The sequence below is a fragment of the Acomys minous genome (assembly GCF_964271855.1).
Source record: "Acomys minous genome assembly, chromosome: 19".
Lineage (NCBI taxonomy): Eukaryota > Metazoa > Chordata > Mammalia > Rodentia > Muridae > Acomys > Acomys minous.
Window position 1 is genome coordinate 22,963,454 of NC_140499.1, and position 144,179 is coordinate 23,107,632.

Consider the following 144,179-nt stretch of genomic DNA (forward strand, 5'->3'; position numbering starts at 1 on the left):
ACTTACAGTCATGAAAAACATTTATGTACATAACATAAAGATATATTGAATCTTCAGATCCATTACAGGGTTAAGTATCTCTGGCAGGTTATATGTTATAAGAAAGAGGCAGAAAGAACTCATGACTATTATACATCATAACATAGATAATCATATGTTTAAATACATGGCAATTCATAAATACGTCACCAACTGGTGAACAGACAGCAATGTTACTGTAGAATATGCCTGTGCATGCATGTCTGTGTGTGCACCCACACATACACATACACATAAACTCAAAAGTTCCAAGTGTGGGACTCTATAATGCAGTGTTGTTGTACATGTCACAATATACTCATTGGTTAATCTAGTTGGAATAAAATAAACTATACTTATTGATCTATTGGTATTATATATTTGGATGGAATATATATCTTTGTGTCTCAAGCCAGAGCTGTTACACAGAGAAACACTGTCTTGAAAAACCAAAACAAACAAACAAAAACTCCAACCATACAAACAGAAGTGTGGTGTCATACACATGTGTCATATAGTGTATTGAATACTTAGTCTTTAAAATGTTTCAGGCATGTTTATATATGAAATATATGTTACCAAACAAAGAAAATCAGCACTTATCACGATTTTAGTGAAAACACATTTATAGGTATATATTAAAGTTGCTGGTAAAATAAAAATTATTTTATACAACAGCTTAATGCAACGTTTTACATGGGGATGATATACACATTATGAAATTATTAAAATTATGCATGGAAGAATTAAAAAGCCTCATACAGATATTGACTTTATGTTGAATAAATGACCAAATATCAATGGATCGCCTCTAAATATACATGTACACACATCAAGTAAGGAACACACACACACACACACACACACACACACACACACACACATATATATTTTAATATTTGTTGCAGTATGATAATTTATTTAAACACATTTGGATTCAACACTGATGAAATATATGGGGATAATTTTAGAGTTTAGAGAATGTGTGTGATCCTGTTCTAGTTCATTGAAGAATTGCTCCAAAAACATTAATTACAGCATATTCTAAGCAAATCTACCAAGAAAAAGGGTATATTTAAAGGTATATATTTTTTATTAATTTATTCTTGTTATATCTCAATGGTTATCCCATCCCTTGTATCCTCCCATTCTTCCCTCCCTCCCATTTTCCCCTTATTCCCCTCCCCTATATGACATACAAACATATTCTAAAACTTCTGTAATATATTTCAGATGAGTAAACTTTTAAAATGTGAAGAATTCAATAATTGAATCTAAAATGTTTTCTTTTAATTGTTAAGAATCAGAGAAAGACAGAAAAAGGATAGGATTTACAGTGTGAGCTTGTATTTTTTCATGTGAATAAATCTAATCATTCTTTTGACTATTTCCCTGGAAATGTTAAAGCTCATCCATATATCTGATCAAAATATCTCAAACTGTCAATAGGATGATTCTTAGATGTGTAAGCCCAGGCTTTTTCAACATAAGCTCTGATTAGGTCTCTAGCATGTGATCAGACTGGATACATAAAGCAGAATATATTTTGATGCAATGCAATTTCAAGACTTAACAGCCATGGAAACTAAAATATTAGTGATATGAAACTAATGTACATTTCAGACATAATAGGAAGTCTGCAAAGTCAGATTTCCAGTTCAATAAAACTTTTACGGATTTTATTTAAAAATGGAGCTTTAAAATTGATTCATTGCCTTTTAAGAGACAATATGCAGGCTTTGATCTTTTACAAATATAATCTATTTGTGGTTCTTCAATGCCTATACCTCCTTTCCATCCCACCTACCCCAGATAGGAGAGAAAAAAGGTTAATGGGAACAGAAGTAGACCTTTTGAGGCTCAGTTCCTTGGCTGGATTCTGGTCTTTGTCATCAGGATTCCAGAAGACCCATTAAACAGCAAAGAGGAAATTCAGCAGCTGGAACTCAGAGCAGCAGCTGCAATCCAGAAATTAGGAGTATTCTCTGGAGCTTTCCTCTCTATGAGCGTCCTGAAGCAAAGGGAGGAACAACAAAGCAATGTGAAGTGATGCCAAAAGCCAAGCCTCTGGTTTTGGATATGTATATATATCCTGAACTTTTTATTCACATATATTATATATGCTATATTCATATATTTGAACTTTCCTGCAATGTTAGTACGAATTTCTACAAATTTGTTTTTCATATATGTAGATGCATATATATTTACTTATAATTTATTATGGACTTTGAGATGACTCAGAAGGTGTGGTATTTGAAAACTTGAGGTATAGGGTTTTAATGTCTTAACAGGAAGTATATTGCTCTAATTTAATAATAAACCATGGTTATTTCATCTACATTATGGTTATTTGATAATTAAAACAATGTTGAATATCTGTTTGAGGAGACTAATGAACTGCAGAAAACTAAGTATTTGGAATAGGAAAGATTAAGACTAAGAAATCTGGCTGCACTGACATAGAGTCTGGATTCAGGTCCAAGGATTCGTGTGGTAACTTATAAATATCTGTAAATACAGTTTCACATGATCTGATGAGTTTTTCTGACCCCAACCGGTATTAGTCATGTACATAACATACATCTTTATATGAAGGCCAAATAATTATACAATAAAATGAAGAGTAAAAAACTAAATGCTTAATTACATTAGCAAGCGGAGTACCATTAAACATGTCATAAAATATATCGTAAAAATAAAACATCTCTCCCAATACTCTCTCACTCTGTCTGCCCCATGCCTGCCTGAACCCTGATAATCCCATCCCTACTGCCCTGAATCCACTCACAAAATCTATTCTGTTTCTCCTCCCAGAGGGATTGATCCACCTTCCCCAGAGGTGCTCCTTGTAACTTATACTCTCTGGCTGTGGCTTCTAGCACAATGATCCTGTACTTTACAGCTAATGTTCACCTATAAGGGATTGCATACAGCATTTGTCTTTCTGTGTCTGATTACCTCACCTATGATGTTTTTTCTAGTTCTAGCCATTTGCTTCTACATTTCATGATGTCATTTTTTAAACACATGCGTGTCACTGCTTAAATGTAGCATATATTTCTTATTCATTCGTCATTTGAAGGACATCTAGGTTGTTTCCAGGTTCTGGATAATATTAATAAAGAAACGATGAACATACCTGAGCAAACGTCCTGGTGCTAGAGCGGAGAGTCCTTTAGGTATATGCCCAATAGTAGGATAGCTGTGTCGTGGGGTAGGTTGATTACCAGTTTTCTGAGCAACAGTCATATTGGTTTGCATAGTGGCTGTATAATTTTGCATTCCTCCCAGCAATGGAAAATATAGAGTAGTGGGAAAGAAAACTGGATTTGGGGAGCATACAGGGGGTAGAAACCTAGAGCGGTGAAAACTCTATATAATCTATCAGAATGACTCTAGTGAGTTCTCCTGGCAATGGAGGATATAGAGCCAGAAATGACCATGTTCTGCTTCCAGACAAACCTCCAAATGGGACTGGGACATCAACCCAGCAATAAAAATCTTCCACCTATCATCTGATTTACCTGCCTGATGTGCTCTGTCAATGGTGATGCAGAACTTGTGGGAATCACCAGCAAATGACTGCTGCAATTTGAGGTCCATAACACAAGAGGGAGCTATACTTGTTTGGGAGGCCTTTGGAAGGGAAACAGTGGAGGAGTGGATTTGGGGGTACCGGGGAGGGGCAGGGAGGAGTGGGGAAACTGCAGGAGAAATATAATGTGTGATAGAAAAATAAAATAAAAGGTAAAAACAAAAGAAAACATTCAATAAAAGGAACATGTCTAATAACCCTAAGCTATTCTTTGAATTGTACTTATGTTTTATTTTTTGTAACATTAATATCAGTGTAAACATGGAGAATTGCAAATACGTTATTTGCTTGAATTTTAAAATACATGAAGGAAAACCAGCGTACTGTGAGCTGAACATGTGAGATTTGTTTTATGTATGTTACTTAGTCATGTTAGTAAGTTTTTCATTTTTCTGTGGTTGTGTTGGTAAATTTTGAAAATGGGTCACAAAGATCTGTGAACACAGAAAGAGAATGATAATTTCCTCACAGTGTCATGAAGTGGGGTGGTTAATGTGGGGGACCACAAAGGATCTTGGGAAGGAATCAAACTATACTACATGTAAATTTTGAAATTAGTGAAAATAAAGAACGTCAGACATCTAACAAGAAATTTAGGAATACCAAGAATACTCGAGTCAAAGTTCAATAAATACTGCTTTCCTAAAATAGTACAGCCAACTTTTTTTCTTCAGAATTACCATAATTAATCTGAAACCGAATTAAGCAATGTTGCATTATTATCTCCTATTCACAAATTAAAGGTTAATATTACATAAATGCTTCACAAAAATACAAGAAAATCATTTTAACTCTAACAACTGAAATGTATCAAAGTTAACAAAAGAAACAAGCAACACGTCATAAGACATCGTGAGTGCATTCAACAGTGGTGAGCACACATGAATGTCTGGCTGTTTGACATATCATTCACAGTAAAGAGATTTCCCCAGAAAAAAAAAAAGTAAAACAAATTGAATGCACTTCTGTGCAAAAAAAAATTGTAAGCTATACATTCGTGCTTAAATTAAGAAGCAAGAGTATTAAGAAATACTTCTTGTGGGCACTAAAATGGATGTTTAAATAAGTGTGTGTGTTTGTGTGTGTGTATGCTTGTGTGTTTGTGTGTGTGTGTACATTGTGTTTGGAATAGCTATAGACATTATGCAATGTGTAGAAATAAAACATCATAAATAGTTCATTGATTATTATATATATATTTCATGTACTATATAATGATCAAAATACATTTCAGTGACAAATGCAGGTTATATGCAAATTCAAAACTATGTATGATTTTATTTTTATATAAAACACTTGTTATTAAGGATTGTAACCTGGGGAGGGAATAAGAAAGTACATATCTAACCTACCAACTAAACATACAAATGAAATGAAAAGAAAGAAAAAAAATCACTAAAATATGATTAAACTTGGAGCATGTATTTGAATATTCTTTTCATTTATTTTAATTGTTTTTCCTTTTTTACAATTCTGGTTCCTCAGTGGTTATGTTTGCATTTTTAATAAGCGAGAATATATAATCTCAGAAGTGTCACTTCACCTTGAATACTAGCCACCTGAAATACCCACCCAACAACTAGGACAACCAGATAGCTAACGGCCAACATGAGAACACAACCAACAAGACCCACGGCAGTATGGCAGCACCAGAACCTAGCTATACAGCTACAGCAAGCCCTGGATATTCTAACACAGCTTAAAAACAAAGCACATATTGTTGTACTTATAACATTAGTAACCTTATCTGTAGAAAAGCCCTGATTTGGGTTTAGCAACACCTTACATATCCAAGAGAAACCCTGAGTCAAATAAGTATTTTTTTAATATTCATAAGAAGCTAGAAATGTTCATAAAATATTTTATAGTTAATATTTTTGAACTATTTTAGTGTTTAGAGTATAAGTGAAACTGTCTACAATTATTTTTTAAATTGGATATATCTGTTGCTAATTATCAAGTATGTGACTAATTGCCTGGTAGCAGCAATGTTAAAAACATATAAAACGTGGTAGTGCATGCCTGTAATCCCAGCACTCAAGAGAGGCAGAGCCAAGCCAACCCCAGTGAGTTTGAGGCTAACCTTATCTACAAAGTGAATCCAGGACTACCAAGGCTACACAGAGAAATCTCATTTCTGTATATGAATTCAGCAGTCCAAATGGTTCGTGATATTTTAAAATTTACAGTTATGATTACAAAGAGTTCTTTTTCTTCAGATCCACTGTGTGAAAGCTGTGTGTTGGCATTCTTTTTTCCCAAGCTGAAATACTGAGTTGAAGATTTTCATTCCACTATTACAATGATGAATGCATTTGCGACAGTGTATCTTTGAGTATGTACGTGGTAAAGTATCTTTGAGTATGTACGTGGTAAATCATTTCAGAAAAAAAGATTTTTTATTGACAGCCATTTACATGAGGTTTTACTTGTTTGGAGAACAAGATAATATGTTGACATCTATTGATCAAATGAAGTGAAGCAATAATTAATATACTAAAAAGTAATGATTAAATAGATGCCGACATCTGTCTATAGGATTCTGCAATGAACAACAGATCATGGCCTTTGACAACTGACCTGTTTATTCTTTGATACTTCTAAGAGGACAAAAACTAAATAAATACTTCTTGAGAAAAAGGCTTATATCAGGTGTCAAAATATCAAAACAGGAAATAGTGATGCATTGTCCACAGGTATGAGCAGTCCATAAGTGCAAATTCCTATAGATAATGAGGGTATATTTTCTTGAAAATTTCCCAGAAATACTGCAGAAAATGTGAGCCATAATTATAGCCCAATTTTTCTAAAGATGATGTGGTGAATTCTGTGAGTAACTTATATAGGGTTAACTTGTAGATAACCCAATATTCTTCAGAATTATAGACTAGATAGTCTGAGTTGATATCGAAAATGATAGAAGATCAGGAGTACATTTGCCAGCAAGAAAGTGCCAAGTTAAAATAAGTGATAAGCAGACACTGATTGTAATCACATGTAACCTGTCAACAAAGCCCGGAAGCTGTCAAGTATATGACACTTAGCAAGACAGCTCAGGACAACCACCATTGCATTTTAGCAACACTGTATTTTATTGCATTAAATACAATTATAGTTTCCTGGCCTGTAGAACAATAATAAAAAAAAACACTAAAAGTTTTGTTATATTAAATAAAATTATAGTTTTCTGGCTTGTGGAACACTGGTGGCTCATGCTTTTAATCCTAGTACTCGGGAGGCAGAGGCAGGCAAATCGCTGTGAGTTTGAGGCAAGTCTGGTCTGAAAAGTGAGTCCAAGACAGACAAGGCTCCACAGTGAAACCCTGTCTTGAAAATATATAAAAAAATTCTGTTTACATAGATGATATGAAATTTAGGCTTCTTTTTCATTTAAAGTTTAGTGTTATAAAACAACATGTCAAATGAAAGAAGCTAAGAATTTTATGTGTTCTCAGCTCTAAGAAATGCAAAAGCACATGTTCCTAGATGATTCCTAGAAAATATTTAATACAGTATGTTCTGTCAAATAAAAAATCAATGAGTCACAAATAATTTTCAAGTCTATAATATATGCTTGATAACAATTTATCAATTAGAAGTTCTCAGCCGAGGAGAACTTAAACTGACAAAAATTTCCTATGGCTGAGGCTGTAAAAGTGGCTTCTGGCTAGAAACTGCACGGGGGTAGTAAAAGGAGGCTCTTTGATCTGTAGATAGGCATCTTGGCAGAGATCTCCAATAAGTTAATGGAAACTTAGGCTGGGCAAAAGGCCCTGAGTCTGCTAACTTATTTGTGAATCTGCAGCAAAGTAAGAAATAAGAGAGAGAGAGAAAATAAAGCACTCACACACATACATTCAAGAGAAAAGGTAGACGGAATTAGCCATCTTGACTTAAACTGAGGTCAGGTTTCCCAGTTTTCAGCACATACATTCAAGAGAAAAGATCAAGAGAAGAGGTGAATGAAATCAGGCATCTTAATACCAACTGAAGTTAAGCTTCTCAATTCTCCCAGCGCCATTTATTGTAGAAGACCATACTTATACTTCTGAGAAAAGGGAATTACCTCATAGTCAAAAGTGTACAATTAATCACAAAAACAGATGAATTCTTTTTTATTATTATTAATTTATTCTTGTTACATCTCAATGGTTATCCCATCCCTTGTATCCTCCCATTCTTCCCTCCCTCCCATTTCCCCCTTATTCCCCTCCCCTATGACTGTTCCTGAGGGGGAATTCCTCCCCCTGTATATGCTCATAGGGTATCAAGTTTCTATTGGGACTCTAGATGAGAGAAGCATAGGAGAATAGCAAAGTAGAAGGATCCAGAGGGTCCTAGAAACCTACAAGGAGAACATTATGATAGGCAGATTTGGGCCCAGGGGTCCTGCTCAAACTAAGGCACCAGCCAAGGACAATACAGGCGGGAAACTTTAAACCCCTACTCAGATTTAGCCAATGGTCAGAACATTCTCCATAGTTGAGTGGAGAGTGGGATATGACTTTCTCACATACTCTGGTGCCTCATATTTGACCATGTCCCCTGGAGGGGGAGACCTGGTGGCACTCAGAGGAAGGATAGCAAGTTACCAAGAAGAGGCCAGATGAATTCTAAAATACAACAGGTTACATGTTTTAAAGCTAAACATTTCGTATCTATGTATCCGTTACATAAGTTCATAGTGCATCAGAATGATGAAGGTTGACAGGGTTTAAGTTTAATAAGGTCTGAAATTTACAAGAGTATACAATTTATCAATTAGAATGGACCTAACTATACATTATCCAGCTATCTCTTAGTTTATTATGAGTTCAGAACAATAAGTTTATCTGTCTTTCATTCTAAAGAAACAGAGTAAATTCAGATATCTCTAGGTAACTTCATTCCACTTAGGTCATGAGAAGTTTAAACAAACTTGCTCATATTATGGTGAAAATACCAGGATTCGTGGTGCCATCTGCAGTGGAGGCTTATCTGAAGCCACAAATCTGCTATCAGGCTATCCTTAGTGAGGCATCTGGAGGTCCATAAAGGTATTTATTGCAGCCATAAACTAACTTTAACTTTTAAAACTATTTGAGTCAAATCAAGAATTCATCTGAATAACAAAAAGTACATCTTCAATAAGATCCTGAAAGAAGTTTGCTCAATCAGAGATGGTCAGTGCCCAGAAACTAACAATTCACATCAATGCCAGATGTATTTACTTTTGGTTTCTCAAGACAGGGTTTCTCTGTGTAATCTTGACTATCCTGGACTTGCTTTGTAGACCAGGCTGGCCATAAATGTAGTCTGGCTGTTCTGGACTCACTTTGTAGACCAAGCTGGCCTTAGACTCACAGTGATCCACCTGCCTCTGCCTCCTTGGGAGCTGGTATTAAAGGCATGAGCCACCATGCCTGGCTCTAATGCCAGATTTTAGAGAGATGCACCGGTGCACAATTGACAGGATAGTCAGAGGTTGGAAGAAATTCTGGCGTGCATAATGATACAGACCTTGCAAATTACTGATCACCTGCAGAGATCTCTCATGCCTACTGGACTTCCCCAAATCAATGGCTCCTGACAGCATGTCAGAGACTGGAAGCAGTTTGGAGGTGCATCGTGGTGCATGACCTTGCAAACATCAGATCACTTCCTAGACAGCCCACATGCCTAGTGAGCTCTCTTTACAGGGTGGCTCTTAACAGTAGGGGACTATGATTGGGATGTAAAGTGAATAAATAATAAATTAATTCTTAAAAAATGAGTCGTAGCAGATCTTGTCAGAGAAATAGTCACAAAAGGGATGTGAGTCTCAGGCATGGTAATCTCTACTCAGAGGGCCTGCCACATCTTGGTATTAATTACCCATCTCCGTTGTACTGCTAATATATGTTTTCAGCCTTAGCTTTATGCCCAGAACACTGCCATTCCAACCTGGGACAAAGTAAGCCACAAAATATAGAAGACTCCCTTCAGAGTAACTATCCAATAATTGCATTATGAGCTATGTGAAGGCTGTCACTTACTCAAGGCCTAGGGCAACACGAGTTAAAAAAAAAATTGCTTCTTGCTTTTTTTATACATTTATTTTATTACACATGTATAAAACAAACTCCATACAGCAGGGCGAACCATGTGACAATCATGAGAATAATGAGTTCTATACATGGTACATTCATAGTGAGTTAACCATCTGCATTCATCCCATTTGAAGTAAGCGTCTTTCCTGTTTGTTGGATCTAAGTTTCCAAATGAAATTCAATATATCTCTTATCTCAACTCTAATAGCTTAACTTCTTTATCTAGGTCTAAAACAATCTTATCCCCTAACCAACTAAACTTGGTTGTAAAACTATACTATCTTGTCTTCAATGCTCCTCAGAGACTTGAGAAGGAATAAAACTTAAATTCCTGAGTGAACCACAAAAAAAAAAAAAAAAAAAAAAAAAAAGGAAAGAAAGAAAGAAGGAAAAAAATATTTCCCTACACAGCTCTATTTACAGAGCACCCTGAAACAAATCATCTGGTATTGCCATTAAAAACGATTTTTGATATATGAGATGTTTCATTGTAACTAAATATATGAATTCTAAGACTCTGGAGCAAATAACAGTTAAATAAAGAAAAACTAGTTTAAATGTGCTGCCTTGCATTTGACCATGTCCCCTGGAGGGGGAGACCTGGTGGCACTCAGAGGAAGGACAGCAGGTTACCAAGAAGAGACTTGATACCCTATGAGCATATACAGGGGGAGGTAATCCCCCTCAGGAACAGTCATAGGGGAGGGGAATAAGGGGAAAATGGGAGGGAGGGAAGAATGCGAGGATACAAGGGATGGGATAACAATTGAGATGTAACAAGGATAAATTAATAATTATATATATATATATATATAAACAAGACAGAAGTTTAAAAATGATCTAGAACTTTCCTCAACTTTCTGTTACCGATCAACAATCCATTTGTCCCAATGCACTTGTTTGTGGTAATAGTCTATCTGCAGTTGTAATGGTGACATTGTCTCAATAGTGACTTCAATTATGAACCTTTATCTAGTCTTTCTTCTTACTTGGTTCAATCCACTATTTCTTAAATCCTGTTTTAGGAGATCATATAAAAATAGAACTAAAGATAAGTTATTTTATCACTTTTTAATCTTCATAACAAATAGATATTGTAATAGCAAGTACACCATTTTTGTATAATTTTGTGTGTGATTTTATGTGGAGAATGCAAAGTTATCAAAAGAACAGATAACACCCAACACCGGATTATGGCTAGTTAAAGGATACAATGAAAGACTGGATTTCTGAATATTTTTTAACTCTTGAAATAAGTTCAGGTATAATTTAAAAATTTAGGCTTAAATAATTTCAGGGCATTGAACAAAGTTGGAGAACCCAATATTTCTGCTATTAATATTTGCCAACAGTTCCAAAGATGCTAACGAAGAAGTTAAGGGCCCTCTAAGGATGCATTTAAAGATGCTTTTAGCTTCTGTAGTGTGGGGAAGCAATAGATGAAAATTAGTTCATCTTCAGTAGACATAACAGGAATTTGAATTCAATACATGCTGAATCCAAATCTCACTAAGGGTTCCTTCAAAATTAAGTTGTGTGCATGCGTGTGTGCGTGCGTGCGTGTGTGTGTGTGTGTGTGTGTGTGTGTGTGTGTGTGTGTGTGATGAATTTAACTGGCTAAAGGGATCATGATAAAAATAGTTAATTTGTACTGTTGAAAAAATAGAAGGGATATATCTATATATACCTATATAGATATAAATTCCTTCTCTCTATATATATTATTTTTACATTTATTTTGTTATGTAGTATGTTAAATCAATAAAAATTTAATGGATATACTTAAAAATAAAAAGAATATGCAGAGAATATCTTAAACACCTGAAAACAATAAGCAGGTTTCTAAGGAACAGTAATCATATTTACATTTTAAATATAATATTTATTTTCACATTATCCTACTATATATGGTATATATGCACTCTTAGCTTGGGTGGTGTGGGTGAAACTGACCTGATTTCTGCTGGCTCATTCAGTGGGTACGAAGTTTGTCCCGACTAACATTTCCAGCTGACGGGTTAGCCATACATGAGGAACAGCGCTTTAAATTTGAATTTCTTGGATGCATTCATTTATAAAATTCATAGCATCTAACCACAAGCATATGCATTCATGAAATTGGAGCAAGCTTATGACATATTCACTTACCTTGGCTCACTTTGAAAGTCACATCACACATACATTTTTCAAGCTTTCTTAGTTATTGTTTTCACTAAGGTCCATCTAGATTCAAGGAGAGATGTGTCTATTCCAGCTCTTAATAGTAAAGCATTAATTCCCAGAATGAGGGTTTGAAATATATGTTGCTTTAATTTTAGGAAAGACGAATTTTTTTGAACGATACTATGACATTTCGCATAGCTAACACACATATAATAAAACCCTTTCTTCCACAAAGTGCTCTTTTTTTCAGAGTGTTATCCAATTATGATTTCAGGCTTTGGTAAAAAATCTGGATCTCTCTATTCAGACTGGTTTTTTTACTGTGCTAAAGAGAAAAGTAGGCAATGAACCTTTACCTCACTATCAAAATTGCCAAACTCAAGGAAAGATGCAGTCACTGTCCAAAAATTCACAAAATAAGTTAAATTGGACACATGGACTTGAGTAAAAGTGTGATAGTAGACATATAAATGTATGGTATGCTTTTTGGGTTTTAGTTTACTTTGGCTTTTCCATATTATGATCCGTAATAATGGAGAAAACATGGCAGAGTCTTGAGCAGCTAGTCTTAAAACGTTGGCAGGCCTGCTCCACTTCTCTCAGCTAGCTTTCTCTACTCTTAGAGTATGAGGACCAGCCCACAAACTAGTGCCACCCACGGTCAGGATGTGTCTCATCACCTCAATTAATAATCAAGATACTCCATCATGGGCTTATTCAAAAGCTAACCTGTTATAGATAATTACTTTACTGAGACTTTTCTTTCAGGTTATCACAGGTTATGTCAAATTGACAATTGAAAAAAAACCAACACAGCACTTTTCCTAACTTTTGACTAAATCTACTGTGTCCCATTAATAGCTCCTTTTGGTAAGAAACCTTAAAAACATGGCCCTTTCATGAGTATTTAAAATCTAAAGTACAGTACTAAATAAGGAGATTTTACACTTATCTCAATTAGTGCTGCCATTTTTTTTTAATGTGTTTACTATATCCTTGTGAAATGAAGTGGTTTTTTTGGTCAGTCCTCAACTCCAAGATCTTTGTCACTGCTCTTTGCTTTCATCTGGTGGGCACTGCAATCTTTTTCCTCCTTCTGAAAGTTTTAATTCCATAAAATGGTGAAACAAAGCAAAGGTTTTAATAAACTTGTTTCTTTAAAAAGAGGCAATGATCTTTTTGTCCTCTACTGTTTCCTGACACTTTAAGAGAGTGGTGTAGATTTTCCTTTAGGGCCAAGGAATCTATAGTCACATATTCTTATGTGACTACAGAGAAATGGGTTTCTCTAAATTTAGTTCTTTTTGTTACGAAAAGAACTTCTCTGCTCAAGGCTAAATAGCAATCCTAATCTTTGTCTCTACAGAAAATTAAGAATATGTAAGGACATTACACCTGGACTGGCCTGATATCTTATTTCAAACTGTCAATATTTTAAACAGTATTTTATTTTGTAATATAAGTAAAATATTATAAATTAAATTCCCAATTCCACTAAGGATAAACTATGACTATTTTCAGATTATCAGGATTTATGAGACTATATGTTACACTATTAATTGGAAACATGTTGTATGTTTTCTTCTGTTTCTCCAACATAAATATTTCAATTCACACATGGTCAAATCATAGTACAACATGTTGGTGATCTGATCTTTATCTAAGGATCACCTTTTATGGTCACAACCTTTGTTATAGGACAAAACTATATCTACAATCTTCAATTTCTAGATATTAAGGAAATTCATATTTATTTTATCTCATTTTTCTTTTCAAACCAGTAGGGCACATTAGCAATAAACATTAGTTTTAACTTTTAATAAAATTAATAAAAATTGTTTTATGTGACAAATGTTTTACCTAAGGTATCCTGAGTTGATTAGATGAATCTTATTTTCTTTTAAGCATATCTGGTTTAATTATGAACTGGTTAAATATGTCATGTGCTTTCAATTATGTGTGGGGGTTTCATATGATATTTAGGCATTGCTTTGAATTTGGAAATTAATCACAATGTAAGAGGATATGATTTTGTTGCATGTTGATCAGGGGAGGACTTGTGATGGCTAATTTCAGTTGTCAACTTGACTACATCTGCAATTAACACTTGTGACAGATTTTTCTGTTTAAGATGAAGTAGGAAAATCAAATTCTAACTTAGTTCTTTGACATAGTAAGACACATCTTTTCTTTTTTTTTAAATTTTACTGTTTTTTTAAATTGAAAGATAAAATCATTCATATTACATCTCAATTGCTATCCCATCCCATGCATTCTCCCATTTCTCCCTCTCTCTCGCTTTCACCCCCTTCTCCTTCCCTATGATTGTGACTGAGGGGGATCTCCTCCCCCTGAATAGCCTGATGGCACTCAGAGGAAGGATAGCAGACTTCCAACAAGAGAGTGGATACCCTGACCCATCTTTTCTTAAACTTTAAGTCCTGCGGCCAAAACTTTAATCTGGATTGTGAGGTGCAAATACAAACCTCTAACCTGGACCACAGCTTCTGCTAAAAACTTATATAGGATCATGGATGGAGGGGGAGAAGAGAGAGAGAAAGAAAGAGAGAGAGAGAGAGAGAGAGAGAGAGAGAGAGAGAGAGAGACAGACAGACAGACAGACAGACAGACAGATAGACAGACAGACAGACAGACAGACAGACAGAGACAGAGACAGAGAGACAGAGAGAAACAGAGAGATGGAGAGCTTCATTCTGTAACTTCTGTTATTCTATCCTAAACTGTAGATTTTCCCAGTACTTCATCAAAAGAGCATGCAATGTACTAGTTCCTATATTTCCCCTCTTCCTACTTCCTAACCTTTAAATCAAGAATACTATTTTAAATCAGGCATATATGGTACACACATGTGGTCCCAGAGCTTGTTTGGGATCAGGTGGAACTTATGTGGACGACTCTCTGACTTTGAGGCCAGGTAGGTCTACAGAGCAAGTTACAGCCAGAGATACCCAGAAAAAAAAATCACTCTGAAAAAACAAAAACAAAAAGAAACCTCACAAAATAATACTATTTTAGAGTTTGTAAAGATTTAAACATTTCTGTGACAATTATAACAATTACAGAATGGTGTGCTGGATAGTTTTAATCAAATTAACACAGGCCAGATGAGCTGGGAAGAGGAAACTTCAACTGAGAAAATGTTTCCATAGAAATAGTCCTGTAGGCAAATCTGTGGGGCATTTTCTCACTTGATGATAGATATGAGTGTGTCCCACTGTATGTGATGACATCTCTGTGTTGCTGGTCCTGGGTTTATAAGAAATCAAGCTGAACAACGCATGGAAAGCAAGCCTCTGCTGTCACAAGGTGCTGGCAATTAAACCCGCTTTGCTGCAGAAGTAAAAAGTGCATTTAATCACTGATCTTTCTCTCCAGTCTATTTCTAACTATTGAGCATATGGCCAGCACAGTTTCTTAAGTCTCAAGATCAGCCTTTCGAGTTGCCACTTTTAATTCTGGCCTTTCTATATTCTATATTCATAAAATTTATATTCTACACGATACCATTAATTATGAACAATCAAAGAGTTAAATTCATGTGCAGACTAGGTATTTTCCCTGGCTATTGTCAGGCAAAATGGTTTGAATAAATGTATGAAAAATACACCCCCAAATTTAGATTTCCTTGCTTTCGTTTTTTTTTCTTTTTTTTTTTTAGTTTCCAACAGTTTAGAAAAAATAGTTTGTTTTAAAAATATTTCAGCAATAGCATGGTCATAAGACATGTAGGGTCAGTAAATTTACTGAGGCTTCATGCTTCTTCAGATTCACATCTATTTATTTCTCCATCCTATATGGAGGAATGACAAGTTCATGAAAAAAGTAAATATTTTTTGACAACTAAATAAATCTGACCTAAGGGTCTCTGTGAAGGAATGAGTACCATAGAGGTCTTCCATCATGTCTCTTAAAAAGGAAAGGGCACTTTTAGCTCTCCGCTCAGTAAAAACTTTCACAATTCTATAGTCTAACATCATCCAAGTATCAATGAAATAAATATAGTTTTCATACTTATACTATAGATAAAACAGATCTGGTAAGAAAAAATTTTTGTTTAATAACAATGAATTTTACGTTATCAACCACATTGTTGTCATTGCCGATTTTCTCAGTGATAATTATTTTATTATGATTCAAGCATCTGATAGGATAGTCTTCTGAGTGAAAGCATTAGTGCTACATTTTTAATGTTTTATTAATTTATTCTCTCATGTATTACAACACAACCACTTTTTCCCCTCCAAGCCCCTTCCTGACTTACATACTTCCCCACATTCACTGCTCCTCCATTTCCTTCAAAAAAGTGCAACACTCCCATGGGTAGCAACCAAACATGGCATAACAAACTGCAATGACTGGCCACCTACCCTAATATTGAGCCTGGACAAGGCAACTCATGATGAGCCGAAGGATGTCAAATGCAGACTAAAGCATTAGCTGCTGTCCCCTCTGATAGGAGCCCCACAAGAAGACCAAGGTACATAAATGTAACATGTGAAGAGGGCCAAGGTCAGTCCCATAGAGAATCCCTGGTTTTAGCTTTATTTGAGTTTCTGTGAACCACTATGAGCTCAGGTTAGTTGATTCTACTAGAATTTTTGTGGTTCCCTTGACCCCTCTGGCTCCTATTTCCTTTCTCACCCTTTTCCTCGGGATTTGCAAAGGCTTGCATAATGTTTGGCCGTGAGTCTCTGCGTGTTTCCATCAGTTGTTGGATGAAGCCTCTCTGATGACAATTGGGTTGGGCACAAATCTATGATACAGCAGACTATCATTATCATTATGCATCCTGTTATTGACCTTCCATCTTTTCCAGTTGTGTTTGGTTCTATCCTATGTTCCTGAGCCAGCCAGCCTTTGGTTTCTTGTCCTCCAGGTAGTGTCCGTGGTTCAATCTCTCTAGCAACATGGATATCAAATTTGACCAGTTATTGTTCAGCCACTATCATAATCCCTGTATCATCTTAACCCAGAACAGAATACTGGTAGAACAAATTATAGATCCAAAGTTTTGCGGCTGGCTTAGGATTGCTATTCCTCCACTGGAAGCCATGCTCTGTGGCTAGCGTTACCGTCTCGCCAGCAAGAACGACGCTGCACACACACACACAGGATCCTTCTGCAGTAAAGCTTTAATGCATCTTGAGAGGGAGAGCATAAGCTTACAACAAGTAAAATGGAGACAGAGAGACCAAACAGCAGAAACCCATCCCTTATATAGGAAACTGTCCTCCGCTTAGGATGTGTCAGTCCCTGATTGGCTGTGGCTCATCGGGCGAGATGACGCCACAGGAGAGGCAGAGCACAACAAGTGGAAAATCCCTTCGCACATGCGCAGATTAGTTGTTTGTCAGCATGGGACACAGGATGTCAGCGCCATCTTGTAATGGCGAATGTGAGCGCGGCTTCCCACAATGCTCAGTAATGGGAGATGACCATTTCAGGCTCTCTATTGTAGGCATAAGTTTATTGTGTAGTAAATGCTGATTTCTGGGCCCCTAATGTCTTGTTGCAAACTTTGTTCCAAGAATTTGCTTTCAGAATGTTGTGTAAACTCTGCTCAACAATTTTCCCCCTTATATGTCAATAAAGCAGCTTACAGTCCATCAACAAGCAGGGGAGGGAACAGGGCTGGATTTCCTGCCAGCCAAGGGATGAGGAATTAGAGGAGGAAGCCAGGGAGTTCAGCCATGGGTAAAGGTCCAAGGAAGATCAGGAGGAAGGAGCTGGAGCCCAGGAAAGCTACAAAGTGCAGGTATTGCTGGGATGTTTTCCTGGAGTAAGGCAAAATGGCATAGAGGGTTAAGAACAGACGTAAAGTGCTCAAGCTTGTCTTTTAAAGCCTTGTATTATAAAAAGAATCTCAATTATTTTTGTAATAGCCAGATTAAGAAATAATCTAAGAGAAATAAAAATGTTTTGCATAAATAAATTCAACACTGTATCCCACATTGGTAAGAATCTTACCTAGGGTCACTCTATTAGAAACCTGGGAGTTTACATTGCACTGGGTTTCTATGTTGCTCCTATATTGCCCCCCAAGTCTTGTTGTCTGTCCCAATACCCTTTCCATTCACCTATATTTCAAGTTTCTGTCCATACCTGTCCCCATTTCATCCACAGTATCTATTGTATTTTTCCTTCCCAGGGAGATCCATGCTTGTTACTTAGCTCCACTGGTTCTGTAGATTTTAGCATTATTATCTTTTACCTTACAGTTAATACTTTCTTATAAGTGAGAACATACTGTGTTTGTCTTTCTAGGTTTGGGTTCCCTCACTCAGAATATTTTTTCCATCCGTTTGCCTGCTATTTTCATCATGTCATTGTTTTTAACAGCCAAGAAAGAATTCATTGTGTAAATGTGTGTGTGTGTGTGTGTGTGTGTGTGTGTGTGTGTGTATTGTTTTTAACTGATATATCTATTTCTTCCATTGTATCTTCAGTGCCTGAGATTCTCTCTTCCTTCTCTTGTATTCCATTTGTATTGTTCTTATTCACATATGTAGATTTTCCATTTCCAGAATTCCCCCAGTTTGCGTTTTCTTCATTGTTTCTGCTTTTACTTTCAGGTCTTGCACAGTTTTACTCAATTCCTTCAGTAATTTGTCCTTCCTTGCCCTTTGTTTTTTTAAAAGCTATGTATTAATTTCTCCCATTGTTTGTGTTTTTCAGAATTTTCCAAGTTGGATTCATTATTTTTTCATTAGGAACTTCAATCATCTTCATAAAGTTGTTTTAAGTTCGTTTTGTTGTGCTTCTGTGTGTTAGCATATTCAGGGCTTCCTGTAGTAGGGTATGTGGGTTCTGGTGGTGACATTATGCTTTGGTTATTATTTCTTGCATTCCTATGCTGGCTTCTAAACATCTGACTTTGGCATGGTTATAGGTCTAGGTATGGATTTCTGGGGTTGTCTTTGTTGGGTGGGTTGTTGTTTTTCTTAGTTTCAATATTTTCTCTGGTCTTCTGGTCTACGTGGTCTGGCTGTTACCAGTCATTGTAGTCCCGGGTAGAGTAGGAAGTGCCAGTTGAAGGCTGAGAAAAGGCAAGGGAAATGACAGGTGACAAGTTGTGGGACACCAAGATAGTGAGAGAATGGGGGAGTTGGGAAGGCATGCAGCTACATGAACTTCTTTCTGTGTGCAAGGTCTCTAGTAGACTAATGTTATTTCTTACTTCACATAGAAACTCAATACTTGCATTTTGATTTGATCTCTCTCTCCTCTCTCTCTCTCCTCTCTCTCTCTCTCTCTCTCTCTCTCTCTCTCTCTCTCTATATATATATATATATATATATATATATATATATATATATATATATATATATATATTTTGGGAGGGGGGATAGGTTTCTTTCTATGTAGTACTGGATGTCCTTGAACTCACTATGTATACCAGGCTAGCATCAAACTCACAGAGATCCACTTGCTTCTGCCTCCCAAGGGCTTTTATTGAGGGTGTCCTTCACAGTTTTTTAAAAATCTTTCCATGTTTAGTTATTTGTTAATTTCACACATTTGTACACTTGTTAAATATAGTTTATCTTAACTACGTGCTTTGTTTAACTAAAATCGCATCTCCTATTACATGTATTATATTGCAAACAAAGATTTTATTTGAGGAATGCAATGGTAAAAAGAAGTTAGTAGTTGTTTATGTATTTGCTTTGGCATTTATCTTAGCAAAAGAAGATATTATATTTTTAAACTGATCATCAATACACTCATACTTTAAGACATGCATAATTACTATAAGTGGGTAAATATAGTGTTATCTTTAATATAATTTTAATATATGAAATATATTATATACATGGAATTAGACCACACTTTTAAAACCAACCTAAGATGTGATAAATATGTAAATTCCCATGAAAATATTTGAATTTTTGATTTATTTTTCTCTATATTAAACTTAATTTCCCTTAAAAACATTATTACCTTTTTCTTCATTGGTATTCTGTTTCTGTCTTGCTCAGTTTCAGGATACTTGGCCTCCCTGTATGTAAACAATCTGTCCATTTCCAATTCTTGCTCCCAATATTGCCATCTAATACTAAATATCTCTTTGAAGATATGTTTTGCTCCTCATCTATATTTAGAGAGCACAAACTTTCATGCATCTGCATAATCAAAGCTTTGAAACCATTCTATTCCTCTTATGAGATTACATGCTCACATCCCAAGTGTTTTTTCAACACTGTTCCATCTTCTGGAGTCTGATAATCTCTATTAAAAGGAAGTGATCATATCAAGGCTGCCAATATCCTTTTACTCTTTAAGACTCCCCAAGTTTTTCTAGTGAGTTTAGAACCAGGAGTGAAAGAATTTCTTTGTATCTCAGTTTAGCTGGGAAAATTGTTTCTGATTCTTTGTGCTGTTCCATGTCCTCAACTATGACCATTGCATCTCATACATGGTATTGGATTATGTGCATTCTCAATCAATAGATTTATGTAAAAAAAGTTCCAAAATACCCTGCACACTTCAAGGCAAAGTTCATTTCTCTTTCCTAAGAATCTTTGTCTGAATATCTGGGGATAAAAGTGGACTCTCTTATATTTATTGTTCTGAGCCTAGCCTTGAAAGGCTGAGCAATCTCTCCAGAACTCTGGTGCCTCATATTTGACCATGTCCCCTGGAGGAGGAGACCTGGTGGCACTCAGAGGAAGGATAGCATGATACCAAGAAGAGACTTGATACCCTATGAATATATACAGGGGGAGGAAGTCCCCCTCAGTCACAGTCATAGGGGAGGGGAATAAGGGGAAAATGGGAGGGAGGGAAGAATGGGAGGATACAAGGGATGGGATAACCATTGAGATATAACAAGAATAAATTAATAAAAAAAATTTTAAAAAGTAGACTCTCCAGAGTCCTCTCATTTCCTTCTTGTTTGTCAATGTCTCAAGACTAACCAAATTTTCTATGTCACAGCTAGCCTCCCATTTTTATTTCAGAATAATATAAATGACTTTATATACCTCTCTATCCCACTGTTATAGGAAAACGTTTCTATTATGCTAATGAATTATAACCCTTTAGAGTTACATAAATAAAAATTTTATTTTATTTATATGTATAGAAATCTGTGTGAGAGTGTGTGTGTGTGTGAGTGAAAGAGAGAGAGAGAAAGAGAGAGAGAGAGAGAGAGAGAGAGAGAGAGAGAGAAAGAGAGAGAGAGAGAGAAAGAGAGAGAGACAGCACATTTATTAAGGTACTCAATAAATCATAAAGAGGAAATCAAGTTTCCTTTAGATGGAGTTACCAGAAGTTGTGAACAACTTGGCAATGTCCACTGCAGGAACAGTATGAGTTACTAACCACTGAGCCATCTTTCAGCCCCAGATTACATCTTTCAAACCTTTCCCACTTGCCTTCTTCACATGTTGTACTCAAAGACTTCTCTTTCTTGAGAAGTGCTGTGGCCTTTAGAGCAAGCCTGAGACTAGTAAAACATCATTGAGAAAGTCACGCTGTTGACAAGTACCAATGCTGCTACATTGTTCAGTCATTGGATCCCTGTTTGCTCTTACTAGATCATGTTTAGACAATTTGGAGTGACAGTTTTGTACATTGTTTTTCCACTCAAAATTTAAAATATGCTAAGAAATTATAAAGTGAAAAGAATAGCTGACAACACACAGAGCCAAATTCTCCTTGTTTCAACTAAACAGCATTTGCAGAGATTTTAAACAATTACCACATATTTTTGTACATATACCCCATGCTCCCAATTCATAATATTCCTTAAGCTGTGCATGAATTTAATTTACATGAAACCATTTCCTCTAAGGCATCCTTGTGGTAATGTGTTCCAAATGGCATTTAATCACAGATGCCAAGAACGAATCCATCCAGGGCTGCGTGTGCAGACCGTTAATCATCGACTAATGAGCTATCCCAGTTCTAACTACTTAAGTAGCTCTGTAAATAAGAACTTAAGTAGGAAAAATAATGGGACCTTTCTTTAATTCAAGAGAATAGGTCAAAGATGTGGAGATTAATGAAATTAAGGGAATATTTACTATGTTCACTTCAGAAACTATTATACATATGATGCTGTTAGAGAAGAAAATTCACTGTTTTCACATGTACAATATAAATATATTCCTATAATTTTAGGGCTTGGAATATTCAAAATGTCCATCTTCAAAAAGCACTAAACTACAGGAAAAAACAAAAGAACAAATGCACACATATGATTTCCGGAATGATAGATATGACAAACATTTTTACATTTGCACATTAATATACTACATAAGAGGTGCTAAGCATATTAAAGTTGAGATATATGAGATACATATATGAGATACATAGCTGCATGCATATATTTACAGTGTTTTATATCATATATACTGCTATTGTTGTTATGTGATGTGATATAATATCATAGTCATATAACTTTGTCTAGGTTCAGTCTGTAATGCTCAGGAATAAAACAATCTCCTAATAACACATATTTTAAAATTTATACCCATATTCAAATATTACATGACTCTCTGCATATGTGTTGATATGTATGTGCATGTATATATTGTTACATTATAGACCAACATACATGCCTTTGTATATATACAATGCTTTGTAATTTATAATGGGTTGCATTATCAGAACCCAACTTTAAATTATAAATATTATGAGTAAAAGAATTGTTTGTTGAGCTGATGATGTTCTTGGAAGACAGAATGTGTGCTAAACATACATGATATCTTAGTGTTTGTTTCAGGCAGAAAATAAAGCCAAGTGTTTGGCATATGCCTGTAATCTCAGGATTTGGGGGGGGAGTTATGAGAATTACATATTTCATATCATCTTTGAATACTTGTTTAATACAAAGCCAGCTTTGTTTACAAGACTCCTTTTTTAAAAAAATACCCCTGCATTTATCAATATTGGGATTACACATGGTCAAAATCCTCTATGCCAAAGCCTGTGTATAATATTCTGTGTACTATAATGGCCATCTGTGCTTAAAGAACATACACCCTAGGACACTACTCTGTGACTTTACAGCCATGGAGATTTGATGAACGCCAGAACCATGGAACATTGTAACACAGCATAATTAGCCAGTCCAAGACATTCTCAATCTTAACATTTTAAACTGAAATTTTCATAGAATTCAATCTCCATTAATCACCAAGTCAGAAATTATTGATCTGTCAAAACTTTTTAAAATCCTTGTAAATTCGTGTGTGTGTGTGTGTGTGTGTGTGTGTGTGTGTGTGTGTGTGTGTGCCTTTATGGGTCTGAGTCACCTCATTCAGGTTGATATTTCTGTTAGGAAACTACAAATGAAAATCTGTGATCAATAACTACTAAGAATGAAGAACTCTAGTGTTTTAGTCTAAATTCAGTTTGCAGGAATATTATATATAGGTGCTGTCAGCGTATAAAATATTATAGAACCACTCCTCTGTACACACATATTGAAAGACACGGGAAACGCAGGTCAATTTATTACGAAATGCATATTCGTAAGCATTTTCTTTATAGAGCTTCTATTTTCTGATCCAAAATTTTTGCATTTTTTTATATCATGTCATTGTTCTTGTTTCTAGTTAGAACCCTTAAGTGTAGTTGTAGCCCAATACCTAAATTCCTCTTTTAAAGCATTTCAAAATTTAAATATTTACTTCTATTTTAAATGCTAATTTTGACTTCTTATTGAAGATTCATAAAGCAGTAGGGTATTCTAAACTGTTTTCTGCATGCTCATATGCACAGGAGAGCTGTTCTGAATTCACTGCACAAAGGCATGGTACAAATGTCCAGCTTACCTTGTTATCATCAGCTCAGTTATGTAAGATTTTATGCATATACTCCTTAGACGTCATCATCATCATGTACACACAGGCTGAAGGACACAGAAAATGCAGGTAATACTAACTAGGAAGTGCATATCTGTAAGCACATTTTTATATATGAAAAGAAAGGGAGATTTAACTCTATAAGATTCTCTTGTGGTTCTGCAAGGAATGACTTCATTAATGCTAAAAGGAGAAAGAATAACGTTATATTTTAATAATACTGCACCTATTCATGTTGATTGTGAAAACAGTGTTCTTTTATAAATTCAGATATGCAAAATAGTTTATCAAATGTGCAATACCAATTTATTCTGATTTAGAGTACTCAGTCAGTAATAAAATAATGTGTATTTTCTGTGAGCAAATGTATCCTTGTGTGAAAAAGACTTTATTTTCTCTTAAACATCATAAAGAATATTCATAACGTTTTGTTTTTTGGTGGCATATGTTTGGCAAAGAACAATAGGGCTTTGAAGTGGCAGCATCGGTTTTCTGAGAGGAACCTTCACAGGTGTTGAAGCTATATGGGCCTCAGATGTTCTTAAAGATCTAAGACAACAGAATTTCTCTCCAAAACATTAATGTTTGAAGAACAACTAAGCAGATGTTCATTCTTTCATTTAATATTTCAGACAGCTGCATAATGGCACTGTGTTGGTTTTTTTTCACTTTTTAAAAATAACATTTAAAAACTAAACTCGGTTTAAGGTCACTTCTGATGACAGTCTGAACTGGTATGACAGCTGTTTAAATGTTTTTGACATCTGCCTAAGAAGTTGGAATTCCTGTCTTCTTCATCCTGAATTGATGTTACATAGATTTAAAAATAAACTCAGTTCTTTAACAAAACTCAGAAAAAGCACATACCGAGTATAATGTGTTCAGACGTACTATAGTTAGGTATGGGTGCCTACATTTCTTGCCTTTGTCTTTGCTTTTCATTCCCCAAAGACGCATTTAGCTATTTCCCCAAGAACTGTCATAATTTGACTATCTCAAACATAATTAAAATTAAAAGGATTTACTTCATTCCTATTTTATGAACCATAAAACATTATTGCTTATGAAAAAAGTATTCCCAAATGTTCCGTGCCTCTTCCCTGAGAGGTTCAGCAGATGGCAGGCACAGGTATATTAAAGGCAATCTGCATAACAACCTTAAATATACTGGCAATTATTAGAGCTTACTCTGGGTATTTGCCGGAAAGAACTGTGGGATGCCAAGAGCAAGCCCAGCTGCAGCTGGTTTGTACAGTGCTGTGGGTTTTATCTGGGAAAGTTGATGGCTTGCTGGGGGTGCTTTCTGTTTTGTAGAGTCACATTACAAACTACCTACAAGACACGTATGTTACCATATGACAAACAGTAATTGATAATAAAAATTTCTTATTTCTGACATTGCTTTGAGAGTCTTTTCCCAGTATGACTTACATTCTTTTCTGTTTCATAAATTTTATATTTTTTCTAAATAATCTTCCAGTTTATAATTTAAAAAAAAATATAAACATTTGAACATAAAAAGGAAGTTTTTTAAATTTTTTTTATTAATTTATTCTTGTTACATCTCAATGGTTATCCCATCCCTTGTATCCTCCCATTCTTCCCTCCCTCCCATTTTCCCCTTATTCCCCTCCCTAATGACTGTTCCTGAGGGGGATTACCTCCCCCTGTATATGCTCATAGGGTATCAAATCTCTTCTTGGTAACCAGCTGTCCTTCCTCTGAGTGCCACCAGGTCTTCCCCTCCAGGGGACATGGTCAAAGGTGAGGCACCAGAGTACAAGAGAAAGTCATATCCCACTCAAGAGGGAAGTTTTAATTTTGTGATAATAGCAATCTATTTAAAAAAGTGGGCTACACATTTGGACTGACTTACTTCGAAAGATGTCAAATGGAAAGTAATCCACATTGACATCAGTCATATAGGAAAATAAAGAAATGTACCCATCCCATTACTCACCTATAAGATGGCTGAAAAGAAAACTAGTAAAAATCCAGAACGAGGCATTCTCCCCTTGCTGATGGGACATAAACACACATCACTCCATGTGAAAATATAGGAAGACATATTCTATTTGCACAACTTTTCGGAGCTCCTTATAAATTAATTTCTTTAATTTTACGGTTTGAACATATCCTTCTTCCCTCCTTTCCTCCTAGTCACACTTTCACACCTCTAAAACTTTATTTATGTGGAAATTAATTTTCTTCCAGTTGATCAAATAACTTGAATTCACACTCATGTTTTATATACAAATCATGAATATTTATGAGTTCTCATGATAAGGAAAACCTGAACATAAAAGCTTAGAGTATTGTTAGTGACAAGATGTGGAGAACTGAGATACCTCTTAAATGGTAGTAGTAGCAGTAGTAGTTGTAGTAATAATAATATCATCTTATACATCCAGTAAAGAATGACAACGGCACAGGAGGAAAGGGTCTCAAGTGCAAAAGACAAGAGAAAGTCCGGATTTAGCAAAGCCATGGTTAACTATCCTACTTTCTTGAGACTCTGGAAAAGACAAAAATGGAGAATATCATATGAATATTCAGCTGTTTCCTCAGGCATGAGCTTCATGGTTTTCCGAACTACTCAGAAGCACAGCGGAACCAATCATACACCAAACAAGTTAATTTTCAAATGTAAAATAAAACAAAAATACGAATCAACAAGTATTCTATACTGCGTGCATTAGATCTCATAGACTAACATTATGAGTATTATATTAATGATAACACTTATTTATCTGTACCTAGAATATTTTATAAAATAACAACAACACTTTAATGTCATTGGTAACATAAATAGTATGCTGTAATTTATGTGTTGTTGACTTAGATTAAGGATCATTTGACAGCCAGGCATGGTGGCACACGCCTTTATTACCAGCACTCAGGAGGCAGAGGCAGGTGGAGTGCTGTTAGTTCGAGGCCAGCCTGGTCTACAAAGGAAGTCCTGGACAGCCAAGGCTACACAGAGAGACCCTTTCTAAGAAAACAAAAATAAAAACAAAATAAAAAGTCAGTTGGGTGATATTTCATGCTTTTAATCTTACTCATCAGTAGAGTACGTATTTATTCCTTACTGTATTTTATCTACATTCTTTGTCTAGTTAAGTGTCTCTTTACATTTGAGATCATTTTCTCACCAACACTGTAGAAAATATTTTGAAACCTCATAGTAATGGAAGAGACAGTGGATAATAGAAGTCTTCTTCATCTAATAGTGGCCAAATCAATGTCAGTTCGGGTCACCACAGTCAATAATAAAAGCTGATTCAGAAAGACAGCCACTTACTACTGCAGGTAGATTTCTGAGACTGGTGTCAAGATTCTAAAGAAGGCTAAGCCATGTGTAGCACTTGTATTCACACCTTTAAATGAGAAAAATGAACCACACAACCTGTGGTTTCAACCATTATAGGGAGAGAATTTGAAGTTTTAACTCTTGATTTAAAAGGGAAAAAAATGAAAGCAAAACTGGAGTAAATATTTTAAATACGTTGTTCCAATTTTCTTAAAATGATCAATATGTTTTATATTTTGCATATATAGTCTACATTTATTTGAACAAATCTATTTTAGGTTTGATTATAAATAAATAATGATTGACCAATTGCTTCTTTATACTTAATAATTTAAATCCAATGGCTAACTTTTTTAAAATAAAAATATTTGAAGAGCAACACAATTCAAAATTCCTTTTCTTCCATTGATGTCCTCTGGAGGTTTCATTACATTTAGGGCACTTTTATTATTTCTGCTATTTGACTAACACCTTGGCTTCACCAAACTATGGAGGAGTATTTTTGAGAAAGAAATCCAGGTTACCAAGAAGAGACTTGATACCCTATGAACATATACAGGTGGAGGTAATCCCCCTCAGGAACAGTCATAGGGGAGGGGAATAAGGGGAAAATGGGAGGGAGGGAAGAATGGGAGGATACAAGGGATGGGATAACCATTGAGATGTAAACAAGAATAAATTTATATATATATAAAGAAATCCAAAGCTACTTCTCTCTTCTCATTTTCACAAGAACCATGGTGAGATGATATTTAAATTGTTTTAATGATAACTGTGTAGCACTTTAATATATCAAGAGAGTAGTATGAAGTTACATTTGTAATATGCCATATTTTAGTAATTCTTGAAGAAAATAATCAGACCCACATACTACTTGTGGGTGACAACCTCTAGATGACTCTCTGAGGTGACCTTCACAACAATAAATCAAGTCACAGTTGTGATGTTGAAAATCAAATAAGTTGAGAAATACAAGCCTTTCCTTTAGACATTTTACAAAACATATAACTTGTTCTAAAGTTTTCTTTATATTGAATTTTTAAAACATATGGGAAGCCAGACAATTTGTAACAAATTCTAATGATTTCTAACAAAAGGAAAATATTGCTGATCTGTACACTTGTATCCCATTACACTTTTATTAACATTGAATATAAACAATAAGCTGTTTCCATGTTTTCATGAGCACATTCTCGGCTTCTATCTAAAAATCAAGCATACTATCCTAAGTATTATATAATATTCTACATTAGTAACCCAACATTAAAACCTGGGTATATTATTTTGTACTTTTAAGAGACAAAATGGTACTTGCAGTCAGAATACCGTTCTGATCTTCATAAAATCTAAGCATCTGTAATGCCATAAGGGGAATTTAGGAGCAAACAGCATCTTAAATATTTAAATGTGCATATGGACTTTATTTGATATTCCCTTAAATGTACAGCAGCAGAAGGGTAGCTGTGGCAAAATTAGGTACAGATCTCGATGATGAATAAGAGCAGAATGTGCCTGGGCCCCACAGCCTGTGCCTGCTGAGAGAGCCGTCTTGGCTTCCACACACCCCTCAACGGAAGTTTTGAAGTGATCACACACCACTGCTCATGCACGGAGCTCCAAGGATGCTTGCAGACAACTGCGCACGGTTTATCTTTGCCTCAGGAAGGAAATGATTCATTTTGTTAACACTTGCAACACACAGTACATCCATCTGAGCAGTAGCTAGAACTGGCTGTGTATAATTTCGGCATATGTAAAATAGAATATGACTATCTGCTTTACGTCTCCAAATAATAAACAAGTTAAAAAAAATAAAGAACACTGTATGATAAAAATATAGGAAGGCTAAGACCATGCCTCAGTGCTTAAGAGTACTGGATGCTTTTACAAATGATCTGAGTTCAGTTCCTAGCACCCATATGGTAGCTCAAAGCTGTCTGTAACTACAGTCCTAGCAGCCTGATGCCTTTTTTTTTTTTTGCACTCGGTGAGTAATGCGTCCATGAGGTGTACAGACATGCTTTCTGCAAAGTACCCAATACACACAATATAAGAATAAGCTTTAAGAAATATTACTCAAAATGGTCTTGCTATCACATATAGAGGAGAAATTTCTATCATTGAGCATACCCACTGATGGTAAAGTTTTGTCATTTTGAAGAAGAAATGGAAGCCGTGTGAAGACTGTTGCTGTGTTCTCTGGAATGTAACATTTGGCATTTGGTGTGTGCATGACAAGTTCCTGTGATTTTCTTCCTGGATATGGACAATAAGCAATTATTTCCTGATTAATATCAGATACTTGGACTATATAATCAAAAAGATTTCTTGGGCTGGAGAGATAGCTCAGAGGTTAAGAGCACTGTCTGTTCTTCTAAAATGTCCTCAGTTCAAATCCTAGCAACCACATGGTAGTTTACAACCATCTATAATGAGATCTAGTGAAATCTTCCGGTGTGTAGATATACATGCAAGGAGAACACTGTATGCATAATAATAAATAAATAAATACTTTAAAAAGAAAGAAAAGACTTCTTGGGCCTTTTAAGAGTACTTTTATCAGAGGTACACGAAGACACGGGTCCAGAGTTAAGCATGTTTTTTTTTTTGTTGGTTTTGTTTTGTTTTGTTTTGTTTTTGTTTTTTGCTTTTCCTGTGGAACTCAGTTCAGTTCAAGTACTAGGGTGATGGTGCACAGTACGACTTCAAGTCTATCTTTGGGGGATTCAACACCTCTTTCTGTCATCCACAGGTATATATACCCATGTGTCCACACAGACGTTTATATACACACATACATATTAAAATTTCTTAAAATTTCTAACCATACTTATTCTTAGCACAGAATATACACAATACTTTATTGATAGGTGTCTGGTAAAGTAACTGAAGCATCATATGAAACAATATTTTAAATTTCCTAGAGATTAAGCTGTTAGTACTATATTGGGGCAGATTGGTTCTCAGTTTTTAACAGACTAGTCGATGTTGCACTGCTCTTCAGTATTAAGAGTAAAACGTATTTAGAGGCCTAACAAATGAAGCTTATTTGCTCTGATGTTCTTCAACATCATCAAAACCATTATCTCATCTGTTCATGAAGGGTCCGTGTTCACGTATCTCTTGAAACATGCTGGTGCTGAGTGGCATGAATTAGAATTAGCCATCCTTTTATTTTATGGAAGGTATATTTATTAAGCCACTGTTGTAAATATATCAACATGAATCAGGCACTTGTGGAGGAGTTCACTGTGAGTTAGAATTCCCAAGGGATCAAAGGCCATCATACCAGGGAAGCATAGCAGCAAGACACAGGCTTGGAGGCAGGACAAGGGAGCTAAGGCTTTACACCTTTAATGCAAGTGCTAAGAAGAATGAGCAGATTAGACCTTGAGAGGGGCTGTGAAGCCTCAGAACCTGCTGAGAAGTGATGTGCTACCCCCTTTAGGATGTACCACCTCCCCAAACAGCACCACCATCTGAGAATTGAGTATTTAGAAACTTGAGACCATGGAAAAAAGTAACTTTGCAGAGCACTGGACAAAGGGAATACAAAGAGGAAATATTTTTTATAGTTCTCCCTTCTTTAGCAATTATTTCTGATCATTTTAAAACACTTAGAACAATATTTACACCTTACATTCCATATAGTCTTACATCCTCTATTTATGTTGTTTTATTCTGAGACAGGATTTCTCTGTATAAACCTGGCAGTCCTGGACTTTGCTATTTCATTCATTCTTGCTTCAAATTCAGAGATCGACCTGCCTCCGCCCCCTGAATGCTGAGAATACAGGTGTGCGCTACCACTTCCCAGCATATTCTTATAATCTTACACCTACATAATAGATGATTTCTGGGTGATTTATATATGTTAGTTAGAAATCAAAACAAAAATATATTTACTTCATTTTCTACACTTTCATAATTAAACATAGTATTTTGATTAATATCAGTTTAAGCACATATATAAACAAACAGAAGATTATTGGAGAACTAACTGATGGGGATATATAATATCAAATGAATATAAATATATTAATTTCAAATTAATAGAAATAATGGAAATTTGTTTAATTAACTTGGTATCAGCCCTAAAATTCTTGTTTAACCTCTCTCTCTCTCTCTCTCTCTCTCTCTCTCTCTCTCTCTCTCTATGTATATATATATATAATTTGACAGCAGATGCCTTTTAATTGAGAGGAGGATAACATAAAAAGGTTGTGAAAAATAAAGATATAAACTAGCTAAATAATTAATTAAGCAATGTAGGCAAAACAGTTTTTATATTATAATTACATTACTACTACTACTACTTCTGTTTCATATTGAAGTAGGGAATTACAAGGTTACAATATCCAACCAGAGAGGTAATAAGGTACCTTTAGATTGACTAAGAAAAAACTAAAATTAGTAAAACTCATACTTTCACTGTATGGTTGGGAAGAACCTTTAGACGAGCTAGCATATCTGTTAAGTTCAACATAACCAGTTCTTGCCATAAAGCCTATTGACCTAAGTTTGATCAGTGGAATTGACATGATGAAAGTAGAAGTCTGACCTCCAAATGTGTTTCTTTAAAATAGAAAGTGCTGGCAATGCTCTGGTATTATTAGTAAACACACACACACACACACACACACACACACACACACACACACACACACAAATACAGAGAGAGAGAAAGAGAGAGAGAGAGAGAGAGAGAGAGAGAGAGAGAGAAGAGAGAGAGAGAGAGAGAGAGAGAGAGAGAGAGAGAGAGAGAGAGAGAGAGAGAGAGAGAGAGAGAGAGAGAGCGAAACAAAGACAGAGAGAGCTGAGAGACAGAGAGACTCAGAGACACAGAGACTCAGAGAGAGAGAGACACACACACAAAGAGACAAATAGAGACAGAGACCCAGAAAGACAGAGAAAGACAGACAGGCAGAAAGAGACAGAGACTGAAAGACAGAGAGAGGATTGGACAGACAGAAGATGGGAGAGAGAGCCTGGAAGCACAGACTGTGGCTAAGAGCACTGGTTGCTTTAACAGAAGATCCAAATTTGATCATGCTCACTCACAAACATTTGTAGCTGTAGTCCCAGGTTAACCATTGCCTTTCTCTGACATCCAAGGCATTTGCTTGTGCCTGATGCATAAACATGTATGAAGGGAACACACTCATGCATAAAAAATAAAATAAAACATAAATAAAAGTGTTAAAAGTAGATGTAAAAATAATTTAGTCTTAGATATTTTCGTTTAGGGGTGGAAAAATACACCAAAAGAAGACCTACAAAGTAATCTAACTTGGGGCTTACAGTGACTGAATCACCAACCAAAGAGCATGCATGGGCTGGACCTAGGCCACCTACAAATATGTAGCAGATCTACAGGTTGGTCATGATGTGGGTCCCCTAACAGAGAAGGGGAAGAGGGCATGGGTTGAGGGAGACGTGAGGGTGGGATGGGGAGGAGAGGAGAACAGGTGGTAGGATCAGGCTGTAAAGTGATTGAATAAATTAATGAAGAAAAAATAAGTAACTTGAAAGTAGAATTTTTAGTTTGGTGCACAATTAGATGGCAGTGTTTCAACACTGTGGGGAGTCATGGGTGTAGGAGAAAGAGGTGGCTGAGTATATTGCAGCTGCTCTCAGGAAAAAGGGAAAAGTGAATCCTAGTATAAGTTGACTTTCTCCTTTTATTCAGTATAACACTCAAGTGAAATAGAACACTACCTCATTAAGGAGAGTCTTTCTCACTATCTGGACATAATTTAGATGATCATTGCCAGCCTTATCTAAACTATTCTGTTAGTTGATTTCAGATGCTCATAGTTAAAATTAACTATCACACAGCGATACTTCATTTGTACCTCAACATTTCAAGTCAGGATTGATTGACCCTGTGTTTAAAACTCCACTTCCAATCTTCGTATACCATATAAATTCTAATTATAGTTTCTGAACCATATTTCAGTGTGATACAGGCTCTTTATTCAAACATACAGCAATCTTTTCTTAATTTCGGTGCTTTTTCAATATACAGATTACATACCCAACTCTTCCATCTGAACTTTTTCTTTGGTACATTTTATTTATAGTATAGGTGCATGTCTGTGAAGAGGAGAACACTGAATGGAAAAGAATGCGATGCAATGACTCAGAATGGAGATTGTTTTGTTTTGTTTTTAATATTAAGATTTTTTTCTTCCCTTTTCATTTGTATCAGAATATTGCAGCAGAGGAACATACATCTATAACTTGATGTAATTCTGTACTTTCAGCAGATGTAAAACATTTAAAGGATGGACATTCTGGAGTGCTTGCCAACAGTCATGGGAAACACACATGTCAAATTGTCATAGATTTGAGGACTCTTTCCTGAGACCAAATAAGATAGGGAAATGGGGGTAAATCAGGTACTATCACTCTGCTAAAGGAACGTACAATAAAATGGGTAGATGTATGCCTTGATCAGCCATCATTAGAAAAGCTTCCCCACTCTGCAGATGAAGATGAATTTCAAGACCCACAGCCAGACGTTAGAATAAGAGACCTTGAAACTCAACCCTGAAAGGGAATTTCTATCCAGTCCTTACTCTCAGGACTCAGGGAACTCTGCAGAAGAGGGGGCAAAAATGGTGGAAGAGTCATAGGGGATGGAGGACACCAAGGAGTCAAAGCAGGTGAACAGGTGAACTTGTGAACTCAGAGACTGGCAGAATGCAGAGGTGTTCCTTGGTCGGTGGCAGAGAGGGCTGAGTGAAAAAGTGAATGCTGAGTGAAAAAGTGAACGCATGTGCTAAGACAAATGTTTAGTTTTGACAGAAAGGGACCTCCTCTCCCACCATAAGGTCACAGCCTATTAAGTCTCATCTTGGTAGCCTGGGGGAGGGAGGAAAGGGGGAATACAAGTGATGGGAAGACAATTGAGATGTAATCTGAATAAATTAATAAAGAAAATACATAAAAGGGTACAAATGCATATGTGCATGTAAATGAGGAAGTACAAAACTAATAAAATAGAATAAGGCTAAAAAATGTTTACTTGAAGCCGGGCATGGTGGCGCACGCCTTTAATCCCAGCACTCGGGAGGCAGAGGCAGGCGGATTGCTGTGAGTTCAAGGCCAGCCTGGTCTACAAAGTGAGTCTAGGACAGCTAAGGGTACACAGAGAAACCCTGTCTCGAAAAACCAAAAAAAAAAAAAAAAAAAAAAAAAAGTTTACTTGTGTTTATTCAAATTTCAATGTTGAATGGAAACAAAATGACATAGTTATATTCTGTTATATGGTAATGTCTGCTATCATAATATTAATCGTTTTTAGAAATTCAACTAGACAAAAGTAGAAAGTGAATATAGGAGACAAAATTTTGATATACAAAAATAATAAATCAAATTGAGACTTTATGACACATTGAATATACACATTCGTATAATATTATACGAAATAATACAAATAATGCAATATTTATGCATTTTTGTTTATTTCAGTTTTATCTATTCTCAATGTAACTTATTTTATGGGCTTTCTCATATATTTACATATATATATGTTAAATATAATAAATATGTATTTGGCAATGCTGACATATATTAAATTTAGTAACTTCTAATACTCTTTATCAAAACACACATCATAATGGCATTGTATACTCTGTATTTCTCTATTAGCAAGCTACATTATGTTTGGAGTCAAACACCTTGCCTTCAATACTCAGGGTTTTGGGAATAGTACCAATTACCTATTTTAAAACGTGACATGGTAATCCTTGGGCCAAAGTAACATAAAATATAAATTCAGTGTATGAGTATATTTCCTTTTTCTGTGATTATATGGAAAATATTTGCATAGTATTAAAATTAATTTATTTCCTGTATTGTATTTAGTCTATATTGAATGTATTCATGCCATTTTTGGAGGTTAATAACTTGTAGATTCATTTCAATAAAATGATTTAATAGTTACACATGCATTATGTAATGCTAATTAGAAGGCATGAGCTTTTACTGTAGTCATTTTTCTTTTAACAAAAAATTATATTTCACAGTACATTAATTTCTATTTTATATATTTGAACTTTGTCATTAACACACTTTCATAATTTTCATAAATAAAACTAAACAAGTTGTTAGCTGTTTGGCTATGTGCTCCATTGATTTCACCACACAGTTGGAAGGGAAAAAGACAGCTCTGATAAACTACTGTTTTAACTATATTTATTGATTATAGTGTCTTTATATTCTTATTATTTTTAAACAATATGGTGTTTAGGGCTATAAATTGATTAATTGATTATAATCTTAATCATGAAATAATGGCAACCACAGCCAGCTGCCTAAATAATGTGTTCTGTTTAAAAAATTACTTAAATTACAGATGTCAAAAACACTACTTTCCCCACTTAACAGGAGCAATAGCTTGCCAAGAATCATTAAAGATTCTTGATAATAATACAGTTGTTGGATATGTAGTTTCCATTTCAAATAAATCACATGGTAAGATGCAAGTTCAGGATATGTAATATTTTGACAATAACATTACAAATTTGAAGCTATGTATAGTCTCAAATATTCTTTCACTTATAATATTAGAACATACTAATAACTAATAATATGCATACAGTTTATTCTACTCACATGGAAAATTAGAATTGAACAGTAAATGAATATAAGAGATAACTAATGATTTTAATTTGTGAGCATTTAATAAATTCCAATATTGAGGATATAAGTTAAATAAGCTTACATTCCAAAATCATGCCTTTTTATTGTGACCTAATACTCTGTGGATATTTTATATCATTATATTCATATTTTATTTTCCTATATTTTGATATAATAATTCTAATTAATAAAGCTGTCTGGGCTTCATGTCATTTTTTTTAAATTTTAAAAACACATTGACTTTTTCTCTTGCAGCAAAAATTAAGGGACAGGATAACATCAATTAATTTTTGGTTTTCGTATTTCACGTACTAATATGTATTCACACATACATACAGATAAATTTAATTTTTACAATGCAGAAATTTTGAAAAAATCTTTAATGATTTATCAAAGATAGAGTGTGGGTTTGGCAGTGACATTTCTGACATAGAATACATATAATTGTATTTTATTTACAAAACATATATAGAAAATGAACCATAAATTAGCGATTTTTAAATAAAATTTTACAATCTTTTTAAAATTTTTTTATTAATTTATTCTTGTTACATCTCAATGGTTATCCCATCCCTTGTATCTTCCCATTCTTCCCTCCCTCCCATTTTCCCCTTATTCCCTCCCCTCTGACTGTGCCTGAGGGGGACCTCCTCTCCCTTTATATACAATCTTTATTAGAAGGTTTTTTTTTTTTTTAAATTTTTGAGACAAAGTTTCTCTGTGTAGACCTGGCTGTCCTGGACTCACTTTGTAGAGCAGGGTAGCCTCGAACTTAGAGATCAATTTGCTCCTGCTTCCTCAGTTCTGTGATTAAAGGTATGTGTCACCATATCCACCTAAGTGATTTTTTAAATTAGGGATTTCCTTGGATGAAAATAATCTTTTGTTCTGAAAACACATAATTTCTAACAAGCATTGTACAGTCCTAAAATCATAAGTGTATAAGGTGTGCATGATGCACAGAACAATTAAGGCTGGATTTCTGCTCTTTGTATGAACAGGAAAAGAAGACATCTGTAAATCTTCATTCGTGTCATATGAAGAACGGCATCTAAGAGCAATTCATAGGGGTTCTGTAGTCAACAAGAAGCATTGTCTATGCCTAGAAATTCACGTTTCAGCCAGTCTCAGAGCTAGTCCTATATGGTGGGATTAGCAATATAAATTATTTGTTTGTTCTGCAGTTTAAATTCTTCACATCCTGATTGTAGCCCCCTCCCTCATTCCCTCCCAATGCCCCCTCCCTCCACCATCCCTTCTCCCTCCCTCCCTTAGTACTCGGACAGAAAAGCCCACTTCTCTTAATATCTGACCTCAGCCTACCAAGTCTCATCTGTATTAGCTGTATCCTCTTCCTCTGTAGCCCAGCAAGGCCATCTTGCCAGGGGGAAGTGATGTAAATTCAGTGGACAGTGTGCATGTCTAAAGTAATCCCTACTCTCCACATGTAGGATTCACAAGGAGACTGTGCTACTACATCCGAGCAGTGGGTCTCAATCCACATCATACGTGGTCCTTGGGTGATGTTTCTGACTCTATTTTGTAGTATAGTTTCCTGTAGCATGTGGGTATTGTCCCATTATGAGTGAGTATATCCCATGCGTGTCTTTCTGGGTCTGGGTTACCTCACTTGGGATGATCTTTTCCAGTTCCATCCATTTGCCTGCAAATTTCAAGATTTCCTTGTTTTTAATAGCTGAGTAGTATTCCACTGTGTAGATGTACCAGAGTTTCTTTATGCATTCTCCAGTTGAGGGACAACTAGGTTGTTTCCAGATTCTGGAGAGTAGGGGTTACTTCTGACATGGACTCTGGTCTCCCAATGTGGATCACTTCCCCTGGGCTGGGTGGACTTTCAAAACCACAGAAGAAGAGGACAGAGGTAGTACCAATGAGACTGGATGAGCTGAAATCAGGTATTAGGGGAGGAGAGGCCCCTTTCTGATCTCTAGGGGAAGGAGGAAGAGGGGATAATGGAGGAAGGGAGAGGGAAAGAGGGAGGGAGGGGACTACAATCCAGAAGTAAATAAAACATTTAAACTGCAGAACAACAATTTATATTCCTACTCCCACTACATAGGAATAGCTCTGAGACAGGCTGAGACAAGAATGTCTATGCATAGTCCATGCTTCTTATTGCTTACAGAACACATGTGACTTAGGACCAGATGCCATTCCTCATACGGCATCACTGAAGATTTTCAGATTTCTTTCTTCTGCTGCTCATGCAAAGAGCAGAGAACTAGCCTTAATTGCTATGTGCACCTTGTACACTTCATACACATATTTTTATAATGGTCTAATGCTTGTGAGAAATTATATGTTTTCTGAACAAAGGACTTTGAAGTGGGATCAGACCAGACAAGATTCATGTCTCTCAGCATGCTGGCTGCGGATATCCTAAGTCCTTTGTGTTCCAGCACCAAGTGCTTCAGTTGCTGTTCTCCATCAGAATGGGACAGCTCCCAAGACAGCTGCAAAGAAAGCTTCTGGTCCCAATTGGTACAGCATTTCAGACTGCCACTCACAAGACTGTTATTAAGCTTGGGATTTCTCAACATTTAGAAACTGGACCCCAAATGTTATTCATAGCTTGTTGAACTATTTCCCCCAGTTTTATTTTGGCACCTACAAAGGTATTATTCATCCCAAATCAGCTGGGGAAAAAAACCCTAGGAGAAGAACACACCACTTCCCTTAAGGGGGTGGGTAAGTTTTTTGGTTGCTTTCCTGATCTTCAGATGTTTATTTTCATTGGGAGTTGGTTATAAGTTACTATTGATCTTATCCAGGGAGAAAACAGGATTGAATTAATGGATGTCTCTCTTTTCCTTCACTGATTTTTAAGTAGATAAACCAACATTATAAATACTCAGAATATTTTATGAAAATATTTTAAATTCTGTAATTTTTAAATGCCTACAGTTAGAATAATCATTCTATGAACACAACAATTCAAGGTGACTACAGAAAACATCTTTTTTTTAAATTTTGGATACTAAAGTTGAAAAGTTGGTAACATATAATACATTTAACATAATAATTATCAAGAATGAAGTAATTAAATTATATATGGGTAATGGTAGGTATCAATATGGCTGGATAGGAAAACAAAGATTTTTCCTACTAAAGATCTAGTACATGTTTCATATATAGCATTACATCCCCCATTACACACTTCCCCTTTTCCCTGAATAAAATATTTTCCTACTTTTTATAGTCAAATTTGTATAAAAAAACAAAAGGTTGATTTTTTTTCCTAGGGTGTGTTGAGCTGGATTTGGCCATTGAACAATAAATGAGCTTCCTCTGAGGTGATACTTATACATGCAAATGCTAATATTTCTCATATGGAATGACATATTCACAGGGTCCAGAAATGAGAAAAAGGACAATGAAGGGGGTCATTACTTTATCCACAGGAGAGAAATTTTAAAATGAACACAAAGATATAATTTTCAGTTTACTTCCTGAAGTTTCACTTTTCCCTTGTGTAACATGAGAATCATTCCTTGTTTTTCCAAGTAGTGTGAACTTTAGACCCTGAAGCCTAGTTTCTTTAGAAGTTAAGAGAAAAATAACTATGTGCTGGCAACATTATCCCACCTGCATGTGTGTTGTTCTTCAGTACATTTCTTTACTCTGTTCATTAGCAAACTACTACGAATCTGGAGAAAAGAGTTCAGGAAACAATTGCAGCAACATGTAAGATAAAGATATTAAATGTATCTCAATGTAAAACTTCAATGTAATATTGTTAAAATATAAAGAATGAATGTGCTTTTGACTGAAAAATATAACTAAATAAAAGAGGAGTTAGGAGGGCAGACAAAGGAAACAGCTGTTTACATTTCTGTTAGCGATTTCATATTTGATCTGAAAAGGGGGGAGACAAGAATTATGTCTATTTAACTTGCTCCTTCTGCCAAAAGGGTTAGTGTTACATGCAACTACTGTATTCAAAATATCTTACATAAAAAGGAAAGCAAAGTTTAAACACAGAAAATGCTTCGACATTTAAAATTAAAATCAGCAGAATCACTGTTCCTTCGTTGTTTTTTTCCCCCTGCTGCACAATACAAAACACAAAGTGTCATTCAAAGTGATATTCAAAATGATGTAAATTGAATCCAATTGAATAGCAACAGTACTAGCAAAAGCCTTTTATAGCTGCAGACCTTGGGCTTCTTCCCCAGGCGGGTTGCTTGTTTGTTCTGTGATTTATAAAAAAGCCCTACTACAGGCTTAGAAAAGAAACTGTTCTCATTAGGTTAAGAACAAGCTACTCCTTTACTTACAGGCTCACATCTGTGGAAAGAAGAACAATGTGTTTAAGAACTTGTTTTCATAAAATTTTCTCAGTCTCGGGTATGAAAATGGGACTAGTTTTTCATTTATGTAATAACACTTGACATCTAACTTTCCATTTTCTAAACCTGAGGCTTCTATTTAACAGGATATATTCTTAATTGTAATGTTTACTATGATGGTGATTGAATACTATTGTCATACAATTGTATTGTCATACAATTGTCATACAATTGTCATACAATTGAGCTTTGGACAGAAAACCAGTGGATTGCCCTTAGAAAACATGACATATTAATTAAATCTAAACCCATTAACTCTTACTGCACCAAGACATAATTCAGGCTGAATCACTTTCAAAGTTGTGGACACTAGTGATAAAAACTTACTTGCTCTGTCAGGAAAAATTTTAAATTTAATTCCTTTATCTGTTTTACGTTTTCTGGCTTATGATATTTCTAATAGCTTTCTACAATAAAATGTTTTAAATTATACTATCTGGATGATCCTAATCAACTCCAATCTAATATAATTTATAAAATTATGGCATAGTATAAGAATGTTTTATGTTCCTAGATTTTAATGTGAACTTGGCTAAAAAAGAAATCTTGCTATCGTTAGCTCTATGACACTTTGAAATACTGTATAGCAAATTCTCTAGAAACTATTCCTTTTTATCTATAAAAATTACACTCAGAACAAATAGGTAAGGTGACACGGGAGCAGACAGTAGCACTAACCATATAAACATATAGGTCTAAGTGAGGAAAGCAAATTCATAGATGCAATGAAACAGGGAAGGATGATAGTTCTGATGGCTGTGTAACACGGAAAGAGAAAGAAGCATGTGCTTAGCACACAAAGTCTAACCAATAATAAAGTGATTTTTAAAAAAGGAAGGAAGCCTCTGGTGATAGACACACCTCTAATCTCACCACTCAGGGATGCAGAGGCTGGTACATCTCTATGAGTTTAGACTGGGCTGGTCCACAGAGTGAGTTCTAGGAAAATCAAGGCTAAAGAGAGAAACCCTGTCTCACAAAAGAAGGAAGGAAGGAAAGAAGGAAGGAAGGAAGGAAGGAAGGAAGGAAGGGTAAGGACACAAATATCCTAAGCAAGAATTCATCTTATGTAGTAAGCAACTTGAATTCGTATTGTTGTTGTTTCTTTATATGCCTGCGCATGTTTCTGTGGGTATAGTTGGAGCTCTGTGTGTACTTGTAACAAGTGAGTCCATAATCATACGAACATGAAGGTGAGTTCTACTGTCTTATTAAATTGATTTCAAGTTTATTAATTGAAATAGCGTCTTTTTGAGTGACCATGGAGCTAACTGGCTCACCATAGTGTCCTTGGCCTCCTTCTGTCCACACAGGCATTACATGCATGCACAAGGTTGCTGGGTGTGTGCTTGTTTGTTTGTTTTGACACAAGTGTTCAGATTCCAAACTCAGGTGCTCATTCTTATGCTACGAGAAGTTCACACGCTGAGCCGTCTTCACCTCGCCTCTATCTTAATCTCATTTGTTTGCCTTTAGCTGAATCTGTAATTTTTATAATTTTCCTCATATTTTCAAATTTATCTTTTTATAACTATCTATCCTGGAATAAATGTTCTAATCCCAGTATCTAAATTACAAGGAACTATCAGTGTTCTATACGTGTACACGTATTTCTTCCCCAATTATCTGTAAACTGTTTGTATTTAATCTTTTTGGTATTACTTATAGCAAATGTCCATATATAATTTATAACTTCACGCATTTTTAAGTATATCTACCCTCTTAAGTATCTTCTTTTTTGTGTATTAATTAACTTTATTTTTATAAAATATATTTTGAACAAGTTATTTCCTCTCCCTCTGTTTCTGCTAGATCCTGCGAACCCCCATGACATTTCTAATTCATGTGCTACTATCTTTCTAAAAAATCGAAATAAAGTAAGAATAAAAATCAAAATAAAAAATAACAAAAACTACCATAGGGAACAGTAAGAGAAACATATACACAGAGAGAACGAGAGAATTAAAAATTCCATTATTTTTTTCTTTTTGCCAACTACTCCTAAGCATAGTCCTGGAGTGCAGTAATATAAACAGAGGCAGAGTTGCTCTACTCTCTCCCAGTAGTAATCAATGCAAACAGCTTCTTCAGCAAATATGATAATTTTTACTCACATTCTTTGTTTCATGCTGAGATTTTTGTCTCACTTGAACCTGTGCGCGTCTTAACGACGCTTTCAAGACTTATTTTATATGTGCATTAGCCATATGTGTCTGGAGACACTGTTTCTTGGTGCCATTCATCACCTCTGCATCCGATAATCTTGAGAGCTCTGACAAAGACATCCCATTACAGGCTGAATGCTCTAAAGTCTTTCACCCTACCCACAGGATCTAACTTGTGTTATTTACCATTTGCTGCAAGACACTTCTCTGATGACGATTGAGCAAGGTTCTGATATATGGGCATAGCAGAATTTCACTAAGGTCACTTTATTGTTATGTTCATTTAGCATTATAATAGCAGTAGGGTTCCTATTTGCAGTGGCCAATGACCTTAGGTTCTTGACCTCATGAACCATGCTGGTTGAGGGTTACACCCATCTACCCATTGAGATGATTTTGCTCTTAAATCCAAAAATAAAAAGCAAATATAAAGTAGTTGGCTACTCAGATATTTGACCCACTTCCACAAGTATTATTGGCAGATAATTCACTACTGTAGGTCTCAGAGTTTGTAGCTGGATAATACTTATATTCAATTTTCTTCTCCTGCAGTCTGCATAGTATATCTTACCTCCCTAAGTACTACTAATTATGGATGAAGCTTAAAGTTGGATAACATGTCTAATTTAACCATGTTCATTGAAATCAGTATGTGGTATCTTCAGTAAAAGGTCAGGGTCTTCAAGATTTGTAGTGTAACCCATAGTATTGCCAAGACCGGTGATGATTAGATGTTCTGAAAAGTTATATGGACTTATGTCTGGGTCTTCAGTTCAATGATATTTTGGTGGGGGGGGCTTTCTTTGAAAATATAGATTGCTTTTGGTAACTTTTTTACTATAAAATTCTTACCAAACTCTTAGCTTGGGATATCATTTCATCTTCTGATGTCTTTTTCAATTTCATTTTTCAGAGCTTTCGATTTTTATTCTATGTATTTTGCTTGCTTGGTTAGTTATCCCAAGATATTTTATCCTAAATTCTTTATCATCCTGTTATTTTTATATAACAAGGCTACTGATCTTTTGTTATAATATAGTATCCTGCTACACTGCTAAAAGTGCTTATCAGTTATAGAGGATACCTACTGGTATCACTGGGGTATTTTATGTATAAAATCCTATTATCTGCAAATAAGGATACTTTGACTAATTCCCTTCCTATTTGTATCCCCTTTATCTCATTCAGTTTTCATATTGCTCTGGCTAAGACTTCAAGTACATATTGATTACGTATTGCAAAAGTGGACAGTCTTGTCCTGTTCCTAAATTTTGTGGAAAATTCTTAGAGTTTCTCATTATTTATGATAGGTTCAATGTAGGCTTGCTCTAAATGCCTTTATTTTGTTGATATATGTTGCTTTCGTCATTAGACCTTTATTTTATTTTTTTTCAATTTTTTTCTCCTTTATTAATTTATTCTTGTTATAATACTTTTAAGGGCTAGTAGAGACACACTTTTTCTTACACAGTAAAACACAAGTTTTCTGTGACCACTGTTACCACTTATGAATACAACGAAATATTGTAAATTTGCATCCTTTTATATTTACTATGTCTGTATTCGGTGACAATGAATTTCTATTCAGATATTATAGATAATGATAATTACAATAAAAAGAATATGCATTAGTAACATTTTGTCACTGACAAGTTTCAGTAGAACTAACATTCTCAAATATATTTTTACTTACTTTCCATTATTTCTCAATTTAGAAGATAAAGTTAAATGTAATAATTTTATTACTGGCATAGCATTTTGTATGAATTTTTAAGAGAAATTTTTTGCATTGTATAAAAAAAACGATGTCCAGAATTGTTTCTTTAGGTTAACAAAAGTGTTGCCTTATTTATGATAAACATAATAATAATAAAATCACCTCCCCCAATCCCTGATATTTGGTACCTTTAAGGCAGGTACAAGCTGGAGGGTCAGTATCAGAATCTAGTTCTTACAGTATGGCTGTTCTTTTGTATTAGTTTCCTACGACTTTTGATAGTAAGATAACAAAACTTAAAGAATAAATATTGTCTATCTATCTCCCCCTCTCACTACATTATTATTATATTTATTTATATGTATAGAATTATTAGAATGACTTACATGCTAAGATACATGTCTTAGACCGGGTTTTATTGCTGTGAAGAGACACCATGACCAAGGCAACTTCTATAAAGGAAAACATTTACGTGAAGCTGGCTACAGGTTTCAGAGGTTCAGTCTGCTTTCATCATGGTTGGAATCATGGAAGCATCCAGCAGATATGGTGCTAAAGGAGGAGCTGAGAGTTCTGCATCTTAATCCACAGACAGCAGAAGGGGACTGTGTACCATACCAGAGAGAAATTGAGTACATATATCCTCAGAGCCCACCTCCACAGTGACACAATTTTTCAACGACCTACTCCAATAAGTCCACAGTTCCTAATAGTACCAATCCTTATGGGCCAAACATTCAAACACACAAGTCTCTGGGTGCCATACCTATTCAAACCACCACAGTACTGGTAATTAAACAACAGATGTCTGTGGATAAAAAATTTAAGAATGCGGAAGTTGTTCTTATCTGGTCTTCAGTAGATATTAGACTCACAGAGAAGTAGGCTCTAATGCCAGTGAAGGGATGGACTTGCTAACAAGGTGAGAACAAGCAGGCAAAAAACAAAAGGTTCCTTTTTTTCCATGGCCTTATATAGGCTTCAAGCAGAAAGTGTGGCCTCTATTGATGTCTTCCTCCCATTACACCTGTCCACACTTATTAACATTTGACTCCAGTCTGCCTACCTGTGATGTCATTGCTTACCTGCCACAGGGGCGTGGCCCTGCCCAGGGCTATATAAAAAACACTAACCGTCCTTTTGGTCTCTTTCTACTCTTCCTAGCATTTCCTCTCTCTCCCTTCTTTTACTCTCTCTTCCTCTGTCTTCGTCTCTATCTCTGTCTCTGGGGTACACTTCCCCCTTTTCCTTCTCCCCTGATGCTCACTTAATAAACCTCATATGATCTAATATCAGGTATCTGGTACCTTATTATCTTATATATTATTGCCTGACATCTTATTATCACTATCATTCTCTTTATCTTAAACATAAAACTTCTTAGTTCTCATGAATAGCTCTGATTCCAATTCCAACATACTGTCGACCAATCCCACATGTCCTAGCAATTCTATCTACCTCCTAAAGTTCACCAAAACAGGTAGACATCTCACATTGGCAAAGAGTGTGTTTGAGTGTCACTCACTGTATTCTTCTCACCCTATAACATACAGATAAGCTGTGAATGGTGGCACTCTATGTCAGCTTTAGGAAAACCATCTTACAGGTTATAGACCAGGCCAACAACTCCCAAAATAATAACTTAGTCAGGTAGATGAAATAAACAGGTAAGTTGATTGCAACTAAACAAATTCACTTAGAAGCATTCACCATTCAACCATAATCCTATTATCTATCTGCCCACATCACAATGCAGGGGTCCCTTTATCCTTTAAAGGAATAAATTTATCACCAAATAACAAAACCTATGGGAAATGCATTGAGCTGCACTGAAAATAAAGTTTGTATCATGAAGTAGCAACATAAAGAGAGTAGAAACATTTCAAAGTAAAATAAAAAACACGGTAGTAATACATCAAAGAAGCACAAACCAATTTAAAATTTGCACGAGAAAATAAATAGTCAATAAAAAAGAAGTATTAGCAGTTAAGGATAAATATTTCAAAATGTGTGAGAATTTTAAGAACTATACAGGGACAAATTTGAATTTTATGCAATAAATTGACAAATTTTTGGTGCATTTCATTAACGAAATAGGAATTAGGTTGAAATTAAATTATATGAACTAATGGGAAATTACTTCAGAAATTTAATCATTAAAACAAAATGAACTAACAAACAGAATTTTCAAACAATGGTTTTCACAGATGAGTTTTGTAAAGTATTTAGTAAATTTACCAATAATTGATTTCAAATTATTCAGAAAAAATTTTCTCATAAATGTAAATGGGTAGAAGTAGATAATATAAAAAATAAAATGCTATTTTTTTCATTCTTCCTAAAAGCAATGTTGAAAATCATTGGCAGAGCAACAGATAAGATAATGAGATAAAGAAATTTCAAATAAGAAAAACAAAATAAACGTTGGTCTTTTAAATGTTACTTGATGTTACAGTGCTAAAGCCACCTTCAAAAAACTTTAAAGATTGAAAAGAGAATTCAACAAAAATTATCATAAAATGTAAGCTTAGAAATGTGACCCTCTCTCTTCCTGGGATATGCGACTGAAAAAGGTACAGGAGGGTAAAGGGAATAGCTTTATATATAAAAATAATTTAATGATAGATACAAGGTAACAGATATTATGTTATATGGAGTTTATTAAATGAGCATGGGGGAATGGGAAGGGGGAGGAGAGAGAGAGAGAGAGAGAGAGAGAGAGAGAGAGAGAGAGAGAGAGAGAGGAGAGAGAGAGAAAGAGAGAGGGGGGGGAGGACAGGGGTAGAGAGGAAGAGTAAGAGGAAGTAGAGAGGGTGGTCACATAAATGGTTTGTCCTTTTATGTGGCCCTGGTCAGGGCCACGCCCCCATGGCAAGTAAGCAATGACATTATAGATAGATGGAATGAAGCAGAATCCTAACATTCCTACCTTTTCCTATAATAAAAAAGTGAGATTATTTTTATATAAGGTAGGTAAAAGTATATAAATGTAGGCAAAGGGGGAAAGAAATGGAAAAAAAAGAAAAAAATATCAGCAAAATTCCAAATTATATGGTGAAGAGGAAGGAAAAGTTCTTCCCTGAAAGTTCAAGGTAGAGGGCTGGCTATTTTAGCCATGTCCTGCAGCAGATAGGGATGGAAGAGTGCTAGGGGAACCGGGAACTGTTCGTCCTGAGTCTGGAGCACACCATTTCAGCCTTTTGCAAATGGATAAGGGGTACAGTAATCTTCTTAACTACTTCCTGATGACAGGAGGGCAAGGGCTGCTATGGGGGGTTTAAAGGGATGAAATGTTGGCCAGGTTCCCGAGGAACAGGCTGTTGCATTCGTTGTCCAAGGCTGGGAAGGGCATCTGCAGCTGGGAAGGTCAATACAAAGTTAGTAGGTTAGGGAGAAAATTCCCTTTAGGTGTGCATTTGAAACTATCAGGAAAGCAAAGAGAAAAGGTAAGAGACAATAGTGACAATGTTTGAAAATTTTGGAAGAGCAAAGAAAAGGTCTGGAAATGGGAAATTACTTCTATTTTAACCTAGGAAAGGCTTAATATGGGAGAGCAAAGAAAAAGGTTTGAACATGGGGAACTTCCTTACAGTTTGCCCGATTGTTGGCAGTAATTTAAATGGTTTAGTTTTGGACCTGTCCAAGTTTGGTTGTAGTGGCATGTAAGCTTAGAAGCCCTTAATGGGGGAGTAGGGATTTGAAATTCTCAGAAGGCAACCTACAGGAGCCTGGAGAAGCAGCAAATGGACTGTTCCTCATGGGGAGATGAGGGCCCTTGTCTTCAGGCAGAGTAGAGGCTCTCTCCTGGCCGGATATATGTGAGTTGACCCCCATGGTGATAACAACCCACCAGACCCAAATGTGTTAAAAAGAGTTCCTTGTAGATCCTAACCCATAAAAAAGGTGTCAAAAGCAGGCTCTTTGAAGAAAAAATATATCAAAGGTACCCTGGAGACAAGCCCAAGGAAGTGTCCTGGGAGTGTCTCCTGCTATTCAAGTACACCTTAGTTTAAAAACTCAGAGACTGCAAGGTTTGGGAGTGCACTCCCCATTACTTCTCATAGCTCTCTCTGCTTGTCTTTCTTTTATCATTATGCTAGTGAATTAAAATTCAGTTGTTTGACTCATGACTGTCTTTATTTTAATCAAATGTGGCCCGGTCTTTCACAAGCCAGAGGCTTCCTTCCCCCTCTGGAAGAGATGAAGATTTCTGTCATCTCAACCTGTCTAAGCATGGTTGCCCTGCACTCCCTCTCTGTCCGGAAGGCCTTCCTCTGACCAGCTCTCAGAACAGAGCCTTCTTCAGCTAGCCTCCAGAAGGCTGATGAAAACTCTGTAGCTAGATTCTGAGTCAAGGCTCCTGGAGAAAGGAACCCACAGGGAGAGTAGAAATTAGTGACCTGACAGTGTGTCCCCTGAACAAGTGTTACCTTGATGAGATTGGTATAACTGTTTCAGTAGCTTGTCAGTTCTGGTCAGAGACCAAGGTCATGGCCTGAGAGCACACACAGTTACCTGGTGCTAGGGTTTCTAACAAGAATGGGGGGGGGGGGGCAAACAATGCTGGTAGAGGGAGATCTAAAACAAGGGAGAAGATCCTAGATAAAGAGTTGCTAAAAATGACAAGAACCACTTACATCAACCAGAAGGGAAGACTGAGCAATCAGTAGATGATGGATGTAAGAATACACATTTTTGGAAGTTTTAAGACATAGATGAAATTGTAAGTAGTCACTGTCCTTTAGCTAAAAGATTGGGGAGGTATCTGAAGCTTGTTTATCTTTAACCTGAGGCCTGTGAGTAAGGTGAACCTGTTTGCATTTTTAAATAAGAGATCTAGTATTAGTAGTCTTAACTAGTTAATGAGTTGACTAACTATCAAGGTAACGTCAGTTTAGCCATCAATGTGATCAGAGACCTGAGAAGGATAAATTGTCTATGTATTAATAAAACTGACAGCGATGACTAATTAAGTCATATCCCAGTAAATACATAGCATCCTTGTTGTCTCCTGTGGCAGCATGGCACCATGGGCAGAGACAGTCTTGCTTCAGGCACAAAGGACAAGAGGAAGTTTCTTTCTGTGGAAGGTGAACATGGAAGAGATTAACCTCACCTTGTGTTCAGCAATGTGAGACAATGACTCTCTGGGTGTCCAGTTTGTCCTCAGTCTGATCCATAGCAGACATTGGGAGCCATTTTGCTCCATGCCAGAAACCACAATCCAGGTTTGAAGTCACCTGCCCTTGCTTGTGTCCAAGTCTTCTGAGACCTGACTGTAATGATCTGGGAATCTCTGTTTTTACAATAAATGTATACACATTAAATGCCATATTCAGCGGATCTCTGACAAGTTTGAGGGTTGGCATATTTGCATTAAGCGATATTTACATCTTGTTATCTGCTCTAAACTGTACTTTGTAAACATAAAATAGAATCTTGTGATCTCATTCTATGCTTAACCTTGAAAATATAATTAATTACATTGCTTTTACTATGACGAAAATACATTTTTGAACATGTTAAATGACTTGATAATTTATAAGACCTTAATTAAAGCTATGTAAATTAGGAACAATTAAGTGAATCAACTGATAATAACACCTACAAAATTTCTATCAATAAATTTTACTCAAAAAATAAAATTACCTATACTTAAAACTACTGAGTATGAATTAACAGATGGGAAGATACCCCAAGTCAACAACTAGATTGATTCATAATGTACAAAACGTATAATATGTCAAGAAATGTATAGATTCAGTATAAATCATATTAAAATATCAAAATATTGCAGATATATAAAAACAACCATTAAATTGGCATAGAACAATTAAATAAGGAAATTTCACAGTAAATGAAAAAAATCATTGATACTGAGGCATTGTATAATAATTCCTCAAGTTTAAATCTTTAGTGATGAAAAAGCATTGCAAGCAATAAAAATAGACTCATAGACCAATTACGCAGAAAAACAAGAAGTGAGTCTCTGCATCTTTGTCAACTGATCTTACAAAAAAGTTCTAGGGCAACTCACTGTGATCAGATGTGGTACAAAAAATTTGATGTACAGTGCCCCATCACTGAAGCTGAGTGTGTACCTCTCAATATATTTATAAATCCAAAATTCATCAAGAGCTTAAATATAAATGATGAAACTGACATAAAAAACAAAAGAGGAATGGTCCCTGACACTTTTTTCTAGCCTTTCTTTGTGTTACCATCCTTCAAAGAAAAAAAGAAAAGAAAAAAGAAAACAATTCTCTAAATGAGTTTCATTGATTAGTTTGTAAAAAAAAAAAATGAGTTTTCTGGTTTTAGGGCAAAACAGAAGACTCATTTGTTAAATTAGGCATTTGCCTAATGGTTACAGGAGGATCAGCAAGATTAAGATCATGGATCTTTTTGTGTTGTCAGATAACGTGGTAAATAAAATCAAAGGAACGATAAACAAGGGTAATTGCAAAGAAAAGCAGTCCCTTGGGGGTCAATCTAAACATCTTCTAAATTGCAAATTTTCAGAATGGACAATTAAAATCTTCTTTAAAAATAAAGATAAATCAGAGAATCATTTTTTCTATGTATAAGAAAAGGATCGAAATCTTTTATGAAAACAAATAGCTATGGATACATTTAGATGTGTCTTTTGAAGTTATTTGTGCTAACAGTAAGTGTCTTTCACGGAAGCAGAAACCCAGTCTGACCAGTAGTTCTATTAGAAAACAGACATAAGTAACCCCAAGTCTAACAATTTAATAAAATAAGGAAAATAGAAGAAAAGAGAGCCTAACTTACCAAATTTAAGCAATACATGTAATGTGGAATAGGATTCCGGAAGTATTTGGAATTTCATAGGTTTTTAAAGTGGTAACAAAAGAAAGCAGTGTCATCAGGACGAGTGTTAAAGTCATTTGTAAGTGTCACAAGAATGATTTGCTTTATAATAAGAATTCTGAAGCTAAACTTGATTCTCTATTTAATTCCTGTATTTATTTTCTTGGGGTGAGGTCTTGTGTTTCTTGGTCTATATTTGAACTGGCTATGAACTCAGTGCTGGCCTTTAAACATTTATCTTCTGCCCCGACTTCTCATGTGATGGAATTTCAGACATCCATTTCCGTTCCTAGCATTGCTGAACTGTTTCAGTGGGCATTTAGGTGTAAGGAATGCCTACTTTCACATGAAAGCTGTTATTATATACGTTAGTTTTTTCCTGTTGTGTAGTAATATGCAATGATAGACATCAGTTTATAGAAGAGTGTGTTTATTTTGGCTTACATGTGCATGCGACAGCCAAGCATAGCTACAAAGTCAGTACAAAAGGTAGCCAGAGCATGATGCTGAGAAATCACATTGTGTTAACTGCAAACATTAATTTGAAATGGGTTGAATATATGAACTGGAAATAAGCACACATACCCTCAACAGTGATGTTGTTCTGGAAAGGATCTAACAGCTAAAAGTTACACAACAATGGGATATTTCCCATTACAACCAGCAAATGTAATTTAAGTAAGCATTCATGTAAATACAGTTTAATCCAGATGACATCTATCATACAAATTTTAATTACTATGTTTTAGTGTATTAGTGGCTACATGCAAGCACAGAATAAATGCACATGTGTGATGAATACATATACACATTTACAACCACATTTAATAACTTCTGAGTTATAGAATGTCTGCCAAATTAATAACACATCATTAATTAACTCTACAAACTTCATTTGGACATAAATAATGCAATTATCATCTATAAAAAAAACTTGTATAACATACACTTGCTCCTAGGGAAAGTCTATTTATTCTGTTCATTTTACAGTTTTACAGAAACACTGGGCATTACTTTCTGAACTAACTGCTTGTATTCTCTCTGACCATCACAGAATAAAAATGGATATCAACAACAACAGAAACAAGGTAAAGCCAACAAACTCATAGAAACTGAACAAATCACCATTGAGTGAAAATATAGGTCAAGACAGAAGTTAAAGTATAAAAGGAAAAAAATGGAATTGAATGAAAATGAAAACACAACATACCAAAATTTATGAGAAAATAAATGCAGCTCTAAGAAGTAATTTAGTAGCACCAAGTAACTATATAAAAATGAGAAATTTTCTATATTGGTAGCTTAAAGGCACACCTGAAAGCTTTTTTTTAAAAAATAAGAAATGATACCTAAGAGGAATAAATGATAAGAACTTATAAAATTCATGCCTGACATCAATAAAATAGAAACAAACAAACAAACAAAATACAGAGAATCAATGAAACAAACAGTTGGTACTTTGTAAAAATCAGTAAGGTTGACAAATCTTTAATAAAATTAACTAAAAAGCAGAAAGATAAGATGCTATTTAACAAAGTTAGATAAATGCCAAGAAATTTTTTCAACAAAATATGGAATAAACATATTATATGTTATATGTTATTAGAAGAAATATGACTTAAATGGACCTAACAGATATTTGCAGATCATTTCACTCAAGCACAAAAGGATTTGCCTTCTTTATTGGCCACTTATGAAACCTTCTCCAAAATTGACAACATATTTACTCACAAGACGAGTCTCAACAGATACATAAAAATTGAAATATTTCCCTGTATCCTAACAGACTACTGTGGAATAAAGCTGGACCTCAACAACAACAAAAACAACAGAAAGCCTACAAATTCATGGAAACTGAACAGCTCTACACTGAATGCCTACAGGATCAAGGCAAGAAATAAGGAAGGAAAGTAAAGACTTTCTATAATTCAATGAAATTAATGCACAACATTCCCAAATGTAGTGGACACCATGGAAGTGATGATAAGAGGAAATTTCAATGTAATAAGTGCCTATATGAGTATATTGGAGAGATATCATACTCCCAATTAACAATACACCTGAAAGCTCTAGAACCAGAAGAAGCAAGCTCATCCAAGAGAAGTAGACTGCAGCAGCAGCAACAACAACAACAACACCAAACAAGGTCGAAGTCAATATAATAGAACAAAAAGAACAATACAAAGAACTGATATAAAAAAATGTGAACATGCCCTTATTTAAACTAAATAAAAGACACATAGATGTTATCTCAAAAACAAAAAAGAAAACAAAAGGGGTGACATAATAACAGACAAGGAAAAAAATCCAAAGAATCATTAGGTCATACTTTAAAATCCTTTACTCCACAAAATTGGAAAATATAAATGAAATGAATATATCTTCATAGGTGCCACTTACTGTGATTATATAAAAATCAGAAAAAAAAAAGAACATTAGTAGACCTTTAACCCCTAATGATAAAAGGGACACATCTAAACAGAATAAAGACACTTTACAGCAAGCCCATAGACAGTGTTAACCAAAATAGAAACAAACTCAAAAGTATTTCCACTAAAATCAGGGGCAAGTCAAAATTGTCCACTCTCTTTATACTGATTTACTACAGTACTTGAATTCTTAACTGGTAATATAAGGCAACTGAAAGAGATTAAGGTAAGACAACTTGGAAGAAGTTAAAGTATGATTATTTGCAGATAATACAATAGTATATATAAATGACCCAAAAAGTCTACTAGGAAACTTCTACAGGTGAAGTACTACCGCAAAGTAGCAGGATACAAAATTAACACAGAAAAAGCAGTAGCTTTCCTATATACAAATTACAAACAGTATGAGAAAGAAATCACAACTGCCTTTAAAAAAAACTTGTAAAATCGCCTTGGCGCAATTGTGACCAAGCAAGTGAAAGAGTTCTATGATTAAACAACAACAGCAACAGTAACAATAACAACAACAACAACAACAACAACAACAGCAACAGCAGCAACAATACCTTAAGGATTGATGAGGTAATTTAAGAAAGATATCAGAAGATGGAAAGACCTCCCCTTCTCATGAATCAGTAGGATTAATGTAATGAAACTGGCCACCACATAGAACCACTAAAAATTTCCAAGATGGTGTCTTCTGTCAGATCTATCTACAGACAAAATTGAAAAAAAAAAAAAACCCAAAATATGTGTTTTTGAACAATGTGGTCATACAATTTAGCTTAATTTAAGATAACTTTCTTTTGACTATATGTGAAGATTAAAATATGATTAATAACTATTTGGGTTTTGTGTCTCTTATTGCCAAAAAAGCATGGTTACAGGAAGCAAAAAAAAAAACAAAAACAAAAACAAAAACAAACAAACAAACAAAAAACCAAGGACACTCTGTTCTGGTATTTATATTGGCATAAAAAGATTATTTCATTCTTGTCCATTCATTAAGTTGATATTAATAAAATTGACCCATGAAAACACAGTTACTCAAGAAGATACATAAATAGCATATGGTGAAAAGACTTTGATGATATGTTTCATGTACTTCAACAATAAAGAATTCTTTTCCCAGAAAACAGAGACCAATTAAATGAAATGTATTTGCAATGTGTGAAATTAACATTTTAAATTTACACTTATTTAAAAATAAGTGGAATTATGATTTTAAAAGAGACAGAAAAATTGAAGAGCATGCTTTTCACCAGTTCAACACGAGTAAATTCTAGGTAACTCTGTAACAGGACCATGTGTGTTTGCTGTAGAATTACTATCTGATCAACTTGGTATTTTTTGATGCTAATGAGATTGCTCCAACATTTACCCTATCTTGCCCTAAACAAAACAGAAGGCTCTTGAGGATGAAGCCCAAATTTTGCAAATGTTAATGGAATAAAGCATCTGTGAGATATTTTACATAACCATCCTAGAACATATCCCTGGAGGCATTGTTGGAAAGCACCAAAAGGTTTGTTAATCACATCCAACTGAATAACATACAGGACATTTGGGGAAGCTAAGCATCCCACATTGTCACCTTCCTGTATGCCCTAGATTCTCTTTTGAAGGGAACTATCGTTTTCATGGGTCAACTGCTATTTTGTACCTCTACATATTGTTTCTATTTATAAATCAATATATCTACTTCTCAGTTCAAGAAAGTCATTTTATTTAAATTTTCATGAGATTATTTTCAAGATGGCGTGTTAGGACATAAATACAAAAGCAAATTCACTTTTACTAAATTAAACCTTCTTCTTGGTAAGTAAATGCTCTTAAATATAGTTTCAGGAGAGGTAATATTTAACTAGTGTTACTCTAAACAATGCCAACTTGTCAACTGACAGACAAGATCTTTACGAAGAAAGTAATTTCGGATATTATCTAGGATGCTTTGATATCTGTCACTGTAACAGTAGAACACACACATCTTATCATTTTATATTTCAGAAGGAGCATTTTGTGTTTTTCAAGTGTGTGTTAACAAAATACAGTTTTACAATATTATTATGAAATGTTAATACTTTTGCTTTTTATTTATTTTAAATTATTTATTTACTTTACATCCCACTTGTAGGCCCCTCTGCCATCTCCTTCTAGTTCCTCCTTCCCTCCCTCTTTTTCCATTCTCCCTTCCCTATTCCTCAGCAAAGGGAATTCCCTCTCACCCACCAACCAAGCTCATCAAGTTGCATCAAGGCCAAGCACATCCTCTTCTGCTATGGTCTGCAAAGGCTGTCCTGCCAAGGACTATTGGTAAAAAAATTTAAATAAATAAATAAAAATAAGGCATGCAAATGAATCCATGCCAGAGGCAGCCCCCACTCCCGTCACTAGGGGACCCACATGAAGCCTATAGTGCACAACTGCCTCATCTGTATAGAAGTCCTAGGTTCAGTCTATTCATGGTCCTTGGAAGGTTCGTCAGTCTTCACAAATCATACTGGGGCCTGGTTAGTTGACTCTGTTGGTCTTCTTGTAGAGCTACTACCACCTTCAGGTTCTTCTCTCCATACCCCCACTTTTCCAAAAGGTTTCCTATGCTTTGCCCAATGTTTATCTGAGTGTCTCCCCGCCCCACCTGCTCTTTTAATCTAATGCTGGGTATAGCCTTTCAGAGGACAGATATGCTAGGCTTCTGTCTGTAAGAATAGCAAAGTATCTTTATTAGTATCATGGGTTGCCTCTCTCCTATGGGGTGGGTCTCAGATTGGTCCATGCATTGGTTGGATATTTGCTCAAACTCTGTTCTAACTTTATCCATGCCCAATTTGTACGCAGTATAAATTTTGGGTTAAAGTTTTTGTGGGTGGATTGGTGTTCTCCTCTTTCTACTACAAGTCCTGTTTTGCTAGAGGGTGGCCACTGCAGTCTCTATGATTCCTGTTACTAGGAATCTCAGCTAGAGTCACTCCCATATCCTTCTAGAAGCCTATCCTGTCCTTTGTCTTCAGGTTTGCACAGATATCATCCCACCAGCAGTTTCTCTTCTCTCTTCAGGCCCTCTGTCCTACATCCACCACTCTCCCCAGGTCTCATGTCCACCTTCATTTCCATCTGCATTCCCTCTTCTACTTTCTTCCCTCTCTTCAACGACTTTGTCTATTCAACTTCCCCTTCTATAATGAGATTTAATCATCCTCCTTTGGGTTTTCTTTGCTACTCATTTTATTTGGGTATGTGAATTTTTAGTATGTATGTCCTGTAAGTATAGCTAAAATATGCTTATAAGTGTGTATATACCTTGTGTGTCTTTCTGAGTTTGGGTTATCTCACTCAGGATGATCTTCTCTAGTTACATTCACTTGCTTGAATAATTTATGATTTCAAAGTTTTTAATAGCTGAGTTGTATTCCATTGTGTAAATGTACCACAAGTCATTTTTTTTTTCACTCCTTAGTTGAGGGACATCTAGGTTGTTTTCATATTTTGACTATAGCAAATAAAGGTGCTATGAAAATAGCTGAGCAAGTGTCCATCTGTGGTGGAACATGTTTGGGGTATATACCCAGGAGTGGTGTAGCTAGATCTTGAGGACACTATTCCCAGTTTTCTGAGAAAGCACCACATTGATTTCCAAAGTGGTGGTATAAGTTGGTCCTCCCACCAGCAATGTCCTTGCCAGAATGTGCTGTCACTAGAGTTTTTTATCTTAGCCATTCTGAACAGTGTAAGATGAAATGTCAGAGTCCTTTTCATTTGAATTTCCATAAACACAAAGGACCTTGAGCATTTCTTTATGTGCTTCTTGGCTATTCAAGATTCCTCTGTTGAGAATTTTTCGTTCAGTTATAGACCCCATTTTTTAATTGTATTATTTGGGATTTTGGTGTTTACATTTTTATTTTGAGTTCTTTATATATTTTAGATAAGATCCATATGTCAGATGTGGATTGGTGAGGATCTTTTCCCAATCTATATGGTGCCATTTATTTCTGTTAACAGTGTCCTTTGCCTTACAGAAAGTTTTCAGTCTGAAGCGGTCCCATTTATGAATTGTTGATCTTAGAAGCTGAGCTGCTGGTGTTTTGTACAGGAAGTTTTCTCTGGTGCCAATGAGTTCAAGATTCTTCTCAATTTTCTCTTCCAATATATTTTGTTTATCTGGATTTATACTGAGACCTTAGATCCTCTCATACTTAAATTTTTCAGGCTGATAAGCATGGATCTATTTGCATTTTTCTACATGTAAACATCCAGTTGAACTGGCACCATTTATTGAAGATTCTTTCCTTTTTCCATTTTATGTTTTGTCTTCTTTGTCAAAAATCAACTGTCCATAAGTGTGTGGGTTCATTTCTGTATCTTTGATTCTATTCCATTGATCCATTGATCAACCAGTGTATTTCTATGGCTGTAACATTCAGTTTTTATTAGTATTGCTCTATAGTATAGCTTGAAATAAGGGATGTTACTACCTGAAGAAATTCTTTTATTGTCCAGATTTGTTTTAGGTATTCTGAGATTTTGGTTTTTCATATGAAGTTTAGAATTCTTCTTTCAAGTTCTGTAAAATACTGTGTTGGTATTTTGATAGGAACTGCACTGAATATGTAGATTGATTTTGGTAAGGTGGCCTTTTTTCACTATGATAATCCTATGGATATATGAGTATGAGATATCTTTCAATCTTCTGATATCTTCTTCAATTTCTTTCTTCAGAGACTTGAAGTTCTTGTTATATAAATCTTTGATTTGCTTAGTTAGAGTAACACTAAGATGCTTTATACTATTTGTGGCTAATATGAAGCAAGTATATCTTAAAATATCCATGAATAAAGGGCCACAGTCTTGTATTATGGTATAGCAAGCACAGGGACACTATTTAAAAGCAATATGGTAAACTTCAAACCTCCATCACTTTTTCTAGGGAAATTCAGTGAACTTTATTATTTAAATAAAAGTGAAATCAGATATAAAAGGCATATATCTTAAAATCTGGAAAATAGAGAAGTATATGCTATAGAACATATAAGTGATTTATATTAAGTTAAGGTACTACAAATGATACACTGTAATATAAAAAAAATGGAATACATTTAAAAGCTAATTATTAGTCCACATTCTCAGTTACTACCACATATTATTGAGTATACAGAAAATAATTCACACTCCACGAGCCTCACACAGATATTTAAATAATATTCCAAATAGTAAACAGAATAATATGTTAACACAAAAATTGCAGACTGATTTCAGTAATAGCAGTATTTTAGATGTAGTGCTTAAAGCAGTACTATCCCTTAAAACTCTGGTCAGGAGCTCATTCTTTCCTCTATATTTAAGAATTATGATGCGTGTATGAGAAGGAGGGGGTGTTTTTCTAATTGATAAAACAGGATATATATATTTTTTCTTCTACATTATTTTTCTATTAAATCTTGTAAATTTTAAATTTAATTATGTTTAGGATGCCATTTATTCCATCAAACCAACTACATAGGAAAGAAGTTGTGGAAAACTGTGCTTTCAACACCCATCTTTAATTAATTATTGGGGAAGGATTTTGTCACCTTATACCATGTAATTGATCAAAACTAAAGTTGTTATGGAAGTTTACAGAAGAAATTTTAAAAAGTGAGAATTAATAGTGAAATTATGAAAGCCTGAAATATTGAGTCTATTCAGAATTAATTGAAGAGGTAAAATTTTATCTCAGAAAAAGCATATCAGTATTAATAGAGGGACTCATTCATTGTGAGAAATGGACAGCAGGTTACCAAGAAGAGACGTGATACCCTATGAGCATATACAGGGGGAGATAATCCCCCTCAGGAACAGTCATAGGGGAGGGGAATAAGGGGAAAATAGAAGGGAGGGAAGAATGGGAGGATACAAGGGATGGGATAACCATTGAGATGTAACAAGAATAAATTAATAAAAGAGGAAAAAAAGATTAAAAAAAAAAAAGAATAAGGATAGCATGTTTGAAGGCCCAGAGTATCTGTAATAGTTCTTAGATATTTTTACTCAATATGAACCCTCTGAAAGAACAGATATATAAACAAATCCATACATATACATATAAACATGTGAATAAGTATATATACTTATAAATAAATAAATAAATAAATAAATTAATAAATAAATAATAAATGTATATCCTCACAATTTATTTGCCTCAAGTAAACTTTAAATTGAAAGACAGATTGAATTTCATGAAGCAATTATCTCTGTGTAATTATTCTAGTCTTTTTAACTCAATTATCTAATGGTGAATAAAAAAATCTGTTATCTTCCATGTTCATTGATCAAAAACTCAGTCTGATAAACATATGTAGAATATACACGAATAAAGCAAACTCTGTTATAAATAAAGTAGCAATTAAAATCAACCTTAAATGTTAACCAAATTAGCTTTATTGTCTTTATCAAAATGATGTTTGGAGAATTTATTATATAATTCTGTAGATCATCTGTCTTTATTATGTTTACTCAATGTAAAACAAAAGAATCTTGGTGTTACAGAAGCAATTACTGATTCATGCAAATTAAGTCGTATTATTTCAGAAAAGCTTACTTTATTTTAAAGAACTTTTGACTACTGGAAATATACAGCTATTTAAAATTTAACATTTCATTCTGGCTCCCTTGAGATAACAAAAGCAACAAACTTCAAGACACAGTGACCAAAATTTATGGGTTTTCACACACACGCGCGCGCGCGCACACACACACACACACACACACACACACACACACACACACACACACAAACAAAAAACATCATTCACTTTTTAACACAATACATTTCATGCTGAAACAAATATTCAATTTTAGAATTAGAATTATTAGTTCAAATAGGATCATTCATCTAAGCTAGGCCACTATCGTGAGTGAAATAACCTAATATAAAGTATGGAACTTACTCTATCTACCCATGAGGGTGTTAATTATAGAGAATGGCATAGGATATGGAAGATCAATAGAACTGATTATGTAACAAAGGAAGAGGGCGCTATAGAAACATGTCTGCAATATCCAACATGTTCAGGTAAAAAAAAAAATGTCATCGAATTGACATATATTGAATTGATAAACAGAAAATAATGAAATAAAATAATTGAAAAATAAAAATTATAATCATATTTAAATTGTTATATAATATATATTTAAAATATCTCAATAACAGACAAATATAGATTCTCAAACACTTCTCTCTGGTTTCTTTCATGTCTTCTCATCATTGCAATAGACAACCGGTCTTATACATATATAGCACTTTAACTTTAATGATGTAGTTTTTACATAGAGTTATAAAATTTATTCAAAGTGTTATCTTCTTAATGCTAAATAGCTTGGCAATTTAAAAATCAGTCATGTATTTATCCATTCATAGTATCATTCTTTTCTCTCTATTTTTCTGTATGTTTACCAGCATGGCTTATCTAAAATGACAGTTCTGTCTGGGCATTAAGGAAAAGTAGGGGTAGCCGCCCAGTGCGTTCTGTTTCAAACTGGCGTTGGGTCGTAAGTACGCTTTTCTGTTCTATAGATTCTTGACTTTATTGATTTTAACACTTCATAGATGTGTAATGAAAGAAATGGAAGATACAAAAAATAAAGGAAAAAAGAGGACATGTTGACAATTTAGTTTTGCCATGCTAAAGATATGAATGAATAACATTGATTCTTTTGATCTGTACACATCAGACTCAACTGAAACTTGCTACTATCCTGGTTAATATTTCTGAGATTTATGAATTGCTGGTTTGACTTTTATAATGAGTTAGAAATGTTTCAACCTTAAAATATTTTGTCCATATTGGTTTTACTTCTCTGCAATTGATAAAGGGTCTAGTCTTATTCTACTCTTTGAAGTCTTCAAAAACACTGAAAAAATAAATTCTTTTACATTCTGAAATTAAAATATAACTACAGTGTTATTTCTTATCTTTATTCACTCCAAAGCCAAACAAACCCCTCCTTGTTCTCTGCAAAATTAATGCCTCTTTTTCATTAATTATAGTTGTTTAAAGTCCTCTCTTCTTTCTTGACATTTTGTTATTTCTCATAGTCCATTCCTATTCTAAAATTATGAATCGGACCATGTATACTGCATTCACCTTCATTATAGTATTGAACCTTCTTATTTTCATTAAAATATGCTTTCTGATAGTTGCATCATCTATATACATCTATATTGTATAAAAATATATTTTAACAAAAGAAAAATTTCTCTATATAGTTTATTTACTAAAATATGTATATAGAATATAATGTCAGCAATTTTATAAGGTAGTTATCACAAGTCATTTTGATGAACAACAACTGAATATACTATTCATTGAGTGGTATTATCAAATCAAAAAGAATATAAATTTGTAATATTTTCTATAAAATGCTTTCTCATAAGTGACTGTTAATTTGAAAACTGTACATTAGTAAAATTCTTTATCATATTTATTAGTTAAGTGAATGATATAATTTGTAATTTCAGTGAAATAATGATTTTTAGCAAAAATATAGTACTAATAATATATTAAAATTGCATCTGTTAAACTGACTATAGGGCATAATGAGACTTGTGAATATTTTTAGATTAAGTTTATAAACTTCAAATACTGAAAATATTGACCATTATTGCAAATATACTTAAAAATTGCCTAAGTTCTAAGTATGTACGTTCACAATTAGAGAGTTCTCTATATAAACTCGAAAAATAAAATTAAAGTCAATATAAAATGACCTGAATAACAAGTTTCTTTACATGCCTGTTTTTTCATGAAGATGTCTTTGGATTTTTCCATTAGTGTACCTCTTCATAAAATATAAAGTTATTTCACTGCCTGACACACTATTATAAAGAGACAAGTTATAAGAAAGAAGAAAGAAGAAAATAAAGAAGGAAAGAAGGAAGGAGACAGAAAAATGACCTAACCCTGCCAGCACACTTTCCTTTAGAAAGTGGTCTTCCTTACTTTGCATAAGTATTCTACTTCAGTAGCTGTTCAAACACTAGAAAGGATGGTTTGTGTTTAACACAAGGAACATAATCTGCAAGTATTTAAAGTTTGAGGTTTTCTCTTAAGCTGAGTGGGTTTTAGCACCTTAAGAGAATTAAATGGCTTTTGAGAATGATTTTTATATCAACATGCTCCAAAGCTTTCATAGGTTTCAAGCAACCATTTTAAAGATATTTTTGTTCAAATAATGGATTTGTTTTATTCTCAGATAAGTCATTCAGTAATCCCTTGCATTGCAGCTTATTGCTGCTGTAGCCAAAGTTAATTAATTAGAAATATTAAAGCTTGGATTAACACTTGGACCTGATTCACAAATCATTTACTTGAAAGTATCTAAGTTGCCCAGTAAATTTACTTTTAAATGTAATGCTACACTAGAGAAACACAAGTTTAAAAAGAAACTTTTAAAGGAAATGAAGTCCACACAAAAATATGGGTTCTATGGATTCTATCTGGTTTGCTTCTAGGCAAACTGACTCAAGCTGTGAGTACTTGTATTTATTCTGGAAGTTGTTATCATATTTTTCCTTATATATGCCATACTTTCAGTAAGAAAATAATATCTGAAAGGGAAGTGTTTTTATGTAAGGCGTTAGATTGAAAAGCAGCCCATATGAACTCCTCAATATTTAAAATGGTTTGAATCTAAGACAATGATTGGAAAGATGCTGACAAAGTTTCTTGGAAGCCTTTATTTTTTTCGGTAAATAAAAATCTAGATATTATTTGAAAAAAATCAGGAAAAAGTCAAAATATAATGCACTTCCAAGGCAGTGCTTGCATATCAGTTTCTCTACGTTGTAATCTAAACAAACCCAATGGTCAACTGCAAAGGACAATAGTTTGTACAAAAATCCAGCATCAACAATTAAAAATAGATTCCGGAGCTTTCTGTAAGGGACAGCAGCATAACTATTTTTAAATTGCACACTCGAATGTTTTTGTAAAATCACTCAAATTTTCTATCGGTATTTCTCAAATTTACTATCGATATTTTTTAAAACCCGTTGGGGCATGAGATGCAGAAAGAAATTAATTCAGGTGTGATCCAGAAAAGCTTTGTGTATGAGTATTATTATTTAAATAGTACTTAATTTCACATGTGATGATGGTGTCCTGGGCTTCATGAGATGACCTTTGTTTCACAGAGGACCCATGTTTGATTCCTAGCATCCCCATTTGGGTTTTGGTCTCTTGCTATGCACTCTAACGCTAATGACTGGTCCCTAGGATCTGCTTACACCATAGAGGAGCAGATTCTCAGGATACCCAGCAACTCTGTATAACTTTGATTCCCCAATTGGCTAGTAAAGTTGCAGACAGCCTGACTGGTAGAGCTGAGATAGGCAGAGTTGAGGCTCCTGGGCTGGCAGTCAGAGAAGGACCATTATCAGTAAAGAGGAGAGAGGAGGAAGGAAGTATCAGATCTCCATGGCATAACCAGGAGACAGGGACAGACAAGATCAGCTGGCTCTGAGAAGTGGTTTGATGAAGCAGAAGCAGCCCAAATGAACATGCACAGGAATTTGTGGACATTTTGACTGGAAAGCAGACACATAGTTTCAGAGGGTTGCTGTCTGCTCACCTCCTGTGCTTTAAGGCTTACTATAAGTCTATGTAGTATTTGTGCCTTCTATTTATATAACAGGCTAAGGCATAACTAATGCTGTATTAACAACCAGCATTAATTAACATTAGTAGAATAATAAATTCCACAACACAAAACCTTTCTAATAACATCAGCTAGAGGGAATACAGCACATTCTTTTGGCATGTACTAGTACCTCTGTTCAGGTGCACACACCACAGCAACCCTACACACCCACACACATATGCAATCAATGTTTTCTAAATATAACTTTTCCTGTTCACTTGTTTTCAACTACTTAAGCATGTTAAAACAACTCTTTGCTCCAATTCCGTAGAGACTTGATACCCTATGAGCATATACAGGGGGAGATAATCCCCCTCAGGAACAGTCATAGGGGAGGGGAATAAGGGAAAATGGGAGGGAGGGAAGAATGGGAGGATACAAGGGATGGGATAACCATTGAGATGTAACAAGAATAAATTAATAAAGGAAAAAAATGTGAAAAAAAAAGCATCTTGAAAACTTAATGTCTCTCTACATATCCCAAAGACTGCAATGCAGATGGCTTAGCAAGGCCAGGTACACACACTCACAAGTCCTAACTTTTCCTGGCACATCTTGCCTGGCAGGTCAGTGCATCAGCAAGCAGGGTTTAGTGTTTTGTTAATCATTGGTGTCTTTTCATCTCCAACATGCTTAGGATTTATTCATCAATGTCTTCAGGCTAAGTGTGTATCCTCTTCATGGGCAGGGGCATACTTTGTATTTGTAATAGCAACAAAGGGCAACGACAAGACCTTATGGTTTGTGGAGGCTTCTTCTGGGTATGTCCTGACTAATAGCTTATAGAGACGTATCCCAGGCCTTTTACTGCAATGGTCTTCAATAAATTTTATTTTCTGGAACATCACTGTCCATCCATACATAGTAATTTTGTTATAAACCTTTACTCTTTAAAAGGTTACTAACTAATAGATTAGCCTACAATTTTATTTATAAAGCCTTACTTTTGATTAGCATACCCACTACTTTCCCTTCTTTCCCATTCCTTTATCCCATCCCTTCTTAGTCATTTAATGGCTCAATAGTATCTGCATCTTCCATCATTTAATCTGTTCTTGTATCATTCCACCTGTTTTAAGTTGAATTATGGAATAGTAGCCTTCCATATGACTTTTCATACCCACTTACTTGGGTAAACTTTCCCCTTCACCTTCTTCCTGCTTAAGATATTCCATTCTGTTTCCCAACTCTCTATTTTTTTCTGTAACCTTCTCTCCGTGCTCTTCTAGCATGTCCCATGAAAGGCTTTTCTGCTTTCTTAGTTTCCTGGATTCCTCTTGTCTTCAAGTTAAACACACAAAACAAAAGACATGAACGCATTTTCTGTGCCTATGAGACTGAACATACAGTGTTTGTTCACCTTTGAGCTGAGTAGAGTAGATCAAGAGTTGCAGCTCATTCTTCTATTGGGGAGTAAAATGTGCCACTAGTAAAATCCTGATTCTTTACTGTGTCAGTTAAGTTATCTACCACTGACTTACTGACTCAATTTCCATAATCTTTTCTTAGCATCTTTGAAAGATCCAGGAAGATAATTCAGATGGTGCCTCCATTGCAGATTAGGCTATTAATTGCAATGGTTTTACTGTCAATAGGAATGTATAATACCATATACTTCATAACTACACTGCAATGTGCCTTGCTTCCATTCACAGCTACGGACCATACATAGTTTTTGTTTTGTTTGTTCTCCATCTGTAAGACATCTAATAAAATGTATTGGGACAAATGGGATCAGAGAATGTCACTCTGAAAGTATTCACACACTTTGAAAATTGCATAGTGCATGGAACAGATTTCATTGCCAAAAATTTTCATTCCTTTAGATGCAGTGAGAAAAAAAGTAGCATTAATTAAAAATGAAGAGATATTTTGAAATCCATGTTTACACATATTATAGATGATCCCAATGAACAGTTTCATCTCAGTAATATTCTTGTTTATCAAACAGAAAAGGAAACTGTCTTGTTTTAATGGTAGTAGGACACAAAGATAAAAACCACTTAGCTACCAATTTTTCACTACTTTCATGTCAAAAAAATTAAAAAGGCATAATAAGAAAACAAAACAAAACATAACTATCCTTCCCCCTGGCTTCACTCCACTTGAAAGTGTTCATAGAAGCACAGTTAATTCCAGATTGCCTCTTTCAATTTCTGTTTTCATCAGAAGGACACAAGGTTATATTCTCTCATAAAGTAATTTACATAATGATTCAAATGAACATTTCCAGGCTAAATTTTTGGTCACCAAGATAATCAGAAAAATGTTCTAAGGGGATTAAGTAGGTGCTTGAATAGCTATTTGCTGATGACATCAGGAAATTAAAAGTTATAATAAGGGAAGCAACTTCTTACCCTGCCTACTTCTGCTCAAGTTTTAAAATCCATACTTCCTCTAGGAGAGAAATTGGCTTTTTAAAGGTACATGATATTAAAGAGATTTAAAGTTTTAAAAGTCATTTTTCTAAATTACTGAGAATAAGAAAGAAATATTTCTTCAGAAACATAGGAATAAATCTCTTGTCAAAATTTTCAAAACCTTTATTTTTAACACTTTATTTTTCCTTAACTGATATTGCCACCTACCTATGAACTTTGATTTGGGAAAATGAGCCAATGTCTTATTTTCATGGCTATATCTTCATTAGGAGAGAGGGTGACTTATACTCAAATACAATTAAAAATATAAAATGTTGCCATCTGATGTCAGAAATGCATTTTTACATATAATAGGATAATTAATGTCTATTTACACACTTAGTTATCTGAGTAAATGCCTGTATTGACTAGAAAGATAGATAAATAAACAGATTCAATAAACAAACTTTTGGTGTTGGATATTATGGGAAAATAGGCACTATTTTTATTTTGGAAATACTACCAAATTCCAAAAAAAAAAAAAAAAAAAAGTCAGCAGCCATCTTGTATACAAATGACAAATGGGTTGAGAAAGACATTAGGGAAATTGCACTTTACAGTAACCACAAATAATATAGTGTCTTGATGACACTATAAGCAAGTAATAGAAACACTTGTATGAAAAAAAAAACCTTCAAATCTCTGAAAAAAGAAATTAAAGAATTCATAGGACAGAAAGATTTCCCATGCTTGTGGATCTGAAGGAACAACCTAGTAAAATGACCAACCTACCAAGAGCAATCTACAGATTCAATTCTGTCTCTATCCAAATACCTACACAACTCTTTACAGTGCTTGAAAGATCAATTCTCAACTGCATTCAGGAAAAAAAACCAGAATAGCAGGAACAGTCCTCTACAATAAAAGATCTTCTGGAAGAGAATCCATCTTTGATCTCAAGATGCACAACATATTGATGATGAGCTACAGCTAAAAGAAATGGTAGGTACTAGCATAGAAATGGGCTGATTGATCACTACAATCAAGTTGATGACCCAGAATTATATCCACACACCTACACACTTAATTTTTAAAAAATATTTACTTATTTATTTATTTATTTATTATGTATACAGTGCTCTGACTTCTTGTACACCTGCAGGCCAGAACAGGGCACATATCACATTATAGATGGTTGAGAGCCACCATGTGGTTGCTGGGAATCGAACTCAGGACCTCAGGAAGAGCAGTTAGTGTTCTTAACCATGGAGCCATCTCTCCAGCCCTGAACACTTGATTTTTAACAAAGATGATAAAACCACACAGTGGAAAAAAGATAACATCTTCACCAAATGGTGATGATATAACTGAATGTCTACATATATAAAAATCCAAGTAGACCCATATTTATCACCCTGCACAAAACTAAAGTCCAAGTGGATTAAAGACCTCAACATAAAACCAGACACACTGAATCTGTTAGAAGAGTAAATGGGAAAGTGCCTTGCATTCATTGGCATAGGAGACAACTTTTTGGTTTTTGTTTGTTTGTTTATTTGTTTGTTTGTTTGTTTTTGAGACAGGGTTTCTCTGTGTAGTTCCTGGCTGTCCTAGACTCTTTTTGTAAACCAGGCTGGCCTCAAACTCATAGTGATTCGCCTGCCTCTGCCTTTTCGGTGCTGGGATTAAAGGTATGTTCCAACATGCCTGGCTTGGGGACAACTTCTTTAAAAGAACATCAATAGTTCAGGGTCTATGAAAAACAGTTAATAAATGGGACTTCATGAAACTGAAAACTTTCTGTAAGGCAAAGGACACTGTCAACAGAAAAAAGCAATAGCCTACAGACTGGGAAACGTTCTTCACCAATCCTACCTCCAACAAAGGGGGGTTGGAAGAACCTGGAAGGTACAGGAGACTATCAAGGCCTGCGGATCTGGAACCAGGGGTCATGCACAAACTGATGCACCAACCAAGAATAATATATGCAGAGAACCTAGATGCCCTATTCAGATGTAGCCTTAGAACAGCTCATTTCCCCTGCCTCTACCATGAACTCTGATGCCTTCTATTTGATCATATCTCCTTGGTGAGGTGACTTTGAGGGCACACAGAGGAAGGGGATGCAGGCTAGTCTGATGAAACTTGATAGGCTATGGTCAGATGATAGGGGAGGAGCTACCCCACTCAGAGGACTAGGGGAGGGGAAGAGAGGGAAGGAAGGAAGAAGGGAAGGAGAGGAGGGAAGCTGGGACTGGGAATATATGAGCAAAGGGGTAACAATCAGGATGTAATATGAATAAATTATAATAAAATAAAAATTATTTTAAAAATCCGAAAAGAAAGAGAGAAAGAAAGAAAGAGTCATAAGAAAAAAAGCCTCATTATCAAGTCCTGGTAGTCTAGAATCCTTTTCTTATACTTTCCACTTTAAACAGAAAGATAGCCACCTGCGTTGGTCTCCCAATTATTCATATATTTAAAAACAGAATATTTCACTTGGTTGTTATTGTTTTGCTTTGTAGTATTCATAAGATATGTACTGCTCAAAATTTGAATGCACTATAGTTTTCATTTCACGTCTATTTTTAAAAATGCTGTCCTGAAGCAAGTGTCGCAGAGAATGACTAAGTCACTAGAGGTTCTGTAATATATTGTTTCTTTTTGGTTTCTGTATTTTACTTATTTGAATATTTTGTTATTTTATATATATATATATATATATATATATATAAATAACACACTTGTTTCTTGAAGACATTGATTGGATTAGTTTTTGTAAGTAAATAGTTGCATCTTTCTTATAGTATGTGTTAGTTTTCTAAATTAGCAAGGTACAGCTCTTTGTAGGAATGTTTGGTTCCATAATGAAAGTAAAAGTTCAAAAGACTAACAAACTGTAGAGGTGCTCTCAAAGCTCATTCAACAGGCATAAACTGCCACCCACCCCTTAGGCTCCACTTTCTTTTTCTTTTAAAAACCTTTGTATTTAAGTAGTTTATTCAGATTACATCTCAATTGTCATCCCCTCACTTGTACCTTCCCATCCCCTCTCCCTCCTTCTTCCACCCCATTCCCCTCCCCTAGGTCTGTGACAGAAGGGGACCTCCTCCTACGCCACAATATGAACACAGCCTATCAGGTCTCATCTGCATAGCCTGCCTACCCTTCCTCTGAGTGCTACCTGGCCTCCAAACCAAGGGGATGTGGTCAACCAGGGGGCACCAGAGTTCATGTCAGAGTCAATCCCTGCTCTTTACACAACTGTAGAGAATGGGTTGTCCATTGGCTAGATCTGAATAAGGGTTCTAGTTTTACTGTATTCATTGTCCTTGTTTGGTACATTAGTTTGAGCAGATGGGTCCAGATCCATCAGCCTTGATGGTCTTCTTGTACCTTTCTAGGACCCTCTGGATCTTTCTATTTCCCCATTCTCCCATACCTCTTTCACTTGTAGTCCCATCAGGAAAACTCAGCATCTGTCTCAATCCACTTTCTAGCCCAAGACTTTTCCTGCTTTCTAAGTGGCCACTCTTGCACAAAGGAACCATTGTAAGACCCTGTGCCCACCAACTCACCTTAAAGCACACCCAACTTCCTTATATTGTACCCTATATGCTGGACTCCATTTTTTAGCTCACAACTTTGGGAGGAGACTTCTTTCCCAGAGGAAAATATTACACTGGATCTAGGGATGCTAGAGGCAACATTACCACCCCAAAACCCAGAGGTCATGCATACCACAAGAACTCCATCAGAGATACCCTACTGAGCCTGATCATTCACTGGTGACAAGAACCAGAGGCCACTCAGGTCAGAATACTAGCAGAGAGGAGACAGGAACAAAATAGAAAAATATTCTGGGTGATGCTTGCATCTGCTCTTCCAGTTGTTTTCCTTTCATTTTCTAACTCTGGAATTCCCTCAGATTTTGTTTTCCTTATAGTTTCTACTTCCGTTTGCAAAACTTATTCTATTAGGCCACAATCAACTTTATACCTAAACCACACAAAGACTTAGCAAAGGAAGAACATTTCATAGCAATTTCCCTCATGAATATTGATGCAAAATATTCAATAAAATACTTGCAAACTGAATTCACAAACACATCAAAATGGTATCCACCATGATAAAGTAGGATTTATTCTAGAATGCATGGACAGTTTGATATGTGAAATTCCATCAATGTAATATAAACTTATATGATACATATAAACAAACTGAAAGAAAAAATAACATGATAATCTCATTAGATGCTAAAAAAGCCTTTGACAAAATCTATCACCCCTTCATGTTAAAAGTATTGGTGTGGTCAGGGATAAAAAGCATATAAGTAAAGAAAATAAAGATACTATAAAGCAAGACAACAGCCAACATCAAATTAAGTATGGAGAAACTCAAAGCAATTCCACTAAAATCAGGAATAAGACAAGGCTTCCTACTCTCTCCATATAGATAGAGCAATAAGGCAACTAAAGGATATCAAGCACATAGAAATTGAAAGAAAGAAGCCAAAGTATCACTCTTCACATATAATACGATAGTATACCGAAGTGACTACCAAAATTCTACCAGGGAACTCCTACAGCTCATAACCATTTCCAGTAAATTGGCTAGATACAAAATTAACGCAAAAATTGGTTGTCCTCCTGTATACAAATAATAAGTGTGCTAAGAAAGAAATTAGGGAAACAACAACCTTCACAATAGCCACAAATAATATAAAATATCTTGGTTTAACACTAACCAAGCAAGTGAAAGTCTTGTATGACAAATACTGCATGCCTCTGAAGAAAGAAATTGAAAAAATTAGAAGATATAAAGATCTCCTATGCTTATGCATCTGTGGGATTATTATAGTAAAATTGACAGTCTTAACAAAACAATCTATAGATTTAATGAAATTCCCTCAAAATTCTGATGCAGTGCTTTACTGACTTGAAAATAGCACTTCTCAATTTCATATGCAAAAATATAAAACTCAGAATAGCTAAAATAATTTTGTATAATAAAATAACATCTGAAAATACCAGCATCTCTGGTCTCAAGCTGTAATTCATAGTAAAAATAACAAAACCTACATAGTATTGCCATAAAAATAAAAAAACTGAATCAATGAAGTAGAAGTGCCATAAATAAATCCACACACCTACAAACACTTGATGTTTGAAAAAGAAGTCAAGAAGATAAAATATAAAACAGAAAGTATTTTTGACAAATTGTTGTGGTCTAACTGGATGTCTGCATGTAGAAGAATGTAAATAGAATAATTTCTATCACCCTGCAAAAACTCAAGTCCAAGTGGATTAAAGACCTCACATAAAGCCAGATACACTAAATCTAATAGAAGAGAAAGTGGGAGATACTCTTGAATTCATTGGTACAGGAGACCACTTCTTGAAAAGAACACCAACAGCTCTGGAACTAAGATAAAAATTAATAAAAGGACCTTCTGAAGCTGAAAATTCACTAGACATGGGACCTTGTGAAAAGGCAAAAAGACACTGTTAATAAGTACAAAACGGCATCCTACAGAATGGGAAAAGGTCTTCACTATCACTACATTCGTCAGAGTGTTAATATCCAAAGTATATAAAGAACTCAAGAAATTAAATACAAAAATCCAAATATAATTGAAAAAAGGGGTACAGAACTAAACAGAGATTTCTCCACAGATAATTTCTAATGTCCAAGAAGCACTTAAAGGAATGCTCAATGTCTTTAGTCGTCAGGGAAACAAATCAACATGACTCTGAGATTCCATCTTATACCCATCAGAATGTCTAAGATAAAAAAAATCCTCCTGTAACTGCACACGCTGGCAAGGGTGTGGAGCAAGGAGAATTCCCCTCTGTAGTAGATGTAAACCTGTTTTTGTTTTGACCCCAAGTGTGGGATGTGAAAGAGACTTCTTTGAGGGGGATTCCCCCAACCTCCCCCCACCCCCTGTTGGAAACAGACTTGTGAGAGAACGAATAGGTGAGGTTTGTTCACTAACTGCCTCTTGTGGGGGCATGGTCTTCGCCAACTGATAAGCATCCTAGTATGGAGTCTGAGAGGAGATATATACATGAGCCCCAAAACAAGAGACTTGGCTTTTGTGGCTGTTTGGTGTTGGTTTCGTTTGCTATTGCTTAGCCATCATTGTTCCACTTCGAGAGGCTTCTAGAAAGCCTCCTCTTCAGAGAATGCTTCAATGTTCCCACTACTGCTCCAGGTTCTGGCTGCTGCGGTAGCAATCGCCTCTGTTGAATTGCTGGTTTGCTGTTTAATGAGTCTGCTGAAATCCTGCCAACTGTGCCAGTGGAATCAGACCAAGGAACTTAGTCTAAAAGGGTCTACCTCTTCAGTTCCCATTAACCTCTTTCCACTCCTATCTAGGACAGGTGGGTTGAAAGTGAGGTTTAAGTCTCTTCTTGGTAACCTGCTGTCCTTCCTCTGAGTGCCCTATGAGCATATAAAGGGTGAGGAAATCCCCCTCAGGAACAGTCATAGAGGAGGGGAATAAGGGGAAAATGGGAGGGAGGGAAGAATGGGAGGATACAAGGGATGGGATAACCATTGAGATGTAACAAGAATAAATTAATAAAGGGAAAAAAAGAAAAAAAAAAGAAACCGGAACACACACACACACACACACACACACACACACACACACACACACACAGAGTAAATTAATAAAAAAATTTAAAAAAAGGAAGTGAGGTTTAATCATTAAAGAATCATAGATAAAATAGGTTTGAGAAAGTTCAAATCCTACAGGCCTCCACTACTGGGCAGAGAGAAAACTAGTACAGCCACTGTGGAAACCAATCTGGTGGTTTCTCAGAAAATGGGGAATAGTTGTACCTCAACATTCAGCTCTACCACTCCTAGGCACATACCCAAAAGAAGTGCCTATGCCACAAGGACACTTGCTCAGCTATGATCATAGCAGCTTTATTTGTAATAGCCAGAAACTATAAACAACCTAGATGTACTTCAAGCAAAGGGTTGATAATGAAAACATGGTACACCTACACAATGGAATATTACTCATCTATTAAAAATAAAAAAATAATGAAATTTTCAGATAAATTGATTGAACTAGAAAATATCTCCCTGGGTAACATAACCTAGACCCAGAAAGAGGTACACAGTATGTATTAACTTATAAGTTGATATTAGCCATAAAGTGGAGGGTAACCATGTTATAATCCACAGACTAATAAAATGCGAAGTAACAAGGAGGGTCCAAAGGAGGGTGTTTGAATCTCACTCAGAAGAGGAAATAAATCGACATCTGATGTAGATAGATGGAAAGAACTGAGTCAGAGAGAAACAAGGAGGGGAATAGGGATGAGGATCAGGTGTGGAGAGGTGTAAACCTGGAATAGAATGTTATCATGTTTCGGGGTGTGGGTGGCATCTCTAGGGCAGGGGAGGCTTCCAGGAGTCTACGGGTGTGACCTTACCTGAGACTTCTATCAGCTGGGTATATGGAGCCTGCAGAGGCCAGCTCCTGTAGTCAGGAAAGACTTCCAGTCGAGGGAAGGAGACACCGAGATAGTCACAAAATCTTTGATTCAAAATCTGTCCTGCTTGCAACTAGAGCAGTGATAAAGATGGAGCAGAGACTGAGGAAATGACCAACCAATTACTGGCCCAACTTGAGACTTACCCTATGGGATAAATGCAATGCCTGACATTATTAATGATACTCTGTTATGCTTGCAGACAGGACCTTAGTATAACTGTTCTCTGAGAGACTTGGCACAGCAGGTTATAGAAACAGATCTAGAGACTGACAGCTAAGACTAGAGCTTGGTCTGTCTTGTGGAAGAATGTGGATTGAGAAAGCTGGAAGGATCACAGACGCCACAAGAAGACCTACTGAGTAAACTCACTTCGGCCCTTGGGGGCCCACAAAGACTGAACCGCTAAACAAAGAGCATACATGGACTGGACGTAGGCCTCCTACACATAAGCAGCAGATGTGCAGCTTTTTCCTCATGTGTCTTCCCTAACAATTACAGCAGAGCCTGTCTCTGAATCTGTTACCTGTCTTTGGATGCCTTTCAAATAGCTGGGTTTCCTTGTCTGGTCTCAGTGGTAGAGGATACTCCTAGCGCTACCAGGACTTGATGTATCGTGGTGGGTTGTTGACCTGGGAGCCTCCCCTTTCTGAGGATAAGATGATGGCAGAATGGGGGAGGAGTGGGAGAGTGGGACTGGGAAGAGAGGAGAGAAGGGGCCTTTGATCAGTCAGCAAAGTGAATTAAAAAAATAAAAGTTAAAAAATAAATAAGTCAATACCTATATTAGTAGAAACATAATGTTCCATTATTTTAATGACACATGGTAATAGTAGCTACTTTTAAAAACTATGACAAAAATAAGCAAAATAGTCTATACTTATCATAAAATATATAGTTGCTCCATGTGGATATAGCTTTAATTGAAGTGATTATATAGCAAGACTGAAATTTTGGCTTGGATATATAGGTAGTTCATCAATGACAGATGTCTTGTCTTCCTATAGTTCCTGTCGTACAGACAGCACCAAAATTCATTCTGTAATGCTAAGACTAAATCATTGAGAGAGCATAGTTTATGAAGACCCAGAGCAATAATTGACAAACACTCAGAAACTTAGGTTGTTGAATATCAAATATACATTTGAGTAGCTATGCTGATATAAAAATGTTATCTTGAATGTGATAGGAAATAGGAAATGCCATCTGTACTCACTTATTTCTTTAGAGAAGAAAATGTGTGACCACACTTGCTAAGGAAAGAAAGAGTAAAGAGAGAGAATGAAGTTGAATTTATTCATTTATAATGGCATTAACCTTATACACCCTCAGGGCTTAATTACTACTGCAAGGGGGCATGTTTTAATATTGTTACATTGACAATTAAATTCTACTACTCATTTTAGGGGGAGAAGGTTTTCAGACAATAACATATGGTAATTAGTATAGTATTTGCTTAATTATACTAAACTGTTGTGAGTAATTAAATAGTATTAACATTAATCATAAAAAAATCACTCCTTCCCATAAACTAGAAAGACACTAAAATAGTAAGAAATTCATAAAATGGCCATAAACTTAGAAGTGTTATTTTAAAATATCAAATATATTTTAATCAATTAAAATATTTGCTTTGCAAGTAATATTTGGGCCTTAAAAAATCCTGGTGGCACTCAGAGAAAGGATTAGCAGGCTACCAAGATGAGACTTGATAGTCTATGACCCTACGGTGGGGTAGGAGGCCCCCTAGGTCACAGACATAGGGGAGGGGAATAGGGTGAAAGTAGGAGGGATGGAGGAATGGGAGGATACAAATGAGGGAAAACAATTTATATGTAATCTGAATTAATTAAGTAAGTAAGTAAAACATGGAATAAACTTTATAAAAATAAAAACAAGGATGCCTAGTTGCAAGAGTATTATGTGCAGAATTTAAAATTTCTAAAAAATATATATAAATACAACAGGAATAAAGAAATAACCCAAAATTATGGAAGTCAGTAAGAGATAGATGGGATGTCTCTTATTGTTTCTGCTGTTGCATATATATTACATGCAGCAGTACAGCATATATGAAACATAACACAGATTAAGGAGTTAGTTTGATGGAACAAAACATGATATCTCTTAGAGTCATGGTACCAAAGGACAAAACAAATTTACATGAAATTTTAAATAATTCAGCCTGGAAAAATTTGAATCTGCATTTAAAAATTGAGTAAATAGATAAACAAAATGGTTTTGTAATTGTTGTTGTTGCTGGGTTTTTATGTTTGTTTGTTTGTTTGTTTTCAAGACAGGGTTTCTCTGTGTAGCCTTGGCTGTCCTGGACTCGCTTTGTAGACCAGGCTAGACTCGAACTCACAGTGATCCACCTACATCTGCCTCCCGAATACTGGGATTAAAGGTGTGCGCCACCATGCTGGGCCAAATAAACAATATTTAATAAGTTTTTCGAACACTAATTTGAAAAAATTGACACAGATATGTAAGCTAAAATTACCAGGTCACACAACCCAGTGTCAAAATTTGGTTACCACTTTTGGAGCTATTGGTGAATTAAGGCCCCAAAACTCCCAAACATTACAGGACATCACCAATATTTTTGTTTGCCCTCCAGACCTTCACAATAATATCTTTTTGCTTGAATTCAAGATACCATAAAATTCAAGATGAAATAAACTTAATCCTATAATATGGGCATATCAAAGTGGTCCTGGCTTGGAAGCTTTATTTTTACTGTCTTCTGTGATAAAGGAAAGTGCTATAAAAGAAAAAACATAATCTTCTACATTATTCACCTGTGAACTTTGAGAGAAACAATGATGACTCATTTGTGAAGACATGTTCACTGCTGGTAAATAGTCCATAAACATCGCAATCTCACTCAGCAAGATGAAATGCATACCTTAGACCCACTTTCAGGCCAATTACCAATAGCCAGAGAGGGCAAAGTTCCTACAAGGGAAACTATCACTATTATTTTGCTTAATGGACATTGTATTAAATTGAATCCTAACAACTTGTCATTATACCAAGGAATTAAGGTATTCATCAATTGTCATCAGGCAAGCTTCTATTTGTAGTAGAATGTATATGCTGTTTAATGTTAAGTTCTAGTGTGTATGTGTATGTGTGTGTTTGTTGGGGGAGGGGCAGTAACCAAGAAGCATGAGGGTAGTCTGAAGGCTTTAGGAGTTAATGAGAGTGACTCACCAACAACATCAAAAAAAGTAATACATTCCAAGCACTACTTTCTTCCTTCTTCTTAGTACAGCAAAGTATTTAAAGAACAGATGTTCTTAAATTTGTAACCATCGTGAATAATAAGTAGCAAGATAAGTATCTGGTAAAGTTGTTGTTGTTAGAAATACTTTTCTACAGCTACATTAACACTAGAGGGAAATCATCATATGCAGTAACAAAGCCTCATATTCACCTCCCACTAATTTCTGTTCTCTTTCCCAATCTTTTCCCACTCACTCGCCGCATCTGTTCTTTAGCCCTGTTGCCTTCTCCACCATCTCTCCTACCGACTTCCTTCTTCCTTCTTCTTCTTCTTCTTTCTTCTTCTTCTTCTTCTTCTTCTTCTTCTTCTTCTTCTTCTTCTTCTTCTTCTTCTTCTTCTTCTTCAGGTATCGATTTTATTTCCCCTTCTGAATGAGATTCAAGCACCCTACCTTGTAACTTAGCTTCTTTGGGTCTGTGGGTTGTAGCATTTTTATCCTGTACATTATGGCTAATATCTGCTTATAAGTGAGTACATACCATCCATGTATTTCTGGGTTTGGGTTACCTCACTCAGGCTGATATTTTCTAGTTCCATCCAAATGCTTGAAAATTGCATTATGTCCTTACTTTTAATAAATGAACAGTGTCCCATTGTGTAAATGTACCACATTTTCTTCATCCATTCTTAATCTGAGGGACATCTAGGATGTGTTTATTTCCTGGCTAGAATAAGTAAAGTTGCTATGAACCGGACCATCTTTAGATCCATCTCATGGAGAAAGCCAAACCTTAATACCATTAATAATATTCTGCTATGATTGCAGACAGGAGCCTAGAATAACTATCTTCTAAGAAGATTCATGCAACAGGTGATAAAAAGAGATGCAGGGACACACCACCAAACAATAGGCTAAGCTCCAGGAGTTTTGTGGAAGAGTGAGAAGAAGGATTGAGGCAGCCAGAGGATTCAAGGACACTACAAGAAAACCTACAGAGTAAACTAACTTGACACCGTGGGGCTTACAGAGATTGAACTACCAACCAAAGAACATACATACGCTGGACACATATTTAGCTGATGTGTAGCTTGGTCATCATGTGGGTGTTCTAACAGTTGGATTAGGGACTGACTCTGACTTTGTTGCCTGCCTTTGGATCCCTTTTCCCCAGCTGGACTGCCTTGTCTGGCCTCAAGGGAAGATGGTGCTTATCCCTGTTGCAACTTGTTGGACTTTGGTGGTTTGGTACATCTGGAGGACTTACCTTCACAGAAAAGGTAAGGGGGGTGGTAAGCAGGTGTGTTTGACTGGGAATGGAGGAGTGGGAGGCTTCCATTAGGCTGTACAGTGATTAAATAATTAAATAATGAAAAGAAAAGAATGAAAAAAAATGTTACTGTAAGCAGTCCTATGTCTCCTGTAACCAATGTTCTATTTATTTCCATTTGTTTTAGTTTATAACAGTACTTTTAGGAATAAACATAACCTTGATAAGTTTAAATACATTTACCAAACTCAGAACACATTAGACATGAAGCAAGTAACATTATGAAAATTGAAAGGACACATTTATGAATATGCAAGCATATGCATATACATTCACTCATGTAACAATAATGTGTTTCTAAACAAGCATGAATGTATATGAGAGGCTATATTATTTAGGCAGAAGTAAGGAGAAGGTAGAATTAATGTAATGATATTATAACAGAAAATAAAAGAAGTAATAAAAAGGGATATTTTGCTTTTCTATATACCAACACTTCTATTTCACACCTATAAACTCATTAGTAACTAATTCATTAGAAGTTTTATCAATGACAAATATACGAAAAATGGTATGGGGATTCTGTAACTAATTTGTAGTTTGTGAAATTACTTGAAAAATGTTTGAGAGAAAAAAATTGTGTAGAAAAACGTAAGTGGAGCAGAGTCATTTACCTTCCCATTAAAGTAATAAATGTGGTTTGGTGAGAGTCAAGATAACAGATAGCGATAACTTATTTGTCCCAGGAGAACTCCAAGCTGCAGTGACATGACTAAATAAGTGAGACTTAGATCTCACTTTTCCTTAAGTGAGATTGAACGTCATACCAATTTAATTTCAAATCAAGACTGTGTAAGTTTTTCTAAGCAACAGAAACTTGTTTACTCATTTTCCTTGAAAGGAAGTCGGACATTTAAAGCTAAGCTGATAGAAACTCTCTTTTCACTTGAAATCTCTCAACAGAATCGCTATGAAAAAAGGATCAAGATTAAATAGTCACTCTGTGATCTACATTGGCTTTCTTAGAAAGAGGCCTTTTGTCAGCTGGTAATTGTCACTTGAAACAGTGGAAAGTATTTTATGGACATGTATCAAAAACGGTGTAATTATAATATGCACAGATATTGTGTTCATTACATCAAGAAAGTAGTGATAATAATTATAGACCCGGGACATATATATATATATATACATATATATATATATAAATATATATATATATATGTATATACATATATATGGACACATACATATGTGTCTATATATGTATGGTTGTGGTTGTGTGTGGGTGTGTATGTGTATGTATGTATGTATGTACATATGTACCCCAGCATGAGAAGAAACAGTTCAACATTTCTCTTTAAACACCAATCCTATATATCCTAATCTGCACAAAAGCATTCTCTGAAAGCCACTTTAATGAATATTACACTTCAGTCTTCTCAAGACATGGTGTGCTGGATTAGGCATCTGTTAAAGTACACATCTTTGATAGGTTCTTCATTGAGTGACATTGCATAAGTTTGTAAAATTTAGATGACTTGGAGCAACACACGTCATGTGTCATGACTGACATTAGCAAACCTTAAACACTGGAATGCTAGTTTTCACAGACCTATTAACATGTGCAACACATTGCCAAGCTCCAATGTGAAAAATAATCAGTGGGAACAAATTGTACCAAATGGTGAAAACTATTGTCACTTCATTTTATTTAGAATATCAACTATAGAACACTGACATAAAAAAATTGTAGATACCTAATTTCATTTCTTTTCCTGTGATAAAAGTCTTTGACGAAATATACTGTACTGAAAGAAAGTATTTATTTGCTTTGTATTTTAGATTACAACATATAATGGAAGGGATGTCAAGGCAGGAACTGAAGGAAGTAATGACATAGGATCCACAGTCAGAAATAGGGAATGAGTGCATGCTGCCTCATTTCTGGTCTCCTAGTTATCTTTCATAGTCATGTGTAGTCCAGGGCACATTCCTAGAAAATGGTGCCACCCAGAATGGACAGGGTGCTTTTATATCAATATACAGGTGAACAAAGCCCACAGCTATACCCATAGGTAGATCTATTTCAGGCAATTCCACACTGAAGCTTACCTCTCTCAGATAAATCTAATCCACAGGAAGTTGATAGTGTAAATTGAACATATTCAAATGGATATTTTTGTTAAGAAACTTAAATGGCATCAAACCAATTGAAACACTTCCGGAAAAAAATACCAGTGCCTCTGAATTGCTGGTTGACAAAGCTATTCAATTTTTTTATACATCTGTGTGATTGTTTAGCAGCTAAAGTATGAAAGATAAAAATAACCATGTCTTAAGATGTAGCTACAGTAATAAGCATTTTTGTGATTATGAGTCACAAAGTAAGAACCGGTATATTATACTGTCACTCTTTTTTTTTTTAAACTACAGTAGGCTCCATTCAAATCTAAATAAGGCTAATTTTCAATATCATAATATGGTTAAATATAAAATCCAGTAAAGCTTAGAGAAATATGTCAGACTCCTAGTCAAACTTCCAAGCCAAGACTCAAGATCAAGTTCTAGATGGATTGTAATGTAATTTCCATTCCATTGTCATCATTCAACTTAAAAACTTACCAATAATTTTTTGTTTATTTTAACAAATACTAACAAATACTGATCTGTTAGAATGTGACAAGTATACTTGGAAGTGATTTCCATATACTATGCATAGATATAAAAGCAAATAAAAGAATAAACTCTGAATTTTGCTTATTTTTTCCTTTTTTATTTAAATAATTTATTCAGATTACATCCTGGTTGTTATCCCTTTACTTGTATCTTTCAATTCCCCCTCCCTCCCTCTTTCAACATATTCCCCTTCCTTAGGCCTGTGACTGAAGGAAACATCCTCCCCCACCATATGATCACAACCTATCAGGTCTCAGGCCCACTTCCCCTTACTCTGAACGCCACCAGGCCTTCCTACCAACGGGAAGTGGTCAAACAGGGGGAAAAAGAGTTCATGTCAGAGTTAGGCCCCACTCTCCACACAACTGTGGATAATCCACTGTCCATTGGCGAGATCTGGATAGTGGTTCCAGGCTAACTGTGTGCATTGTCCTTGGTTGCTAGAGTAGTTGGTACAGGCCCCCTGGGCCCAGATCCACCAGCCTTCATGGTCTTCTTGCAGTGTTCCAGGACCCACTGGATCCTTCTATTTCCCCATTTTCCTATACCTCTCTCACCTGCTTAGTTCTTAACATTGTTAGTTTTCACACTGTTAGTAGCAGGGAGATAAGATATGGGCTGAGTGAAATCATAAAGCCCTCTTTTATAGGTAAGAAGCTAAGCTGCTCAAAAATTTAAATGGGTATCAGTTAATTTGAAAGGAGATTCTCTTAAATAAATGTGATAATCTATGTACTTATTACTTATGAATAAATAAATCAGTTACTATATTAAATTACATTGTGATTTTGAAAATGCTTATTTTTTTCAGGATTTAGAATTATTATATTTTTCTTTGTGTGTGTTTGCCTTCATGTATGTGTTTCACTTATGAGTCTAGTGCCCAAGAAGTCTTTACAGGGAATCATACCCCCTGGAACTATAGTTATAGATGGCTTTAAGACACCATGTACATGCTCGGTGCACTAACGTGTAATCCAAGATCTTCTACAAGAACAACATTTGCTTTTAGCCACAAAGCCCTCTCCCTAGCCCCAAGTCCTTTAAGATTTTTAAACCTATGTTTTTAAAGCAGAAATTGCTCATTGTGGTGTCAACATTTAGTAATAAATTAGCTGTGAAAAACAATGTTTTCAATTAACCTTTTAAAGAGAACCTGGTAACAGCACTGTATATTTAGTAACACAACACCAACACTGTCTAAAACTAAATGAGTGGTCCCTTGAAATTTCTCATGTTGGGAAACATAAAATATGAAAATTGGGAGCTATGAGCCGCTGATGAAGGGGAACCTGCAACATTTGTCTTCTCTGTCTGGGTTACTTCATTTACCTGAAATTTTCATTATTTCAATTACCTTCACAGCTGAATAGTATTTCATAGGGCAAATTTATGATGTTTATTATCTAGTAGCAAGGCTAATAACTTTTACGCCATTATGAATGGAGGAGAAATGAACATGGCCTAGCAAGTACCAGTGGGGAAGGATGTTGACTCCTCTATACGTATACAATAGCGTGGTATAGCTGGGTCATACTGGATCATAAACAATAGCGTGGTATATCCGGGTCATACTGGATCATACTCTTTTGGTTTTTTGAGGATTTTCCACACTGATTTTCACAGAGGCTAGGCCTGTTTAGCTATACTTTGAAAATAAATGAGGGTTCTCTTTTTTCTACATTATCTCCAGCATTTGTCTTTGGTTCTTTTCTTTTTATTTTATTTTATTAATTTATTCATATTACATCTAAATGGTTATCCCCTCCCTTGTATCCTACCATTCCTCCCTCCCTTCCATTTTCCCCTTACTCCCCTCACCTATGACTGTGACTGAGGGGGACCTCCTCCCCCTGTATATGCTCATAGGGTATCAAGTCTCTTCTTGGTAACCTGTTACCCTTCCTCTGAGTGCCACCAGGTCTCCCTATTCAGGGGACGTGGTCAAATATGAGGCACCAGAGTACGTGTGAAAGTCAGTCCTCACTCTCTACTCAACTGTGGAGAATGTCCTGTCCATTGCCTAGATCTGGGTTATTTTCTTAATCCTTGCCACTCTCGCTGGCTAAAATGAAATGTCAATGCTCTCTCTATATTTACTGATAATAAAAAGCCAGGTCCTTGCACTTTGTTGAGAAAAGCTCACTCCTCAATGCTAAGTTCAGTATTAGGACCACAGGAGGGTAACTGAGATATCTTCAAGTAACTATTTGTATCTATACTCAAATACCTTTAAATAAAGAATGTATATAATTTGATTAAAAATATGCAACCTCTACAAAAAAATTTGTTGGGAAACTGAAATTCCATATCTTTTCATTGGGAGAAAGCATAAAACATAGCATGAGCAAATATTTGCTTCTTTTTATAGGCACTTACAGTCTAAGTGAAGACAGTAAATCTGCCAGTAGAAAACAGGGTTAAAGTATTTGTGGATAGTAGGAATTTTCTTTTAAAAAATAATTTTAGCTTTCTAATACGTGGAACAATATACCAGAAGATTCTGCACAATAAAGAAGACCGTCATTGAGACAAAGAAGCAATGTATAGACTATGATAAGATTTTTACCAACTATGAGATAATATATAAAATATATAAAGAATTCAAAAATCTATATTTAAGAAAACAAATAACAACTTAAAGATGGGGTACACATCTACACAAAGGCTTCTCAAGAGAAATCCAAATAACTGTGAAACACTTAAGGAAATATTCAACATCCTTAGCAAATCATACCTCCTCTGAGATTTCATCTTACACCTGTCAGAGTGGTTAACATCAACAGAACAAGTTAAAGCTCATGCACATAAGGTTGTGAAGTAAAAGGAACAGACATGCATTGATGGTGGGAGTGAAAACTCCTAAAGACACTATGGAAACAATGTGGAATACCTAGGAGGTGGGGATCAATCTACCTAAACATCTAGCAATACCACTCTTGGGCATGTACACAAAGGACACTTCATCCTACCACAGAAATTTTCTCAACTATCTTAATTTCTTCTCTACTCATAACATCCAGAAATAAACTCGATGCCCCTCAAGGAAAGAATGCATAAAGATAACATGGTATATTTATACAGTAAGGTATTTATTACACCATCATTAAAATGGTATTATAAAATTTGCAACTAATTTCATGGGACTAGAAAAATCATCCATATTGAGGTATTCCTGAACCATAAAGACAAATAAGCTAAATTTGCTTATATGTGAATAATAGCTGTTTGTCAATAATAAGCAAGCAGTAATCCTCAGAAGCACAGAGGGTAAATATAGAAGAGTCTAGAGGGAACAGTTAGGTTTTCTTGAAAAAATAAAAATGAAATTGCTATATGGATGGGAGTTGAGTCGGGATGATCATATGAGGAGGGGAAGGAATGGAGGTAATGGGAGGAAATCCAGGGGAGAGGGGGAGAGAGAGAGAGAGGGAGAAGAGAGAGAGAGAGAGAGAGAGAGAGAGAGAGAGAGAGAGAGAGAGAGAGAGAGAGGGACAGAGAGAGAGAGGGACAGAGAGAGAGAGAGAGAGAGAGAGAGAGAGAGAATTGTTTCAAGACTGTTCAAAAGGTGCTATGGAAACCTATTACAGTAGAAAATTTCTAGACATATACATATATGAAGGCTATTTAAATATATTTCCAAATAATGGCAGAGTCAAAATCCGAATTGGCCATTTCTTTTCACCCAAATAAGCTTCCAGTGCCAGAATTAGGTTATAATTAAGTGAGTTGTTGTCCAAAGGTACTGAAAAGGAATTCCCAAACAACCCAGGCTATTGTCAAGACTATAGAAAACCGTCCAAAATCTGGCGTATTTTTAAAAATTAACCAATAAATCAATAAAAAACCTAGCCACTAGACTGAATGTTAACAATTAAACATGCTCCAAGAAGGTTTCTCCGATAGAGTGACAGTGGGTAGATCAATAAATGCAGGCAAGCCTCAGATTCAGGAGTAGTTGAACAACATTTATTGGGCTTCACAGTATTTTTGTCTACTTTTATACAGCTACAGTTTCATGGAGATTTTTTGGGTTTTTAATTGTTTGTTTGATTTTTGTGGTTGTGGTTGCACTGTTTTTTTGCTAAGGTTTAAGAAAGCACATAAAGTTGGCTTAGTAGGAAGATGAAGAGGACCTAGAAGAACTGTGGTAAAAAAAGAATATGATTCAAAATATGTAAATTTAAAAATCATATAATCAATACCAATAATACTAATGAATATGATAATAATGATGGAAAAGTAAATATAACAAAAATTAAGTTAGCACATTTTTAAAAAACAAGGTCATTATCAAGGCTCACAAGAAAGTTAATTACCTGCTCTCACACTTCCCTACCTTCAATTTTTAAAAACTATCTCTCTCTCTCTCTCTCTTTCTCTCTCTCTCTCCCTCTCCCTCCTTCTACCCTGACTATGATGGTCATTTTGCTTTTCTTTGAAAATAAAAGCAAGTTTCTTCACTATAAGTATTTTTTTTAACTAGGCTAGTATTTCTACTTACATACTGAAATCCCTCTTATATCCTAGGTCTTGTGAAGACTCAATTTCAAAAATAAACCACACAGAAACCCAACATAGATCACATTGTCCTTCTTAAAATGTTGCCCATCTTAGTTCCTTATTTACCTGTTATCATTATGTTCAGATACAACAGGCAATGTTACCTATATATTTTGTGTATTCTCTTTATCCCATTAAAAAACTTACTTTCAAGCAAAAATTAAAATTCTACATTTCTAGTACATGACATAGAAGATCAGAATACAAAGGTAACTTTATTATTTTTTATTTTAATTTTTAATATTAATTTTATTTATGAGACAGGGTCTCCTTAAGAGGTCTTGGATATCCTAGAGCTTGGTATGTAAACCAAGCTGAGTTTAAAAATCACAAAAATCAACCTGTCTCTTCCTCCTGAGTGCTGGGATTAGACATGTGCCCTACCACAACTGTCTTTAGTCATGTTATTTAAGTCATGATCTTATTTAAATGTTTAAATCAGGCATTAAAACTGTGCCCGCTGTGTCACTTGTGCATCAGTAGGTGGCAGAGAGGAGAGAGGCCATGTCTACGCTCAGTGCACATCTGAATGATTTGTAGCCTCATATTACAAGAGTAAACCTGAGACAATCACCATTCTGGAGCCAGAGGGTGAGGACAGGGAGCTAGCTTGAGGTGACCACCAGTTCAGTGCTGCACAGGCTTGGCGGTAGGACAGAACTGGGGATTCAAGTGCAGTGAGGAACAGCTTGATGTGAGTAGCTGGTGAGGCCACCTGGGGCCACAGTGGGGTCCCGGCCTGTGCTGCCACTGAGGGCTATGTCTTCATTCATGGGCCTGCAGCAGCAGGGACCTGTTATCAGGTGGACATTCCTAGTTTGGGCTGCTGCCCAGAGACATGCTGATATATGAGGCTTGTGAAGAATGAGGCCCACCTCTCACTTGGGCATCATAGGAAATCTAGCACTGGGGTCATGATAATCTGATCCCAACCCTATCCAACTGTAGTACTCAGAAGAGCAGACACTGCACACTGTAGAAATTGTTGGTAAGCCAGCACTGAGGATATGAGCCTAGGAGAGTTTGCCCTACCATTCATCTCCTGAAATATGGCACAGACAAGAGAATGACAACCTCTTCCTTCTCACCCTTTACCACTGTGGCAGGTGGCATTATGAGATCAGGAGAGCTGTCCCTGTCCCTCCCCATCTGCAACACACAGGAGATCAGGCCATGTACCTTTCCTGGGCAGCACAATAGAGCTGACTTTGGTGGCACGGGCACAGGTGTGCTGGCCCAGAGGTTGTGAGCGTAGGAGAGTTGGCCCTGCCATTTGTCTGCTATGAGGAAGAGATGTGCATAAATATGCCCCACCCCATTGATTGTCACCTATGACAGGCAGAATAGATGGGCCCTGAGTCATCAAAGTGGGACAGCTGGCCATGTTTCTTACCAGCAGCAACACGCTGGAGAGCAAGGCATTTACCTCATTTGAGCAGCTGGGTAGAGTTGGCACTGGCTTGAGGAGTTTCTGATGAGCCAACCACAAGGGTGTGAGAGCAGGAGATCTGCAACGCTAACCAGTTTGGATACATCTTCAGCCTAAATCCAGGGCTTCGAATTGGCCCACCTCAACATCGACTCCATTCACGAACTGCTGAAGTGCATGACGGAGCCTGAGAGGAGTCTCCCTGAGCTTCCAGTATTGAAAGTGTAGCAGAAGACAAAGGACTTGTACCTGACTAACACGTCATTGTAATGGACACTGGCGAGCAAAAAGACGGGGGAAAGGGTATACTGTGGGACACACTGACACACTACAGCATCCAGAATGAATTTTTTTCCTGTTATGGGGGAAGACTCCAGTACATACATATATATATATATATATATATATATATATATATATATATATATATATATTGGATGTGTGTGTGTGTGTGTGTGTGTGTGTGTGTGTGTGTGTGTGTATGTGTGTGTCAGCAAAGGAGATGATACAAAGATAGCAATGGAACTTTATAAAATATTTGCAGATGATGTAACTGAAAAAGTTTAAATTTCCAACATCTATTAAAACTGTATGTGTACAAAGTGACAGAAAAAAATAAACAAATCACCTATTTCCGTCATGCTCAAAGAGGTATTTGAAAAACCACTTCTTCAAAAAGTTATTTAAAAAATCAGATAATCACATGAATCATTAAATAAGACCCCCTCATTAAGAAAATACAAAAAAACAATAATAAACTACTCCATAGGCATTAGAAAGTAAAAGGGGAAAGGGGGGCAGAAATAAGAAAGAGGAAGAGAGAAAATGGAAAGTAGAAGTGAATGCAGAGATATAGAGGACAGAGGAGAGAAAGGATGGAGAGGGAGAAAGATTCTAAAGAATGGAAAGAGAGGGAGGAGTGAGGAGAAAGAGAGAGGGAAGGGGGAAAGGAATGAAGGAAAAGAGAGAGGAGAATGTAAGGCACAGCAATAATATGTTGAAGCATAGCTTATAATTTGCATCACTAATGCAGAGAGCTATATACAATCATTTTAAAACATGAATAGTAGAAGTATTTTATGACCCATCATTTTTACTGTTGTCTGTCCTGTGGATTTTTTGTGCTAGTGCTGTGTCCAATAATCCAAATGTGGCAACACCCAAGTGTCCTTCTCTAACAAATAATGGTGTTTACATTAAATTGACTACTATAATGACCTAAAGTACATGATATTGTGATACACTCTACATCAAGTGTTTTCAACCTACACCTGGTGACCACTAGGGGATCTAAAGACCCTTTCACAGACACATCACCTAACACTGTCAGAACGAAACAGAAATTTTTATTACAATTCATAGTACTAAAAAATAAGTTATGCAGGAGTAATGAAAATACTTTAATGGTTCGAGGCTACTACAACATGAGGAACTGTATTAGAGGACTGCACCATTAAAAATGCTAAGCATAAGTACTCCCATACCTGAGTTGGGCAGTGGAAATTAAAAATGCTGTATAAAATGCACTATTATCCTGAAAATATTTATTTTATCTTCCAATCTCCAGAATCTGTCAGTTTGTGTAGTATAAATAGTAAAACTTTATTTCATAGTGGGTGGATAGTCAAAAACAAAGCCTGTGTGTATTCTGAAAGCCAACATCCCATCTTGATTTTACTAACTGCCTACTGGAACTCGCCTGGCCCTGTTCTGTCAGACTCGTAAAGCGTGTTCCTACACTAATGTCTAATACTGATTCCGTTTACATGCTCAATATTATGTGGTTACAATACCTGATTCAGACACTTACATAATCTCTAAAAATTCTCCTTGTCTGACTCCAAGTATAGATAATTTTTTTCAAGTTCTTCCTCCTGGCGTTATTCTAAATCCAGTTTAATAACACTAACAAAGTGTAGCATTCTTCATACCTCTTCACCCAGTGTGGAGGACTCTACGCCCCAGAAATACCCAAAAGAAGTGAATTATCCTGTGATAACTGCATCTCTTCTTCTGCTTTATTGTTAATTAAATTAATTAATTATGTGCTATTTACCCAAGTGGACTTGATTTAATGTGCTGCATATAATTAGAAACTTGGGATGTGGAGATGGAACGATATTGCTCATAGATAGACGTAGATCATGGTGCACTCCCCCCCCCCCCGAAAAAAGCACCTTTTATTATTTGAGTGGCGACATGTGTTTCCTTTTTTTTCCAATAAGATGTGAATTTTGATGAAAATGATCAAAGAGATTTCCTAGATGGATAAAAGGCAAGCAAATAGATGGATGAATGGATGGCTGGTGCTTGTGTTAATGATGCTTGAAGCAAACGAAAGCACTAGGATGGAGGAAATTGATGTATAATATTAATATTGTGTATTATAAATTGATAGAATACATTTATATCCTCGATGAGCATCATAACTTGCCAATCAATATTACTATTTCGGATGTAGATTCTAGATTAGAGTTCACATCTGCTACCTTGAAAGAGGATGAATAGTTTTTTGGAGATCATTATCAACCTAAATACATAACTGAAACCTGCTAAGTCTGTATAATGTTACATATATGTAATGAATTCAGGGCTCACTGGTTGGTATGAGCTAATCAATCTAGAGCTTTTTCTCTAGAGAAGAAAAACATTTCTCATCATCTCAGAATTCCCCAGAGGCCTGAAGGTTCTCTGTGTAGACCTTAGGTCCCTTAAGCTTTTCCTGTTCTGTGTGAGCATGCTACTTGGTTTCATAAACATTCCGGTCCTGTTTAGACATTCATAATGATCATTCTTCATGGGTGTTGCATCTCTGAAATTTCTAGGAGAAGAAGTCCCACAGAAAACTTCCTGTGTCTCTGGTTTTATAATCTTGCAACCCCATTTGCCCCTATGATCTTGGAGCCTTGGATGTGATTTATCAGTTGTGGTGGGTACCACACTGCCATGGAATCTCTGCATTTTGTCACTTACAGTTTTCCGGAATGGTCTTTGTTGTGGAGAAATTTGTGGGATAAAGGGTGAGACCTTTACTTGTCTGTCCATATAAACATAAATATTTAAAATTACTTTAAGAATTGATCTAGTTCTCTGTAGTGTCAGTTGTAGATTCTCCTTCAAGATCCATGTCTACTCGAAAATAGCCCCTGGGAGTTGGCTAGATTTTCAGTTTGAAACAAGATCCCTCTTATAAAAGCCTGAAATCTGATCACAGCTATTGTTTACCATCAAAATATATGTGCCATTACTGTGTCCTTGTGCCAGGCTGTTAATTGTTTTAATTCATAGGCTTCATAGCTGGGTAGCACTATCAATTTCTTCCCTAAATGGTAGGTTTCTATGGCTTCTCAGGGAAGAAGCTTTCAGATCAGACCTAATTTTAATCCTCAAAGTCCTGTGTCCAATGTACAAAGATTAGAAATCAGCACTTTATTTTACTCTTGCTTAAGAGTTTAGTGTGAAGGGCATTGAGGTGTCTCAAAGGTTAAAAAGCTCATTCTCCACTAGAGGACCAGAGCCAGGTTCCCAGCACCGTGTGGAGCGCACAGAAACCACCCGCAAATCCAGCTCCTCTGCTGTCTTATCCCACCTGTCTCTTCCAAGGACAACACAATCACAGAAACTTATCCACAGACAACCATACGTGTACTTAAAAATCAAATCTGTCATTTTAAAATTCTAATCTCACATGCTTTGGTATTTGATATACTATTTAACATTATTAATTCTGATTTTAATTTCTATAATGTTTGAAGGAAAAAATTTAAGGAAATAAATGATATTGTCTGTACCATTGATGCTGATGGGGTATTATTTATTTGAACTGAAATATTTTAGATAAATCTGTTTGGAGTGCAAGTCTGGTGGGCTCATATCACTTATAATGGTATCCTTAACCAGATTCATTCTGGTATTTACTGTTTTATCTAAACGATCATCAGGGCCCTTGACAGCGCTAATTGCCCAAGAGTTTACTTGTCTGAAAACCAGTCTGCCTTATATGAGGTTCCATCTCAGCTATCACTTAGTAAAAATTTATTTTCCTGGTACCTTTCTATTGTAAAAGTCTGCTTTCATAATCTCAACTAGACTATTAGTAAAATAACCATATAACACCTCCGATGTTAGCTTCTTATTCATTTATTTATTTACTTACTTATTTTGAGAAAAATATCTCATGTAGTTTTAACTGTCCTCAAATACACTGTACATTCAAGGATAGTTTTGAGCTACTGGTCCTACCGCTTCCACCTTTCGTCATGCTGGGATTAAGTCTGTGGGCCACCGTAGAACCTATGGTCTCAGACATAGTTGGTAAGGACTCTCCTATCTGAGGCATGTCCATGGTCCTTCAAATGTAATACCATAAGTAAGCTGCAAAATAGGTATATGCCTAAGGCAGGGGAATAAGGTGAAAGAGGCAGAGAAGGGGAAAGGGAAGATGCAAGTGAGGGGACAGCAACTGAGATATAATCTGAATAAATTACTTGAATAAAAAAATAACATAAATAGGCATATGGTGGAAAGGAAAAGAGATAAGTTGTATAGTTAAAATCTGGAATAGAGTTTAGGATTTTCTAAGCTTTAAGTTTTGTATCTTATACAGTAGTGGTTTTTCCTCAGCAAATTAAAGGATACACATCACTTTCTATAATCAAGAAATGAGTTTCAGTCAAGCACATTTTCTTTTCTAATCAGCAACTTAAAAACATTAATTAAAAACTTCAAATCTAACATAAAATTTCATAATCTATAATGCATAATTATAAGATTTCCTCATATTTTCTTACTCTCACCCCCCTAAGAGGTTTAAACTTAGCATTATGTGCCCCCATTAACATAAAATTGTCAAATGTCAGCATAATTCTATTGTTACTATCAACCTTCTGTGTGGAAATTTATCCTAATTAAGATGCACATGCTGCAATTCTTAAATAACCCACAAGTCTAATCAACTCTTCATGATTTATGGAAAGTTTTGGAGAATTTAAAATATTTTGAGACTGTTTATTAAAATCTTCCATTATTTTCTATGCTATTGATTTTAAGTAATATTTATTTCTCATAAAGAATTGTTATAGAACTATATGTAATATACACTGTAGGCAGTGTATGTTACGTAAAAATTACTTAAAGAATGCATAGATAGACGTGTCTTAAAAGAAGCATAAAAATTAACTTAACATTCACTTTATCCCTTATGTGGATAACAAATACGTAAATCCTTATACTGAATTATATATAACAACACACTTTATATATACAATTTATAATAACAATACCATTTGCATATGACAATACACTAATGATAAAGGATGTTATCGGTGTAGATATTAAGCTCAAAGAAGAGAAGCATGCTGGCTGACAGAGATGTACACCTAAATAAGAATATCTGCCTTAAATCACAAGGATGTTGAAACCAGTACAGAGGGTTGATGTTTAATCCAGAAACCTTTGCATTTTTCTTAGACTTTTCTGTTTTCTTTAGAATTTAGCTATTGTCATCAGTGTTTGCTGACTACAGATGAGAACACCTTAGAATGTTCAAACTCTTCAGGATGAGCATATTGTGTTTCCTCTCCTGCAGCTCACTCTTCTCATTAGAAATATGTCTCATGGCTGCCTAGAATGGTTTCTAGATATTGCATACTTTTCACTGGCTGGAGAGTATGTTGCTATCTGATGAGCTAATAATGGTTTCAAATAGCACTGTTTCAAGTCATCCATAAATACAAGCAGATGCATAAATTATCATGTGATTTTTTTTTTCTGTCTCATGAGCATTTCATGTCAGGGACATAGAAAAATACATTTTTTTTTGTATTTACACAATGCCAAACTTTATTGTTATAATAATTAACCAGCAAGGCATGATGGTTTCAAAGAGAACACCTTGTCAATGACTCATTGTTTTTAAGATAGGCATGGCTTAGGTAAACACACGGTGTTTCACAGCCAAACTCCTGGGTGGAATAAACGGGGTTTTATGGGATAGTTAGGGAACAGAGGACCTGGAGGGGTCAGGATTGCCATAAGGAGAACATTGGAGCCAACAAATCCAAGTAGAGGAGGAGGTACTGCGGAGACTGATGCGCCAACCAAGGCCTATGCATGGTGAGGACCTAGATCCTCTGCTCAGATGTCGTAGATAGCACAGTCTCCTTGTGAGTCTCATAATATGCGGACCAGGGACTGCTTCTGACTCAGACTCTGTCCCCTACACTTGATTACTTCCTCCTGGTGGGTCAACCTTGCCAGGCCACAGAGGAAGAGTATACAGGCAATCCAGATGAGACTTGATAGGCTGAGGCCAGATTTTAGGGGAGAAGAGCTCCCCTTTCTTAGGACTAGGGGGTGGAGGAAGAGGGTATGAGGGAGGGTAACACTGGGAGGTAATAAGGAAGAGGGGTTATAGTCAGGACATAAAGTGAACAAGTTCAAAGTGAAAATATTTTTAAAAGAGTAAAAATGTTAAAAAGAGAAGAAAAATACTTGGTTTCATAAACTATAATCTCAATTACCAATATTACATTTCAGATCATGTTTTTCATTTCTCAAATTAAATGCACCAACATATGTGCATATGCATACGTTACAGAGTTAAGAGGATTCTGGATAGTTCAAGGAGTTTGCAAGTAGACTAAGAAGCAGAGGAGGTAACGGATAAAGATGTGAAGAGAGTCTGTGCATATCAGACATCAAGGCAGAGGTCTTAGAGCAATGGTGCTCAAAAGTCAGATTTGTACAGAGTCTCAGAAGTGAACTTTCAGAAGCAATGCTGTGGAACACAGAGGTTGTAGATACAAAGGGCAGCACTGGCTCAGACAGAAAAGCAGAACAGTGAGTTACAACTCCTGGTGGACACCAGGCTGATGAACTGGTGCCTGTTGGCAAGCAGGAATTAACAGCAGAGAGAGAGCCCGGCTAATGTCCGTAAGGCAGCTGTGATTTCTCTGCCAGATGGACCCTTGTCACTTGAACTATATGGACATTGATTGATGGATCTCTTGCCCATGAAATGTTTAAAATTTTTTCCTATTTAGAAGTCCAGGTAAAAGAACTGTTTGCCAATAGGTTTTGAAATTTCATATCCCTGATGATTTCAGTATACCCATGTGCTCAAGGAGTTAAAATGCATTGATAGGTTGAGAAGGTAATGTCACTTTTAGAAATAAGTGATTTTTCAGTCTGTGATGTGTGAGAGATACTGGGTAACTCGAGATGTTTATCCAAGTTGTCACATCACCCAGCATCCTCAGTGTGAAGGCAAATGTTGCTTGTACATTCAGAGTATATGTGAAGAGATCTGTGAAAATATCCCCCTCCTATAAATATTAATTTTTAAAATAACACATAAGCTTAAAGGTTTACTTATACTTATCAACCATGGTATTCGAAAGACTGTATTTATCTCAATAATGTGTTAAAGTTCAATGTATCAAGGGAAATACATAATATTTATAACAGTTTGATTTTTATCAAGGTGAGAGGTGATAGCCTGTGCTGCAGATATGGCTTTAATTTCCACAAAAGTAGGTTTTTCACATTTTCAGAATAGACTTTGAGTTCTCCATTTTTTAGTCCATTAAACTTCCTTTAATCATTTGTTCTTCCCTTCACCCGGTTTTATCTCAGTGTGCAGTCTCCAGCTTTACGTGCAACTTCACATCAATTCTCTCTCTGTCTACCCACAATTTTGCCTAAGATTTTATCCTACATCTCAAAAGATGAAAAAAAAAAGACAATGTATTTATATATTCTAGATATAGATTACATATCCTCATGTTTGATACTATATTCACTCTATGATCATTTTGTCTGTTGAGAAATGAGCCTAGGCTTTCGAATGTGTTAGGGAAGTGTTAGATCTTTCAGAGATAACCAGGAATTTATAAATGTGCTAATGTTATTATTGAAGTGGTCTCTCACTTTGCATGTTTTTTAAATCTAATGATTATCAAAATAATAACAAATTTATTCACCCAGACCTAAATACATTAAAATGACTTCATTTAACAATAACCAGGTGGCCAAATCGAGGTCATAGTTCAACTTCTTTCTAGAATGTCGGAAGTTAACTTTTATTTGAGACAGAGGACAATAATGAATTCTATATTTCCTTAATGTGTGTTAATGCCAAAGGTTGATTCTATTGCTGTAAATCTAAAAATCATTCCAATACCAGTGATTATTAATTTGAATAGATTTTTTTTATCTTCAACTTGTTATTTTCCATCAAGTCTGAAATGAAGCCCGAGTCAAAAGAGAAACTAGAAACCATCATCTTTTCTTGATCTAAAGGGCCCTGGAAGCACATGTGTATGAGAAGCCACCTTTTACAGGATCATGCCAAGAAGGTTAACTACTTTTTATGCTTCAAAGTCACTCTTCAAGTCTAGATAATATCATACCTAAATTGGAAAGGGCACATCTTCCTGGTTTAGCTGCTGTTGTCTGATTAATAGTCAGAGTAAAGAGAGATTCATTGTTGTTACTGTTGATACTTCTAACAATTTATGGGTAGTAACATTATATTTTGTGTAGTCAGAGCTGCATCTATACTCATTTTTTTTATAATTTTAATACCTTAATAAAAGTTTTAATACAATCACAAAAACATATAATGTTACATACAAGTGTTTAAAGTGCCATGTGTTTATAAAACAACATTTTAAAAGTCCATTTTTGGGATGGAAGGAGAAGAGAGATGAATCTTTTTTTTTTTTTTTTTAGATGAATGATATTGTTATGGAGAAACACCTAAAGATTCATCATGGTTTATTCATGGGTTCTTTATTTGTGAAGTAGAAAGGTGGAGAAATTATTATGTTCCAGTAAAACTCTACAATCAGGCCATTTGATCTTCCAAACAAATATATCAAGCCACTGGAATAGACTGAGAGACACTGAGAGAAACTGTTTAAATTCAAGGAAGAGAATAATGGTGGAAACTAACTTTGGTGTCTGTTACTACTGCTATCCTCAGACATGTTTGAAAAGACTATGTTCTGTTTCCTTATTGCCTAGTAATTTATATCTATATATGCTTATTTTCCACCAACTTTACCGTCTGTCTCTATCACAAATACATTTTAACATCCATGAATACTAATGTGGGACAAAAGCTCTTGGATGCTAAGTGTTCTGTAAGACTGATTGACTAACTTCAGTGAATATTGGAAGTTTAGAATGATGAAGGCCAAATCAAATTATTTCAGGAAATATTTTAAGCTCCTTATTAATCATTAATTGTCACTCTTTATATGTGACCTAACATCTCTGTCTCCTCTGGGAAAATCATTTGTACTGTAGAGATGGGACCCACCTTCCCATGAGGAAAGACAAAGAATATTATCAGAGAGTAACCTATTGCAAATATTTCCTGTCTTTGCTTTAATTAACTTACCTATTCTTCCTAACAATGGATTTTTAATATGTCTTAATTTATGACTCAATTATTCTGCCACTATAAAAGCTTCATCAAACCTTTACCACATTGGAACATATAATTTGTGACAATGTAAATCTATGTTCCTAGGCCATGGTCACTCACTTATATTTGGCTCTAGAATTAACCATAGCTGTGAGATGAGAACTGTTTCTTTCATGATAAAAATAAATAGAGAAAAATAACAGAACATGTTCATTTTTATGTAAACTGCTTGATAGTTTCAGGCATGTATATAATAAAGATTTTAAGCATTTTAATTTGTTTCATTTCTGTCTTTTGTTGTCTTTTTTCCATTGAAACCTTGCTTCCCCACCAAGTCTCCTTTTCTACTTTCATGCCTTTTGGGGTTAGGAGATAGATAGATAGATAGATAGATAGATAGATAGATAGATAGATAGAAAAATAGAAGATGGATAGAGATACACACACACAGAGGGAGAAAGGGGAGAGAGAGAGAGTAGGATGGAGAGAGAGAGAGAGAGAGAGAGAGAGAGAGAGAGAGAGAGAGAGAGAGAGAAGGATGGTGGGAGAGAGAGAGTCTCACTAAGTTTAATTGCCAAAGGCTACAATACTGTAATGAATGACATCAATCTCCCTAAACAAAACACATTTGCAAATAGGCACTCAGGGAAGGGTAGGACATTATGGATGCCTCTCCCAAAATGGAATGTTTTCAAAGACTCATTTATGGGAATAGTTTAATCTTGCAAGTCTAAGATGGAGGTCTAAGTAAGGCCTTTACTAGTCCTTAGCTACATTTGTAGAAGTGGAAATCTTTTAATTGAAGAACAGAATTGACTGAAACGGGTAAGCTAATTCTTGTAAAGTTCATTAGATTTAATGTCTAGGAAGCCTTAAGTGGGATTTCCCTATTGGGTTAGAAAAGGTTTACATTAAACCACAGCTATTCTGGGTCTTAATCTGAATAGTTGGAGAAAGAATAATCTGTGTTCACAGGAGTTGTTGTAAATCAGTTCCTTGGGGGTTTGCAGTGAGCACTCCATTTGCTATTTATTTTAATCATAGTCTGCCTTTCTTTTGAATGTCTTTAGAGGATCCTGACACAGACTTCTTCTGCCTTATCTGTCATCCAGTGTTCCAAATGTCATAATACCTGTTAACTCTGTCCTTTTTCTTCTGTAACAAGAAGAGAATCTTTTGTTTTGATCTCAATCTTTAGTTATATTGAGAAAAAAATTTAAATGTGAATTTGTGGATGGATAGGAGAACCAAGTTAGCCTTGTGAGTTGAAAATAATAAAGCAAAATCCATGTCATTATGCTCATGGGTTTTGTTGCTATTTATTACCAAGTAAAGTTCTCATGTTAATGGCTGTTTAAATTCATTCTTGCCTTAATTCCATGCCAGAAATTTGATCATGAAGATTTAATAAATGATATTTGGGGAACGTACTTTTATCCAAAGAGATACCTAAATGCCAATTTTCTGTATATGGGTGTCTTGCTCACATATAACATTTTTATATCTTAGACCCTTGGCTGATCAAAGACTGGTTTGTTCCTACCAAGATAAAAGCTCTTCAAAGAAAAACTTTTTCTAAATACTTAATGATGAATAAGCTTGTCAGTCAGGAGAGACTAAGAGGAGGTACCTAAAAACAACAAATAAACAACCACATTAACAAATACCTGATATGACAGTGTTTGAGTTCAGATTTCCAGAGAGAAGAGAGAACTCTAGCTGACAGGCACAGGGGAAAGGGTGAATGATGTCAAATTAGATGATCAACCACCCTTTGGAGAATAAGCTAGCAAGGATTCGGGAACACATGCTGAGAGCTTCTTTGTTGGCCAGTACTTTTCTCAAGCAGGTCTCCTGGACAAATCTTGAGTTGTGATAGCCCACGGAGTTTCTCTGTGAGTGAGAAGTGGGTACTATAATAATATGCACAGACTTTCAGGGTGTGAGCATCAATGGGCTGAGTCAAGCACAGCACCTGTTCAGTAGGAATGTGGGCACAGGTGACAGATACATCGACAGACATCTAGAAATCTAGGAAGAGCAAGAGGCAAAACTATAATTATATGGCAAAGTTAACAAAGTACTTTTTCTGGTGACAGACTATTCTGTTCTGAGAGAAACAGAGAGAGACAGATACAGAGAGAGAAAGAGAGAGAAAAATCAGAATGATTCACTCCAAAAGCCATAGAAATAATAAAAGTGGAATTTACACAAATCATCTCAGAATAAGTATGCTGAAGACTTTTTGGTTAAAATTTCAGAAAATTACACTTACATCAGACAATCAGTTTTTGTAACATAGTCAAAAATTAAAGTTTGAGGATAACTCACTTAAACACTTTGGAACCTTGTTTTTTGTTAGGAAGAATAAACAGAACTGTGTTAATATTTCAAATTCACTGATAATTTGTACATTTTCTCTCAATCTTGTGCTGTTAAATATGTAGATGTGTGATAATTGAATAATATATAATTAACTATATATTTAAACCTAAAAATAGCTTTTTATAATAAAAACACAGCTTTAAATATAATTTTATAATTTTAATTTTATTTACTATTCACGTAGCCAGGCTTTAAATACCAATGTTTTTCAAACAACTTCAGAAAAATGCAGTATGTACTTTTCCCCACTTTTATATCATTGTAACTAATCTGCTACTCTTAACAACTAACTTTGAAAATATGTATCCATTTTCTGGTCAAACCAATTAGTTATTAGGTATTTGATTTTGTCAAATGATGAATTATTTGACCTCATACATTCCTCTCTTTGGAAATAGGAATGCAAAATTATAAAAGATGAAAGTGATTTCTTTTAACTCTTTTACAAAATTATTTGCAGTTCATATTTGCTGGCTTCCCTTTCGCTTGTTTTTTTTTTTTTAATTCAGTAATAAACAATGCTAAGCATTTAATGCTGTTCAGCTGACATTTCTTAGAGTTATACTTGAGGACTGATGTGCGACTCTACATTTCCAAGCAGGAGGAGAGATGGCTTCATTTCAGGAGCTTCACGCATATCATAATTTCTCCAGCTGAGCTATCTGTTACCTGCAGGCTCCTAAGTTATTTCTGTATTATGTAAAATATAGCATGAATCAAAGGTGACAGATGCCATTTGGGGACATTTTTTATCATTCACCTCCTCAATTGTTAGGACAGTGAAGTAAAAATGAGATTTCAGAGCAGAAACTGAACACAAGCTTTTGACTCACCTCTGAGCCATTCCATTACCAGCTTGTCCTGTCCCACAGGAGGGCTTTTCTGAGGCAAGTGTAAAATGCACCAGTCAGCTTTCCTCTCTGGAATGGTATTTGTGCATTTGTGATTTTCAAATCTTAGTAGAAATGTACCTTCAAATTGAGTCAAATAGTATAAAGACCAACAATATAGCCTGTTAGAAAAATAGCAAGCCTTGGTCTTTATCTATGGCTAAACTTATTTTCTAATGCATTTGGGCAAATTAGATATTTCTTAGCCAGGAAGCAGTAACTTCTGATGTGCTTTAGAACAATAGTTAAGAAGGAAAGAATTTTCGCCTCATCAAGGTAACCAGTTATTTTTGACATGGTGCTTTCATTCAAATTTTAAACATTAACATTTGAAGGCAGCATATCTAAAGCGAAAGCATGCTTTAAAATGTTTTCTTGTTTATGATTAACCAATCATATTTTACATAAATGTGTATTTATAAGTACATGTAAAATATGTCTGATAAATATGTCTTCTAGTATCTGTATGGAAATTTATTTAATAATCATAATAGATCACTAGTAATATATCTATTATATGTGATATTTGTACTTAGCACATGTATCTGCTTGTGTATGTGTGTGTGTGAGAGAATACAAATGCTTTCTTGTACTGCTAGAATTAAAAGCAAAGAGTGAGTGAGAGGATGTTGGGTTGATTTATGCAAAATTTCTTTATAAAAGCTTTATTATACATTTTATACATAAAAGAAAGGGAAACAAATATAAATTACAATCTATAATCTATAGAAGTAGCAAAGCTTCCAGATTCTGAAGGATGATGGAGGAAAACAAAAAGACTCACAGAATGTATATTGCTTCACTTGAAGAAAATCAAGTAAAAGAAGAGTTTATGGACACAGATATACTGCCCAACAGGCACCATTTCACTTCTCATTTGCTTTATGACTCACACAATTAATTTCTCAATATTCTTGTTCAACTCCTTGAATGTTGTCATTTTGAATTGTGTAACAATCAATTGTCACTGAAATTATCTAACATTAAAGCTTTGAGACACAGTGACTTCCTGGGTTTTGTTTCTTGGTGCTAGTAGTTCATTTGCTAAATCTAAATCTCAACAAATCTTAGGCAAAATGTTCAACCAGATATTCCTTTTAAGTAGACTGTCACTGGCAGCCTTTAGTTCTTCAAAGATGAACTATTAGACTATATGAGCCTCTCATTTCAACAACAAACACATTCATGAATACATTTACTTAAAACAGAAAGTCACTAAGTGTTTAGATATCCTATGAATTCTATTCTGATCCATAAAAAGATGTTTCAATGTAATTATGATAAGTTAGTTTTAATTTTATCTTGAATTATGAGCAGATAAAAATGAAATTTATAAACTCTGGTTACCAATAAACCTCTGTTGAATGAGGGCTATAGTACATATCTATTCTAAGCAGAGTGTGAAATAAAGCATAACATTAGCATTACCCATGTGGCTTAAGGCATTGTGATACAAAAAGTATAGCTATCTAAGAATAATAATTTCCTGTGAGATTGAAAAATAAATAGTCAAGCATACAAAAATTCTGTCAAAGAAAGTTAGCTTATATATATATATAAAGCTATATATATGAAAAAGTTATATATATATGATATATATATATATATGTAAAATGCAGTGTTCTAGAAAACATTAGTAGGAATCCATCATGATGTAAGGGAGAAAACATTTGATAAACTTGATACTTAGAAAGAAAATTTGTTGATTAAATAAAAGATCGTTGATTAATTAATTAATTAATTATGTGTATATATGCTAGCTTTTTCTTAAAATTTTTGTGTTTGTTTAATTTAAAATAGTTTACTAAATTAAAAATAAAATTAGAAAAATAGTTGCTTATTTGTAAAAGATTTGCAGACTCTCTAGTTTAACACATTTAAGAAAAGAAGCTTCCTTAGGGTATCCTAAATTTAGTTGCAGAAAAGAATAAAGGAAAGGAAGAAATAAGAGTTTATTTGACAGCAGCCTTAGGTTGCTAATCCAAGAAAAACACATTGAAGCAACCACAATAGCAACAATTAAAAATAAAGTAAAATAAAAATAAAACAAACTTAAATAATTTCTCCACATATTATCTTGAACTTTTACTATTAGACATAGTACTTGAAAACCCAACTGAGAAGAATACTTACCTCTGTGATGCTGTGGAATGGTTAATTGGTTTGAAGAACTTACCATCATATCAAAATAAGGAAAATGCGGATAAAACTCCAGATAATTTTTAAAATAATAAGTAAAATTGTAACTCTCAAACATTTTCAGTTATTTTGGTGTTTCAGTTTTATTTTGATATTGTTTGATCCTTTTTAGATTATTAGCACTAATTCATCCACCATAATTATCACAGAAGATCACAAAGATAAAAAGACAAAGCATCCTTACACTTCCTGTAAATTAATGGGATTAATTTTCATCAGAATTACACTATAGAATGTATTTTCCATTTGCATTTTCTCTGTTCACTCTCTTATGTATAAGATGCATAGATGTTATACATACATATTTTTGTGTATATACTTTGCATTAAATATCTAACAACAGTATTATCAAATAATTATGTTATTGTGTAATTATATGCTTCCTAATACATAATGTTTAACTAATTGTATGTTAATAACGTACTCACCTCTTAATTTTATCATATGTATTTGGTTTGAATGGATTGTGTGGTTGTGTCCATGTTAGTGTACCATTTTGAAAGTGTGAGGATTAAAGAATATAACTTATGAGATTGTTTGTTTTTTGTTTTTTGTTTTTTGTTTTTCACAACTTATATTTGAAGAAGTCTTTGCACCTGGAGGAGCAAGCTGTGCCTTTACTGTCTGAAACATCACATTTCCTAAAATTACATGTAGAAATTTGCACACATAAATATCTGGATACAACAATTATTCTTTGAGACACATCCTGACCCCATCAGTTTTAATTATGATTATTTTCAGTGTTTGTGAACTAATAATAGTCTTAGAATTTATGATGCTGAGTTTAGTCTTTTATATTCTCATCTGAATTTGCTCTAGACAAGTTTCTTACCTAGCTTTTGTTTAATCTGTAGTTCTTTTGGACCATCGCTTATTCAGAAAGAGGTAAACACACTTTTTCCAAGTAGGTGACGTACCAACTCTCTCATACCCAAGACACATAGATACAGCGGTTATTAAATGAATCTTTATTTATAATTCCACTAAGAAAGTATCACCAGTTAAATGACTGTATGGCTTCAGACTTACCTGTGCTTTCTCTACTCATTAACTAGAGAGTCACAATTGTTTTCATTTGCTGAAGCATCTTTCCACATTCAGGACACATCCAACTTTGCTTTGGTGTATCATCATTTTCAAACAGTGCTAGATCCATGTTAGTGTATTCTGATTCATGTTGGAAATAATCAATACATTCCTTTTTTTGGGGGGGGAGCTTTTTAATTTTCCTTGGGTAGTGAAGAAATGCTGTATTAATAGATTGAATAAGGAAAGGTACCATATTCTGCTACTTTTAGAAAAGATTACTATTATTTCTTCTCTGCCCTAAATTTAGAATTCTTCTTTGGAGCTAAATTTTCTTTGCTGGGAGCTACAAATCCAAACCGTCCCTGTAGCCTGCTCCCAAGAGCTAGTATTTTAGGTGTGACCACTACTTCAGGCTTATTAAACTGTCTTAGGTCTGAACGCCCACCATAATTATCTCAGAAAAAAATATGTCTACTTTTGTGTTGTTTGTGAGTCAGTTTGTGTGTATTGTGACTTTTTATTTCATTCTGAGATTACGATGCAAGTAAAATTATTTCTCCATTCCCACTTCTCTCTCCAAACCTCCTCATATACCTGCTCTTTGACATGTCTATTTCTGCTGTCTTTGTTCACTTCATGTTTAGGTAGCCATGTTGGTGAGAGTTTACGAGTGTGGCTTTACTGTAAGCTTCTTTGAGGCATTTTCCTTCTGACAAATAATTCTCATATTGTTCCTGTTTAGTTTCCATTAGTGATAACACCCATATTTTTAATTTCAGTGACACTAAATCAGTTGTTATGACTCATTTAAAAAAATACCAATTAGTTAAGTAATCTTTTATGTTTGCGTAGTGTTTAAGCACTCATATTTGTTTGTGTGTGTATGTCTCTGTCTCTCTCTGTCTCTCTCTGTCTCTCTGTCTCTGTCTCTGTCTCTCTCTCTCTCTCTCTCTCTCTCTCTCTCTCTCTCTCTCTCTCTCTCTCTCTGTGTGTGTGTGTCTGTGTGTGTGTGTGTGTGTGCACTATGGCCGTGGGTGTGTGTGTACATGTGCATGCACATGGAAACTAGAAGAGGACAGACGTGTTTTGCTTAATCACTCTCCACATTTTATTTTTAGTACATTCCTTTTAATCTTTGTCAGTTTTGTATTTGTGTAAGTATATATGAAAATTTGACCAGTTCGCTCACAATTGGCATCATATACTGCTGTGTTTTCTGCCTTACTTATTTTCATTATTCTCTTGTCCTTTCCATTAGGGAAAATCCACTGAGTTTAATTGAGGCTATACATATAAACAGAGTTTGAAGAAGGTTATTTACTGAAACGTATGCCATAGGTAAGTAGCTACATCACTGAAGAAAATGACTCCTCCTCCCTAATCAGCTATTAACTGCTAATAATTCTTTGTGGAGACATAGACCCTCTTATTTCCCTCCTGCCCATCCCTCTATATTTATAATGGGATGCTGGCAAGCATAATCTCATAGAGGACTTATGCAAGCAACTTCAGCTATTATGATAGTGGAAGGGGTGTGTCAGACACAGGACACTTGTCCCCATCTTTCAGCTCTTACATTCTCTCCATTTCTTCTATATATATCTTGAGCCAAACCTTCAACAAACAATTACTCTTATCAAATGAGTAAGTATTAGTCTTTGCATTGAAAAACTAAGCTTTTCTGATAAAGTCTAAGGGCAACATTAATCTATAGGTATACGCATAAGCATCTAAAACATAGTCAAGAATTTAATGTCTAGATAAAAAGGGAGAGACGGAGACAAACACACACACACACACACACACACGCCACATGCACAGAGAGAGAGAGAGAGAGAGAGAGAGAGAGAGAGAGAGAGAGAGAGAGAGAGAGAGAGAGGAGGGAGAGAGAGAGAGGGAGAGAGAGAGAGATCTTTTATTATGGTCTATGAGCTACCAAAACCATGGTCTGTGATTATGTTCATAGTACCAAGAATGAATATCCTCTTGTGTAGTGGGTAGTAAATCAGAATGTGCTTAGTTACCCTGAAACCGTTCTGCCTAAAGCCATCATTAGACACATATTGTTTTAGAGGTTAATATTTTTAATTTTTTCAAATCTTATTACAGTTTATTCACATTACATCCCTATTGCAGTCCCCTTGCTCTTATCTTCCTGTTCATACCCACCCTCCCTCCCCATCCTATTCCCCTCCCCTAGACCTCTGACACGTGGGGTCCTCTCCTCCCACCATATGAGCACAGCCTATCAGCACATACCTGGGTAGCCTGCATCCCCTTCCCATGTTATCCCACAGAACTTCTCTACCAAGGGACAGTGATCAAATTGCAGACAGAAGTAGTCCCACACTCTCCCCAACCCTTGTCATGGCTACATGGAGAATGACCTGTCCATCAGCTATATCTAAACCGGAAAGATACTGGAACTATCACGGGTCTGGGCGACTCACTGAGAGGTGTATGGAAGATTTGGGGGATGGAAGGCAGTGATGGGGGTTGTCAGGAGCTCCACAAGAAGACTATCAGGCTGGCAGATCTGAACTCAGGGAGGCCTGCACAAACTAATGCACCAACCAAGGACTTTGCAAACAGAAAACCCAGATGCCCTGTTCAGATGTAGCCAAGGTTGATATTTTAACAAAGGAGTCCAGACCTGTGTAAAAGGGTGATGATTTTCTTCTGCAATAGCTTGCACAGCAAGTAGGAGCTTTCAATTTAGTTTAACTTTATAGCTCTGCATCCTAATGGGGAAAAGTGTAGAATCTTAAGCAATAGGGTCTTTCCATATAGTGCAAATCACCTCACTTAGCGAACAAGGTACATCACTGAATCTGGATCTCACTAATTTATCAAGGCTAGCCAACCAGCAAGCACCAAAAATACACATATTTCTGCCTGCCTCCCAGTGACAGAATCATAAAGGAGTATCACCATGCCACTTTTTAAATTTAGGTCCTAGATATCTAAATGGTGGTTGTCATGATTGTAAGATAACACACTTTATCTCCTGAGCCATCTCTCTATCCTCATATTTTTAAGTTGTGCAAAGTAGTAATGGCCACTGAATCATGTCATTTTATGCCTCATCCTGATTCTTGTAAATTATTAATGATATGAATTGTGATTTGTATTTTCTTTGTTCCAATACATAGTTTTAAGAAATCAGTTCTTCAGAGTTGAGGAAAGTAGACATGTGTTTGCTTTTATAAATAATCTGATGCTTTATTAGGAAAAGAAAGATAATAAAAGTTAAAAATTAATTAAAACTATTTACCCAAAATATTTTATATGATTTAATACATATTAATTTGTTCTTTTACTTTCTAGGTCTTCTGGATTAAATATTATTTAATTAAAAGACATTTTGTAACACTTTGATTTTGTACAACCAGTTAGACCAGCACCATTTGTTGAGGATGCTATCTTTTTTCCATGTTTGATTTTGGCTTCTTGGTCAAAAATCTAGTGTCCATAGGTGTGTGGGTTTGTTCTGGGTCTTCAGTTTGAGTCCATTGATCCTCTAGTTTGTTTCTATGTCAGTACCACACAGTTTTTATCAATGTTGCTGTATAGAACAGCTTGAGATCAGGAATGGAGATACTTCTAGAAGATCTTTTATTGTTCAGGATTATCTTAGATATTCTGAGTTTTTTTTGTTTGTTTCTTTGTTTGCTTGCTTGTTTTTCAATATGAAGTTGAGAATTGATCTTTCAAGGTCCGTAAATAGCTGTGTTGGTATTCTGATGGGAACTGCATTGAATCTGTTAATTGCTAATAAGATGTTCATTTTTACTATGTTATTCTTACTGACCACTGAGCATGGGAGATCCTTCCATTTTCTGGTATCGTCTCTAACTTCTTTCTTCAAAGGCTTAAAGTTTTTTGCATACAAGACTCTGGCTTGAGTGGTTAAAGTTACTGCAAGATACTTTATGTTTTTGTGGCTATTGTGAAGGGTGTTGTTTTCCTAATTCTTTCACAGTCCATTTGTCGTTTGTATGCAGGAATGCAGGAGGTCTACCGATTTTTTGTTGTTGTTGTTAATTTTGTATCCAACCATGTTGCTGATGGGGTTTATTAGCTGTAGGAGTTCCCTCAAAGAATCTTTTAGATCAGTTATGTATGCTATCTTATCATCTGCAAATAGTGATACTACGACTTCTTCCTTTTCAATTTATATCCACTTGGTCTCCCTTCATTGTCCTATTGCTCTATGACTTCAAGTATTATATTGAAGAGCTATGGAGAGTGGTCCACCTTCTCTTGTCCCTGATTTCAGTTGGATTGCTTTAAGTTTCTTTCCATTTAGTTTGACTTGAGTATAGGCTTGATGTAAATTCCCTTTACTGTGTTCAGTTATGTGCCTTTTACTTTGATCTATACTTTTAACATAAAGCTGTGTTTGTTTTATCGGATGCTTTTCAGCTCATCTAAAGGAGATGAGCATATTTTTTTTTCTTCAGTTTGTTTATACTTTGGATTACATTGATGGGTTTCTATATATTGAACATCCTTGCATGCATGGGATGAAGCCTACCAGGACATGGTGTATGATATTTTTGACATGTTCTTGAATTTGGTTTGCAAGTATTTTACTGAGCATTTTTGTATCAATGTTCATAAGGAAAGTCATTCTGAAATTTTCTTTGTTGAGTCTTTGTGTAGTTTAGGTATCAAGGTGACCGTGGCCTCATAAAATGAATTTAGTAATGTTCCTTCTGTTTCTATTTTGTGAGATAGTTTGAAGAGTATTTGATATTAGCTCTTCATTGAAGTTCTGGTAGAATTCTATGCTGAGTCCATACGGCCCTTTGGCCCTTTGGGTTTTTTTTGTTTGTTTGTTTGTTTGTTTTGTTTTGTTTTGTTTTTTTTTTTTGGTTGGGAGATTTTGATGTCTGCTTCTATATCGTTGGGGATTATCTGACCTTGATTCAGATTTGATAAGTGGAATATATCAAGTCAAATGTTCATTTCATTTAGATTTTTCAAATTTGTGGCATGTAGGTTTTTAAAGTAAGATTTATGACTCTAAACACTAAGGCATGAGAACTGAAAGGTTGAGACAAACTAGGAATTTACTTTTAACCTTGATTCAAAATAAAATGCAATAATAAAAAATAAATTAATAATTTATACATTATACTATGTGGACACTCAATTCATTGTTTATAAAATATGTAAATATGATATATATATATCATTAAGTAGGGCATGGAATTTCAAATATATTTATGAAATTATTCCTGTAACTGAGATCTTTTTTAAAATTTTATTAATTTATTCATATTACATCTCAATGGTTATACCCTTCCTTGTATCCTCCCATTCCTCCCTACCTCTCATTTTCCCCTTACTCCCCTCCCCTATGACTGTGACTGAGGGGGACTTCCTCCCCCTGTATATGCTCATAGGGTATCAAGTCTTTTCTGGGTAGCCTTCTATCCTTCCTCTGAGTGCCACCAGGTAACTGAGATCTTATGAATCATAAACAAATATCAGTTTATATATACACAACCAATGACCTAGGAAATATATTTCCAGAATATCTGAAAATGCCCAGTGAATTTGTGAAAAGTTATGTTATATTATCCCTCCTGGGTATGATATATGTAACTTTGATTTCATTCGTGTGCTTAACTCGTATATTGCAAAAGCCTGAGACAGGGGTAATAAATTGGCCATTTACCCTCACATCCTCACCTTGTCCTTATTCCATGAAATAGCCTTTTTTCTACTCAGGTTTAGAAGACCAAGGCAGGAGTGCAATGTTTGCAATCACTTCTAAATAACAAAGAACTGCACAGTGCAAATTTCAAAGAGGTATAGCTAACTATACAGCAGATCTTCTGCACTCATCAATAACATTTATGCAACACTTTTTAAACCATTTTTATTTTAATATACTTGTGTTTACTAATGGTGAAATTATTTAGAGACACTCAATTGTCACACACAACAAATATACCTTTGTCTTTCAGGATCCACCTACCTACATGTAAAACTGACACTAACCTGAAACAAATAGAGGCATAGGAAGGGAAAGATCACAATATTCTAAGTGTTGTTTTTACTTCCTCAGAAAAACAAGGGGATGAGAGATTGGGATTTCCAAAATTTGGGAATACAGACTTGAGCTGAGCTCAGAAACACTATCTAGCATTTCCTAGGTCCCATCACCTGCAAGCATGGTTATTGAAGGCTGCATAATCTAGCCTCTGTCTGCTAACCTATTGGGACTCTAGGTGAGAGAAATATAGGAGATAGGAAAATAGATGGATCCAGAGGGTCCTAGAAACCTACAAGAAGAACACCATGATGGGTGGATCTGGGCTGATGGGTTCTGCTCGATCTATCGCTCCAACCAAGGACAATACGTGCAGTCATCATCAAACCCCTACCCAGATCTAGCCAAGGGACAGAACATTCTCCACAGTTAAGTGGAGACTGGGGACTGACTTTCACACGAACTCTGATGCCCCATATTTGGCCATGTCCCCTTGATGGGGAGGCCTGATGGCACTCGGAGGAAGGATAGCGACTACCAAGAAGAGACTTGATACCCTAGCATCATATACAGGGGGAGGAGGTCCCCCTCAGCCACAGTCATAGGGAAGGGGAATGGGGAGAAAGTGGGAGGGAGGGAGGAATGAGAGTATGCATGGCATGGGATAGCAATTGAGATGTAATATGAATGATTTCATTTTTCAATAAAAAAATAAAAAAACAAACAAACTTGCTTCTTACCATCTCACTGAATTGCTCTATTTGCAAAAACTGCCTCTGAACTCCATGAAGTGAACTGCAAGAACTCAACTGCATTCAACTGAACTGCACTTAACAACAAACTGAATTGTACTACAGAATTCTACTATGCTGTCTCCATGAACTCATTTTCTCTCTTTTTGCTGCTCTTAAGTATAAGTAGCCTCTCCTTTTTGTCTTTTAACATGAGAGCTGGGTGTGTGCTATTTCCAACTCTTTTGTCAAGTCTTTCTCTGATTAGTCACTTTGTCTGCCCTCAATTAGAAGTCATTGTTTGGGATTAAAGTTGTGTGCTATAGTCCAGCCAGAGTTATTAATCATGTGATATGTCTATATTCCAACCAGAGGGATTAAAAATGTGTATTCCAGCCAGAGTTATTAACGGTGTGTACTAAATGTGTGTCTGTATTCCAGGCAGAGGACACAGACCTAGGTCATTAGATGTTATCCCTTGCCAGTGTAGCTATGTTGCCAGATTAAAATTTCTCTACACAATACTATGTATATATTTGGGTTTTTGTACAAGCTAAATTTTAGACTATTAAAGGTTAAAATTTCAGAAACCATGTAGATGACTTTTTAAAGATTTCTTTCAAAATGGCAGCTCAAACCAAGCTAATATGATAAAACTAATTCATTAAAAGTGAGAATCCATGTGTCGTCAAAGGAACCATGTATACAGAGAGAATTGATAAGTCAATATTAATAATAAATTTTCTACAAATTGTACTAAATGTGTCACAATGCTCTATGGAATAGTTTTGATTTTTCTACGGTAATTAAAAGAATCATTGCTTTGTTTTCTCAGGCTACCGAGTTTACTAATTTTTACTCATAACTTTTAGTGGATGTCAGCACTTTTTGTTTTAGGAAGAAAGTTTTTCAGTTTTACTATAATTACATTAATCAATTTTAGTGCTGCATTTACTGTTTTATAATATAGGAATGTGATATCTAAACTTTTCATTTTCCACTTATAAATATTAAATGCTTCCTTTTAATTGTTAAAATTATTTCATAACACATATAGGAGTATAAGTGAATTTTCCATGTGAAAACTTAGAATATTTTTAAGTAAAAGTCATAAATTTATAAACCTTAAATTTTCATTCTGCAAACTTTACCTGAGTTATCATCAAAAGATTTATCTTGTAAGAAGTCAATCATTGGTAGTGTAAATTACAAGCCATGTTCTCTGAAAATAGTTTATCTATTTTTGTTAGTTCACACTGTTTTATTTCTATTTTTACAAATGTAGAACAGTTGTTAAATTTTACTTTGTCACATGTGATATCTTAAACAAACAACTCAGTAGCAATACCAAGTGACAAGCTATTTGTATTATCCAAATATACTAATATTTTATCATCTGCTATAGAAAAATTTCAAATACCCTTGCTGTTCCTCATAATTTTAATAGTACAAATTGGGTGCCTAGAAGCAGCCCAAGAAAGCAGAGTATCTGACTGATGTTTGTCAGTTTCACAGGGTGGATTCCTCTCTTTCATCCACATGACATGGGAAGAGTCTCTGTAACAACAAACAAAATTCACCTGAGCAGGTAGCTCCTGCAAATTGATTTCATTATTTTCTTTGGCTGGAGCTCTACCCAAAGTCATCTCTGCAAACTACATGGGATCAGATAAAAGGGGAAATGGCTTCAATTAATTGAAGGAGGGGGACAATCAGACCTATTGATGAAATTTTCTAATGAGAAAGGTCTTCGGCAATCATTCAGAGGCATTTGTATAAATTTTCACTTAACAAATGATAAGGCAGGCTCAATTTCTATCAAATAAAAAAATAAATGACAGGGTTCACACTATAGCTTTCTAACAACAAATTTAACTCAGTATTTTCAGACTCATTATAAGAAGATAAAAGATACAAGCTAAACTTCAAAATTGAGTTAGCAAATTCATCATACAATTCACAGAGCAACACAGGTATCTCCGTGCAGGAGGCTCCAGCACAAGTTTTGGGCACAGATACTGCAGAAGAGCAAAGGCAGACTCACAGAAATGATGCTGGCCATGAGAAATAATGTGATGTATATGGAACTGAGAATTTTTGTGATATTCATCTTAATTCCAAATCACAGTACAGCACTTCTATGTGTCACATTTGTGTTTTTCATCCACACACCAATGGAATATTATTCAATAATAAGAGTTGCCATTGTGGTCCATGTTGTTTTATTCTTTGTTGTAATATATCTTACTACTTTCACATTTCCCTTATTAATTTTATTGGTACTTACTTTGTTGTTAAGAATTCAATACACGATTAACAATCATTATTTAACCCACTTCTAAAACAAATTTAAAGCTGTATAATATTAATGACACAATTAATGACTATTTTATTTATAAGAATAGAAAACTGGACAGCCTACTTAACATTTTCAATGCATAAAATTAGACATAATTCATATTCCAGGCAACCCATGATTCAGTGAGGGGAAAACTTGTGATGATAATTAAAGCAAAATGGTATACATGTGCTTGACAATATTACAAAAATGCAGCATGAAAAAGGAAAACAATAACTCCAAAAGAAATCTAATGACTATCATTTGTTAAATCATAGTTGCATTCCTTAATACCCAGAGCAAATATCTTCCATCTTCTTCAGATATTTTGCTTTAAGAAAAAGCAATTACTATTGTTTCTCACACACATTGATTTATTTTGTGAAGACATCAAGTGTTAATTAGCAGGTAAGCTTAGAGTTGGTATTTAATTTAAAAACTAAGTGGGATGCAGTTCATCTCTGTACAAAGATAGACAGATAGACATGTCTTTCAAGCAGAAAGTTAATGTGCTTGGACTTATATAAAACTGTGCTTTGGTGGGGAACATTAGATCACTAATTTAAATATCAAATATACTTGAAATGGATGTAAAGAAACACTAAATATGTTTTGAAGAGGTGAATATAATTGACAGATTTTGAGTGAGTACTGTATGGTGTTACTCTTATTACCAGAGAATGAAGTTTCACAGAATATAATTTCTAAGTAGTTATAGCCAGCAAAGATGTAAGATGTGGAGACAATAAAGTCAGTTAGATATGGTATAGGAACAGTACCTTGTATAGATTTCTTATACACAGGCAGGAAGCATACATGAATCAAATAAGGGAAATACTTATGTAAACAACAGGAGAATTTCATTTTCTATTCAAAACAAATGACACTACAGAACATTTCTAAGAAAACACATGATTTCAGAGATAAAGACTGAGTCAAAAGATTAATAAACACAGTGGTCACAGCAAAACAAAAGGAACAATCATGAAAGAAAAGAAAAGACCTAACGCAGTTGAGCGCAAATTTCCAAGTCAAAACAAATCTCTGTAGACTACTCTAGAAAGCTTGTAGAAAATAGTGCCACTTACTGTTATAAACAAATCAGAAGACTAGCATCCCGAACACATAAATGTTTCTCAAATGACAAGTCACTTTTATAAAACTGATTTTTGGACGATAATCTAATATAATCACATTATATTATATAATTATAATCTAATTACTTTATTTTTCTGGCTTTGTAGGGAGCACTGAACCCCTGATTCTACGGAAAGTAGGGGGGACGTACGCTTGTAGGCCAGACAGCACCAAATCGTAGATGATGCAAAGTGTATCTGGAGCACCCTCACTGAAGTATGTGGTTACTCCCAGGCAGAATTTCAGGACCCCTAGACCAATGAACACTTAGATTCCATTGTGTCAACTATGCAGCAGAGTGGATTGCTGTGGGTAGGATCTAAATGGACTAAAAAGTTAGAAGATCGCCTGACTACTCTTTCTCTCCAACCAGCTCAGTACTAAGTAAGCATTGTCTTTGCTTCCCCATGCCTCCTATGCACAACTGAGGCGCATCTCCTCAAAGACATACATTATCTATACCCTGGGGATCTGTGGAACAAGTAGGAGTCTGTCTGGTCCTTAGGCAGCAAAGTTATGTTGCACTAGCTGCCAGTGATGCCAGTCCAAGCATGTAATAAAGGAAAGCCACTACAACGGGGAGTGCAGCCCCTGCTAACCACACTTTATGACCAGCTCATCCTAATCCTGAGCAGAACCAGACTGAAGAAGCAATGGAAGTGCGGTGAACTCTAGCTTTGAGCCATTGCCCTCCCTAGACACAGAAAAGCTATGATCACAAGACACAAAATGAATCCTCCAGATCATTAAGTTTGATAAATGTATTATTTATTACTTAAAAAAAACATTTTGTTATTGGAAATTTTGTTATTTTTATTTTTTGTTTTTGATGTTACTTGTCTACCTTATTTATATTAATTATTTTGTATATGAGCATTCTATTTTTCACTGTATCTGTCCTATATTTCTTTCTTTTCTTTAACATTGTTTCTTCTTCTTATTTCTTTCCTAGTTTACCACTTTTTACTAAATTATTTCATTATATTTTTTTAACATATTAACTTATCCTAAATAATTTTTCCACTTTGTCATCAATGTCAGAAAATTTAAAACAATGCATTACAAACTAAATGGTTTGATATATGCCCTGGCTAATATTGTGTGTCACCTTGACACAAGCTAGAGTCATTACAAAGGAAGGAGTCTCATTTGAGGATATGCCTCCATGAAATCTAGCTGTAAGGCATTTTCTAAATTAGACATTAAGAGGAAGAGAGGTCACAGCCCAATGTGGGTGGTGCCATCCCTGGGCTGGTAGTCCTGAGATCTGTAAGAAAGGCTGAGCAAGCCATGAGAGACAAGCCAGTAAGCAACACCCCTCCAGAGCCTCTGGATCAGCCCCTAATTCCAGGTTCTAGCCTTGCTTGAGTTCCTGTTGTGACTTCCTCCAACAATGGACTATGGTCCAGAAGCCTTTTCCTCCCCAACTTGCTTTTGGACATGATGTTTTGTTGCAGCAATAGAGACCCCAAAACACTATAATCAGAAAGACTCAATTAGTAGAATGTGGACTTGAGATTAAAAGAAATATGTGGCACAGATTTCTATCACTAGGCAATGCCAGGTATTCAATAACAAGATATGCATGCTATAACATGTGATATTAACAACATAAGGGGGTGTATAATATGGGTTTGTATTTAGGTTGTTGAAGAATAGCTATCCTACTGAAAGCAAACCATTATTTAAACAAAGGTCTGCAAGAGTTACAAGTTTAATGTCATTTTAGAGTTCAAGGGGCTACATTTACCAAGAGATCATAAAATAAAAATTAAGAAGCCTATTATCCACTGAAAGGAAATCGAGAAGGTGAAGATAACTTCAATATTAGGCACTAATTTAAATGCCAGGAAGTAACATTTTATTACCACCCATTTCTAGTAAGAAGAAGGAATTTATCTCATGTTTTCATTGCTCTAGTAAAAGACCCAATGTTATTATGATGAAACCATTTGTCAACACTAAGCTGGATTACATTAGACGAATGCAGATCTTATATCCATTTCTGTGACATTCCAACCCTGCTACTGATTATGTGCAGCTAAGAATAGTAAACACCCAACAGCCTTTTCCTACTATAAACCTTTTACTTATTGAAAGGCTCTTTCATATATTTCTTTATAAAATGGAAGCATGGAGCAGAGATATTTACTTGCCTTGTTAAAATCACTTACCTAATTGTTGACAGCCACATACAAATACAGTTTGACTTTAAAGTTGAAAGGTACTAATTTTTCTATATTTTTTTTCTTTCTAGAAGTCAGGCACCCGGAGAAATTGTTTAATGTGTGAACAACTCTACTTTTAATATTTAATTTTTGAAGAATACCAGGCACTGGAAGAATCCATAGCATTTATAAAGCTCACGAAATAAGTTTTGTTGTAATGTAGTTGATATTATTGATAAGTAATCCAGATTAAATATATCTGAGTGAGTAAGTTAACAGGAGTCAATTCTATACAAGCAATATTGTCATCATTTATACAATTTTATAATTACACTTTAAGGAACCATAGAATACTCTCTTGTCTGCATTAAAACTTTAATATAGTTTTCACCTAAAAAAATAAATGTTTTTGCAGATATCAAAATTTTCTAAAATACAGATTTAGGCAGTGGTAGTGCATGCCTTTAATCCCAGAATTTGGGAGGCAGAGGCAGGCAGAATGCTTTGTGATTGAGGCCAGCCTGATCTACAAAATGAGTTCCAAGACAGCCACAGCTAAAACAAATAAACCTTATAGTGAAAACAAACAAACAAACAAAAAAGCAAACAACAAATCAAACTGAAAAGAAAGGAAGGAAGGATGGAAGGAAGGTGGGAAGGAAGGAAGGAAGGAAAAGAAAAAAGGAAAGGAAGCATTGTGACAGGAAATGGCTTCTCTCATCTCCAGTCCTAAAAGAGGGGCATTATTTTCCTCTCATATTTGTCCCAATTCTGGATCTATTCTCATTTTGTTTCTAATCATCTGTTTTCTACTCCTTTTCTTTTAAATCTAATTAAATTCATAATCTGAAATCAGACAAAGTAGAGTTTTAAATCACCAGGTGTGTTGGGTTTGAAGCTCAAGGAAATTGATCCTCTGTATAACATTGTTCTCAGAACTCTAAAGCTACAATGTCCAAGTTGCCTTAGGTACATACCAGAACTAGGAAGCATCACAGAGATCCCACCTTACATCTATTCTATCTACAGTCTTTTTACCTATGCTGCAGGGCTGTTTTTATATTTATGTCTTTAAATAGTGCTATTTTTATTTATCTAAATAATAACACATGTCAAAATTGCCTTAGTCAGTGTTCTATTACTGTGAAAAGACTCCATGACCATGGCAACTCTTGTAAAGAAAAGTTTTTAATTGGAATTTGCTTACAGTCTCAGAGGTTTCTTCCATTGTCATCCTGGCAGGGAGCATGAAGACAGGCAGGCAGGCATGTTGTTCAAGAAGTCACTGAGAGGTCTACATCCGGATACCCAGACAGCTGGAAGAGAGACACTGAATTTGTATTAGAACTAGGAAGCCCCCAAAGACTACATCTAGTGGCCCATTTCCTCCAACAAGGCCATAGCTTCTAATTCTTTCAAATTAGTGCCACTTCCTGGTGAGTAAACATTCAAATCTATGAGCTTATAAAGTGCATTCTTATTCAAACCACCACATTCTACTCACTACTCACTACTCTACAGGCTTAGAGCCTTATCATGATGCAAAAATGCGTTGTCTATCTTCAAAAGTCCCCATAGCCTCTAAAGTTTTCAAAACTGTTTAAAAGTCTAAAGATCAACTTCTCCTCTGAGACTCAAGACAATCGTTTAAGTATAGTCCCTGCCAAAACAAAATAAAAAAGCAGATCACATACTTCCAACAAACAGTGGCACAGAATATACATTACCATTTCAAAGCAGAGGAATGGGAGCCTAGAGAGAAAATAGTGAACCAAAGCAAGGCCAAAAACCAGCTGGGCAAACTCCAAATTCTGCATCTCCATGTGTGATGTCAAAGGGCTCTCCAGGTCTCCAAATCATTTCAGCTTTGTTGACTGCGACACACTTCCTTCTCTTTTGCTATTTCCATGACCTGTTTCCACCTTTCCAAGCAGCTCTTCCTGATAGTGATACTATGACTCTAGCATCCCCATCATTTTGATGTCTCCAATAAAATCTATGCTTCACCTTTACAGTTTTATGCAATGGCTCTCTGAGCCTCCGTACAGGGACACCACTGACATATTTTTTTTACATGCAGTGGCTTTCCTTAGCCACATAGAGAGAATCTTCAATCATTTTCTTGTATATTTGACTCTAAAGCCAAAACCACCACATGGTTGAAGATGCCAAGCTGCTTTCTGGGGGATGGAACTTGGTCCCCTTGTTCAATTACATCTTCATTTGTTTTCTGTTTGATGGTTTCCTCCACTATTTCAGCTTTCCTTTAAATCCTTTTCATAAGTTTGGAATTTGGCAGAGTGTGTCTTTTCCTGAAATCACCATTTCATTTAGCACCTGATTGCTTCTTTTTCACTATAGATCTATGTAACAGTAGCCACTGGTAATTACACAACACATGAATAGCAGGCTGTCCTGAAATCTCTTCCCAAGCCATTAATCTTAAAGACTTCAATTTAGCCCCAGGCAGATTTTTTTTGACAATTGCAAAACAAAGGCGCATTGTTTGCAATTTTATCAAAAGAATGGTCTCTAGGCCACTTATTAAAATTTCCTGTAAAACCTCTTGAACTGGGCCATCACAATCTACATAATTCTCAGCACCAGTGTCCTCCACTCAATTACTACTATGAGTCCCACTAAAAGCTTCCAACTGATTTTTTTTCCTCCTTTATTAATTTATTCTTGTTACATCTCAATGGTTATCCCATCCCTTGTATCCTCCCATTCTTCCCTCCCTCCCAATTTCCCCTTATTCCCCTCCCCTATGACTGTTCCTGAGGGGGATTACCACCCCCCTCTATATGATCATAGGGTATCAAGTCTCTTCTTGGTAACTTGCTGTCCTTCCTCTGATTGCCACCAGGTCTCCCCGTCCAGGGGACATGGTCAAAGGTGAGGCACCAGAGTATGTGAGAAAGTCATATCCCACTCTCCACTCTACTGTGGGGAGTGTTCTGTCCATTACATTCTGCCACCAACAGCATGGTCACATCTTTAACAAACAATTTATTTGGGGTTTGTGTACAGTTTCAGAAGTTTGGTCCATTATAAAAACAGCAGAAAGTATGTCAGCACTTAGGCAGACATGGTACTGGAGAAACAGCTGAGAGTTCTACATTTGTTTCCCAGGCAGCAGGAAGAAAGAAATTCGGGCCTCAGCATTAAGTCCTGGGTCCTCAAAGCTCATCCCAGTGACACACCTTCCTCTAACAAGACCATACTTCCTAATTCCTTCATATAATGCACACCCAGGTGAATAATCATGCATATATGTGAGCCTATAGAGACCACTATTCATGTCATCAAAAAACAACAACAACAACAACAACAACAACAACCATTTAAAAGTCACATATATCTTTTTTATATAGGATCATTCAGATACTTGTACCGACTGTAAACATTTATACCCAACGACATTCTTTTATTTAAAATATTTAATTTAATAATATTAATTGTGCATATATGTTTCTGTAACTGTGTGTGGGCATGTGCGTGTGTGATGGTTGTCTATTGAACCAGAAGAGGGCTTCTGCAGCTAGGTTTGCAAACCTTTGTGAGCTTCTGTGGGTGCTGGCCCTAAGGCTGTATAATCTGGAAGAGCAGCAATTGTTCTTAGTCTCAATCTATCTGTCTACCCCAACATTTTCTTCTTATCAGTGTATTCTGGAAAGAAGGGTAGAAAACAAAAAACAAAACAAAAGCTGGTTTCCTGTTAGTTTAATGTACACTATTTTTCCATGACTTTATTTTCATCACAATTTATTTCTAATTTATGCTATTGACTATTACTTTCTAAGATCAAATCTCACCACATATTATTTTGATTTCCATTACTATTCATTATACCTTTTTAAATTTATATCATTCCTTGATTTTCATTGGTATGCCTCATTATGTGAAAAATTTCTTACTAACCTTGGTTTTATACACATCGGTGCTCCTCCTCCCCCATTTTTGGTGCTTTCCAGATTATTTGTGAATATTTGGAGGAATCAATTGAATGAATATTTGGATGAATATTCACATGAACAAATAATCCTTTGGAAGGTGATAGCTGACTTAGCATTTATGAGCATACTGATCTTGCAGAAGAACTGAGATGTGTTTCCAGCACATCTACCCAATGGACAGGACATTCTCTACAGTTGAGTGGAGAGTGGGGTCTGACTTTCACACGAACTCTGATACCCCATATTTGACCACATCCCCTGGATGTGGAGGCCTGGTGGCATTAAGAGGAAGGATGGCAGGCTACCAAGAAGAGACTTGATACCCTGTGAGCATATACAGGGAGAGGAGGTCCCCCTCAGTCACAATCATAGGGGAGGGGAGTAAGGGGAAAATGGGAGGGAGGGAGGATTGGGAGGATACAAGGGGTGGGATAACAATTTAGATATAACATGAATAAATTAATAAAATATATTTAAAAACAAAAAATTGGCATTTCTCTTTTATATATGTGATTTTCTGTACGGTTCTAAGTACCTGGCTCTCCCAATAGGCCACAGTTTATCACATTAATTTCTTCAAGTCTCCATGAATGTTCTATTGCATACATTAAAATATATGAAGAAAGAATATATTGAGTTGCCGTATTCCATCTGTACCTCTCACATATGTTCATCTTAATTAGATCTAAATCTCTACTTGAAATTACCCTTGCCACAGTCACTAGCATTCTTGTGTTGGTGTAGGGAATTTTAGTTTTCAGACCTCTATCTTAATTCATCTGTGCTGATACAAAACAACAGCTGAGATCGGATGTGTTATCTAGCACATCCATCTATCATCTCCGGTCTCAATTACAGCAAGTCTAAGATGAACAGCTTAACATCCATGTGTTTCTTGTTGCCACATCTTCACAGAGAAGAAGGTAGAACAGAGACAGTCTCCTTCCTGGGAAAAAACATCTCATCTAAACTGTCACCTAGATGATTACAAATAAAAGTTCTCCTGTCTTTTCCCTGAACTCCAGCATAATTTGTTGACCAATATAATCATTGTAGCCTTAGAAAATGGTCAGGCAAATGTCATCATTTTCTTCCAAATCATTTTATGTTTTAATGTCACATTCTGAGTTTTTTAAATCCATCTATGTGACTTTGCTTAATCTTGGAGTCTTTATTTCTTATTAGTGTTCACTCTACTTCCTGAATTTTAGACTTTTTGGATAGTCATAGGAAGCAAAAAGAAAGCTGGATGCACTTAGCAAGTTCAGTAGGTGAAGCAAAAGATACCCATAATATTTAAAGAGGCAGGAGATCATGGAGACTTCCCGAAATTCCCAACCAGATTCTTCCCCTGGAGAAGAAAGCCATCAATATTCATATATGTTTGTAAACTTTGCAAGCCAAAATTAAGACCAGCCTTGCAAGATATACTCATGGGAGCAATATGAGCATGAACATTATAGAAACAACTTATAACTATGTTATCAGATATAAGGCCCACTTTGCAGGTAATAATGTCTGTGCTATCAGTGTGGCCAAATCCCATGTCTAGGAGGCTATAGCCCCTAATAATATGATTTTTTAAAATTAATAGAATATACAATTGCCTTCTGAATATCTGTCTTTCTACCCTTGGATACATGGTGCTCTAAGATTTCATTGGAAACGCTTTTTTAGGCATCAGATATTAGTTAATATTGAGCCTCACAAGAGGTCAAAATATAAAATAGATCACTGCAACGTGCTCAGTCATACATGGGTTGTCTATATTATCTCTGCTTCCCCTGAGGCTCATGAAACATCACACAACGTGGGTGGAAAGATAGTGAGATCAGAGAAGATTTGTGAAATGGCTTCTGAACATGGCATAACTGTGCATTAATGACCACACAGGAACTGTGCTTGCCAGTACCAACAGACCAGCATATGGAAAAACAACACTCCACCTTGAGAAGAGTAGATGCTCAGAAGATATCATGTCTGTATGAGAAACAACTGTCAGTTAATAGCTTCAGGGGAAGGGAAGCAAGCTTTCTTCAGAAATGTGACCCACAGGGGCGTGTCCACGTTCCATTTGATGGGATTCTACTCCTATATAAATTTTGAAGTACCAACTGGACTCAGTGTGCTATATATAAAAAAAACTGAAAAACAAAAAACTGAAATGTATTTATAAGAGGCATGTATTGCAGGAGTCTAGAAAGAATTAGAGATGACAGATATGGATGAATATTACCTAAATGCATTACATTAATAAATGGAATTGCAAAAGTAGTAATGAAGTAGCATAAACATTTCCCTAAATATAATCCAATGCTATAGTTATGCTATTACTTAACTATCTTGAGTGTACTATAGCTTTGATTAATAAAATTATTCTCATGGTTTGTGCATCCTAATCGTTATTTATTATTGAATTTAGACAGGAACTCGTCCTCTGGCCTTAAATATATCATGTTCCTAAGAATGACTATGAACTTCTATTTCATCTGCTCCCACCTTCCTAGTGCTAGTTATACGACAAGCCATGCAGGTTGAAGTGGCACTAGGGATCAAACCCAGACCTTAATGAATGATAGGTGAACATACTCCAAAGTGATTTATATCTCCAGGTCCTAATATTTCTTTTAGGAAACAAGAACACAGGAACTCCTACCAGGTAAGAAGGTAGACTTTTTATGCTCAAAATCCACAGGACAACAACTCTGGAAACTCCCACTCATCGACACCAACATCTACACATTTTAAAGCCCCCCATATTAAATGGTATACCAAATTTTCCTGAATAAATTTTTTTCAATTATTTTATTATGATTCTTTTTAACATATACATTTATGTTACAACACATGAATAAGATGAACTACACACAGCAGGAAGAACCATGAGACAATCATGATTTATATGAATGGTAGAGTCATAGGGATCTGGCCGTTTCCATTTGTCAAGCCCAAAGCAACCATCCTTCCTACTTTGCTGGGTTGAAAAATCTGAATAAAAGTCAATATCTATCATATCTCATCTCTACCAACTTAAACCATTTATCTTGATCTACAAAGATCTTATGCCCTAACCAACTAAACTTGACTGTAAGACTAAACTATCTGGTCTTCAAACCCATCGGAGATTTAAGAAGGAATAAAAGTTAAATGCTTGAGTGAACCAGAAGTGGAGGTTGGCAGCTTCCAAAATGAAAAAAATGACTGAGACAGTTTACTGCCTGAACAGTCATGCAACACTCTCTATAATGTTGGAGCATCATCTTCGGCTGAATAAATTAGTTTTTAGAAAATTTACAATGGAAATTTTATAATAGAAAATCATAATTCCATATGCAATATAGCGGCTGTGAAAGTAGTTATCGTAGTTTGGTTTTCATAACTGTGCTAAGAAAGAACATAATGTTTGTTTAAATATAGATAGTCCTTTTTTTTCTTGTACATGTATTGAAGAAGATATCTATACCATAGAGCCAATCATCCAACTTATACATTCTTTGTTTCTGTTTATAGTCTTCTGCCTCAAAGCATTCCATCATAAAACTCTGTTATGTGTACCTGTTCATTACAACATCACAGGGTTAAATTACATGACTTATAAGCAGTATTGTGTTATTAAAATGTATTTAAAGTTAAACAAAAAGTATTTTAAACATGAAAAATACAGGGTCAGAAAAATAAACATAAAATTTAGGTATATATAGGATATGACTGTTAATCTATATAGAGAGCTATGTATTTAACATATATATGTAAAGTTGAAGAAAACCACAGGCATGCATATTTTTGTTTTCCATTCAGATGAGCTGCAATTGAAAATTAAAAACTCATTTTGTTTTCCTCTATTGAATGCTACATGTGTTGTATCAAAGAATTCTTTTATTTGAAACATATGGCACTATTCGATATTTCTTAAATCCCTCTTATGCTTTTAGACTACCATCCTAAAAAACTCATTTTAAAATAGTCAGTATTATAAAGAGTGGTCACAAATAGAGTGTCTAAAATGTTTCATCTTTATTTTGTTGCAAAGAGAATCAGCTTTATAAATTCAACCTATTTCTTTTAGGTAATTATCATGAATACTCAGGAATTGTGCTCATTTTCCATTTATGCTACAAAAAGTCGATACATGGACTGCAATATAACAACTTCATCAAAGCACCTAATGCTCTTCACTTCCTATGTCTGGATGTCCCTCATCCAAAATGATGCATATGCGTTATGTCAAAAACTGAAACTCAGTGGGGTTTCTTTTATTTTAAGTATAATGCTAAATAGTCGAATCTTCTGACAAACAGGTCATGTTCAAAACAGTTATTTTAAAGTCAAGTGAGAGGAAATAAGAAAGCATTTTCTTACAGAATAGCAGCTAAGCATCATAGCTAATTTTGGGGAAAATAAAGAAAGTGAAATTTCTTGTACTTCAGGCACCATGAATAGAGATTCAGTGTGTTTTGGGAGAGTCAGCAATTGTCTGTCCTCCACTGCTATTTTTCCCACACAAATCCTTTTGTTCCTAATCATCAGTGTTTCGACATCATTGAGAAGTGAGAAGAGTGAAAACCAGACCTCTTTCATGAACTTGATTGACTTAGAAGTAAGATTACATTGGTAATTTCTGGTAGACTCCCAGGTAACATTGGTCCATCCAACAACTGATAGTGGATATTCCTACATCCAGATTCTTTTTAAATAAAACTGTTAGAAAAAAAATTGATTAGAAAATCATAATAAAGGCAGATTATGAAGATACAACAGAAAAATAAATTGAAATTGTTAAATATGATTATGAGGAAAAGCTTTCACACAGTGGTACTTGACTTGGACACCTGTGCAAAGGATGGAATAAGCTCGGTATGAGTGCCTACGGCTGATGGTGCATGAGTACCAGGGCATGATAGCAGAACTGGCATCATGTTCCCCTATTGTTATCTAAGGATGCGATATTTTAGTTTATATGCACCGAGAGTGAATGTATTAATAAAGCAAGAGCAAATACCAATTAATCTTGTCATAATTCTTATTTTCACAAATATTCAGGCTGAAGGGGTGTCCCACTTTATTCTCCTCTCTTTCATCTTTCCGCCCTCTCTGCTACACACTTCTCTCTCCTTTCTTTTATTTATTGCTCTTTGTATTTTGTTTATGCATATAACAAGGTAAGATTTTTAAATAACTATAATAATATGAAAAATGAATGATCTGTGTGATACTGAATGTCTCAAGCATATGATGTTCATCAACATATGAAGCCCTCCAATTCTCTATAAACAAGTAGCCAGTGTGTTCTCCCTATTAATACCACACGTGCTAACAAAAAGCTTATGACAATTAATGAGAGATTTAAGAGAAAAGTGGAATATTTTATTGGAACTCTTTTGGAAAAATTTCAATCTTAAGCAGAGTTGTCACAAAGCATTCAATGAGACTTTTAACAATTGAAAAGTTGGGACCTGAGAGTCGTGAGCCAAAAATAAGGTAAGGCATATATGTTTTGAGCTGAACAAATACAAATCCCAGGTGGAGATGGCACAGCCAGAGAATCGTGGAGACCATTACAAACCTGTTACTGTTTTTGAGGAAATAAGAAAATTTAAGAAGTTGTCCTTAAACACCATATCAGAAAAGAGAAATGTAAAGGCAGAAAAAAAGAGTAGCCGTGGCATATTATGAGATAGTAGTTTGGCTTCATAGAGATGATAGGTTCTGGATATGTTTTTAAAAGTATCATAGAACATGGAGGGAAACGATAAAGGGTTGTAGGGAAAATCACATTGATTATCCCAACTTTTCCTCCCTTCCCTCATTTATTATTAGTTAATTTTTTTTCATTTTTAGAGACAGGGTTTCTCTGTGTAGCCTTGGCCATCCTGGACTCACTTTGTAGACCAGGCTGGCCTCGAACTCACAGCGATCCGCCTGCCTCGGCCTCCCGAGTGCTGGGATTAAAGGCGTGCGCAACCACACCCGGCCTTATTATTAATTAATTTAAATAGAGAAGATATCCTTGGAGATTGATGGGGTCTGAGAAGCAATAATAACTCTCATATCTATTCTAACTTTGGCCACAGTTCCTTACTAAATATTAACACTAAATAGCTAAATAAGATTTACTCCACATTTTCTTGGGTGGAAACTAAGAAACTCAGAGTAACTTGTAATGTGCATTTATTTAGCACTTTCCTGTTCCTAGACTTGAAGAAAGACTTCTGCACTGCTTATTTATTATACTCTATGTTTATAAATCCTAAGGCTCTCTGAGAAACACAGGAACAACTATGAGGCGAAGTAATAAATTAATTAATGAACATTACTGTCATCTGCCTTTTAACACTAAAACCCAACATCAAGTCACTCAAAGGAATGACCACTTATTCTCAAGATGTAACACAAGTCAAAGTTATTTTTGTATGAAGATTTTTTTAATCCAATCTAAAAATAGCTATACTAATTTTAAAAACATTTTAATTTTACTAATTGGAAAACTTTCTGCTTAGAAAATCAGAAGCAATAAAGGATCTCATTTTTATACACATGCTAATTAGTGTATTACAGACAATTAGCAACTTCAGAAAGTAAGTGGCATAGCTAATAATATTAGGGCATCTATCTCAACATATGAAAGAGGTAAACAGTCCCTAAAGTATAAAAGATGATTATCATGAAAGAGCCTGGTTAGGCTTATCAAATACTGTAATCTTGACCCACCCCTGAACTTACCAACTAGTCAACAAATCCTTAATTATTAGCACAAATGCTTCCAAAACAATGCAGAGTTAATTACTGTCTTAATGCAAGTCTTCATACTAACAGGTCAACTCACCCACCCACTCAGGGAATTTAGTCTAAGAAAATACCACCTTTGAGAATAACAACACTGTAATTTGCAAGAGGATAAATATGTGTTATTTAGAAGCTCTATGAAAAATAAACCGTAGTGTAAAATATGACCATAAAGTAAATGTAGGTACCATTTCAATAATATCTATTTCCTATGGTTTTTTCCAGAATCTGGACTCTGGTGTCCATCCTTTGGTAATCTGGGTACATTCTAGCTTTTTGCTCTCTTTCCAGCTTTTTCTTTTCAGAAGAGACTTCAGATAAAAATATCAAAGAAATAATCAAACCTGTACATTTGTTGTTAGCTTGTATTCTTTGGTGTTTCCAAGCCATTGGTTAATTAGCTGTATTATAAATAAACAGCTTTCAAAACTATATGGTACTCTACACATACTAGACAGAGTGATTCATGGTGGGAGCTGCCTCCATGCCTTCTATAGGCTGGTGGAACTTGACCCTGCGGTCCTGAACAAACTGATGCACCAACCAAGGATAATGCATGCAGTAAACCGAGACACCCTGTTCAGATCTAGGCAATGAACAGATTCTTTTCCACAGTTGCGAGGAGAGCAGGGACTACCTCAGAAATGAAATTGTGCCCCAATATGATCACTTCCCCTTGTAGGAGGAGGCCCTGAGTCATACAGAGGAAGAGGAAACATGTTATATGGATGAGACCTGATTGGCTGTGGTCACTTGGTTGGGCAGGAGGTCCTCTTCTGTCAGAGGTCTAGGGGAGGGAGGGAGGGGAGAATGGAAGCTACAAATGCGGGGATAAGAATCAAGATATAATCTGAATAAATGTTAATAAAATATTTTTTAGAGTGATATTGTCCAAAACAGTCACATTTCAGCCAATCTAACTAATCTTTGCCTTATCAGTGAGAAAATAGGACTTTTCTAATTTTTATTTAAACAAATGTATCCTATCATGGTTCTGTAGACTCAAAAGCTGAAGGCAGTGTGCTGTGGGGGCCATGCTTCCTCAGAGAGCTGAAGGGAAACCTGTCCGTACCTCCAGGCCATCTGATGGAAGGCCTCAGTCCTTAATGTTCTTGGCTGGTACAAACTATTCTTCAGGCCCTGTGTCCTTTTTCACAGGACCTGTTCCTTAATCCCTGCTTCAGGTCATCTCTTTCTCTCTATCACCTGTGTGTCATTAAGACTTCCTTGTACAACATAACCCCAGGTTAGTTAATGATAACTGAATCACAGACACAAACACACACACACACACACACACACACACACACACACACACACACGTATACATTTTTCTCATTCTGAATTTCTAAGGTTGGAACATAATAATTTCTGGTACGTCAGCATGGAGGGTCCACAGTTGTAGATATTAGCTAAAAGGTGACTAATTTTTTATTTCAAGTTTTCTAATGTCACCAAGTATATGTTGAAATTTTGCAGAATGGAGTCTCTTTTGATGAGAAAAAAGGTCTAGAAATTTTGACTCATAATTATAGTTTTTGTTTTGATCTTGTAGAGACTTATATTGGCCATGAAGGAAGATGATCTCATTTCAACAACAACAAGAACAACAACTGTTATGATTAATGAATGTCAGTTATGTTGCAATTGATTCTTCACTTTGCCTGCCTAAAAGCTTTTTCATTTTCTCCTTTCTTAAAAAGCTTTTTATTGGTTTTTAGTGAGTTTTACATCATGTATCCCAGTCTTGTTCATCTCCCTGTTTCCTCATATCACCCTTTGCCCTTCAAACTTCCTCCTCTCACAAATTAAAAAAAAAAAAAAGGACATGTGTGTGTGCACACACACAGACACAGACACACACACACAAACACACACACACACACACACACACGGAAACAAAGCATAGAAACCATCTTATCTTGGAAGCTGTAGTATGTCACAGTGAATCCCACAATACATACCTCTGTTTACACATCTTCACTTGCAAATATTCATTGCAGTGATGGGCCCTTTCATGAGCTCCAGCAGTTCATGGATGGAGTGGTTTTTGGGAATAGGGAAACTCAAAGCCCTGGATCTGGACTTAGGTAGTAGCTGAGTTGGTCTGCCTGCCAGATCACAAGCACAGTAACCACTAAGGTATGCTCTTCAGCACTGTTCTAGCTCAGCTACCCAATGCCACAGGCCAAGGGAGGTAGGGTCAGTTCTCCTCCTCTCATGCCCTGGGGCTAGCTTACCCAACCCATGCCTGCAGAACCAGTTCCACTGTGTTGCTAAGAGAAGATACACAATGAGGTTTTGTATAATTTTGTCAAAAAGAAGAGGTTTAGTTAAGCAAAAAGCACTCAATCTTCTGATATGCTAGATGCTAAAGATTATCTTAACCTAATCATGCTCTGTTTTACTTATGAATCTACTCTTTTTATTGTTTATTATTGTTCTAAGCAAAATGTCATTTGGAAAGACTTTTTAGTAACTTCAGTATACTTACATCCAGAAAAAAAAAAACAGCTAAGGCATTTTGAAGAAAGATTTATCTATTTCTATTACATTTATTGAACTCTAGGATTATCAATGTCTGGAATAATATTTTAAGTATATCATCAATAGTGCAAATATCACAGAGATGTGTAATAGTTCTGTTGCCAACTGAATAATATTGAGAGATGCCTAGGATTAATTAGCAAAGGATACACCAAAGGTTTCCTTAATGCTGATGCCAGAGAACCACACTGAGAAAGTAATGGAGGCTGAAAGACCTACCTGACTGTGGAAGGCAAGCCCCGGGCTCTCGAAGCCTGTGGACTAGACTCTAGCTTCTTAAGACATTGCTGCCATGAGCTTACATTAGTGACTCTGAGTAGGGATAATAATGACTTTAGGTGGAGAATCTAGCTTTTTCAATAAACAACAGAGAATAATTGCTATTTTTTATACAATCGCACATACACAGAGTGAGAGTGAGAGAGAGAGAGAGAGAGAGAGAGAGAGAGAGAGAGAGAGAGAACTTATTCTGAGGATTCTTTATAAAATACAGAATGTATTATTATGTGTGATGTTATTTAAAGGAAATATCCATTGCATGTTAGAACAAAATATTTTTAAAAGTGGCATAAATATTGTCTGTGTTCAATATTTTATGCACTTAATATAATAGTTATGTTTTCATTTTTATATTAGTCACATTGTAAAATATATTTTTTCTACATGTGGAAAATATTGGTACAATAATATATGCTTTACTAATTAAGATTTACACCTCACCTCTTTAAATTTAATGGATGTACAAAAAGTCGAAGTTTCACACCTACTGTGGCATTACAAAATGATCCATACGTGCGTACTTTGTAAAATGTTTTAATGTATTTGTCACCTCAAACATTAATTAGATTTTTGGTGAAAACATTCTAAAGCCTCCTCTATCTTAAAAAATATATAGAGACAATTATTGTTATATGTCATCTATTTTAGTTGTTTAACATGTAAAACGTTTATCAGGCTGTCCAAAATAATGCAGTATATAAGGAGATTGAATTTAAAAAGGATCATTTGCTCCATTTGTCACTTACCATCCAACAAATGATGATGTTAGTTACCTATCCTAATTTAGTTCCCTTGTCACTTTGCAGAGATCTCTAAGAATCAAATGTAATTCAATTCTTGTTGCATCCAATTTGCAAGATTATTTATAAAGTATGCTAGAAAATCTCACTTTCTTCATTATCTATGAAATGGAAAATGTTAGAAATAAAAATATAGTTCAAAAGGTCAAAAGGAATCATATTATCTACTTCAAAATGCTCATAATACATGTATTTGCTGTTGCTTAATTCCACAACAAGAGAGATCACCAGTGTCAAGTTTAGTCTGGCTGTATCAACTCCAGTTTAGATTACAGAGTCTGATAGCACATCACAGATTGTGAAAGAGTTGCCAAGGTTGAGTCAACTGTCCTGTACACGCCTTTATTTAAATATAGTAACATTCATCCTTAAATTATGATAACTCCCAGCAGCTTACTTTACTATGGTTCTTTACAAGGAATTATGATTCTGATATATTTTGTAAGAATTCTTAGTTATCTGTGACAAACTAAAACTTAAAAATGCAATGCATTGTTTTGTTTTCGACTACAAAGAATTATCATTTCAAGATGACATAGTGGCTCACTAAAATAACTAATACTGCATTTGTTGATGCTCTTTACTATGTGAAAATTATTGCAATATATCTTGTGTTCTTTAAAAATCTAAAAATAAATGGATCATCTATCACTCCCTTCCTTTCTTTTACCGTTTTTGGAGGCAAGATCTCTTTCTGGACTCCTAGTGTCTGCTTTCTAGACTTAACTGGAAAGAGGATTACTGACAAAAGGGTTCTCCTTCACCACCCATTCAGAGAAGGCACTGAAGACCTGCACAGGACACACAGCTTGTTACAATGGTGCTGTGAAGCATAGGCTACTTTCTAAATTCTGGATGGTAGTCATAAATTTGCTATAAATGCTTTAGCCAATAAATCATCTTTTCAATCACTGTTACATTAGAAAAAAATTGAAAAATAGATTTATGTTGTCATTTCTTTCACTTCTTTGTTTTTCCCTATCTTGTATATTCTTGGGAAATTCCTCCTAAAATCTATGGGTTTTTTCCTCACGTTAATGTTTTGTAGATATCTATTAAGTGTCAATAAAAAAGCATCTCTTCCCAAATAGAAGTTGAGCAGAGCCAAGTGTTTGCTGTTAGTGTCATTACCTTTTATTTAAAGGTAATTTATTCAGATTGCATCTCAATTGTTAACCCCTCACTTGTATCATCCCACTCCTGCCTCCCTCCCTCTTTCATGCTACTTCCCTTCCCTAGGTCTGTGACAGAAGTGGACTACTCCCCAGCCACATGATCACAGCCTATCAGGTCTCATCCTAGTAGGCTGCTTACTCTTCCTTTGAGTGCCACCAGGCTTCTCCTCCAAGGGGAAGTTGTCAAATGGGGGCATAGAGTTCATGTCAGAGTCAGTCCCTGCTCTCCACACAGTCTAGACATATATTTGGCTTCTATTTGTACAATTTCTGCTGAAAAGTTATCAGAGAAGTAATCCATTACACAACAGTTTCAAAAAGTGTTAAGTATAGCTATATATCCTGGTTATATTATATACTTTTGCACGTTTAAACGTCCAAACTAAAGTGAAGTTCTATAGGAACTTTAAAAAATATTTATTTAGATTTGTTTACATTTTATGCATGAGGTAGTTTGCTCAATAACAACAGAGTCAGGTATATATACATTAAAAATTCATAGTGATAAAATATTACTTAGCCTTATAAAAAGTGACAATGACATTTGTTACAATATTAGTTGAATCTGAAGGACAATGTGGCTAGTAAAAACATTTGGTAAAATATTTCACGATGTAACATATAAGTGAAATCAAAACAGAAACACAAAACAAAAAAATATACCAAATTTAAAATAAAGCTATGGTTACTAGAGGTCGTCATGAATAGAGAACATTAGAAACTATAAGAACACAAAAGACACAAAGAAACAGACTTGAGGGGGAAAATTTAAGTATTTAGTCATCAAAAGACAAAATATACCTAATAGATTTATGTGGAATGCAGAAATGCTGCTCTAGGGGATGATTACAGATACTCTACTCATATACTTAGAAAATAGTGGTTCACTCCATGAGATGGTAACTATGTCTGTTTACTATATTACAATAATTATTTGTATGTATTTCATCACAAAATATTATATATGTTAAACTGTCACAACAAAATATTAATGCTGGTATACTGAACCTCAATGTTTTTACCTATGACAGCAGTTGTTCTATAACATGTAGAAGAGTGTGAAATTTAATAGATTTCAAGTACTTCCACTGTCATGGTTGTTAGTACAGAACAAATTAAGCACTTTTAATTTTCTAATGAACTGTATTGACATCAAGGAATCCAGCTTCCTAACCATTCCTTGCTAAAGTATTAGAACAATACAGTGCAATACAGTGTGTTCTATGGGGTTTCCTGTCTAATGCTATTTTTGCCTTTTTACCCACTTCATTTTCTTCAGTGAATTTTTTGCATGTATGAACCTGTCAAAGTGACAATTTCCCAGTTGTCTCATTACAAGTCTTGGTTCACATATAATAACATGTTCACAGAATCTTTGATATGGCTACTAAATTATAGTATATCAAGTTAACAATGCATTGTCATAATTTTACTCTTATTCACAGAGTATGAGGGAACCTAAAAAACAATCAATTTAGCTGAAATGTAATATATTTAACACATGCTCACAGTATCAGAGATTGAAGGTCAGTTTCGTATGGTTATATTTCTAGTAAATGGGCCTGAAAATATAACAATAACACAATAAAATACATTAATAAAAATGACAATCTTGACCACTACTTCCTGTATGCTTCTAAATAACTGACAGGAGAATATAAAAACATATGCAAGGACCCAACAAGATAACAAAGATATTTACTTCAAGTTTGCCAAATTCAAATAGCCAAATCACTATGACTGTAACATTTATATAATTTCTGATTGTCTCGTGGTTTTTCCTGCGGTATGTAATTTATTTTATTTCTATTTAATTATATAAATGTATATGTTAGAAACATGATAAAAAAGAAAATATCCAAAGATACTGTATAGGTATAAGAAATTAAAAAATGGTGTCCAAATTGCATTATTATCTTTCTCTCCTACAAATCATGTAAAGCAAGAGCGTGAATAAGAATTGCACTCTCAGTGTGCACTATAACTTCAAGTTCAATATGATATACAGAGTTTAGAACGTAAAGGGCTACCAAAACCAATTGAATTTTCACAAGTGTCAAGAAGGAAGGCATGTGAATGTCATTTAGTTGGTGAACAAGGCAGATCCCAGGATGTGCTTTTGAAAGTAAAACTCCTCGGGGAAAAACACTCAATTTTTTATTTTTAATAAGCACATATGTAACTTCAGTGGGTTGGGAGATGGCAGAATATGTTCTAGAGAGAGATGGAAAGGAGAATCAGAGAGGGAAGCAAATCAGGGGACCTGAGCAGGAAAGGAATTTGGTGTCAGGAAGGACAGGTCCTGAATCAGTGAGCTCACTGTGAATTGAATAATTCCATTTTCATGGCCTTTGGTAAAGCTAAAAGTCAAGGGTTGGCAAAAAATAGTCTTCTGCAATCAACTGCCCACAGAGAACCAGAAGACACAGCTATAAAGAATAGGGGAGGCAGATCCTTATTTGTAATAACAGGTCTATTTCTAGACTTTCAGACACTGACATCTTTATCTCAAATAAGAAATACTACAAATTGAAACAAAGAGCAACATGTATAATAAAGAAAACAAGTGTAGGACATTTTTGAACATTGCTGCATTATTGGTTTTTTATGCAATCTTCAAACAAGAAATTAAATTCTCACATTGTCCAGTAGTTATTTAATGGAAAAACATAGGAGAAATTAGCTAAAATACACTCCACTTTCTGTTGTGAAATAATCACTTCACTTAGTACCTCTTGTATGTTGGAAGTTTATAATGCAGAACTGCAAACGTTCAGAAAAGAAATAACGATAAAAATAGCAATAATCATAAATTATCATTGAATCACTTGGTAGGGCCTGGGTACAAGCTGAAAGAGAAATAAAACCATCAGATGTCCAAAGAAGAATTTTAAATGATGAGTTCAGAAGTAGTAAAAGGAGTTAAATAGGTTATGAGACTTGTAAAAATTAGTAAAACAGTACTGAAACTATCTAGAAAAATAAATCAATAAAACATATTAAGAGGCTGAAAATGGCAGTACATTCCATAAGTTGTTAAAAAGATGATGAATATTTACTCTTCTTAAGAGATATGACACTACAGCTGTAAAATGTATTTTGTAGCTGTATTTTTCAAGTGTCTTTAGGGGAACAGAATTTATAGAGCACTCTTATAAGTGTAGATGTGTGTGTGTGTGTGTGTGTGTGTGTGTGTGTGTGTGTGTGTGTGCTTGTGTGTGTGTGTTTGTGTGTATCTTCTTGTGTGTATGCCTGTGTGTAGTGTGGATATATGTGTGTGTGCATGTGTGTGTGTGGTATGGATGTGCATGCACATATGCTTGTCTCTGTGACTGTGTAAAGGTGATTTTTAGAACGTTTTTTACAATGTGGTGTTGTGGCTACAACAATAGCTATCTTTCATTGGGCAACCTGAGACCCTTGTAGCTAGCTACTCATCCCATGAGGCTGGTGCCACAGTAGCCCAATTCTGGCTCTGAAGGCTAAGAGGATCCGTGGAAAGCTGCAAGTCTTCAGCTCAGGACAGAATCACAAAGAAACTGAGCTCTGATATCAATGAAGGAATTCAGCAGCCTAACAGAGGAGATGAACTTGACAGCAAGAGAAAAAGGCAAAGTGGGTAAGAGTAAATGTTGCCCTTTCATCTCCTTTTAACTCATGATACTGGCTTTAATCTTTATGTATGCCATCCTCAGCTCCTACAGTGTTTAGATTACAGGCCTTCACCGCCATGCCTGGTTACATTAGGCACCACTTTTCTTCATCCCTTCATACTTCTGCATAGTTCACTGAATTTTTTGTTCTAAACAATATTTCATCTTATAAATGTATCTTATTTTATTTACATATTTACCATTTCAGGATACACTGGTTGATTCCTGATCCAGGCAGTTACAAATGTTTAAAATTAGGTTTGCAGAGGCTGCTTTAAAAATCAGTTATGAGATGCTTCATTTGGTAGAGGCTTTTCATCAAGGTTGATACAATTGTTTTAAAACACAGAATTCACATTGTGGAAGGAAAGAACCAATGTCTTAACATTTTCTTCTGATCCATACTGTGTAATGTACACACACACACACACACACACACACACACACACACACACAAACCAGAGAAGTAAAGACAGAGATAAACAGAGAGAGAGAGAGAGAGAGAGAGAGAGAGAGAGAGAGAGAGAGAGAGAGAGAGAGAGAGAGAGAGAGAGAAGGGAGAGAGGGAGGGAGGGAGAGAGACAGAAACAGAGATAGAGACAGAGACACAGAAAAAGACAGAGATGGAGAGAAAGACAAAGGAGAGAGGGAGGGAGGGAGAGTCTGTGAGGAAGAGGGAGAGGGTGAGGGAGAAAGAATGGATAACTAAAATACATGATGAAAAGATCAGTTACTGTATGGTACTTGGAAGGTAGCTTAGTGTCAAGTTTTTGTCCTGCAGTATGTGGCACTGAGTTTAGAGGTTTCAGCACTCACATAAAAGCCATAATATCAGGGCGAAATGAAAGACTCTTATAACCTATGATGAGGAACTGGTGAGATGGCAGAAATCTGTGGATCTAAATGGCCAATGGCTGTACAAGCTAACAGAAATGCTGAGCTTCCCTGTCTCAGTAAGATACCCTGTCTCAAAAATGACAAAGGGAGTCACATGGCAGCAATCTGATTTCTGCACAAGTGCAAACATCCTAAGATACATATATACATAAGACACTGACAGAGGCATATATTACATTTCATACACAAAGACAAAACACTAAAAAATCAGTTATTAAAAGCAGTTATTAAAATGGTGGTGCACTCCTTTAATCCCAGGACAGAGACGCAGATGGAGGGGGATCTCTGAGGTCAAGACCAGCCTGGGGTAAAAAGCAAGTCCAGGACAGCTAAGGCTACCCACAGAAACCCTGTCTTGAAAAAACAGAAAAAATCCTAATTTGTAAATGCTATTTAATATACAGAAGATTTCTGGGCTATTTTTATGGTGTTAGTATGAGAAAGTGCTATTAATCTCATGATGTGAAAATTCATAGTATGACTACTCACTGCATATGGTACTGTTCTGCAGAAGCTGACTGGCTTTCCCTTCTGAAATGATTCTGAATAGCATCAGGCAAAAGAAACTGAGAAAACTGATTCCAAAGTGACTGCATTTGAAAGGAAAACTTGTTTTCCAACCATACATAACTCTGGATTTTCTTTTTTGTGAGATACAATCACACTCTGAAGCCCATGTAGAAGAGAACCCAAGCTCTTTTCCTACCACAGCCTTCTGAGTATTGGAACAACTAGGTGTGAAACACCATACTATTTAATGTATTCAATATTTAATATTTAATATATTTTTTCTGTCATAAGAATTTGACACCATTTGAATGTGATCTTATTGATATGTTTCCTGAGTAATTCCTATGTCTTATTGAGCTTCTTGAGCTTCTTGAGCACCTTAAAGGTGCTTCTGCAAGGATATAAATAAAATAGAATGATGCATTAGGAGAAAGTGTGTGATTATAAGACAAAATAAACAATAGCAAATTTAAGCAATCTATTTGAATTCATTTATAAGGGAATTAGTATTCAGTACACAGTGGTACATAAAGGAATGAAAACACTGAACCACCCTTGGTAGAACTTTTGTGTGGACTTTAAACTAAACTTTCTTTTTTAATGCAGTAGTAAAATTTCTGTTTACTGTTTTCTTGGGTATTAACTCAAAGGGAAAGAGTTAAGAATCTTTATCACTTGTGGAATCAGTTCTTTCCTCCTATCATGTAGGTTCCAGGCATTGAGCTTAGGTCACCAGCCAGGCAAGTGGCAAGCACCTTTACTGCTGCGTCATCTTGCTTCCAGCAACAGGCCTTCATCAGTAGTGGAAAACACAAGGTGCCTCAGAGCTTCACACTTAGCTGTGCAAACAAATAAGTAAATAAAAGTAACTACTAAAACTTAAAAAAAGAATCTTTATTACATTAAAAAATACATCTTTGTGTAGGCTTGAGGCCTCATGGGCTTCTCTCTTTCCACAGTGGAACATCTATTGTTGTTTAGCTCCTGTTTAGGCAGTCATGTTGATGAAATTTATAGGTATAGCTTCTGACATTATTAGGAGACACAGTCTCACAAAAAAAAAATCCCCTGATCCTCTGGCTCTTAAAATACTTTTGGTCCCTCTTCTGCTCTGCTCCCTAAGGCTTTGGCATGGGGATTTTATTTTATTTTATGCTTACTTTTATTGAAAATAGATTTTCCATATGATACATTCTTATTGTAATTTCCCCTTCTTCAACTCTTCTGAGGACTTCCATATCTTTCCTCCCATTGGAATTCATACCCTTTCTGTCTCTTGCTTTAAAATAAACACTCATATAAAGAATAATAATAAAACAAAAAGAAGACAAAACAAACAAGAGGACAAAATATCCAACAAGAAAAAGACCCGAAGAAAGGGTGCAGGATAAAGAGTAAAGACACACACATGTTCATATACACAGGATCAGATGCAACTACAATCTACAACTCCACATTTTGATTAGTTATAGTTTTTTTTACACTGATCTTCATTTGTTTCAAAGAAAAATTTCCTTGGTGAGAGGCAAGGACTACAGTTATCTGTGTCTCTAAGGGACACACATTTGTTGTATGACTAGAGATTACACAGGTTTAGTAAAGTGGTAATCGTAGGTTCTCCTTTAATATACGGTACTTCCTAGACCCTGATAATTGGCTAGGTTTTCAGTATCAAGAAACATTTCCCTCTTTTTCAGAAAATCGTATGTCTAATAAGAAGGTGGTTGGTTACCACAAAGGTATGCTCTGGAAACTGTGGAAATGCAAAGAGCTAGAGAAATCATCTTCCTCAAGGAAGAACACACCAACTGGCTGTCAGATATGAAATGCTTAGCCCTGAAAACATGCATACAAGTAACAAGAAATAGACTGGGCAGTGTGTGTGTGTGTGTGTGTGTGTGTGTGTGTGTGTGTGTGTGTGTGTGTGTGTGTGTGTGTATGTGTTGGTATTCACAGGCTCATACACACAGAAAGGACCATTTATATGAATATGTTCATTCTGGCTAACATGTGTGTCGAAGAGAGCGAACACAGTTTCTTAGGCTGCCAAAACCTGCCTTTCCATGCTGAGTTATTGCTGAAGCCTGAAAAAAACCTTAAATGTAATGATATTCTCATATACATTTTGTAAACTTCAAAATGCCTTGTAATCAGTTGATTTTGCTATCATGTCCAACAAACTTTGTTATTAAGCAGCAGTACTTAATTTGTCTCAACTAGAAAATTTATCACTTACCTTTTATATCTTTTTGTCACCTTATGTAATTAGCAGAAAGTCTCTCTGTAAACTTGTAGGCATTGACATTAATGAGCATTATTTATCACAAAATTGTGCCACTACTATCTGACACATTGTTTAATTATTTAGTTAGTGCTAAACAATTTAAAATTTAAATATTTTTACACAGTATGTTACTGACAGCATTAACTCACAAATTATGTGGTAATTCCTTATGAGGCCAAAGCCCATGTTTTGTCTGTAGATTTAAAAAACTGAAATATAATTAAAAAGTCTGTAACCATTCTAAATGCAAAAAATGGTGTCAAGATAAATTGTGGATGAATTTATTTCAACATCTTTCTGTCTCTACCATATGCACAGATAGAGTAGTATACACACAACAAATATACAGTACATGTAGAACAAGGAATTATAATTTAAAATATTCAACTACATAAAAAACACCAAACACAATGGAAACAGGTAGGCTAACTGCAGAACTTTAGTTAGATCCTCTCTTTTCAAAATGACTGAGAAACCCTTAAAGAAATGTTTAACATCCTTAGCCACCAGGAAACTGCAAATCAAAACTACTTTGAGATTTCATATTCTACCTATCAGAAAGGCCAAGATCAATTAAACCATGACAGCTTCTGCTGGCCAGGATCTGGAGTAAGGGGAACATTCATCTATTGTTGGAAGTGAAAGCTAACACAGCCATTATGGTAATCAGTGCGGTGGTTCCTCAGGAAGATGGGAATCTTTCTGCCACAAGAGATGCAGTTATACCACTCATGGACATATATCCAAAGTACATCTCATCCTACCACAGAGACTTTGCTCAATGAAGTTATTGCTGCTCTCTCTCTTTCTTCATAGTACACAGAATTTGGAAGCAACCTAGTTTTACCTCATGGGAAGAAGTGATAGAGAAAATATGCTGCATTTACACCATGGAGTATTACTTAATGTTAAAAAAAATGACATCATGAAAATTGCAGCTTAATAGCTAGAATTAGAAAAAAAATCAACTTGAGTGAGTTATTGTAGATCTAGAAAGATAAATATGGTATGTATTCACTTATGCATGGATAGTAGTGATTAAATAAATGGTAACCAAACTACAATCTGTAGATCCAGAGTGGTTAAGTATAGACTAAAAGGCTTGGATTACAGATAAATCTCTTTAGGGTAGGACAATATAATAGATGATAGATAGATAGATAATAGATAGATAGGTAGATAGATGGATAGAAGATAGATAGATAGATAGATAGACAGATAGACAGATAGACAGACAGACAGAATTAAGGATATTTTGGGTTTGCTATGAATGGTAGGATTAAGTGGAGAGGAAAAAGGGAAAGGGGACAAGGAAGAAAATATAATTATATAATGAAAAACAGCTAAAATTAAAGGCCACTAGAGGGCAAGTATGGAAATATAAAATATACAAAGGAGTTTTATATGAAGTTGCCAAATGATTCAGGAAACAGAGTATCAGCTGGTCATCTCTTGTCAACAAATGAAGTTCCCAGTGTCAGGATTAGGTTTCAACTGAGTTTATGGACAAAGGGGTCCCCTGGGAATCTCCAAACAAATCAGGCTGTTGCTTTCCAAAGTCTGACAGTAATGCCCCACTGCTGAAGGCAACCCCTACATAACTCATGGAGCCTAGAAACACCAAGCTTGTGCCTACACAGAGCCTTCATGCTTACACTCTAGCATCTTGGTCCAGGCGGGTATTCTGAATAGTACCATAAGTGGAATATAAACTTTTATCTACAATGGTGTCCTGCCTGAATTATATGCTAGATGACCTGTGGCACAAATCTTGTGTGAGTAACCATCAAATATCTGATTTGATTTAAGGCCCTCTGTATAACATGGAACTCATATGTGGCATTGCTGGGGAGAATGAAAAACAGAGATTATATATCCCAGGGACCTCAGGTAAAGGCAAATACTGCTGTTTAAAACCAACCAACAAACTAACTAACTACCCAACCAACTAAACAAAACCATAGTGAAATTAAATGACACCTAATGACATTTGCTGTATTCATTTACCAGTTCTTGCTCATCCATCACCAAAGAAGCTTCCTCCTGTAGCACATAGAAACAAAATACTAAGACTCACAGCCCGACCTTATGCAGAGACTGAGTGGCCTTAGATCACTCAGCTCTAAATGCGATGTCTCCAGAAAATCCCTCCTGTCACAGCTCTGTAGACCCCATGGAAAAAGAGGTGAAGAGAATGTTAGAGCCTGAGTAGATGGAGGACACCAAAAAAACCCAAGGACCTCTAAATCAACATGAGCAAAGCTCACTTATATGAATTCACAAAGACTGAAGCAGCATGCCCTGCTCCTGTGATGGTCCTCTCCATGTCCTCTGAGCTAATATTACAGATTTTTATTTAGATATAGATTTAGAGCTTTAATGGGATTCCTGAGTTGCCCACGAAGAGGTCTTTGATTCCTGGGCCTTCTCCTGGGGTATTATATTATATTCACTTAGAAGCCTGTTGATTTTCTAATGAGAGACATAAACGGAATGGATCTGGACGGAAGGGTAGGTGGGGAGTCACCGGAAGTAGTAGAGGCAGGGATACTATAAATAGGATGGTGGAAGGAACTTGGAAGAAGAGACTCTTTAATGTTGTCTTTCCTCTGCAACACGCTGCCAGACTGAAGTTTCTTTTCCTCCCCCAAACTCACACTTTGTTATTTGAAGTCAAAATATACATTTTGAGAATTCTTTTCCACACAACAACAATCGGATGGTAGTAGGTGTTGTTGAGAGATGATGCCAAAAGTGTTCGAGTGCATCAGAAGTAGGTAGGAGGAAAATGAACCCTTGAGTTAGAATACTGAGGCTATTCCTTAAGATCATAAGATTTCCAATGATGAAATTTTCTAAGTTCTTCAGCTGTACAGTACGAACTTAGGTGACATCAGTTGCCTCATGTAGGTATCAAGGAAAATATTTTATAGTGAATTTATTTTGGCAAGGATCTATATTTTAAGGAGAAACACAGGCCCCACGTCCTTGCATACTCAGTGATAACATCAGAAAGAAGCATGAAGTGTCCACATATCCGTAAAGTGCTGTTTCTCCCTAGATCTAACCATCAAAGCAGCATCTTAAGCAATTTCAGGAGGTAGAATTTATTCATTTTACCCCCCACATACAGAGTAATGTCCAGGAATTGGAGTCACTCTGATCAGCTCTGATGTCTTCCTATTCCGTCAGTGTGAGATCTCTTTTGACCTTCTGATCACTCAGATATTGAAAGGCACTAGAGGCCTTCTGTTGAGATTACTGGCCTGCCTTTCATGATTGAATGAATCTCTGCAACAGTGAAAACATTTTAACCCCACCTCTCCTTCCCTGCTTTATTATGTTTCAAGATATATTTTAGAGAGTGCGTGAGTGCGTGAGAAAGCAAGGTGCAGGTTGCAGCGGATTCAGATTTTGTTTTAATGCCTGGGGTACTGACTTTTAAAGAACAACAGCATGGGTGCCGACGCAGTGCAGTTCTGGGAAAACCCCAGCTGACTTTCTCTCCTTTTCACAGCTCAAATTCAATTACAGAAGTAGCTCTCCTTTAAAAAGACTTTCACTCTCAGATATTCTATTTGATTTTTGTTAACTCTCAGATTTCTAATGCAAAAGAAACTACACTTTATTATCTACACAAACTGAGAAGTTTGTTATCGCATGTATACTCCCTTAAAAATTTCACTTCCACCCAGTAAGCAAAACATATTCTTGGCTAATTTGAACTGATTTTTTTGTGTGATTGCATCATTCATTTATTAATTAATTAGTCTGAATTAATTATATCAAATAGAAAATCATAATATGTTCCTCTACACGCATTGATGGAATTGCTATTTTAAACTATAACATTTTGAGTTGCTTGTTACTGAAAAATTAGGAATAAATCTACTTCAAGATGCAGCTATACCATTCCTGGAATATTACCAAAAGTTTCCACTATACCACAAGGATGCTTGTTCAACTATATTCATAACAGCTTTATTTGCAATAGCCAGAAACTAGAAAAAACTTAGAAATCACTCAACCAAGGAATGGATAGAGAAAGTGTGGAATTTTTACACAATGGAATACTTCTCAGCTATTAAAAACAAAGACAGTATACGCAGGTAATTAATTTTATTCCTTCTTAAATCTCTCGTGGGGTTGAAGACCAGATAGTTTAGTTCTACAATTAAGCTTAATTGTTTAGGGGTTAAATATATTTTTAAGTCTAGATAGATGCTTTAGGTTGATAATGAAGAGAAATGACAGATATTGATTTACATTCAGAATTTAGATGCACCAAGGCATCTTCAAGGCTGCCTAATACAAATAGCCAAAACACTAAGAATATAACATTTATATAATTTCTGATTGTCTCATGGTTCTTCTTGCTGTACATAGTTTATTGTTTATATGCATAATAATATAAATATATATGTAAACATTTTAAAAATTAATAATAAAAAGAAACAGCAAGCAAAGACATGATGCAATTCTCAGGAAAATGGCTAGAGCTAGAAAATATCCTGAGAAAGACACTCATGGCTTGTGCACATTTATAAGTACATATGAACCATAAAGTACATAAGATATATGCTACAATCTATAGGCCCAAAGAGCCATAGTAGGGCTCACAAGAGGGTGCTTGAATATCACTCAGAAGAGGAAACAAAATAGACATCTAAAGTACATATGATATACAAAATGGAGAGATGGATTTAGGTAGAAGGAGGGATGAAGTGAGAGGGAGAGGGAGTATGGGTGACAGGGAAGGAGAACAGAAATCTGTGTGGGGATAATCCCTGGGAAAGAAAAGGCTCCAAATAATTTACTGGGGTAACCCAGTTGAGACTCCTAGCAGCAGCATGGTGTTTGGAGCCTGACCTCCTGTATCCAGGTGGGACCTCCAGTGGAATTAAGTGGACACCAACCCACCCATAACACTTTCAACCCAGCATTTATTTGCCTACAGAAAGTACAGGGATACAATTATAGCAGAGATTGGGGGAACGACAAACCAGTGACTGACCCAACTTGACACCCACCCCACGGGAGAGAAACAACCCCCTGACACTCTTAAAGTTACTTTGCTATGATTGTAGACAGGAGCCTAGCATAAATGTCTTCTGAGAGGTTTCATTCAGCAGCTGATGGAAACAGATCCAGAGATCTGCAGCTTTTGTGGAAGAGTGGCAGGAAATGAAGAGAGAGCAAGAGGGTTCAAGGACACCACAAGAAGACCTACAGAGGAGTCACAGAAGCTCACAGAGACTGAACCAACAATGAAAGAGCATGTGTTGGCTAGACTTAGACTCCTACACATACGTAGCAGATGTGTAGGATGTTTATAATGTGCATCCCCCAACAATGGCAGTAGGGACTGTCTCTGACTCTGTTGTTTGCCTTTGGGTCTCTTTCCTATAGTTGGGCTACCTTGTCTGACCTATAAAGGAGAGGATGTGCTTAGTGCTCCTGCAACTATAGGTGCCAGTGTAGCCGTTGGAAGCTTTGAGGGCTTCCCTTTCTCTGAGAAGTAGAAGAGGAAATGGAGAGAGAGGAGCCTGAGGGCTGGACTGGAGCATAATGGGGGGAGGTATCTGTGATCAGACTGTAAAGTGATTAAATCATTAAATAAGTAAGAAAATTGTCAGCAGAGCATTGGAAGTGTCATTATTTAAGTTCTACAAATATGGTGATGAGCTCTCTCTATTATCAAATTTTACCATTATTTTATTGTTAGTAAAATAAATGGAGGTTAGGAAGTGAGGACCCATCTCTCCAGTATGAGTCCTAAAAACCCATTTGCTTTTTCATTTGAACTCATGTTAGACAATGATTGCCTGATAACATTTTGTCCTTGTTCGGCCATCTTTCTGTTACATCTTAATCATTGATCCTTAATACATCAACCTCTATTAATATTTTGTCTCCCATATTAAAATATTAGATGAACATGAAAAATAGATAATTCCTGCTTATCATTTCTTTCTACAATCATATCAAACAACCTCAAATGGTGTGTTATTACATTATTTTTCTTTAAATACAATGTTGGATTTCTAAGATATGAGATATCAGCTGAGGAGTAGAAATTCTAAGAGACTTGTACTAATTAAAAT